A 144,179-nucleotide genomic window follows, 5' to 3' on the forward strand; every position below is an offset into this window, starting at 1 on the left:
CTAGGGAGCAGGCGACATTTAGGATCCTCTGCAATCAGGAATGGTCAGTTCTCTTCCACCTCACACTTGCTCATCTCCAGGGAGAGAAAGGGGAACACATGAAATGTAAATATTAATATGAGTACTGATTACTCTTCTGTATTTTGGGGTGTTAAATTTATTGTGCATACTTTAGTTCATCCCACAAGTATTTCCTAATAACCATTTCGTGATTATTCAAGTTTGTAATTATTTTCGGTGTAATGCCAGACACTGCATCAAATAGTTATCTTGTATAGAAAAAACATTTTAATGAAGAATACAGTCGGCCTGCTTTGAAGGTTCATTCACTGTGATTGCAGAAATTCAGTTAAGAAAAACCAGTATTAAAAATTTAAATATTCCCAGCACTCGGGAGGCAGAGCCAGGCGGATCTCTGTGAGTTCGAGGCCAGCCTGGTCTCCAAAGCGAGTTCCAGGAAAGGCGCAAAGCTACACAGAGAAACCCTGTCTCGAAAAACCAAAAAAAAAAAAAAAAAAAAAAAAATTTAAATATGAATACCTTGCATTTTAAAGGCCTCAACATTTGTTTTGTTTTGAGACAGGGTTTCTGTGTAGTTTTGGTGCCTGTCATGGAGCTCGCTCTGTAGACCAGGCTGGCCTCGAACTCACAGAGATCCGCCTGCCTCTGCCTTCCGAGTGCTGGGACTAAAGGCGTGCACCATCACCGCCCAGCAAAGGCCTCAACATTTAGCTGTTACTTTTATAATAAATTTTTAAATGAATACACACATGCCCTGATATATCATTAAGGATTAAAACTAGATATTCAGTTGAGCCACATTGTCAGGCGTTTTAAAAGTGTTTGTAAAAAAGAAAATATCCAAGTTTGTTGGCCTTACCCATGCAACAACAAAACATTATAGCCAAGTTTCTCAGGAACCTAGGATTCAAAATTCTCATTGGGAGGTCACGCCAAATTGCTCTATCAACATATCAACGTGTGTCATACCGAGACCAGACCGGCAATTTATTAGTTGCTATGAGAACACTATTTTGTATCAGAATTGCAGCCTTGACGACGCAGTGTTTTGTGCCTATTTTGCACATGTTTTTCTACAGCGAGTCCTCTCCCGCGATCCTGGAGAGAGGCCTGGCTTCCTCCGGCAGCCGCCCACGTCCGTTTTCGCTCCAGTTCCCCGGGCTGCGCAGTGGCTCCGCTTAGAGGGCGACCCAGGGGACCCACAGGACCTGCCGGGCGGGCGGGCGGGCGGACGGGCGGGCGCGCGGCCTTTCGGCTGCGAATGGGACGGGGGGAGCCGCGCGCTCTGCACCCGAGCTCTGCGCAACAACAACAACAAAATTTTAAAAGCAAATAAACAAACGAGGCAGGCAGACCTCCGAGGGGGAGCGCCGTGTGCGTTAGCTCTCGGGACAGTCACACACAGGCCAGGGCGGGCTCCGGAACCTTAATTCATCCAGGACTCCCCTAGGCCTAAAGCACTCCGGCCTCGGTTCCGGGGGGGAACGCGGAGCGGGCCGCGGGCGGAAGGGGGAGCCCCGCCGCGCGGCCCGCAGGGTTTGGGATGGGCATCTCCCGGGCGACGGGCTCCGCACCAAGATGGCGGAGGAGAAGGACCGGGAAGGCACAGGTAGGGACGCGGACGGGGCGGCAGCCGCGACTGGGGGGCAGCGCAGCGAGGCCTCCATCTTGAGCCCCGCGGCGGGCAGACGGTGGGTCGTGGAGCGGCGCCAGCCCGCGTCCCCGCCGTCGGCTCCGCCCCGCCGCCTCCGCCCTCGGCCGCCCCGCCCGCCCGCCCGCCGGCCTCCTCCCTCCCTTTCCCCGCCGAGGTCCGCGCGGGCCGCGGCCGTGGCCCCCGCAGGGGAGGTTCATAATGGCGTCCTTGTTCCCGGCCCCTCCACGCCCTCCGGGGGCGCCGGCCGCGGTCCGGGCTGTGGGGACCCGGGAGGGCGGCCTGCCGGTGGAGGCGAGCTGGCGCTCGAGCCTGGCGGGATCCACCTGCGGTCGGTCGCGCCGTCACCCCGCCCAGCGCGGCCCCAGGCGCTGGCCGCCTCCATCTTGCCTCCTCCGCCAGGCGGCAGAGCCTGGCCTCGAGGTCACGCTGGGCCGTGCTCGCCCGCCCGGCTCCCGCTAGAGATACCCAGATAACCGCTTTCATCAGGGCGCCAAGAGAACCCAACCGGGACCCCTCGGGGCCGCCCAGATTGGCCCGGTTCCCCGCGGGTGCCGGGGACCGAGGTTGCAGTGACCCGCGAGAGGCCTCCGGGGACCCTCAAAATCGATGATCCGCGTTGAACCGCAAGACCTTTCGAGCTGTTTCTAACCCAGCGGAATGACTTAAAATCGGATCCCTGGTTAGCATCTAGTGATCCAACAGCAGTTACACGATACTTGACAAAACCACCGCTAAACAAACAAATAAATAAAGCAAGCCCCAAAATAGTAAGTGAAACATAGAAGTGAAAGCAATACTCCATCTTTGTTAGAGTTTTTGAGTTTTCACAACACACCCTGGCGACCCCTAGCCCCTCCTCTCTCAGCTTGGAACAAAGTAGTTAACTAATATTTACAGGCGATGTTTAATCCATCGTCATGGTGATCACAGAAAATCAGCAGGGAAACATGAGGCTGTGCCAGAGATCTGTTTATTGATAACTGGAAATTGAGATTTATACATGGCAAAATTAATCTCAGAAGCCGGGATTGTAGTATAGATTTTACCTACTAATGTATTACGGTTTTGTGGTGCTGCTTTAGGAGTGAAAGGTACGTTCTAAGAAAAGTATCCACCTTTTTTTTTTTTTTTTTTTTAAAGAAAAAAAGAATATGAAGTTGATAAGTAGGAAGGTGGGGGAGGATCAGGGAGGCTTGGGGGGAGGGGAAAGAATATGATCAAAATAATACCGTAAGAAAAAATGATTCAGATAAAAAGCTCCACCAGGAAGCTTATTTTTGTTTAATTAGATTCTTAATACCCTTCCACCCCCTAAAAGAAAGAAAATAATAGGAAAAAATCATTAGGAGATAAATTTACAGGTTAGTTTTTTTTTTTTTTTTAAGACTTGTTTAGGGTAGCACTGCACTATACTGCTGGTTTTACAATTTAAAAAATACATTTATTTTGAGACAGGGTCTCACCTTGTAGCTCTGATTGGTCCTGGAATTCACAGAGATCCATGTGACTCTGCATCTGAGAGAGTGTTGTGATTAAAGGAGTATGCCACCATGACAAGCAAGCATGATTTTTACAATTTTTTTTTTTTCTGGAGCTGAGAACAAAATCCAGGGCCTTGTGCTTGCTAGGTAAGCGCTCTACCACTGAGCTAAATCCCCAACCCCGATTTTTACATTTTTTTTTTTTTTTTTTTCCGAGACAGGGTTTTTCTGTGTAGCTTTGCGCCTTTTCCTGGAACTCACTTGGTAGCCCAGGCTGGCCTCGAACTTACAGAGATCCGCCTGGCTCTGCCTCCCGAGTGCTGGGATTAAAGGCGTGTGCCACCACCGCCCGGCGAATTTTACAATTTTTATCCCTACAGAGAGAGAGATTGAGAGGGTGGGAGGGAGGAAGGAAGGAAGAAATGAAGGAAGGAAGGAAGGAAGGAGAGAATTCCTGGTTCTTTAGTTAACAAATCATTTTTCTGTTTAAAAGAAGTTTAGAGGAAGAAACAGTTCTGTCTGTAACTGTACAAGTAATGGCTGTTGAAAGCTGGATTTCATATTTCATGTGTTCAAGTTCTTGTATATTTAAAGCTTGTTTGATGGAAAGTAGTCTGGTGAGTGTTGAACCTGAGAATTTCGAGAAGAAAGACCTAATCCACGATGGACCAACTGAAGCAAACTTTATTAACTACTGACCAGGAAGGTGAACAGTAGCCAGATCCCATATCCAGGATTCTCAGAGAAATGGTGGTGAATTAGGCCAGTCAGGTGCCTATAAAGGTCAAACCCACAAGGCTACTGTACTTTCCGCCTTTGTCCAATGGGGGCAAGCATACATCCTGACATGCTTCCTACCTACGTATCTCCAGCCTGTGTCTGATCAAGCACATCCTGTGCAGTTGGGGCAACCAACCTTGTTTATTGAAGTGAAAACATGTGACTTGTTGTCTTTCAAGAACAACAGCCCCCAGCATTCCAGGAAGTTTTCTGGTTTTGGGCAGGTGGGGCTTTAGCCCTTACATGAAGTCGGAACGTTAGTGAATAGAAAGATGAGGCAGGCATTGGCTTTGCCCTCCCAAAAGGTGACATCGGTAAGCGGGGGGAAAAGAAACACACATGGAAAACAAGAAGCAAAGAGGGCCAATAGGAAGAGCCAGGGCCAACACAAGACCCCACGGCACACCCCCTAGCATCCTACTTCATCCGTGAGACCTCACCCTTCACAGTTCTGTTCAAATATTTGAATCTATCCCTGGATTAAAATGGATTAGGTTAGTGCCCTCAAGATCCAGTTGTCCCTGGAAAAGCTGAGACACATCCAGAGGTGTGCAGTATCTGCCCAGTCAAGTGGATAATTAAGAATCGCCTTGTCATTTATCTTTTTTTTTTTTTGTACTGAAAGAATGAAATGTGATGTGAAAAAATTCTCTTTGAAGTTTTATCATTTTTTGAAGTTTCCTGATCGGTTTTGTTTGAAAATCTTTTCCTTTGGTTTGTTCTGTTTGTTTAAATGGGTAATTGATGCAGCTGTCAATTCGCTGGACCCTTTAATCCCATTGTTCATGTCTCCTGGAGAATTGTACACAGCACCAGCAGGATCTTCTGTCTGTAATTAGAACCATGTCCCGGAAACCAACTGCTTAGGTATAGGATTCTGACTTTTGGCAGACCAGTGAGCTTTGGAAGGAGTATCAGTTTTTCTAACACATTCCCTTTAAAATAAATTATTTTTGTCTACTAAATTATTATTTTGAGGAAAGAGGTTTCAAGACAGGGTTTCTCTGTGTAGCCCTGGCTGTGCTGGGACTCTGTAGACCAGGCTGGGCTCCAACTCAGAGATCCTCTTGCTTCTGCCTCCCAAGCGCTGGGATTAAAGGTGTGCGCCACCACCTCCTGGCTGTACTAAATTATTACTTGATATTTTGTACCCTTTGATAACATTACTCGGAAAAATGACTCTAATTTAATTGTGGAGGAGGTTTTACATATTTTATGGTTTTTTTTTTTTTAATTCTTTGTATGGTACCACTCTGAAACCAAAACATTTATAATTCTAGATTGAGATGCTAGAGAGGTGACTGCATGGGTAAGAGTTCTTGCTGAACAAGCGAGAGGCCCTGGGTTTGCACCCCAGGGCCCATATGAACAGCAGGCCACTGCTGCATGTACATGTACAACTGGGAGGCAGAGAAAAGCAGGGGGCCTGGGTTTGCATTTCAGGGCCCATGTGAAAAGCAGGTCACTGCTGCATGTATGTGTACAACTTGGGGGCAGAGACGGGAGGATCCCTGGGCCTTGCTGCCTGCCAGCGTAGTTCCAGGTTCAATGAGACCCTGAGTTGTCTAAAGAGATTAAGGCAGGGTGTGATACAGGACACCAGTGTCTTCTTCTGGTCTCCACACATGCACATACTTGCATAGATATAATACACACACACACACACACACACACACACACACACACACACAGGAAAAAAAAAGAAAAATTGATATAGAGGAAATGGAGAAATTAAAAGTGAACTTATATGTATGTGTACATATTTTTTCTTAGGAACTATTGATTATGTGCTAAAGGCTGTGGGATAGTACAGTTAACAAAGGTGAGACTTGGAGGGAGACCTGGATTTGTATGTTATCTTTCTCCAGCTATAACCATCTCATCTTAGTCTAGGTGAGAAACCTAAGGAGCCTCAGATTCCTCAAATATAAAGCAAAGAGAATTCCACCTGTTTATGTTGTGATGAGGATGGTGACTCCTCCTCCTGTCTTCTTGTTGTTGAGACTGGGTCTCTCTGTGCAGTCCCGCCTGTGCTAGAGCTCTCTGTGTAGACCAAGCTAGCCTGGAGAACTTTACAGAACTCTGCCTGCCTGCCTGCCTGCCTGCCTCTACCCCACCCCCCAGCGAGGGACCAAAGGTATGCACCATCACTCCTAGTGGATAGGGGTGTCTTCTTTGTGATGATATTGTGTTCCCCAATATATTGTGAACACTAATAAACTTATCTGGGGTCAGAGAACAGAATAGTCACTAGACAGACAGAGGCCAGAAAATGGTGGCACTCACACCTTTAATCCTAGCCTTTTAGAGGCAGAGATCCGGATCTCTGTGAGTTCAAAGCCACACTGGAAACAGCCAGGCATGGTGACTCATGCCTTTAATCCCAGGAAGTGAAGGCAGGAAGCAGAAAGGTATATAAGGCGTGAAAACCAGGAACTAGAGCTGGTTAAGCTTTTAGGCTTCTAGCAGCAGTTCAGCTGAGATTCATTCTGGGTAAGGATTCAGAGGCTTCCAGTCTGAGGAAACAGGATCAGCTAAGGAATTGGCAAGGTGAGGTGGCTGTGGCTTGTTCTGCTTCTCTGATCTTCCAGCATTCACCCCAATACCTGGCTCCAGGTTTGTTTTTATTAATAAGACCTTCTAAGATTCGTGCTACTCTTCTTAGTCCTCATGTCTCCAGCACCCACAATGCCTGGCATGGGAATGCTGAGAAAGTGGCTTGAAGCACCTTGCATTTTAGGGCCTGGTGATTACTAGTATGTGCTTGTATGTGCTTGACATGAAGTCTGAGGGTAGGAAAAAAACAAACCGAAGTCCTGTTGTTGATCAAAGCAGTTGTTGATCATACATAAAGCATTTGTGCGTACTTCTGAGGCCATTCAATACCCGTTCTTCCTGTTTTAGGTCACTAAACAAAGAGAAAATTTACCCTTCAAACTCTTTTATTTAGAGACAGAACTAGGAGATGGCTGGCATAGCTGATGGAGGGGATGGTGTGTCAGAGGATGATTACCATCTTTCATACAGCAGATGGCACATTTCTGTCTTCAGTTTCCTCAGTTGTCAGTAATGCCTGTTACTTCGTTTCTTCCAGTATAGGTGTCAGCCGAGAATCCCACATCGCATGTAGTTGACTGACCTCTGGTTTCATTTGGTCTGAGTAATACCTTTGGGTTTCCTTGTTATAGTGTCAACATTGATTGGTTCAGACAGGGTTCCCGTCACTAGAAATTTATGGTTTCCTTATGTCTCTGCGGTTCTCACCTCTCCTTGGAACCAGCTTTGTTTTTAGACAGATCCGCCCACCTCTGCCTCCTGAGTGCTGGGACACCTGGCTGGGGCCAGCTTCTTATATGGCAGAGAAATGATAAGCCTTAAAGTGCAGCATGCAGACTTTCTTGGTTAGTCAGTCAGTCAGTCAGTCTGTCTCTCTTTCTCTTCAACAGGGTCTTATATAGCCTGGGCTGGCCTTGAATTTGATATATAGTCAGGGATGACCTTGACATTCTCATCCTCCTGCCTCTATCCTCCAAGTGCTGATATTTCAGGCACATTCCACTTCCCATAGTTTTAGTTTATGCAGTGCTGGGGAGGTCAACCCGGACTTCGTGGACTCAAGGCAAGTACGTACTCTGCCGAGTCACATCCTTAGCCCCTCCAGGGTCTCTTGACACATGTTCCTCTTCATCTGTATCTTTAACTAATTTACTTGTTTCATTTATCATGCTGAAAAGCTGATTATCTGGGTATGAATTCTTTACCTAAAACCCTTACTTGATTGTTTTAAAATAGTCAGAACTCTCTAGCAAAGCAAACTAGGCGCTCTTTTTTCTTCCAGAGTTTGTTTGTTTGTTTGTTTTCTCCTCTTGGCTACATGTTTATGTATGCTTTGTTTTGGGGAGTGAATTATTTGTTAGGTTATTATTATTATTTTTTTAGAGACAGGGTTTCTCTGTGTAGCCCTGGCTGTCCTGGAACTCACTCTAGACCAGGCTGGCCTTGAACTCAAGAAACCCACCTGCCTCTGCCTTCCAAGTACTGGGATTAAAGGCCTGAGGCACCACCGCCTGGTTTATTTGTTAGTTTATAAGCAACATTCTAGCCTGGGCATGTATTTATTCATCCTACACTTGTAAATAATACTTGTTAGTAGCTCAGAACATGAACTCTGTGGTATAATTTATGAGCTGGGAACCCCGGTGTTCTGATTTTTCACATGTCAAATGAGTGTGGCAGAGCTGCTTCATGCAGTGGGTGACAGAACATGTAACAGGAACTTCCTGTGTAGTGAGCACTCTGTAAGTGTGCTTAATGTATGAGCACTGCTCGTGAGGAATAAAAGATGTGCCTTATCCTCTTTGAGATTACTTACTGTTGAGAGAACCATTACAGAGTTATGTAATTCTTTAATTACATGTGGAATAAATTGTTCAAAAACGTCAGGCTGCAGCAGAGGAGCACGGATGTAACTTCTTACTTCAGGGGCTTTCAGTGTGGTATTCCTTCTGCTTTAAAGCAGTTGGCTGAAATTCAAAAGCTTGAAGCAAAACAAAGACCCAAATTCATAAAAGCCCAAAGCCAGAAAGGAAAATGGCTCCTTAGGGGAGCTAAGCAGGCGGGCGAGTGGGGCCGCACTGGGAAGGTGAGGGTGAGAGGCTGTGCAGTGAGGTGCACAGCACAGGCAGAGGCAGCTCTCCTTGAAACCAGGCCACGCTTGGGGCAGCGGCTGTCTCGATCCAGAGGAAGCCATTGGAGCATTTAAAACGGGGACAGCGCAGTGCAGCTCCTGCCTAGAGTCGGTTACGTCTGTCTCCTGGTCCAGTTACTGCCGTGACCTCAAGCTCCTTCCCCTCAGCTGTAGTCACTGTCCTGTGGTGGCACAGCAGAGCTTGTACCGGCGTGATGGTGGCCTAGTGTCCATCGGTCAGTCCTCAGATCTTCCCCATTCTCTCTGAGGAAATTTTATTATTTCACACAGTATAATTTAAATGTGAGTTTGATGAGAAACACAAAGTATGGGATGAGTTTTAGGAATCTGGGGTTCAAATATTATTAGTAAATAACCCATCTGTATGTTTCATGCAAATTATCTTAACCCTTGAACTTCTTATTATATAAATTTTTGGAAAAGACCAAGGTCTTTCCTAAATACCTTTAAGTATGTTATGACTGGCAAGTTTTTATGTCAACTTGACATAGGCTAGCATCATTTGGGAAGAGGGAATATCAATTGAGAAAATGCTCCCAGCAGACTGGCCTGTGGTTCCTTTTTTTGTTGATGATTGATGTGGGAGGGCCCAGCTCACTGTGGGCGGAGTGCTCCTGGCCAGGCGGTCCTGGGTGCTGTAAGAAAGCAGGCTGAGCAAGCTATGAGGACTAAGCCAGTAAGCAGTGGTCCTCCATGGCTTGTACTTCATTCATTTCCTGCCTCCACAGTCCTGCCCTGCCTTGGCTTCTCTCGATGGACTGTGACCCCAGATCTGTAATCTAAATAAACCCTCTCCTCTCTGAGTTGCTTTTGGTCATGGTCTTTATCACAACAACAGAAACCAAGCTAGGACAGGTGGGAACAGAAGTGACAGAGAAGATTTTAGTCTAGGAAGTTTAGATGTTTTGAGATTGCCTTTGAGTACTTGGAGGAGAGCTAGGGGTTAACACCTCTCTAGTGTGAGTCAGACTGAGTTTCAAGGACCTATCCTCAGGGCAGAAGTGGAGGCTGTTGGGTGTTTCTACAGAATCATTTACTCCCTGTTGAGTTTTAGCATTGATCCCTAACGATTTATTGTAGCCAATCTTTTAAATTAGATTGGATCTATTGTAAGTGGATGATTAATACTCTGTGTATGTGTGCGAGCGCTAAGGACTGAATTCAGGGCCTCATGCATGTTAGGCTAGTGCTCCATCACTGAACTATATCCAGCCCTCAATAAACATTTCATAGAAAAGCACAATGTATAAAACTAGCTGATGATTGACTTATGATATTTTTGGCTGAGTGTTTGCTGATATATTCTCTTTGGATAAAGTTATTCATAAAATATGAATCACTAAGAACTTCCTCCTCCACACAGACAAGAATTGGTTCCTTGGCTGTTTTTAAACAGTGTGTGTCTAGAATAGATGCTGGCATTACTTGAGTCAAGGAGGACAGTAACACACTTTCCAGTTAATTAACCTTGAGGGCATTTCTTTACCTTCTCTGTTGTATACTTTAAACAGTTCTCATGGCAAATGCTTCTCTTGGGACTTATTATCTTGTCTTCATTTCTGCAGGCTAGGGTTTTGAACACCTAGTTAGGTGTTTGAATATGTACACAGATACGTCAGTATCAGAAAATCCTCAGCTACATTCTTATTTGAATCTTTCCTGTACCTTTTGGTGATTGGACTTCTATTTGGTTATGACTGCTCTCTGTGTAGACTACCATTACTTTCTGTCTTTGAAATTAAACTTAACATATACCCCCTCTGGTTGGATTTTAACCTATTACCACACACACTTTAATCTTGTTAGCATTTCGATTGCCCCCTACCCCCAAATTTCTATTCCCCAGCACTATTGAGGCCAAGTGTGTGGGTTTTCGATATCAAACAGCCTTCTAGTTCTTTGTGGATACCAGTGGTTGTTTACAATATACTCACTTCTGACACTACTGGAAATAGTGCAGACTACACCAGCTGAGTGATAGCGCCACAAAACTTACCATGAAAACATGCCAGTTGCAAGTAGTGGCTAACTTGGTTACAAGTTGGGTGGTCCTACCACCCCCTTCTCAGTTTGATAATTTGCTCTAATCAGTCTCAGACCTGATGGGAGCACTGATTACTAGACTAGTATAAAAGGTGTTATAAGGGACACAAACAAAGAGGAGGCCTCTAAGGCTCTTCCCCAGGATCTGGAGTCCCTGTAGAATTGTGGTGCACCATCTTCTTGATATGTGGATGTGCCTGTCAGTCTAGAAGCTTTCCAAAACCCTTTCTTTAGCATTTTTATGGTGGCTCCATTGGTTCTATTTTACGGTGGTTGGTTATATCATTGTTCATTTGTGATTGGCTCTCTTCCCTAGCTCTTCATCTCTTGTTGGAGATCAGGGGATGGAGCTGAATTTTCTTTTTAGCAGTTTTTTTGTTTCGGTGTTAGTCTTTCTGGTAATTACTTTGGTTACATTCACCAAGGACTTGTTTACTCTTAGCAAATCTTATGTTAATTATTTTATGTACTTTATTTAACCTTTACTGCAGGTGTATGAGATGCTATTTTATTTTACAGGTGATGAAGTAGCCTAGTTAAAGGACTCGGTTGATTAAATATATAGTTAGTACTGGGGGAGTAGCTCAGTGGCAGAGAGCTTGCCTATCAAGGCATGATGGTGGTTCAGATTTGTATTCCTAGTACTTGGGAAACCAAGGCAGAAGGATCTTAAGTTTGAGGCAAGCCTGGACTACACAGAGAGTTCTCAGAGAGTTCTAGGTCAGCCTGACCTACATAGCAAGACCTTGTTTCAAGGAGAGAGATGGCTCAGCGGTTAAGAGCATTAACTGATGTTCCAGAGGAACCTGGCTGTCCAGTGTCTGACCATACCAGGATAAAATTAAAAAAAAAAAAAAAAGGAAGAAGACCTTGTTTCAATGGCCAATATGTGTGTGTGAATATTAGTTAATTGGGGAAGGGCTTGTTTGGCAGCATTTTACTATTTCCTGTTTATTCAGTTCTATTTTTATTGTTTGGGGAACAAGTTCTCCCTAAATAGGTTGGGCTAGACTGGAATTTAAGGCCTGGGTTGCCTCAAACTCATGATCCTCCTGTTTCAGCCTCCCAAGTGCTGACTACAGGCATGTGCCACGATGCCTGGGTTTGTTTGCTATTTCAAATTTTATATTATTGATACAGAATTTTTGGAAACTCATAAAGATCTTAACATTTATTCAATTGGTAAACAAATATCCATGATGAAACTATGCCTTTCCTCTTTCTTTCTTTTTTTTTTTTTCTCCAGATGGGGTTTCTCTGTGTAGCCTTGGTTGTCCTGGAGCTCATTCTGTAAACCAGACTGGCCTTGAGCTCACGGAGATCCACCTGCCTCTGCCTCCCGAGTGCTGGGATCAAAGGTGTGCTCCACCACCACCCGACTCTATGCCTTTTCTTGACATTCAATACCTTTCCTTATTACCATATAGTTTTCGCCTTTCAAGGAAGGTTTTGCTGTATCCCATAATATAGGATGTAAAGAAAGCTGTTAAACCGACTTTTGCAATGATTGAATCATTGAAGAAATCAGTTGGTTTATAGAAGACCTTTAACATTTCATGACTGGGTTTTTACACCACACTAAAAAAAAAGAATCCCCCTGGAAATAGCTGCCAGTGAGCTGAAAACTGCAAGATGCTTTCCTCTAAAGTAGAAGACACAGTTGACAGACATCTTTTTATAGACATGTCTGTGGCTGTGCACTGTTTTTAGGCTTGATAAATTTTTTCAGAAATGAAAATTTGTCTTTCAAAATTATAAAAGCTGTTTGCAGTAAAATAACCCACTATGACAAGATGGAACCAGCCCTGTTTATCTTAAGGCTCATTTGGACCCTGTTTCTCTTCAGGTGGGGACAACAGCAGCAGTAGAACACAGTGTAGTTTTGAGTGAGGACACACTTTGTAATACTACCTACAAAATCATCTTCAAGCTTCAAACTATCTATAAAGCTAAAAACATGAAGGAGGCAGAAAGGTATATAAGGCGTGAGGACCAGGAACTAGAGCTGGTTAAACATTTAGGCTTTTAGCAGCAGTTCAGCTGAGATCCATTTGGATGAGGACTCAGAGGCTTCCAGTCTGGGGAAACAGGATCAGCTGAGGAATTGGCGAGGTGAGGCTGGCTGTGGCTTGCTCTGTTTCTCTGATCTTTCAGCGCTCACCCCAATATCTGGCTCTCGGGTTTGTTTTTATTAATAAGACCTTCTAACAATTCGTGCTACACATGAAAAATTCAGATGAAAATGGTAATGGAAAGGAAAGCTAATCAAATTTAGTAAAACTTTAAGCAATAAATATTTCAGAAGCAAATAAATTAGACACAGCCCTTGTACTAGTTACCTATTAATGTGCAGCTGGTTACTCCACATCAGCAGGCAGTCTACAGCCATTTCCCTCACACAGCTTCTAGACATGCTTTTGCTGAGGCTTCTGGCTGAGGCTCTGACAGAACTCTGGAGCTCTCTTGTATGGCTGTTGGCAGGAGGCCTCAGGCCTCCCCTCTTTTCTTTGTTTTTTTTCTTTGAAGGAGATAGACACACGATGAAAGCAGAGATGCCAGGCTTTCGTTGTACTTCTAGTTACCTGGTGAGCCCAAATGAGCTGTTAGCACTGCATAAACACAGCTTCCTAGTACCTGTTTCATGGTCTGTAGTCCATTGAGTATCTGCTCAGACGTCAAGATATCATATCCAGACCAAGTCAGGTGTGAGGTTTCTTGCAGTGGTTGCTTACAGCCCCTTGAGAACAGCTCTTCTTAAGTCTGCAGTCCTATAATCTTAAGACACCACTTATTTATTCCTTACCACCCAGTATTTGATGACAAAGATGAACACCCCTAGAGACATCTCACCAACTAAAGGGGGAAGGGAAGAGACACCCATGAGCCCATAGTTGTAAAAGGGGGCTGGGCAAACGTTGGGAACTTTTGAAAGCCTAGGCTTAAAGGGAAAGAACAAGCTGCTTAACTTCCATTTTATTTTTGCTATCTCTGGTCAACTGTCTTTTCTTATATTCCACTCTTTACATAACTAGCCTTTTATCACTCTGTTTTCTCATCCACCCTGAACACTTTTCATGGAAGCTTTGGAGCCTCAGATTTTTTTTCTAACCCCAATAAACTTCTTTACAAACACTTGTTTTACTTATTTTATGCACATTGGCATGTCACCTGAATGTATGTCTGTGTGAGGGTGTAGGATCCCCTGGAACTGTTACAGACAGTTGTGAGCTGCCAGATGGGTGCTGGGAATTGAACCCGGGTCCTCTGGAAGAGCAGCCAGTGCTCTTAACCATTGAGTCATCTCTCCAGCCCCACATTTCTTTGTTTTTACTCTAGCACTCTCTTCTGGGCTAACACTGTTGGGCATCTTGAAGAAAGGTATTCATCCTCCTCTGTCTCCTTTAATTCAAGACCATAAGTTAGTTATTTTACTTCCAATTAAAACATTTTAGATGTTTTTAAGCCAGGCTTTTTTTTTTTTTTTTTTGAGACAAGGTTTCTCTGTAGCTTTGGAGCCTGACCTGGAACTCACTCTGTAGCCCAGGCTGGCCTCGAACTCACAGAGAGCCTCCTGGCTCTGCCTCCTGAGTGCTGGGATTAAAGGCCTGCGCCACCACCGCCTGGCTTGAGCCAGGCTTTTACTGGGTAGTACAGGCTAATGTGGAATTTGTAATCCTCCTGCCTAAGCCTCCCCAGTTCTTGGATTACATTTATGTACTACCATGGTACAATTCAATTCAAAATTATTGCTCTTCATCCTCATAGAAATTTTTCTTTTGTACCTTCATTTAAAACTTTTAATTTTCAGCTAGTTTACAGAATCATGGGTTTCCTACAACCCTTTTATATGTATATCATTGACTTTTGCTCATATTGGTGTTCTTATACTCTCAGCCATTTACCTTACCCAAATAGTCCCCTTCTGTTTTCCTGTCGCGTGTTTGTAAATGTGTTCAAATCTAGGTTCTGCATAAGATAGAAAACATTCCGCCGGGCGGTGGTGGCGCACGCCTTTAATCCCAACACTCGGGAAGCAGAGCCAGGTGAATCTCTGTGAGTTCGAGGCCAGCCTGGACTACCAAGTGAGTTCCAGGAAAGGCGCAAAGCTACACAGAGAAACCCTGTCTTGAAAAACCAAAAAAAAAAAAAAAAAAAAAGAAAACATTGATAATTACACCACCTCAGCCATTTTCTGTCACTTTTTGCACTGTCACTTTCTTCAGTGTCTCCCTAGCTTACTCCTGTTGATCAAAGATGTTGTCATTTCTTTGTTAATTTTTCTGTTCACTCTAAATCCCACCATCCTTTTGGGTGACATCAGTAGTCACTTCAGTGACCATGTAAACTTTGCTCAGTACACTCATCTCATAGACACTTTAACTCTGGTTATTTTCACTTCCACTCTGCTCCTTTTCAGCAATTTTTTTTTTTTTTGAGATACGGTCTCTCTAGGTGGACCAGGCTGTCTTAGAACTCTCTATGTAGATCAGGCTGGCCTTGAACTCACAGATATCCTCTGCCTCTGCCTCCTGAGTGCTGAGATTAAAGGCGTGCACCACCATGCCTAACTTCCTTTTCAGCATTTTGTAGAAACTTTTTTTTGGTTTTTGTATTTGGTTTCCTGGGAGGTAGTGGAGGTAAAACAAGAGCAAATAAATGTGCTGAGTTTATGTTCATCCTTGTGGTGGTTTGAAAGAAAACGGCCCCCATAGGGAGTGGCACTATTAGGAGGTGTGGCCTTGTTGGAGTAGGTGTGGCCTTGTTGGAGGAAGCGTGTCACTGTGGGGATGGGCTTTGAGGTCTCCTGTGCTCAAGCTATGCCCAGTAACACAGTTCACTTCCTGTTGCCTGTGGATCAAGATGTAGAGCTCTCAGCTCCTCCTCCAGCACCATGTCTGCCTGCATCCAACCTTGTCTCACTGTGATGATAATGGACTTAAACTTCTAAAATGTAAACTGTAAGAGTTGCCATGGTCATGGTGTCGCTTTGCAGCAGTAGAAACCCTAAGATGACCCTTTTCAGCATTGTTCCTTTGTGTTTGAAATCTTGACTCCCTCATTGTATTGACTAACTCAGTCTCCCAGATTTCCAGTGGTGCTCTGCTCCCCTACACACTCAAGTCTGTGTGGGCGCTATCAAGAGTTCTAGCTTCCTTGAACCCACAGTTGATCAGTCAAACAAGACTGATTCTGGTTAATGTGGAAGAAAGGAGTTTACGAAAAGGTAGCAAGGAGCTCATAAAACCAACAGAAAGCCCTAGAACCAGACTGACTGAGAACAGAAGAGACCCAACCTGTACCTGAGCTGATGGCACTGCCAGGACAGGCTCTGCTGCCTTCATCACATCATTCCCACCGATAATCTTTTCCTGGACCTTCCTTCATTAAATAAGCATTCTTTCTTAGATGATTTATTAATTCTTCCTCTTATGTTGGATACTACAAAATACAGGAGATATAAAGATGAACTTTTAATTACATTGAGGGGCCTAGTGTATAAGGGAGGTAAAATGCAAATAATTGGTTGCAGTGTAAGGATTTGATCACATTCAGTTCTTTGTGTAGTTTGTTTAGTGTCTTTTTTCCCATTAGAATGACAACACAAGTCTGTCTACTCCCAACATGGGGAAGAAGGCAAAATGTCTTAAGTCCTTAGGGAAAATAACTTGCCCAAGTCCCCTTAGCCAGTGTTAGCTCACTGATTGACTGTGGGGTCCTTCTGGTCGCAGTCTAGAGTTCTTTGTAAATGCAATGTTATATTAATGGAGTGGTTCCCAAACTTGGCCACTCAGCAGATTCTTCTGAGGAAGTCCATGGAAAGAGATTCCTAGACCTCCCTCACACCACCAAACCAGAATTCTGTTCCAGGAGCAGAGCTGCTAGATATCTGAAATTAGCTCCTGGGTTGCTCACATGACTGGCCAAGTAGTGGTTCCCCTGTCCTTGAAAATCTTCGGAGATGGGGGCATGGCAAGGTGCTCATGCTCACTAGGCAGAGCACGTCTCTAGTCTGTAGCCATTGGGGAGTTTCTGAAGGCTGGAGAGTGGTGTAATCAGACGGACATTTTATGCACAGCTCCTTAGCAGCAAACAATGGAGGCGAAATGATGGGACTGTACATGTTCAACTGCTGTATTAACTGATTTCTTCTTGCCTCAAACGTTCTTAAATCATCTGGCTTTTCTTCTCTTGTTAACCTTTAACTGTGTGAGTTCTTTTTCTAGCTAATCTGTAGAGAAATACTTGCACTCAAATTCCAGGTTTCAGTCAGCTCAAGAAATACTACTTTTCATTTTCATCAGACCAGAAGTCTGGTCCATTATTGTTAGAATTCCCTGCCACTCCCCCAGCTACATGACCGCACATGTGCTTTCCAGTAGCCAGGCAAGATGCTTAGTCATCCTAGGGCCTTACGTCCTACACGTGATCCGTGCACATGCGTGTTGTAGCTACATAAACCCATATTCACATGTGTGGGGGACCTATAAAAGCGGGTTCCATCTATCCCTTCTCTCTCTTCCTGTATGGTCATTCCATAGGCCTATGCACATCCCTTCTTTCCCTTAATAAACTCTTGCCAGGCGGTGGTGTCGCAGGCCTTTAATACCAGCACTCGGGAGGCAGAGGCAGGCGGATCTCTGTGAGTTCGAGGCCAGCCTGGTCTACAGAGCGAGATCCAGGACAGGCACCAAAACTACACAGAGAAACCTTGTCTCGAAAAACAAAAAACAAAGAACAAAACAAAACAAAAATTCTTACAGTATTTTGTTGTGCCTTGTGGCTTCTCTCGTATGTACAGTATGCATAGTAAATAGCACTGCTTAATAAATAACAGTTATCTTATGTCTTCTTTATGGCTAGCTTTCACACAATAAATATTTTTTTTAAAAGTTATTTGCAAGCAGAGTCCTTTCTCAAATTTTGATTTAAGATGAAGATACCTGGGATCTTTGAGTTTTTCATTGCTTAATCATTGATACAGTAAACTTTATGGAGCTCTAAGTAGCCTTCTTGTGTGTGTTTTGTGCTGGGGCCAGGGACGCAGCAGTGAGGTGAGCTGGTGAGGCTCCCAGTTGAACTGACCTTGCAGCTAATGGGAGCAGGGAGTGGGAGGCAGGCAGGCAGGCAGTTCCAGTGTGACCTGGGGATCCCGGGCACAGTAGGGATGCATTGATCACCTCTTCCCTCCCTGCCTCCAGCTTTGCCCCTTCCAGTTTCGTTACTTCGTAGAAGCAGGGCTTATCTTGAGCAGTTAGGTGCTCAATAAATATTGTTTGTTTTTTTTGCTTTTGTTTGTTTGTTTTTCCCGAGATAGGGTTTCTTTTTGTGTAGCCTTAGCTGTCCTGGAACTAGCTCTGTAGACCACGCTGGCTTGGAACTCACAGAGATCCGCCTGCCTCTACCTCCGGAGTGCTGGGACTAAAGGTGTGTGCCACCACTGCCTGGCATAAATATTGTTTTTATTTTTTATGTGTATTGGTTTTGTCTGTGAGAGTGTTGGATCGCCTGGAACTGGAGTTACAACAGTTGTGAGCTGCCATGTGGGTGCTGGGAATTGAACATTGGTCCTTTGGAAGAGCAACCAGTGCTCTTAACCACTGAGCCATTTCTCCAGCCCCAGCTCAAAAATTATTTTTTTAAAAAAATTATATCTATATTGGGCTGGAGAGATGGCTCAGTGGTTAAAAGTGCATACTGCTCTTGCAGAGGACAGGAGTTTAATTCCTAGCACCCAAGTTGGGCAGCTCACAACTGTCTATAACTCCAACTCTAGGGAACTATAACTCCCCTGGCTCCCACAGACACACATACACACATAAATAAAAATAATAAAACAAAAATTTAAATATACATGCCAGGCATGTTGGCACACATCTTTAATCCTAGCTCTTGGGAGGCAGAGGCAGGCAGGTCTCTGTGAGTTCATGTCCAGCTTGGTCTACCTAGTGAATTCCAGGCCAGCCAGAGCTACATAGTAAGACTCTGTCTCAAAAAGCAAGTAAGCAAACAAACACACACCCCAAACAATATGTATATTCACATTAAAATTGATGATGATGAGTGTGTGTGTGTGTGTGTGTGTGTGTGTGTGTGTGTGTGTGTGTGTGTATGTGTGTGTATGTTATACATGTGCAGGTATCCTTAGGGACAGAAGAAGGTGTCAGATCCCTTGGAGCTGGAGTGACAGGCAGTTGTGCACTGGTTGTGGGCTGGGAACTGAACTCGGGTCCCATGCACTTGGCTGCTGAACCGTCTCTCCAGCCCCTCAGTGAATCTTTGTATTTATTGCCCGTATATGGGATCCATAGGTACTCACTTACAAACTCTGCAGCTGTTGCTCTTAGATAAACTCAGCCTCCTTTACTGTGGCTCACTAAAATCTCAAGCCTGCCTGAATGTTGCTGGATTCTCTCTTCGAGCTACATCTCATTATAGGGATATTAAGGGGCAAAACACCAAAGTATTCCTCATGCTTTTGGTTCTTTTCTGAGACTGTGTTGTATTATCGTTCCTTTTAATTCTTCTCTTGCTTTTTCATTCCTTTTCTCTCTCCCTTTCTTTTTCCTTTCTTGGTGGTGTTGGTGAATAAATCCAAAGCCTGTGCTCTACTAGACAAGCACTCTACCACTGAACTACCTCCCTAGCCTATCATTCTTTTAAAACATATTTTGAATTGTTTTGGGAAGAGAAAAAGATGTTTAAGTCAATACAAAGGATAATCTTTCTAAAATGTACATGTAAGAATTAGTATATAGTAAATACCCAGAAGAATGCATAGGGAATGGAGAGTAGCAGGAACTGAACAATGTTCCTGTCTGCTAACATTTAAAAATACTGAGATTCTTATTTTATCAAAATAGACAAGCCTTCTGGCAGTAAACAGTATGTTAAGATGTATAAAACAGCCTGAAATGAACTATATGTTGCAGTGGTTGTGTTAACTGGTGGTTCTGGTATTGCTTTAGCATCTGACCATCAATGTTCACATATGCTCCATCTCTCTCTCTCTGTTTTTATTTTGGAAATAGATACTCTACATAAAGTAACATTTACTAGAACATTTGCTGAACATGCCATTTGTCCAAAAATGAATAAGTAATTGTTAATATTGTACTTCAAGCTCAGCAAAACTGCATAGAGTTTATTAAAAACTTAAGAACTGTGGTTTTAACTTTATTTAATTAATTTAATGTCTCTGGCTTAATTAAACTAGATATAATTATGATTAAATAGGTGTATTTCCATTATCAACCAATCATGTTCTCATATATGGTAAAGTTACACTTTAAATATTTTCTGTAGCAAGAAGGTGGTTTTTTCTAGAGCAAACTTATGAATTATGGCATTGTTTATTGACATGACTAATGAATCAAGTTAAAATAAGACTTTGTGGGCTGGGGAGATAGCTGTCAGTAACATGCTTGAAGGGACCAGAGTGTGATTCCCAGGATCCACATTTAAAAAAGCCAGGCATCTCAGCACAGGCTTGCCTTTAATCTTAGCACTGTGGGGGAGGCAAAGAGAGGCAGATCCCTGGGGCTCACTGACCAGCCAGCCTAGCCTGCTTCTTGAGTCCCAGGACAGTCAGAGACTGTTCTAGAAAGAAAAGATTGTGTCTGAGGAGTGACAACTGAGGTTGCCCTCTGGACTCCACGTGTGTGTGTGTGTGTGTGTGTGTGTGTGTGTGTGTGTGTGTGTGTGTGTGTGTGTGTGTGTACACAAATGTTTGAGGATGTTCACACCTGTGTACGGGCATGTGGAGGCCTAAGGAGGATGGGGGTGTCCTGTTTTATCACCTTCTGCCTTACTCTCTTAGGGTCTTTCACTGAACTTGGAGCTAGTCTGGCAACCAGCAAACCCCAGTGATGCCCCTATCTCGGTCCCTTACAGTGCTGGGGTTACAGCTGTGAGCATAGCCATTCTTGACTTTTGATGTAGGTGTTGAGATTTGAACTTAGGTGTTCAAGCTTTTTGTTTTTGTTTTTCAAGATAGGGTTTCTCTGTGTAGTTTTGGTGCCTGTCCTGGATCTCACTCTGTAGCCCAGGCTGGTCTCGAATTCACAGAGATCTGCCTGGCTCTGCCTCCCAAGTGCTGGGATTACAGGCGTGTGCCACCACCGCCCGGTTTTCAAGCTTTTTAAAACAAGTGTTTTTACCCACTGAGACACCCTCTTAGCCTGAAAAGGACTGTTTCATCTGTGTGTGTGTGTGTGTGTGTGTGTGTGTGTGTGTGTGTGTGTGTGTGTGTATGTGTATGTGTTCCTCCTTCTCTGTGGTACTAGGAGGGACCAAATCCAGGGTCTGGTACACATGAGACAAGCATTTAACCAATGATCTACATCGTTAGCCAAAGAGAAACATGATGATTACCCATTTTTACAATTGGTGATAACACATTGAGTTATATTCTTTCAAAACACTAAGTCGTTACAATTTTTGTTTTGTTTTTTTGAGACAGGGTTTCTTTGTGTTGTTGTGGCTGACCTGGAACTACCTTGGCCTCAAACTTACAGAGATCCTCCTGCCTCTGTCTCCCAAGTGCTGGGATTAAAGCATGCACCACCACTGTCCAGCTTAAAATTCTTACTCCTAAATCTTTCCCAGAACATCCCTAGATAAGTATACAGAAAAAAAAAAAGCCGGCAAATTATGAAACAAAAAGAATATCAACAAGAGGACACTGGCCCAGAATGTCAGTAATAAGTTTGGGGCACTGGAAAAGCACTATGCTGTCAGTTGCCTGTGAGGCTCAGCTACTCAGGCTGAGGCAAGAGCTTTCACTGAGCTGGGAACTAGTTGATGGCAGCCTGCAGAATATAGTGAGAAAATACAACAAAAAGTAAAAGACACTCTGACCTCAGGCTGTTTCCTTAATGTCCCCAAGCTGCTTGCTTTGGGCTTCTGTGCTGTAAACTTGGATCAGAGTAACCTTAGAGGAAGTGGAAGCTGGCCTATAGCTGTGTGCCAGCTTGATACACAGCAGAATTCTGTCCATGCTAGTCTCGGGAGTGCACAATACCTTCCACCGGAAAGTCTGATTTCAGTCCCAGGTTTCTCATAAGGGCCCTACTGTGCTGGACACTGCTAAGAAATTCCTAGTTCTCAGAATTTTTGTTTTTAATCATGAAGAGCTGTTGAATATTGTCAGGTAGTTTTTGATGCAGTTGAGATGATCATGTGTCTTCTTCTTCTTATTTTTTCAAATAATTTTAGGAGCTGGTGAGATTGGCTCTGCAATTAGGAACCCTGACTGCTCTTACAGAGTCCTGTGTTCAATTCCCAGCAGCCACATGGCAGCTCACAACTGTCTGTAACTCCAGTTCCAGGGAATCCAACGCACTTATACAGACATACATGCAAGCAAAACACCAATGCACATAAAATAATTAATTCATTAAAAATAATTTTTAAGAGATTTATTTATTTCCTTAATATGAATGGATGTTTTACCTGCATGTGTGTTGGTGTACCTGCCATGTGTGTTCTGATGTCTGGAGAGGCCAGACAGGGAGATAGATTCCCTGGAATTGGAGTTTCAAATGGTTGTGAGCACTGTGACGGTTCTAGGAACCAAACCTAGTTCTTCTTCAAGAGCAACAAGTGCTCTTAATTACTGAGCCATTGTTCCAGTCCCTTGTTAGTGGTTTTGAAGGATTTTGTGACTCTAAGAAATATTGGTCTGTAGCATTCCTTTTTCTGATTTCTTTCTGTTTTTTTTGATCATGTTTAGGCTAGATGTGGTGGTGTGGCTTGTATGCTATGTGCTTGGAGGATGAGATGGGAGCATCAGTTGAGTCTAGGTGTTTGTGACCAACCTGGACCATAGAGGGTATTCACACTTAAGAAAAGAGAAAGAATTAAAAAGAAAAATGCTTAAGTCTATTTAACACTCAGTGAAAGAGGGGAGGAGTTGCCTTCGGTTCAGATTTTGGAAGAGTTTGTGAAGGTTTGGCATTGATTTCTTCTTTATTCCATTCACTTTGGATATTGCATCATATATGCTTGCATTTTCCCCCTGAAATAGGTCTTGCCTTATTGCCTAGGCTAGCTTCTAACACGTGGGCCTGAGCAATTCTTCTGTCTCCACTTCCTTTATAGACTAGCTGGGATACGTCCATGCACCATTATGTGTGGATATGTTTGTATCTTAAACTAAAGGTCTTGGATATACGACAAAAGCATATTCATATGTTAAGTACACAGTGGGGATGTGGCTGCATGGTGGTATGTGGCTTCCCTCTGTGTTAGAAAGATCATTTCTTTCAGTCTACTGCTTAATTATGGAGTAGATAAGACCCATTCTTAGGCTGTTGAATTATATACTCACTGACTTATTTTTAAGTGATTTATTTTTGTTTTTGTGTATATGTCTTCTCAAGCATGTGCCACACTTGTGTGGGTGGTTTTGGAAGCCAGCTGGAGTTACAGGAAGTTGTGAGCTGCCTGACATGGGTACTGAGAACTGAATTCAGGTCCTCTGGTAGAACAGCAAGCATTCTGAACTCCTTGGCTATCTCTCCAGCCCCTACTTACTTATTTTTAAATTATTAATTAATTAACTAATTAGTGTGTGTGTGTGTGTGTGTGTGTGTGTGTGTGCCAGAGGAGCTGAAGTTATAGGTGGTTGTGAGCCGTCTGACGTGGGTGCTAGAAATTGAACTCAGGTCTGCTGGAAGAGCAGTATGTGACCTTAACCACTGAGCCATCTCTCCAGCCCCCTTGTTAGGCTATTCTATAGAAGATTTTTTTTTTTTTACTGATAGTTAATATTCTTAGCTTCATGGAAATTGCTAACATAGGATAGAAGGGCATGAAATAATGGCAGCATGTTTAGGCTAGTAATTAGAGCATTTAGTGCTATCCTATGCTAATGCTTTTTGCATTTATTTATTTTGGGGGGAGTGGGGTACATAGAGGTTAGAGGACAGCTTGCTGGAGTTGGTTCTTTCATGAGGGTTCTGGGAACAGGTTGTCAAGCTTGACCACAAGTACCTTTACCTGATGAACCAATGCTCTGGCACTATACTAATGCTTTTGAAAATGAATTCTACCATTAAATTAGTTGTGCATACAGATTTTCTGATCAATTCTTAAATAACCATGGAGAAAGGAACTTATCCTAGAGTTGGGAAACTTTGGGCTAGTACTAATATTTTAAAGTAAACATTTCACTTCAGGATTTTAAGCAAACAATTTTATATTGGAAACACTTAGAGGGAAAATAAATGTCTGGAAATTTACCTTTGGGCTGTTATGATTTTGCCAAAGAAAATGTTTTTTCCAAGGCTACATGAATTTAATGCTTGCCAGTATGTATATAGCCATAATAAAATGGATTGCTTTTATTAAAATGTGAATGTATTGCTGGGATTTTTCTAGAAGAAAATTTGCATTAAGTGCTTGGTATTTTTATTTTTAATCATTCAACTTTTTTGTCTGTAAAAATATACACTATTTATTAGAATAATAGAAATGCTTTCCTATATATTTGTATTCTCTGTGAATCAAAGAATTGTAAGGTATCTTCCTCTCTCTCTCTCTCTTTTTTTTTTTTTTTTTTTTTTTTTTTGATTTTTCGAAACAGGGTTTCTCAGTGTAGTTTTGGTGCCTGTCCTAGATCTCGTTTTGTAGACTAGCTGGCCTCGAACTCACAGAGATCCACCTGGCTCTGCCTCCCGAGCGCTGGGATTAAAAGCATGCGCCACCACCGCCTGGCCATCTTCCTCTCTTTTAAATGACATTTTTACTAAGGTATAGTCTATCTTTCATTCAGTTCACCTTTTGAAGTGCTTAATTCAGGGTTTTTTGTTTTTTCTTTTGTATATTTTCAAGTATATACAGCTGTAGGACCTTTAGAAAACCACAATGGTTAATTCTTTGTAAAGTTTATTTAAATTAGGCCCTTTGCAAGCTGTCTTACCTATTTCTAAGTGTACAGTTCAGTGACTTTAAACGCATTCATAATACTGTGCGTCATTACCACTGTCCATTCCAGAACTGTTTCCTCATCCCACACTGAATCCCCATTTCTTCCTCTTCCAGCTCATGGCAATCATTGCTATGTCCTCTGTCTTTGGGAGTCTGATAGACCTCATATAAGTCAAGTCATACAGTATTTGTCCTTTTGTGTCTAACTTACATCATCACTAAGTGTAATGGTCTTCAAGGTTCAAAGTCCCCTTCTTTTTAAGACTGAGTAATACTTCATTGTGTGTGTATACCACAGTTTGCTATCCATTTGATTATGAGTACTTAGATTGTGCCTGTCTTTTGATTGCTGGAAATTCTAATCCCTGATTTTGAGTCAGAATTGTTGGAGCAATAGAAGTGAAATGTTTAAATTTTTGAGGAGTTGCCATATTTTTTTAATATCATCTGTACCATTTTATCTTCCCAGAAGCAATTCACAAGGGTTTCTTTTTCTTTTTTTTTTTTTTTTTTAAAGATTTATTTATTATGTATACAGTGTTCTGCCTGCATGGCCAGAAGAGGGTGCCAGATCTCATTACAGATGGTTGCGAGCCACCATGTGGTTGCTGGGAATTGAACTCAGGACCTCTGGAAGAGCAGCCAGTGCTCTTAACCTCTGAGCCATCTCTCCAGCCCCACAAGGGTTTCTTAATTTTCTACATCCACATAGTCTACATTATTTGTCTGTGCTCCTATAACAAAATATTGGCTATATTATAGAGAACTGGAGTTTATTTCCTGAAAGTTCTAGGAACTGGGAAGTTTAAGATCAAATCAGCAGCATGTGACAAGAGCCTTCTTGCTGTGCAGTCCATGATAGACAACAGGAGGGAAGGAGGAGGGAAGAGAGAAGAGAGAAAGAGGAGAGGAGAGAAACTCAGAGAAGGAGGTGGTCTTCGGGTCACTGCTGCTGTGATAAAGACCATGATCAAAAGCAGCTTGGGGAGGAAAGGATTTATTTCACCTTACATATCTCAGTCACAGTCCATTACGAAGGGAAATCAGGGCAGGAACTCAAACAGGGCAGGAACCTGGAGGCGGGAGATGATGCAGAGGCCATGGAGGGGTGCTGCTTACTGGCTTGCTCCTTATGGCTTGCTCAGCCAGCTTTCTTATAGAATTCAGGACCACCAGCCCAGTGATGGCCCCACCTACAATAGTCTGAACCCTCTTTCTTCAATTATCAATCAGGAAAATGTCCCACAAGCTTGCCCACAGGCCAGTCTGGTGGGCAGCATTTTCTCAGTTGAAGTTCCTGCTTCACAAATGACTTAGTTTGTGTTAAGTTGACATAAAACTAGACAACACAACTGACCCCTTGGTAACCTGACACAAAAACCCATCACCATTCAATCTTTCCTTCCTATTTGTCCATAAGATGGCATATTAATATTAATATCAATATCAGAACATAAAACACTCCAGCTTTTAGAAGTGCCACAGTCTTTAAAAAAATCAAATACTTTAAAAATTAAGTTTTTAAAGACATGCAGAAATCTCTGCACTGCAGTTGAGGCTGCGCCTTCACCAGTGGCCTCTCCTGGCCTCTCACAATGCCAAGCCTCAGCTGCTCTCCATGACTTGCCCTGTAGACCAGGCTGGCCTCGAACTCACAGATCCTCCTGCCTCTGCCTCCCAAATGCTGAGATTAAAGGCATGTGCCACCACTGCCTGACAACTCATTCATGCCTGTAAAAACCAGAAACCGCCGGGCGGTGGTGGCGCACGCCTTTAATCCCAGCACTCGGGAGGCAGAGCCAGGCGGATCTCTGTGAGTTCGAGGCCAGCCTGGGCTACCAAGTGAGTTCCAGGAAAGGCGCAAAGCTACACAGAGAAACCCTGTCTCGGAAAAAAAAAACAAAAAACAAAAAACCAGAAACCATCTACACAGAGAAACCCTGTCTCGGAAAAAAAAAACAAAAAACAAAAAACCAGAAACCATTTGGGAGACTCTTACACATTGGTTAAGTTTGACCACCAGTATGAGGTAGAGCCTTGGCCTGCTCTGGACCACAGTTTCTGTGTGCTGGCCCTGTAGAAAACATTTCTCAGAAGACTCGGTGAAGATGGTCTCTTTGTATCACTGCTAATTTCCATCCCTAACTAACCAGCATCAGTTGTCCTAGAAAAGCAAAGGTTTCACTTTACTGGTTCTTAATTCAAAATATAGAATGGCTCAAACATGGGTTTTGTTTTGTTTTGTTTTTCAAGACAGGCTCGTTGTAGCCCAGGCTGGCCTCAAACTCACAGAGGTCTGCCTGCCTCTGCCTCCTGGGTGCTGGGTTTATAGGTGTGCACCACCACTGTGTGTCCCCCCCCCCCCCCCCCCCCCCCCCCCCCCCCCCGCAAAAGCATTTTTAAGCGATTCTTAAAACTTCCCACTGATCTGAGTGTGTGGTGGCACATGCCTTTAATCCGAGCACTCAGGAGGCAGAGGCTAGCCTGGTCCAGTTCCAGGCAAGTCAGGGCTACACAGAGAAACCATGTCTCAAAAAACAAAACAAAATAAACTTAAAAAAAACACAAGCAAACAACAACAACAACAACAGCACTTCCCTCTGGAACTTCGCAAGGCAGACCTCCATTATCTGCACTGCTCTCAGCATTATCATCTAAATTCCCACAGAGTAGCCTATAGAGTTCTGTAGACTCAATGGCTTTCCAGCCCAAAGTCACAACGCCTCCACAGTCCTCTCCAGAACACCAGGTGGTCAGGCCTTCCACAGCAGTACCACATGACTATGCCCCGGTACTAATTTCTGTCTTAGGGTTTCTAGTGCTGTGATAAAACACCATCACTAAAAGCAGCTTGGGGAGGAAAGGGTTTATTTCAGCTTACATGACTTGATCACAGTCCATTATGAAGGGAAGTCAGGGAAGGAACTCAAGGCAGGAACTGAAGCAGAAGCCAAAGAAAAATTCAGTGTGTTCCTCATGGCTTGCTCAGCTTGCTTCCTTACAGCATCTAGGACCACCAGGCCAGGGGTGGTACTGCCCACAGGTCAATGCCCACAGGTGGCAGCATTTTCTCTGCTGAAGTTCCCTCTTCCCAAATGACTGCTTGTGTCAAGTTGACACAATTCTGGCCGGTCTGGAGGCTGAATTCACTCAGTTTCTATAGCAAGTACCTTAACTCAGTCGAGAGCACGGGCCACATGGCTTGGTGCCCTCTTAAAGGTCCTGACTCTTAGACCCAGTAGCAGTTAAATTCCAACGTGAGTTTTAGAGGAGACAGTCACTCAAACATAGTGACCTGGTAGTTTCCGTTTTTCTGATAGTTGGCATCCTAGTGTGTGAAATACCATCTCATTGTGCCTCTGATTAGCATTTCCCTAATGACGAACAGTATAGAGCACCTACTCATGTGCTGAGTAGTTATTTTTGTTTTTTTTTTAGGAATATTTATTCAAGTCCATTGCCCATTTTAAAATCAGGCTGTTTTCATGTTTAATTGTAAGAGTTTAAAAAAATGTATTGGGAAATTTAGGCATGGTGGCACATGCCTGTAATCCCAGCATGTGGGAAGCTGAAGTAGGAGGCTGTCCTGGGCTACATGATGACTTTGAGGGCAGCCTGGGCTTCACAGAGACTCTGTCTCAAAAATTAAATAAAAAAAAAACCTGAAAAATAAAAATAAACATATCTGCTGGAGACAGGTTGGGGCCTATCTAGTTCATAAAGGTCTTCATGTGTCCAGCTAAGGAGGCTTGCTGTTACTTGGAATGGCCTATGGGGGACCACTGAAGGATTAGAGAGCACGAGGTCACAGGATTAAACTCCATTGAGTCTCTACACCTAAATGGTGCAGTACAGATGGAAGGGGAAGTATTTCAGAAGTGTTTAGTAAGTAGAACTTTGGACATGCTTTGTAAACCGAGTGAGTCTGAATGGTAAATTTGGAGAGGGGAGGGAGAGAGGGAGAGGGAGAGGGAGAGGGAGAGGGAGAGAGAGAGAGAGAGAGAGAGAGAGAGAGAGAGAGAGAGAGAGAGAGAGAGAGAGATCTTGATCAGGAGTCACTTGAGGGCAATGAGAACTGGTAGGTGGCATTCCCTGAAGGGATGGACTTTAATGGATCAGTAATTGAAAGGGAAGCTTTCAGTCAAGTTCAGATTATTTAGTGTGTAGCACGGTCTCAGCAACAAACTGATTTCCTAAGTGTGGAGGGGATTGGGGAACAATAGGGACTGTTGAAAATGCACACGTACATGTTAAACGGCATACATAAATGTTTATAAAATTTTAGGTTGAAGGAAGTAGCGAAGACATTTGGGGACAGATGGAGACATTTGGATATGGAATAGAGACTAGATGATTGTAGTGAATTTGGTTATTTTTTAAGGATATTAAAATAGCATTGATATTATATAGGAGATTGTCCTTATTTTTAGGAGATGCATGTTGAAGTGTTCAGGGTAAAGTATTACTGTGCCTGCAATTACTTAGAAATGGAGGGAGGGCAGGGAAAATGGCACTCTTCACAATACTTCAATCTGGGTGGTGGGCACAGGGCTGCTACTAAGCTTTCAACTTTTCCGTATGTTTGAAAGTTTCTTAATTAAAGAAATGGGAAAAGTAAGTTCTGAGTAGGAGGGTCCGAGTAGCATTGGGGAGCAGAATATAGCTAGTGATTATTTGAGTAGGATGGGAAAGGTGACCATAGGCAGAAAGGTCGGAGGTGAGTCTCGCGTCCCTGAGATAGTCGAGCTGTAGGAGAGTGACAGTTCAAGGTGATGACCTTTGGGCCGAGAGTGACTTACCACGCAAAGCATAAGCATGGAAAACAGTACTGTATGACATGCTGGGGTAATAGCTGGAGGAGCTTTCGGACGTCAGTAAGTGCCTCGGTGACCTTTTGTTGTGCAGTGCTGGAGATAAACGTTTGCACGTGCTAGGCCAGCCTGGGACCTGAGCTACATCTCCTTGTTTTTAATTTATTACTGTCATCATCATTGTGGCGGAGGTGTGTGCTGTGGGGTGTGTGTAGAGGCTAGAGGACAACTCTAGGGAGTCCTTTCTCTCCTTCCACCGTTAACAAGGTTCCAGGGGTTGAACTCAGGAGGTCAGGTTTGCACGGGAAGCGCCCTTACTCCCTTGCCAGCCCCGCCTTAGTTTTTGAAACAGGGCCTCACAGTGTAGCTGAGACTGACCTTGAATTCAAAATCCTCCCCACTGGCTACAACATCTAAACTATTACATTCTTTTTACTTTTTTTCAATTTACTTTCTGGGCTGGAAAGATGGCTCGGGGATTAGAGCATTTGCTGCTCTTTCAGAGGACCCAAGTTTGCCTCTCAGCACCCCTCAGATAGTTCACAGCTGCCTATGAATCCATCCAGGGCACTGGAGATGCTCTTCTGGATCTGTGGTCATCTGTACTCAGAAAGACACATGCCCACACACTTAATAAAAAGATAATCATTATTGTTACTTTTTTAAGCTAAGGCCTCACTGTATAGCTGAGGAGGACTTTGAATGCTTGATCCTTCTGCCTGTACCTCCTGAGTGCTGGGATACAAATGTGTGCCCCTAACCGTGGTTGAAGTTCAATATATTTCCCTTGAGACAGGGTCTCACAATGTAGCCCCGGCTGTCTTGGAACTCACTCTGTAGACCAGGATGGCCTCAAACTCACAGAGATCTGCTAAAGGGGTGGGCCACAATGCCTGGCCCAAGATTCAATTTTTTTTTTGTTTTTTGTTTTTCAAGACAGGGTTTCTTCTGTGTAGTTTTAGAGCCTGTCCTGGATCTCGTTCTGTGTTGGGCCACCACCTCCCAGCCCAAGATTCTATTCTTGATATAAATTTTTGTATAAGTCTCTCAAGTTTTGATAGTATTCCACCAGTGAAAAACTTCACTCAAAAAATGTGAAAACAGCTGGGTGTTGGTGGCGCACGCCTTTAATCCCAGCACTCGGGAGGCAGAGCCAGGTGGATCTCTGTGAGTTCGTGGCCATCGTGGGCTACAGAGTGAGATCTAGGACAGGCACCAAAACTACACAGAGAAACCCTGTCTCGAAAAACAAAAAACAAAAAACAAACAAACAAAAAATGTGAAAACATTTTGAAACTAGTAAAAAAATTGCAATTATTAAAATTATAAGTTTGTAACTGACAAATATAACTTAAACATTTCTGCTAATATAAATGGCTTATTAATTCAGCTGAGCTTTCTTTTCTTTTTTGGGGGGGGTTTGAAACAACTCACAGAGATCTGTCTGCCTCAGCCACCCGAGGACCCCCCCCCACTCCCGCTGAGCTTTCTTATATTAATTACTTCATAATAATTCCAAGAGTGGGTGTGGTAATTTATGCCTATAATCCCAGCAATCAGAGGATTGGTGCAGGAGGAGTTTGAGTTACAGACCTACTTGTGCTACATAATGAGGGCTTGTCTCACAACAAACAGGAAAAACAATGTCTATTAGAATAATGATAAAGATTTTAGCTATGCACAGTGCATGCTGTCAGAGCCATGCAGCGAGCTTGGCTGCTGCTAAAAGGCTAAAAGCTGCACAGGAGCAGAGGTGGCTGATGTGTGATCATGAGCGTTACAGTCTTTAGAGCCACCAGCCCCTCAGTCCCAACTGGTTGCACTTGAAGATGAATGCCAGCTCTTTGGTTTTCTGAACTATCAATCCATTTCTCCAGTAGTTCCCTGAATTCCTTTCCAGAGTGGGTAACAGTGGGCTCTCTAGCTGAGTTCTGATGGTTATGACTAATGTGGACTTTCCTGGGGTTAGGGATGTAGGTCGGTTGGTAGAGTACTTTCCTGGCATGTGTGAAGTAGTGGGTAGATCCCTGACACCTACACTGTATAGATCAGGTGTGGTGGCACTTGCATGAACTCCCAGTACTTAGGAGGTGGTGGAAAGAGGATCAGAAGTTCAAGGTCATCCTCTGCTGTATATGACTGTATATGTATATGAGGTCAGCCTGGGGGATGTGAAACCTCTCAATAACAACAACAACATCTTTCTTTCTTTTCTTCTTCTTTTTTTTTTTTTTTTTTTTTGTTTTTTTGAGACAGGGTTTCTCTGTGTAGTTTTGGTGCCTGTCCTGGATCTCACTCTGTAGACCAGGCTGGCCTCAAACTCACAGAGATCTGCCCGGCTCTGCTTCCTGAGTGCTGGAATCAAAGGCATGCACCACCGCCGCCTGGCCAATCTTCCATCTTCTTTGTGTGCATGTGCATAGACATTTGTCTGTATGTGTATGCTGGAATGTGTGTGTGTGCATGAGTGTGTGTGTGTGTATGTGTGAGTGTGAGAGAGAGAGAGAGAGATAGAGAGATAGATAGATAAAGAGAGAGAGAGAGAGAGAGAGAGAGAGAGAGAGAGAGAGAGAGAGAGAGAGAGAAGGCCAGAAACCAACATCAGGTACCTTCCTCAGTTGCTGTCCACTTGGAGCTCACTGATATGGCTAGAGTGCTGGTGAGCAAGCCCTAGGGACCTCTTGTCTCTGCCTCTGAGCACTGAGATTACAAGCATTGCTGCCGTGGTGAGTTTTTATGTGGGTGCTGGGGATTGAACTCAGGTCCTCAATGCTTCTCAGTGAGCACTTTCCTGACTCAGCCATCTCCCCAGCCTCCTCCACCATTGAATTCCAATGAGGTAGATGATGAATGCACAAGAGTGAACTGGACGGAATTGCCCACTAATGAAAATATTCTGAATATCCACAATGACAGAGTTGGTAAAGACCTCCAATTGATTATCAAGCAATCACACAGATGTACAGTGCAATATCTTCTGAGAAGAAAGACTACTTACAAGTTATCTTTGAGTGAAAGATTACAGAACAATGCCGAGTAACTTACAGTGCGATATCTTCTGAGAAGAAAGACTACTTACAAGTTATCTCTGAGTGACAGATTACAGAACAATGCTGAGTAACTAATTCTGGGGGAGAAGGTAAAGATTTTTAGGTGATTTTAGCTAATTTAAACTCTCCTGTATCCTTTGCCCTGCCACTGGTATTGGATAGTTAGCAAGAGCATCTGTTCTCATTTTACAAAACCTAATTCAACAAGTGACCTTGAAACTTGTTGGCAGTGCTTTTGCGGGCTCAGTCTTGCTTTCCGGGAGCTCGCACAAATGGTTAAGAAGTAAGAGAAGATCCTGGTTGGGACTGAGTGAGTGGAGAACACAAGCTGACAGTTAATAACTGAAAACAGCTGGCAAACAAACACATGGGCTATTATCGAGATTCACGTGTAATCAGAGAAGTGTAAATTTAAGTAATGGAGCAACGTTCGTGTTTTGTTTATAAAATTAGCAAGCTTTTCATTGCCATGTTATAGTAAAATTTAATTATGTCACTAAATCCTGTTGTATTCCTGTGGTGCTGCTAAAAATGGAAGATTATGCTGCAGTCTGGAAAAGAACATTTAAAGGAAGGAACTACAGGTTATAGTTCTTATGTTATGAATACTAATAATCAGTGGAGTGAGATTTATCGGGGAACAGGATTCAGTGGGAAAGATCTGGGTTCCATCCCACTCTGCCCCTTAATAAACTCTGACCTTGGGTGAGTTGCTGAACCGCAATGAGCCTTGGTTTCTTCAGTTCTAAGAAGGAGGTATTTGGCTCTATGTGTTTATAAAGCACCCGGCCTGGAACCAGATACCTCGTACTTACCCAGTAACTACTTCCTGAGTGAATGAATGTCGAGAATGAAAGACCATGTATCAGGGGCCATAGAAAGAAGGATTGGAGGAGACAGGACATAATGATTAGTGATTGCATTAGAGTAAAGAGAATGAGGGTTAGAAAAATTTCCCATTTTTTCCTTTTGACTTTTAGATTATTATTCCTTCCTGTGGCCTCTACCTAAGGTGGGGCAGGTATGAGGTCTCGCTCCATATTTGGTGGTTTTATATTTGTAATAAACTATGCTCACACTTTATCTTTCTCTTCCTTTCTGGATATCCTGTTGTATGTATTGCTTCATAAACTTTGAGACTTGAATACATGGCTGTGCCAGTGTAAAAATTTGAGACTTGATAATGCCCCCTCTTTGATGGGGGGACTGTAGCCTCCCACCTGTGTTCCATCACTCAGCTGTATCTCTAGTTTCTCCTTCTTTTACTCATTGAAACACTTTGAAGTCAGTCTTGCCCCCCACTCCCATCAAATCTGTCAGCACACCTTAGTGATCTTAACCAGAATTTCTTTTTACCGATCAAATCTGTCAGCACGCCTTAGTGATCTTAACCAGAATTTCTTTTTATGTCCATGGTTCCCCTTCTAGTCTCAGCCCCTGTGGTGGTTTGAATAGGCATGGCCCCCATAGACTCATGTATTTGAAGGCTTGGCCCATAGGGAATGGCACTATTAAGAGGTGTGGAGTTGTTGGAGTAGGCGTGTCATTGTGGAGGTGGGCTTTGAGGTTTTATATGCTCAAGCTAGGCCTAATGTGGCAGACTCCTTCTGCTGCCGGTGGATCAGATGTAGGACTCTCAGCTCCTTCTCCGGCACCATGCCTGCCTGCATGTTGCCATGCTTCTCATATGAACTGAACCTCTGTTTTTTTTTTTTTTTTTTTTTTTTTTGGTTTTGGTTTTGGTTTTTTCGAGACAGGGTTTCTCTGTATAGCTTTGCACTTTTCCTGGAACTCACTTGGTAGCCCAGGCTGGCCTCGAACTCACAGAGATCCGCCTGGCTCTGCCTCCCGAGAGCTGGGATTAAAGGCGTGCACCACCACCGCCCGGCTGAACTGAACCTCTGAAACTGTAAGCCAGCCCCAAATAAATGTTTTCCTTCACAAGAGTTACTGTTGTCATGGTGTCTCCTCACAGCACTAGAGACCTTAACTAAGACACCATTGACCATGTCTGAAAGAGATACTGAAGCAGCCTCCGCACTGGTCTCTGTGACCACCTTCCCCCTTCCAGTGTCTTCTCAACACAGTGACAGGCAAAAAGAAGAGTAGGCCACCATAGTGCCTAGAACCTTCCAGTGGTTTCTCATTGCATTCAGAGGAAGTTCAAAATTCTTAAAGGATTCAGCTCCCACCCAACAGCTCACAGCTGTCTGTTCATTAGTTAGCCTGCTCTTCTGCACTCCCTTTTCCCTCTGTCTGAAAACTTTCCGGAGATATTTGCAGAAGAGTTCTTCCTGTCTGGCAGCTGTGCCCTGTCACCTTGTCACTAAGGTGGGCATTCTCACCGGGACTCTTCATATCTCTTACTTTTTTCTTTTTTTCTGTGTTTAAGGTCATGCAACCTACTGTATATGTCAGCAAAAATGTAGACATTTATATATCTTTCCAGTAAAAACAGCTGTGAGGCAAGAACTTTTGTCTGTTTTTACTTCTTACTATGACCTTGTTAGTGTCTGGAATGTAGTCCGTTCTCAATAATGTTTATTAACTACTTCACTGTTTCATGTAAGTGAGTTTTAATCACACTCTTGTTTAAAGGTGTGTGAAGGATGCACAGGTGGGTTTATATGCCTCTCACCCACCTTCAACCCTCCTCAGGAACAGAACAAAGGTGATGAGCAGCCTAATAACTACATGGTGTTTGTTGTCTTGGGTTTACTTTTCTTGTTGAGCTAGGATGGCACCTAAACTATGTTAGCTAGAGGGTAGGCTGGCAGGTCTCCAGGTGAGATCTGGGTGGTGGCTTTTAGTGTACATACATTGTATTTACAACCAAAATTAGGGCCTGCAGGGATTGCTCAGTGGGGAGATGTCTCAGTGACTGAGCAGCAAGAGGTGGTACAAACAAGAGGACCTGGATTTGAATCCCTGGCAAACATAGAAAAGCCAGGGGCAGCAGGGCACATCTGTAACTCCAGCAGTGGAGGGCAGAGACAGGCAGGTTCTGGGGTATAGCCAGCCAATCTATCTGAAGCTGTAAGCTCCACATTTGGTGTGGGCATGAGTGCACATGCACACACACATGTGCACATATGTGCACACACACACACACACCACATATACACACACACAAGATGAATATTCAAATAAGTTTACTGTTATACCTCAGAAAAAAATGTTTGGCGCCATGACTTCCCCAGCGTGAGGGACTGTACCAGAATAGCCTGTTCCTTTTTAACTCGCTTTTGTAAGACCTGTTCTTGGACATTTCCAGAGGGAGTTAGCATGCATATGATTTATACAGGGACCAAGAATGGCTCTTTAGGTTCTTCCTTATTTAGCTCTCTATGTTAGCCAGACATAATGGCATGTGCCCGGAGTCTCAGCATTGAGGAAATGGAAAGACAGCTTGGTCTACATATCTCGACAGTGAGACCCTGTCTCAAAACAGACAGTGAGACCCTGTCTCAAAACAGACGGATGGACAGATGGATGGTCAGACAAAACAAACAGAAACCCAAAAGGATTTCTAGTTAGGTTACTGGGATTTTTGTTTTGAACTAATAATTAAGGTAATTTTGTTGACTTTGTGTTTTGCAGAGGTAATAGTGGCAGAATTCCATAAGAAGATCAAAGAGGCCTTTGAAGTGTTTGACCATGAAACGAATAACACAGTGGATGTGAGGTTTGGAAATACTTATTGTTGTTATAATTCTAAATTATAGATATAGTTCATAAATAGAAGGGGGCCGTTTTCTCCTTTTTTAAAAAACTGTACTTTGAGTTTATTTTGCTATTTAAGTATTTATTTTCTTATGCTCTGTGTTTTTACTAACTACCACTTCAAGGTAAATTCTGTTTCCTATTTTTTGTAGACTATATTATCATTGTCTATTCCAACGTATAGACTGTGAGCCGAGTAAGATGAATGTGCTGATATTTTGTTTGTGCTCTAATAAATAAAGCTTGCCTGGAGATCAGAGTGTGGAGCTAGCCACTAGTTAGCCATAGAGGCCAGGCAGTGGTGGCACACACCTTTAATCCCAGAACTTGTGATCATGCCTTTGATCCCAGTACTTGGGAGGCACATGCCTTTAATCCCAGCACTGGGGAGGAGGAAACAGGAAGTGATATGGCTGGGTGGAGAGAGGAACATAAGGCTGCTGAGACAGGAGCTCAGCCTCCTTTCAGGCTGAGGAGTTGGCGAGGTAAGAGGTGGCTGTGGCTTGCTCCTTTGTCTTTCTGATCTTCAGCATTCACCCCGATATCTGACTCTGGGTTTTTATTATTAAGACCAATTAGAATTTGCACTACAGATGAACTTCATTATAGCTTTAGTGATGGCACATATTTGGTGCTCAGTACATCTCTGTTTAGTGAACAGATGGAGTTTGCATTTTAAAATGTACAAATATGGAGCCGGGCGGTGGTGGCGCACGCCTTTAATCCCAGCACTCGGGAGGCAGAGGCAGGCGGATCTCTGTGAGTTCAAGGCCAGCCTGGTCTACCAAGTGAGTTCCAGGAAAGGCACAAAGCTACACAGAGAAACCCTGTCTCGAAAAACCAAAAAAAAAAAAAAAAAAAATGTACAAATATGGACTGGAGAGATGACTTAGTTTGTCAGAATGCTTCCTGTGCAAGTATGAGAACCCAAGTTTGGATCTATAGTGCTGATGTAAAAGCCAGGTGTGGCCACACATACTTTTGACCCCAGCGTTGGAGGGCAGAGACAAGCAGATCCCAGGAGTTCAGTGGTCAGTCAGTTCAGCTGAACAGCAAGCTTCAGGTTCAGGGAGAGACTCTGTCTCAAGGGAATAAAGAAATCAATAGAAGAAGACACCTGATGTCCCCTCCTGGCCTCTGAATGTGCATGCACACATACTATAGCAGTGGTTTTCAGCCTTCTTAATGCTGCGACCCTTTAATACAGTTCCTCATGGTGTGCTGATCTCCAACCATAAAATTCTTTTCGTTGCTACTTCATAACCATAATTTTGCTACTGTTATGTATCATAATGTAAATATCTGTGTTTTCTGATTGTCTTAGACAACCCCTGTGAAGAGTCATTTGACCCCAATGGGACCCACAGGTTGAGAAACTGCTGTAATATATATATATATATATATATATATATACACACACACACACACACACACACACACACACACACACATATATATGTATATGTGTAATTTTTAAAAAAGATTATAAAAATACATAGATATGTATTATCAAGCCATCATTACAAAGAATAATAATGTTTACAGAATGATATATTCCCCAAGTAAAAATAATAAATGGACTAAACAGAGCATGAAAAAATGGAAAGACATGAATATGGGAAGATTTAGAGTAGAATACAGGTGTGGCGGTGTACACCTGTAATTGCAGCATTTAGGAGCTGAGTCAGGAAGATTATGAATTTGAAGCCAGCCTTAGCCAGCTTAGAGGGTGAAAGGGAAGAAAATGGCAAGAGTCTAGTAGAAACTGTAGGCTCTCTGCCTCATACAGCAAGAGAGAGCCATGAATCCTCTCTTCCAGGAGGCCAGGCGAAGTGGGGATTATTTGATGAGTTCATAGTCTAAGAGCTTCTAGTACTGAAGACAGCAAAGCAGTGGGGATCTAAAGTGGTACAACAAGGAACTGCTTATAAACCAGGGCCATCCATCACTTCCTGTACTAGCCAGGGCCCCAAATGCTTCAGCCTTGAGCCAAACTCAATGAACAGTTGAGACTTGATTCGTAAATTGTAACCATATGTATTATTTAGTTCCTCATACCTGAGAGTCCGAGATTAACAAGTGTGAGCAGCTTCGTCTTCACAGTAACACTTCGGAAGCTTTGTCCTCTAGTTTTGTGTGTAAGTCTGTTGTGATAGACGAAGTGGAAGACAGTTCAATTTGTCCCCACAGTACCTGACTTTAGTGGGCTCTACTAGTTACTTGTCTTGCTGAAGCAAAGGATCTGACTGAAGCAGCGGAAGGACAGAAGGAAGGACGGAAGGAAGGCAGGCAGGCAGGCAGGCAGGCAGGCTTATTTGGCTCGCAGTTTGAGAGGGTAGGCTGTCACAGCAGCGAGAGCTTGAGATAGGTGCTCACCTACGGCCATAGGCAGAAGCAGAGAGAAGACTGAAGTTCAGCTCACTTTCTTTTTTGTTTAGTCCTGGAACCCAGCCTATAGAAGGGTGCTGCCCACAGTTAAGAGGATCGTTTCACCTCCATTAACCTTCACAGGCATGCCCAGAAGCTGACCCAGTCTTACCCCACAGGCATGCTCAGAGGCTTGTCTCCTAGTTGAGTCTAGGTCCTGTCAAGATGATAATCTAGGTTAATCATCATGGGCAGTGTGAGTCTAGGTTCAACCATTGTAGTGGAAGTGTGATGGGAACTTAAGGGTAGCATGGCAGCATTGTGCAGCTCCCAGAAGCTCTGGTCATTCTATGGGAACGGCTCTTCAAAGAGTACTGAGCCTTGTCTGTGTGTCCTTGCAGGAAAATGAGCGGAGAGGGATGGTGCTAGTTATAGGTTTGCTGAGTAGAATGGAGCATGTATCATGTACCTTGCAGTTAGATGGACTAGATATATGATAGACAAGTTCTTATCCTCTAACCTCTCCTTGAACCTGAATGGTTCTCCTCCTAGGCCAGGGGAGAAGTATTGTTAGAAAAGTCAGGGAAAGTAAAACTTCACATGTGTCTCTGGGGATCCTGGCCTTGTCTCTTCCCTTAGTTTTCTTGACAGTAACAGTGAAAGGGAAATTTCCCATATCCTGTAGGGCAGAGATGCCAGCCAGGCCTTTTTTGGTAAAAGGGCCAATTCAGGAAAAAGAGATGTGCTTATGGGCTGCAACTTTTCCCCATACCAAAGTAAAACAATTTTACTGAGGCCCCAAGGGAAAATGTATGCTCTTATAATTTAGTCTACTTTATTAAATAAAGATGGTTACTGAGAGAAATGGCATTGTTCTTAGCACTAAAATATTAATGCTAAGCATACCTGAAGAAGAGCATCGTGGATGACAGCAGCTTTCTAATCTTGATTACTTAGGCTATTTTTTTGTTTTGTTTTCATTTTGAGACAGAGTCTTACTCTGTAGCCCAGGCTGGCCTCAAACTTGTGACAGTCCCCTTGCCTCAGCGTCCAAGTGCTGAACCTCAGGTGGAGGTTCCTGTGCCAGACTCCTTGTGCCGAATTGTATGGACCTTTATGCTCATGGTTTTGGTGTTATTTTGAGTCACTCACCCTTTATAAACTGGATGTGAAGGACAGAGACACAAACTCTTGCCCAGGGTTGCACAATAGTGAGCAGCAGAGTTGGAAGTCGAGTTAGTTTGTTTCCTGTCCGGCAGCATTTTCCAAGTTGGCTGCACACCAGCCCCAAGGGAGGCCCTGGGAATCTGTGATGAACAGGGTCAGCTCTCTCCATTTAGAAAAGCAGTTGATCTGTCTGGAATTTATTACGGGTTTATGATTAAAAGTGAAAGTCGAAATAGACATTTATTTTTAGCTTACTAAACAGTTTATGTTTGCTGTGTGAAGTGTTAGGCCTACTGTATAACTTGCTACCTTTTGTACAATTGGATCCAGTTTCAACTGGCTTTGGATCTATTGCATTATCTTCAGTAAGTTCAATACTCATTAAGAGGTATCAATTTATAAAACGTTTAACATCTGATAAAGAATTTATTACTCTTGGAACATTTGAGGATTGAAGGCAGCATTCTATGTATACTGAATAGTGTAGAGAAGTGTCAGATATGTTGGCTCATGCTTATAATCCCAGCATTTGGGAGGCTGAGGCAGGAGGATAACCACAAGTTCAAGGCCAGCCTGGGCAACAAAGTAAGAACTTGTTTTTTAAAAAAATGCCCCTCAAAACCCAAAAAAGTGTTTTTGTGTGTAGTAAGAGCACCAGAGGGATGGACACCCAATGGCCTGCGCTGGGCAGGATGAGAGCTAGCTGATCCCTAAGAGGAGGCCAGGGCATTGGTGGCCTCAGGGAAGTAGGGAGTTGCTTTCCTCAGTACAGACCCAGGCTGCCTTCAGTAGTTATGGGGGCTTCTTTCCTTTCTCCTTCTTACTGCTGTGCAAAAATGGAAAGATTTCACTTGAATTTTTATCATAATAGATATTAAAAAGGCCTGGTATTCCGAGTGCCAAGCAGGCAGTAGGTTGCTTGCTACTATCTGAAACATTATGAAATGGTCTGCTCTGCTTCCTGAGACCTGGGAATAAGCGTACTTTCCAGGTCCTAGGCCCAACGTCGTGATGCTGAGGACCAACTTATGTTCTCTGTGGTCCCCTTTCACTTTGCCGTACAGGGCTGTAGTATAAGAAGTTCTCCAGGTGGTTTAGAGATGTCCTTGGACGTCTCCATACACTACATGTGACTGAGAAGTCAAAACGATTTGCCTTAATAAAGCAAAGGTAGTATTAGGTATATTTTATTTTTATTTTTTTTTTTTTTAAGATTTATTTATTTATTATGTACACAGAAGAGGGCACCAGATCTCATTACAGATGGTTGTGAGCCACCATGTGGTTGCTGGGAATTGAACTCAGGACCTCTGGAAGAGCAGTCAGTGCTCTTAACCTCTGAGCCATCTCTCCAGCCCCCATTATTAGGTATATTTTAAAAGATTTATTTTGTTTAGTGGGTGTGATTGTAGCTGAGTGTATATACACACTTGTGCATCATGTATATACAAATGTGTGCAGGTCCCCGAAGAGACTAGGAGAAGGTGTCACATTCCCTGCAAGTCACAAGTAATTGTGAGCCTCTCCCTCTATGTGGGTGCTTGGATCTGAACCCAGGCCCTCGGTAAGAGCAGCCGATGTTCTCAACCGTGGAGCCATCTTTCCAGCCTCCAGTATTAAATATTTTCACTTTTAGTTTTGTCAGGAGGTTTTCAAAGACTACATGATGTGCAACATTATTTTCCATAGGTTTTTATTTATATAAACATACAATAGATTTATTTCTAAATGAATTAATAGGGCTGGTGAGATGTGTTTACCTGATGACCCAAGTTTGATCCCTGGGATCCACAAAATGGAAAGAGAACCAACTGCCACAAGTTGTCCCTTGACCTGCTCATGACACACACACACACACACACACACACACACACACCAGTCATCGGTGGACATTTTTATAGCTCTTAGAAAATTATTAACCAGAAGCAATTAACTCTGAATAATATTAGCTATTACTGTTGTTCCACTTTATATTCTCTAAGTAAATAGTTCAAACTTTTTCTCCTATTTAATATGGCATAGGCAAAGTTGTGTATGTGTAATAATATCTTAACTGAAAATTTAACTTATTTCTGTGTTGTTTTGTGCTTTGAGTTATAAAGCACTTTATTTTCCTTTCCATTTTAAAATTTTGAAACCTAGCTCCTTGAAGAATACTGGGCAGGTTTTTTATTTTTATTTTTTTTATTTTATTTTATTTTTTTTGGTTTTTCGAGACAGGGTTTCTCTGTGTAGCTTTGCGCCTTTCCTGGAACTCACTTGGTAGTCCAGGCTGGCCTCGAACTCACAGAGATCCGCCTGGCTCTGCCTCCCGAGTGCTGGGATTAAAGGCGTGAGCCACCACCGCCCGGCAAGGTTTTTAATATCATTAACCAGAGGCATTTTCATTTTGCTTAATATAAAACATAGAGCATAATACATTTTCATTATCACTTATATGTAGTTTCTTTGTGTTTAGAAATTAATAAGGTTGAAAATTACATATTTGAACAGATGAAATATGCACATGGAGAGAACTCTAAAGGTACAGAGACTCTTTCATAAGTCTGTCTCTTTACCTCTAACTCTTGAGTGTACAGTGTCCCTGAGTATTCTAGAGTGTGTGTGTGTGTGTGTGTGTGTGTAATTTGTGTGTGAAGGTGTAAGTGTGTGTGTGAAGGTACAGGTATGTGTGTGTGTGAAGGTGTAGGGGTGTGTGTGTGTGTGTGTGTGTGTGTGTGTGTGTGTGTGTGTGTGTGAAGGTGTAGGGGTGTGTGTGTGTGAAGGAAGGTACAGGTGTGTGTGTGTGTGTAATTTGTGTGTGGAGGTACAGGTGTGTGTGATCCACCACATGTCCCTGTGGAGAGCAGAGGACAGCTTTTGGGAGTTGGTTCTTCCTCCTTCCTTGTTGGAGGCAGGGTCCCTCACTATGTCTATGGTGCTGCATCCTATGCCACTGCCCTTGAATTGCATGGTTCTCTGTCTCCATCCTCCTGTCCTGTAGGAGCGGTAGGATTACAGGTGGGCATTAGCTCATCTGCCTGTTCATATGGGCTCCAAGGATTGAATTTAGCTTGGTCAGGCTTTAGCAGCAAGCACCTCCACCTGCTGAGCCATCATCTCACTGGCTCTCCTCCTACCTTTAGCACCTCCACCTGCTGAGCCATCATCTCACTGGCCTCCTCTTCCTACCTTTAGCACCTCCACCTGCTGAGCCATCATCTCACTGGCTCTCCTCTTCCTACCTTTAGCACCTCCACCTGCTGGGCCATCATCTCACTGGCTCTCCTCCTACCTTTAGCACCTCCACCTGCTGAGCCATCATCTCACTGGCTCTCCTCCTACCTTTAGCACCTCCACCTGCTGAGCCATCATCTCACTGGCTCTCCTCTTCCTACCTTTAGCACCTCCACCTGCTGAGCCATCATCTCACTGGCTCTCCTCCTACCTTTAGCACCTCCACCTGCTGAGCCATCATCTCACTGGCTCTCCTCCTACCTTTAGCACCTCCACCTGCTGAGCCATCATCTCACTGGCTCTCCTCTTCCTACCTTTAGCATCTCCACCTGCTGAGCCATCATCTCACTGGCTCTCCTCCTACCTTTAGCATCTCCACCTGCTGAGCCATCATCTCACTGGCTCTCCTCCTACCTTTAGCATCTCCACCTGCTGAGCCATCATCTCACTGGCTCTCCTCTTCCTACCTTTAGCACCTCCACCTGCTGAGCCATCATCTCACTGGCTCTCCTCCTCCTACCTTTAGCACCTCCACCTGCTGAGCCATCATCTCACTGGCTCTCCTCCTACCTTTAGCATCTCCACCTGCTGAGCCATCATCTCACTGGCTCTCCTCTTCCTACCTTTAGCATCTCCACCTGCTGAGCCATCATCTCACTGGCTCTCCTCCTACCTTTAGCATCTCCACCTGCTGAGCCATCATCTCACTGGCTCTCCTCTTCCTACCTTTAGCACCTCCACCTGCTGAGCCATCATCTCACTGGCTCTCCTCCTACCTTTAGCACCTCCACCTGCTGAGCCATCATCTCACTGGCTCTCCTCCTACCTTTAGCACCTCCACCTGCTGAGCCATCATCTCACTGGCTCTCCTCCTCCTACCTTTAGCATCTCCACCTGCTGAGCCATCATCTCACTGGCTCTCCTCCTACCTTTAGCATCTCCACCTGCTGAGCCATCATCTCACTGGCTCTCCTCTTCCTACCTTTAGCACCTCCACCTGCTGGGCCATCATCTCACTGGCTCTCCTCTTCCTACCTTTAGCACCTCCACCTGCTGAGCCATCATCTCACTGGCTCTCCTCCTACCTTTAGCACCTCCACCTGCTGAGCCATCATCTCACTGGCTCTCCTCTTCCTACCTTTAGCACCTCCACCTGCTGGGCCATCATCTCACTGGCTCTCCTCTTCCTACCTTTAGCACCTCCACCTGCTGAGCCATCATCTCACTGGCTCTCCTCCTCCTACCTTTAGCACCTCCACCTGCTGAGCCATCATCTCACTGGCTCTCCTCCTACCTTTAGCACCTCCACCTGCTGAGCCATCATCTCACTGGCTCTCCTCCTACCTTTAGCATCTCCACCTGCTGAGCCATCATCTCACTGGCTCTCCTCTTCCTACCTTTAGCACCTCCACCTGCTGGGCCATCATCTCACTGGCTCTCCTCTTCCTACCTTTAGCACCTCCACCTGCTGAGCCATCATCTCACTGGCTCTCCTCCTACCTTTAGCACCTCCACCTGCTGAGCCATCATCTCACTGGCTCTCTTCCTACCTTTAGCACCTCCACCTGCTGAGCCATCATCTCACTGGCTCTCCTCCTACCTTTAGCACCTCCACCTGCTGGGCCATCATCTCACTGGCTCTCCTCCTACCTTTAGCACCTCCACCTGCTGAGCCATCATCTCACTGGCTCTCCTCCTACCTTTAGCACCTCCACCTGCTGAGCCATCATCTCACTGGCTCTCCTCCTACCTTTAGCATCTCCACCTGCTGAGCCATCATCTCACTGGCTCTCCTCTTCCTACCTTTAGCACCTCCACCTGCTGAGCCATCATCTCACTGGCTCTCCTCCTCCTACCTTTAGCACCTCCACCTGCTGAGCCATCATCTCACTGGCTCTCCTCCTACCTTTAGCATCTCCACCTGCTGAGCCATCATCTCACTGGCTCTCCTCCTCCTACCTTTAGCATCTCCACCTGCTGAGCCATCATCTCACTGGCTCTCCTCCTACCTTTAGCATCTCCACCTGCTGAGCCATCATCTCACTGGCTCTCCTCCTACCTTTAGCATCTCCACCTGCTGAGCCATCATCTCACTGGCTCTCCTCTTCCTACCTTTAGCATCTCCACCTGCTGAGCCATCATCTCACTGGCTCTCCTCTTCCTACCTTTAGCATCTCCACCTGCTGAGCCATCATCTCACTGGCTCTCCTCCTACCTTTAGCATCTCCACCTGCTGAGCCATCATCTCACTGGCTCTCCTCCTACCTTTAGCACCTCCACCTGCTGAGCCATCATCTCACTGGCTCTCCTCCTACCTTTAGCATCTCCACCTGCTGAGCCATCATCTCACTGGCTCTCCTCTTCCTACCTTTAGCACCTCCACCTGCTGAGCCATCATCTCACTGGCTCTCCTCCTACCTTTAGCACCTCCACCTGCTGAGCCATCATCTCACTGGCTCTCCTCCTACCTTTAGCACCTCCACCTGCTGAGCCATCATCTCACTGGCTCTCCTCTTCCTACCTTTAGCACCTCCACCTGCTGAGCCATCTCACTGGCCTCTTCCTACCTTTAAATGAGGTAGTTTGGTGGCTCGGTGGTTTACATGATGTGTATTTTTTTTCCCCCGGTTTTTCAAGACAAGGTTTCTCTGCATAGCCCTGGATGTCCTGGAACTCTCTGTAGACCAGGCTGGCCTCAAACTCACAGAGATCTGCCTGCATCTGCCTCCTAAGTGCTGGAATTAAAGGTGTGTGCCGCCACCGACTGGCAATGTGTATGCATTTTCAACACAGTGAATAAGGTATTATATAAACAATCTGTATCCAGCTTTTTTGCTTATCAGTTATCAATATGTCTTTTATTATTTTTTTAATTAAAAATTTTTTTTGAGACAGGGTCTCACTATGTGGCCTTCTAGGCAGGAACTCACTCCATAGACTGGGCTGGTCTCAAATTCATAGAACTCTGCCTGGCTCTACTGGAATTAATAGGCCCTGCCCTACTTATCAATATATTTTGATGATTACTCTTTTTTTTTTTTTTTGTTTTTCGAGACAGGGTTTCTCTGTGTAGCTTTGCGCCTTTCCTGGAACTCACTTGGTAGACCAGGCTGGCCTCGAACTCACAGAGATCCGCCTGCCTCTGCCTCCCGAGTGCTGGGATTAAAGGCGTGCGCCACCACCGCCCGGCCTGATTACTCTTTTGTATTGTCTACAGCTCTTCATTTCATTGTGTCCATGTATCATAATATACTGAGGTAAACTTCCATTAATTGATAATTTAAATTGCTTGTAGGATTTTGCTTTAATAATCCACACTGCAGAAACTCTTGGTGTATATGATATTTTGCAACTGTGAGAATTTTTCTGTAGGATAAATTCTTAGAAATAGGTCAAAATGCATGGATATTTTTGGTACATATTGTTACCCTGAGAAGATGGTTTCCCATCTTGCCATGTGATGTTGCCTGTTTTTACTCTCTCTGAAACAGTTTGTCAAACTGTTACTTTTTATTTTCTGAATTGTGAACAGCTTTCTGTTTTGATTTTTGCATTTATTTATGTGTGTGTGTGTGTGTGTGTGTGTGTGTGTGTGTGTGTGTGTGTGTGTGTCTGTCTGTCTGTCTGTCTGTGTGTGTGTGTGTGTGTGTGTGTGGGTGCATTTGCCATGACATTCATTTGGAGGGCAGGACAACTTTTGGGAGTCACTTTGTCTTCCACTGTGGGTTCCAGGGATCCATCTTAGGCCTCCAGCCTTGATGGCATCATCTTTACCTACTGACTCATCTTGCCAGACCATGAATACCTTTTCTAGTGCTAAAAATTATCTTTATCTCCTTTTATTTGCAAGGGTAGTTTATGACCTTTGCTTATTTTTCTTATTCAGTTATTCCTGGTTCTATAAATTAAGATCTTAATGTGTGATTAATACCATCTGCCTTCTTCCTTTGATTTTATTTGCTGGCATTCAGAAATTTAAAAAATATTCAGATTACCAACCTTTTGAGTATGAATTTAACTTTTGGAGAAAAAAATCATTGCTGGCTTGGGTGTGGTGGCAAATGCCTTTAATATCAGCACTCTGGAGGCATAGACATGTAGATGGCTGAGTTTGAGTCTAGCCTGCTCTACATAGTAAATCCCAGCCCAGCCAGTGTTACATAGTGAGATCTTGTCTTTAAAAAAAATCATTTCATTAGGTTGTTTGCTGTTGTTTTTTTCTGCCAGGCCCAGGGGCCCTCCACCATGTTTTACCATGTTAAATAGGTACTTTATTTACCATTGAGCTGTGGTGATATATTGTGTACCCTAGTAAACTTGCCTGAGGATCAGAGGACAAAGCCAGCTACTAGATTAGACATAAAGGTCAGGCAGTGGTGGCACACACCTTTAATCCCAGCACTTGAGATCTCATGCCTTTGCTTGGGAAACATACATGCCTTTAATCCCAGGAAGTAATATGGCAGGGCAGAGAAAGGTATATAAGGTGTGAGGAAACAGGAACTCACTCTCTTTAGGCTGAGGATTTCGTAGAGGTAACAAGTTTTTGGTGAATGGCTGTTCTGCTTCTCTGATCTTTCAGCTTTCACCCTGATATCTGCCTCTGGGTTTTTTTAAATTAAAAGACCATCTAAGATTCGAACAACATTGAGCCATCCAGCAATCTGGAGAGCTGTCACAATAGAATTAATTTGGTTACCCTGAACAGAATTAATTTATTAAAAATAAATAATAAAATACCCGAAACATATTCTTTAAGGAATGCTTGAAAGGTCAAGAAAGTATTTTTTTCTATATGGCTAGTTTTCAAATTCAATTTGAAAGAAACTATAATCTTACCAGAAATCTAATTTTTGTAATTTGTTCTTTTTTAATTTAATAGGGTAAAAGTCAGTAGAGTCAGTTTCAGGCTCTGCCATTGATTTTCAGAATTGCACTTTTTTGATTGATCTGTTTTCCTTATCTATTAAGTTGAAATAATGATTTCTGCCATATTTAAACAACAAGACCATTACTGTCTAGTAAAAAAAAACAGGAGTGCATTTTGGTAGGAATGATAAGATTGTATTAGATTGCAACATTTTAAACATACTTTGTTAAACCAATTTCAGAAGAGCTGATATTCAGGCATTTGAGAGCTAAGCTAGACCAGACTCCCACCCTGGGAGAAAGGGCTGCACTCTCCTGTCGTGTGGCCACAGCCGCTGTCCTGGTCCTGTGCTTCAGTGCCTCGGCAGCGGTCTGGCTGCACTTTCAGTGTTAGAGCTGACCCATGTCAGCTCTTACAGAAGAGGTATGTACTTTCTTGGAAGGAGGGAGCAGGTCATGAGACCCCTCCCAGCCAGTTGTATGTGGTTCTGCCCTAATTGCACATGACCTCAGGGTCTCTGGGTATTAGGGGAGGGGACTCTGTCTACACAGCCCTGTGGGAGTCATCATCATGCTGGGTGTAGACCTTCCAGTGTGGCTGTTTTAGGGTCACCCATGTTCCTGCCTGTCTGTCACCCCTCTCTCATTGGTCTGTACATAAGTCTGGTAACCTCATTTGTCCCCAAAGTGAACTTCGATAGAATTGCACCTTAGTTTGTCACTGGGACTCAGGATGAGGAGTGGGCTAGAGATACATGATCATAATTGCATGCTTTTTAAAAATAAAAACAATTTGCTTGAGTATGACATGGTGGCTCATATCTTTGATCATAGCACTTGAAAGGTAAAGGCAGAAGAGTCAGGAATTCAAAGTCATCCTCAGCTCATAAATTCTAGGCTAGCCTGGCTGCATAAGACCCTGTCCAAAAACAATGAATTAACAAAAGAAAAAAATTAATTTCCATTGAAGAAATTGTGGAGTCTCAATCGCTTGTCATATAAAACATCATTTAAGTTCAGAAAAGATCTTAGGAGACTGTAGGCACATGAATGTGTATGCATGGGTGAGAGTGTGTTTTCAAATAATCTACTTCAAATGTAAAAGGTACCATTTAGCTTTTTGCTATGAAAGGAAATCAATACTTCAAAAATTTCTTATATTCTTCCAAGTTATCTTATGAATTATTTTACTTACAAAATTGCCTATTTACACTGTAGCATTCACTTTGTCTGTCTGTCTGTCTGTCTGTCTCTCACATACACACACACACACACCCCACAAGAAAAAGGGAAATCCACTGTGGTGCCCTTGAGCTTCCCAGGCCCTGGGTTGGTGTTTGTTGCCTTTGAGGAGCTGCAGGGGCTCTCTCTATTTCCGGTCACTGTGGTAGCCGCACATCAGCTCTGCTCAGCTACCATGCGGGTGACAGCTCCTTCCAGTCCCACTCTTCCAGGTTCTTCCCTGCGACTGACTGCTCTCTACTGCCTGCCTCTTCGTCCTGTGTCCCCTCCCTCAGGCTTCTGCCGTCTTAGGGTATTGCTTCACTGCCTTCTCTGCTACTCCCCTCCCAGGGTACCGCTCTGGATGTGTCGCTTCAGAACTTCCAGGGAAGAAAAGGGAAGGTCTACTTTGATCACTTATTAATATTCAGCAGAGGTTGCCCTTGTGGAGCATAGCTCATGCTAGACTTCAGAGGCCTCTCCTGAAGGCTGTAAGAGAGATGTGACTTTGGGGTTAAGTAGCCACCTCTGGTTGAAGCAGTTGTGCCTGGGGAGACAGATCAAACAGCACAAAACATGGCAATCTGTTTAGGAAGAAACCCTTAAAGAGGGGCCTCTGGATTTGGCAGGTACCTTCCTGCCTTTGTGATATAATGACCTCCAAAAATCCCAGTGAGGTAGTTAGCCTAATGGGAATTCTGACCGCATCTCTAGAGCAGCAGTTGGAACTCTGTGGTGAACTCCCTGGTTTCTTACTGACCCTTCTCTGGTTGCGTGGTGACTAGTGGGCACTGTGGTAGAATGTGGTGATCTTCTGTCTTCTCTTCTTCTGAGCTGTAGCCCCGCTCTAACTTTCAGACTCCTGCAGAGATAGAAGGGGACGTGGGATTGTGGTCTAGCGGGCCATGTAGTTGAGTCTTTGTCAGTGGAATGTGGGGCAAGGTGACGTGCCACTTCAGGCACACATCAAGATGGGTGGAGTTATTAGCAAATCTTTCTTTTCCTCTTCACCCCCTCCCCTGCATTCTCTCTCTCTCTCTCCCCATTCCTCCCTACCATCTTCTCCCGGCATCTCTTTCATAGACTAGGGTTTGATGAAAGGCCTTGTGAATGGTAGGTAGACACTGTACCGTTGAGTTACAGCCCCAGTCCTTACCACCCTTTCCCCTAGCTGACAAATTGTTTCTGAAACTGATGCTTATCTGTAAGGGACCCACTGTAACCTAAACAGTCTTGGAAAAGAAAAAGAAGCCTGGACGCCTACTTCCTGTTTTCAAAGTTTACTTCAGAGCTACATTCACTGACTGAGACTGTTCTTTATTTGATCTCCAGCAAAGGTGGAGATAGGACAACTAAATATCCATTTGTTGATGTGATGTTGGATCCCTCCCACATACCATGTATGAAAACGAACTCAAAAGAAAAAAATCACATGTAAGACCTAGAGTTATAAAACTCTTAGGAAAAACATTGATATAAATTTTGTGACTGTGGATTGGAAGTTCCTTAGTGAGTGGGAGGTGCCCAGGGGCAATAGCAATAACCTATAATGTTTGGGAGTCCTTGGACCACCCTGACCTACAGCTCAAAGGAGGACCCTCATGTGTGGTGTTGGGGGTTTTGTTAAATAGTCTATGGCTCTTTGGGGGAGTATTATCAGGCCAGATGGGAAAATTTCATTTAAGCTATATATTTATATTTGTACACTCACTTACATGTGTTGTAGGCATTTTTAGATAGATAATAGTATGATTTCTCATAACTTTTTCTGATGTCTTACTGTTACTTTACCTCCCTCCCTCCTGAATTTATCCTCTCCCTCCCTCCCTAATTAAAGCCCTCTCATTTCCCCATTTCCTGCATGAGAGCACTTGTACCCTGCTGTTCCATTCTGTATTGCCCCCCTGCCCACCTGCAGCAATGGTTGGTCACTTTTTACTTTCCTTGTTTGGAGACCATCATAGAAAACCATTGATCCAAATGCAAGAGTGGTGGAGTCCGGTCCCAACTGCTCCAGCTACAACTCAACTCCTGCACCTGAGGCTCAGGGGTCACGTGGAAGGGGTCAGAAGGAGAGTAAGGTCAGAAGAGCAGCAAGTGTGTCATGAGATTGTGTCTCCTAGAAATGTCAGAGAGCTACGTCCATGCTGTCTCACCAACATGGCTGCCTAAACATGACCTGAACCAGGACACCACCAATAGACATGCTGACACGGGAAGGGCAATGCTCACGAGGCCTCGGCCTGGACAGCCACAGCCAAGGACTACTGAGAGTGGGAGAAATAGGCTTTTCCAGGGAGGAGCCCCGCCCTGAAAACATACATACCAGCAGCATTATATGGACTGAGCAGGTTGTATTTTTATATATTAGGGACGTGTGTGTGTGTGTGTGTGTGTGTGTGTGTGTGTGTGTGTGTGAAGAAGAATTAAAGAAAAAGGACAGGAATTTGAAAGATGACAAGGGGGCATATGGGAGGGTTCTGGGAGCCACAGAAGGGAGAAATAATGTAATTATATTATAATCTCAAAAAAGAGTCAACTGAAGAAGGCTGGAGGGATGGCTCAGTGTTTAAGAGCTTGTACTGTCCTTGCAGAGGACCCAAGTTCAGTTCCCAGCACCCACCTCAGGTGACTTACAACCACCTGTAACTCTAGCTCTGTGGGGTCCAACACCATCAGGCACCCATTCACATAGACATGTACACATAAAAGAATAATATTTAAGAAAATCAATTGAAGAAAAAAAGCAAGCCAGACAGATCCTAGAAAATTTATCCATAGAAAATCCAGACACAGCCAGCCTGGTCTACAAAGTGAGTTCCAGGAAAGGCGCAAAGTTACACAGAGAAACCCTGTCTCGAAAAACCAAAAAAAAAAAAAAAAAAAAAAAAAAAAGAAAATCTAGACACACTTCTTTCTTTAGCACCAGGTTTTCAAAGGATTCACCACTAAAAGACTTTAGTCCAGATAGCTGCATATTAAAATTTAAAATGTGATCCTTATGGAATTTAATCTCTTTCAAGAGAAGGGACAAGAAGGAAAACTTCTGAATTATTTTTCTGAAGTGTATATAATCCAGACACCAAAAACCTAATAAAGATCAAAACTGTAAATAAAATAGTAGCAACAAAGCCAGGCGGTGGTGGTGCATGCCTTTAATCCTAGCACTGGGGAGGCAGAGGCAGGTGGTTCTCTGAGTTTGAGGCCAGCCTGGGGAATGAGTTTCAGGACAGCCAGGGCTACCCGGAGAATCCTTGTCTTGAAAAACAAAAACAAAACAAGAGTAGTAGCAACAAAATCTAGTAGCACATTAATTTGGACTGTGTTTTTTCTAGGAATATAAAAGTATTAACTATATTAGACATTTATTAGTGTAGCACATCGTATTAGTATACCTGAGAAGAAAAACCATGGATCATCCCTGTAGGTAGTTAGGAGGCATTTGACAGGATTCAGCACATGTTCATAATTTTAAAGCCTTCATAAAGTAGGCATTAGGGAATGCTTCCTGAGCCCCAGACTGAGGCTCTTACTTAATGAGGAGGTATGCGAGGCATTTCAGTCAAAATTAGGAACAGGATAAGGATACCTACATTTGCCATTGTAAAGTAATATCAATCTGAGGCATGAACCAACACAATTGGGCAAGTGGTGGCATGGATCTGAATACTGGACATGAAATGGTAGGAGGTAGAAAAGAGAGGGGAAAGAAAGACTCTTTGCAGATAAATGACCAAATCGCTAGGAAATGTAGGAGAACTGCAAAGAAAAAGAAAATTGAGTTAAGTCGTGAGAAAGAAGCTTAATATACAGAAAGCTGCTAACATGGTTAAGCAGGGAGAGGCTCCGTGTGCAGCCCTGACAACCTGAGAGAAGTCCCTGCATCTCACAGTGTGGCAGGAGAGCCCAGCCTCCTGAGAGTTGTCCTGTGATCCCACCTTCCCTCAGTCCCCGCCACCACAGCCAGCACCAGGGGAAATAAATAAATATTTCAAAATAGATTAATATACAGAAATCAGGAGCCTTAATAGTCTATAACTAGTGCCCAGTTAGATGATTCAGTGGAAGATAAGACCCACTTATAATAGCAGCAAAAATACAGAGTTTATAGACAAAAATGCAACACGAAATATATAAATCACACCACAGGAAAACCCACATGATATAAAAATTGAACAAATGGAAAGAAACCATGTTTGAGGGATAGAAAAATTGAAATAATAAAGGTGTCAAATCATCCTAAATTGACATAAATTCACACAAATGGAAATGAACATTTTCTGTGACTTGACAAGCGAATTTTAAGGACATATGAAAAAGTAAGTCAGAAGAGCCAAGGGGACTCTAAAGAAGAACACGGAGTCGGGAGCAGCTTTATTTGATATCAGAGATACTACGGGAGCTGGAGAGGTGGCTCAGTGGTTAAGAGTCCTGGCTGCTCTCCTGGAGGACCCTTGGAGAGGAGGGGACACAACCACCTTCTGTGCCCCAGGCCACTCATGCTCGTGTCCACTCACACACAGAAAGTGGGGGCGGGGAGAGGAGGGAAAGGAGGAAGAAAAGACTAGCAATCGTTATATGAAGAAGAATTAGTGGGAAGCAAATACAGAGGTCCTGTGAAGGGAGTCGGCCTTAGCATGTTGGGGAGAGCAGAGGAGACAGTAGTTGGCGTGGTTCAGAGTGCAGTACAATGTGAAGGTCGGTAGGCCCACGGAGAACATTCTGGTAGTGAAAGGGAGCGGCCCCAGCGTGGAGGGTGTTAAGTAAGCGGGGAGTGACACAGTGGGATTTTAGTTTGGTGTAGTGGCCCAGGCAGGAGGATGGCAGCCAGCAGTGCAGTGGCAGCAGGCTGTGAGAAACAGGTCATTGCTGTCCCCAAAGTTCATGGTTTGAAATGTTTTTTTCTTTTAATTGACATGTGATAATTTGTGTGTTCATGGGGCACACATGATATATGACTGTAAACATGTACACACTGTGTATTGAGCAACTTGGGTAATTAACATTTCCATCTTACACATTTATCTTATCTTTGAGTTTTTACAGTTCCTTTCCTCTAGATCTTTCTACAGTCTGTGAAGGTCTCGTAAGCTGTTCTGTGCTCAGAACTCCCTCCTCCTGTCCTGTGTCCTCCTGTCCTGTGTACGTAAGATTTCCAGGTCTCCTGCCATCGCCTCCTCCCTTCCCCTCCTACAGCAGTTACTCTTCTCAGCTCCTTATTTGATGCCTTTGCCTGGTTTGTTTTGTTTAATGTCCCTCAGCTACATCTACTTTATTGTAAAGATAAATTTAATTTCTTTTTTTTTTTTTTTTTTTTTTCGTTTTTCGAGACAGGGTTTCTCTGTGTAGCTTTGCGCCTTTCCTGGGACTCGCTTGGTAGCCCAGGCTGGCCTCGAACTCACAGAGATCCACCTGCCTCTGCCTCCCGAGTGCTGGGATTAAAGGCGTGCGCCACCACCGCCCGGCCTAATTTCTTTTTTTAAAAATGTATGTGTGTGTGTGTGTCCCTGTGTCTGTCCTTTATCCATTTGCTCGCTGACATTCCTCAGTTGGTTTCCTAGCTTGGCTCTTGTGTATCATGCTGGAGTAAACAGGAGTGTGCAGGTGTCTCTTTGACATGCTTATTGAATTTCTTGGGCTGTGCAGCTCCAGTTTTAGTCTTGTGAGGAGTGGTCATAGTGTTCTCTATATAGTCACACTAATCTGTATGCCCGTCAGTCGTCTTTCAGAGTCTCCCCACCCTCCCCAGCATTTGATACTTTTCATGTTTTGGTAATTGCCGTCCTGAGGGGTGAGATGACATCTCATTGTGGTTCCCTGGTGAGTAGTGACATCAGACACAGTTTCATGTTTGTGGGCTATTTGTGTATCTCCTCTTGAAAAATGTTCGTTCAGATCATTGCCTTTTTTAAAAATTCAGAGACTTAGGCTGGAGAGATAACTCAGCGGTTAAGAGCACTGACTGTTCTCCAGAGGTCCTGAGTTCAATTCCCAGTCAACCACTTGGTGGCTCACAACCATCTATAGTAGGATCTGATGCCCTCTTCTGGCATGCAGGTAAACATGCAGAAAATTCATGTATAAAATAAAAAATAGGTAAATAAATTAATAAATAAAATTAAAAACAATTCAGAGACTTTTTAGTTGTTCAAATTCATCATATTTTTCTAGATATTAATCCTTTTTCAGATACATAGTTTACAAATATTTCCCCTATTCTATAGTTGTCACTTTCTCTGTTGTCTTGAAATAACACAATTTGTCTATCACTGCTTTATTGGCTGTACTTTTGAGATCCTAACAACCACCACCACCACCACCTCCACCATCACCACCACCACCACCACCTCCACCATCACCACCACCACCACCACCACCTCCACCATCACCACCACCACCACCACCACCACCACCACCACCACCACCACCTCCACCACCACCACCACCACCACCACCACCACCACCACCACCACCACCACCACCACCACCACCACCACCACGAAATCATTGCCTATAGACCTGTCTTAAAGTGTTTCTGCTTGTGTTTTGAAATTGTAATCTCTGATAGCTCAAAATATGAGCTTATGTGCACAAGGTGTTCAAAGAGGTGATTGGATTGAAAATGAGGCCTAATCAGGCTCACTGGTTCTTTCACCTTGTGCATGCCAGGCAGGTGGCTGCCCCTGGCTAATACCAGGACAGACACCAGGGAGCCTGTGTTCAGAAGGGTACCCCTGTGAGAACGCAACACGTTAAGCAGGGAGGCTTTAAGTGAAACCACAGCCCAGATCTCCCCTTGAGAGAGGTGAGAAAAGTTGCTGACATTGCGTGCGCCCCACCCCTCCCCCACATGGTGTGATACTTTATCACGGTGGTAGCTTCAGCAAGCTAACACGGGGACAAAAACAGCAGTGATGGTGCAATTTCCTCATAGCGCTTATCACGGGCTAAAATTAGCTCCGACTTATTTATGATGATGCTCTGCCCCTCCTGGTGGAAAGCTCCAAAGGCCAGAACCGGGACTCTTTCTCATTCCCCACAGTAGTCACAGTACTGAGCAAAAGCAGCTGTGCCATGAAGTTACTGATTCTTCTCCGCAATGTCTGCTTTTCACAGAGCTTAGCGTTCTCTTGGGGCTGTGACCTCTAGCCCAGGGACTAAGAAGAAAGAACACTGCAGTACTTAAGAACCTGAAACATTTTGTTCTGTTCTTCCAAAGGCTCTTTGGGTGATAAGAAAGACCCTGAGGGCCACCTTTTTAGAACAGAATAGTTCTGGGCCCTAGAGATTTTACCCTTGTTTTTAGCTTTATTTTATTGTTTAGCTTCAAAATAACGTGGATCTATGAAAAATGCCCTCCTCGGGGAAGAAGGCAGGGTCCTTGTTTTGTTCCCCTCTCTCCTGTAAATAGTTCCCAGCATAGCCGTCTTCAGTAAATGTTTGTGGCATGAATGGAACCCATTTTCCAAAATTCTGCTACGTTCTTAAGAGATTTCCAAATTGTGTTAGGTTTTCTTGTCCTTAGTGCAATACCATCTGTATTATAGAGGGGTAGGTGGGTTTGCCGCCTTTTGACCCTTAGAATTGCATCAGATGTCCTCAATCTGTCTTCACTGGGGTGTTTTTTGACCTTGACTGCCCTTAATGGACGACTCCTAGTCTAGCTCAATGGCACTGGTGCCACCTTGTGTCCACAATATGATACTACACTCGTTGAATGCTAGCGTGTCCAGAACCAATCTGATGCCTCTGTTGGGGTGTTTATTATGACTTGTTTATCTAAATGATATTGCTCTCTGTATGGTATAAATGCAGAAACAAATTCTTCTATTTAGAAGGATTTGGAGCTGATTTGTATTTATCAATATAAGACAATCTCTGTACTTTGATAAAATAAATGGAAGTTTCTATATTTTAAAATGTTTATATAAAATACATTTTCATTTTGTCAGCTTATTAAAAATCCCATAAAAGCTGGGTGGTGGTGGCACACACCTTTAATCCCAGCACTTGGGAGGCAGAGCCAGGTGGATCTCTGCGAGTCTGAGGCCAGCCTGGTCTACAGAGTGAGATCCAGGACAGGCACCAAAACTACACAGAGAAACCTTGCCTCAAAAAAAAAAAAATCCCATTAAATGTATTTATAAAGAATAAAATAATATTTCAAAAGAAAATTTAAAAAATTTAAACAAGAGTCGTATTGATTTCTGCTTCATATGCATGGTAGATTACTGAGTGAGTTGGTCCTAATCACTACAGTCATGGAGGAGATGAACTTGTGCACAGACAGGCCTGTGTCATTTGTCTGAAATGGCAGTGGCCCACAGTATCAGTGACTGATGTACAGAAGCCAGTTCAGAAAAGCTATTAGATTTTCAAGTGTTCTGAAACCATTGTTAAAAACTAGTTCATATTAAAAAGTACGTAAACTCAGTTTAGTTACATTTTTTTTTTTTTTTTTTTTTAAGGTGCAGGCTGTAGAGATGGCTCAGCAGTTAAGAGCACTCTTGCAGAGGACCTGGGTTTGGTTCCCAGCTCTCATGTTGGACAGCTCACAACCACCTGGAACTCCATCTCTAGGGGATCTGATCCTCTCTTCTGGCCTCCTGTGTACCCAGATGCGTGTGGTACACGTAAAAAGACACATAGTCATGCACAGATACACCCCCAAACAAACAGCAAACAAACAAATGTGATGAAAATTAAAGTAAAAAACAAAATAATTTTCAGTCAGTTCACTTGATCTAAAAACCTCACTTGCTAGAAATAGGTTAACCAAGTTTAACATTTTATATCATTCTAGCTATTGCTTTCTTCTTGTAATTGCTATTTATCCTTTACAGTATATTTTTAGCATATTTCCCACTCCCCAACTCCTCCCAGATTCTTCTCTGCTCCCTACCCACCCATCTTTGTATTCTCTCTCTTAAAAGAAAGAGAAAAAGTAATAAAAACCATAGAGTCTCATTGTGCTAGCCATCTATCTGCTCCTGAGCATGGGGCCTGCCCTGCAGTGTGGCTCATGTACCCAGTAGCACTCCATTGAAGAAAACTGATTTTCCTTCGCCCAGAAGCTATCAGTTTTGAAAAGCTTCTTTGCTAGAAGCAGGACCTTGCGCCCACTTCCCCTCTTTTGTATGGGATTTTGTCGGCTTGAGCTTCTGCAAGGCTTGGACATGCTGTCACAGTCTCTGTGAGTTCATATGTGCCTTTTCCCTGTTGTCTGGAAAATGCTAGTTCCTTAAAATTGTCCACCACCTCTGGCTCTGAATTTTTCTTCTGCCTTTTCCACATAGATTCCTGAACCTTCTCAGAGGGGTGTGACAAAGACACCCCATTTAGGGCTGAGCATTTCAGAGTCTCTCTCTCTCTGCATGTTGTCCAGCTGTGTCTCTGCTAGTTAACATCTGCTGCAAGGGGCTTCTCTGCTGCAGGTTGACCAGTGACTGTCATGTGGGGTGGTGGTTTAAATGAAAATGCCTCCCTCAGGCTCATAGGGAGTGGCACTATTAGGAGGTGTGGCCTTATTGGAGTAGGTGTGGCCTTGTTAGAGGAAGTCTGTCACTGGAGGTGGGCTTTGGGGTTTCCAGCTGCTGAATGTAGAACTCTCGGCTACCTGTCCAGCACCATGTCTACTGCATGCTGCCATGCTTCCTGCCATGCTGATAATGGACTAAACCCCTGAACTGTAGCCAGCCCCAATTAAGTGTTTTCCTTTATAAGAGTTGCCATGGTCATGATGTCTCCTCAAAGCAATAAAACCCTAACTAAGATATATGGGTATAGCAATATGTCATTAGGAATAATTTTAGTTCTATGATCATTTAGCAAAATAATGGTAGTAGGTTTTTCCCAGGGTCCATGACCTATTTAGTCTTAGATGTAGGTTCCATCTCATGTAGTGGGCCTTACACCTAATTGAAAAAACTGATTGGTTACTTTCCTAATATTCATGCCACTATTACATGGGTGAGCATATCTTTCAGGTAGATCATTACTAACACTCACAGGGTTTGTAACTGGGTAAGACTTGATTATTTTTCTCTTCAGATAGTGTGTATAGAATCACAGGATGAACACTAGCTAGTAGGGTGAACCTGAGTACCACTTGGATTTCTCCATGTTCTGTGCCCCAAGTATGTGGTATCTTCAGCAGTAGGGTCTTACATCAAGTTGGCAATAGCTTGCAGTGTTTGGGGGAGCTTATGGGGTCCCCTTTGGCCAATGACTCAAAAGATGTTACTGGGGGTTTATTTGACAACATATAATGTCTTCTTGGGGTATTGTCTCCCCCATTGTGTAGTGACTCATTTAAATTCCTTTATACATGTACATATTTTAGGAATGTTCTATAGTAGTAGATTTTCCTATGGCTTTTCAGAAGGCATTTAGTGTTAGTTGTTCACTTCCTATTCCCTCCTCTACTCTGCCCTCCCCTCCACCACCCCATGTAATCCTTGTAATTTCCCCTTTGTCTCTTTATAGCACTGTATTCCATTTCTCCTTCCTGGGAGCACACTCCCACCATGGCACTATGGCTTGCTTAGTTCATAGTTTTGTTTCATTTCTAGTTCCTGACTCATACATTTTTTATCACTTCTGAATTTTTTCCTTTGTTACTGGCATTTCTGTTTTGTGTATCCTGAAATTATATTTTCATCTTTTTTTATTGTTCTGTTTTTGAGATAGGGTCTCATGTAGCCGAGGCTGGCTGGCTTTGAACTTGCTATGTAGGGGAGGGTCTGAGCTCCTGATTCTCTTGCCTTCATTTCCCAAATGCTGGGATTACAAATGTGTACCGCCATGTCTGACATTTTTCATCTCTTTTGGTGTTTTCCTACGTTTCTGTTTCCTTTTTCTCCCTTGCTAAGGCTCCCTCTCTTTCAGCACAAAGGCCTAGCCTTTTTCTTGCCTGTGTTCTCTTTCCTCTGTCTCCCGCCCCCGGGAGCATCACTGCTCCTAAGGCTGCAGCGTCAGCAGCCTGATTCCCTCACAGCGGCCAGCGTCCCAGCTCATCTAGAAGCCATCTGGAGCTCTGCAGTGCCCACCTGGCCCCTTCTGCTGTGTTCCCGCGTTGTTGGCACCAGTGCTTCGTGAGAAGGGCATGGAGGATTGTTTAGTCTTCTTCTGTGTCTCCAGCCTTGGGTTTTATTCAGGCCACGGAAAACCAGGGAAGCTCTGAGTCATGCAGGCGTCTGCTGTGATTGCCCTTTCCTCCCTCCTAACAGACCTGGGGGACTTTCCATCCCTGCTGCTGTTCAGGATTGAACCCAGGGCCTCACACATGGAGACCTGTTGGAATCGCTTCATCTCACTTCATTACCATCTAAAGAAATATTTAGAAATACTGGCATTTAAATGCCCCCTTCCTGTCCCTTCCTCATTTTCCCTTCTATCGTCTCCTCAGCATTGTCTTCCCTGGATTGCCACAGCTCCTCATGAGCTGCTTTCTCAGGCCATATGTCCATCTGCCATGTAGCAGGGAAGTGCTACTCATCTTCAGAGAGCCAGACCCTCCTGCTTCTCATGATACAAGCCCAGTGCTCCACCCAGCTCTCACCATAGTAGAGGCAGGAGTTCACATTGTTGCCTTCATTGGTGTGTCTAGAGGAAGAAAAACAAATGACTCCATCCTTCCCATATACTTTTCTGCTCTCTTCAGGGAGTAACAAACAGCCTCGTGTCCAGCCTCATGTTCACTTTCACTTGATGAAACACTATTGTAGATCCATCCAGCGCTTCCAAGTTTTCACATCTGAGGTACAATGTAGGAATGTTTTAATTAACATATTCATTATATATTAAATAGATAATTGAGTGAATAATTGAATGAATTGAAACAATCAGATTTTCAAGCCAAAGTAATACAGTTTATATAACACAAAAGAGAAAACTGTTTTATGTGTGAGGTAAGAGTTCTGCTTTCATTTGTTGTTAATTTGGTTTTGATTTCTAAGAATCATGTGTGCTTTTTTTTTTTTTTTTTTTTTTTTTTGGTTTTTTCGAGACAGGGTTTCTCTGTGTAGCTTTTGCGCCTTTCCTGGAACTCACTTGGTAGCCCAGGCTGGCCTCGAACTCACAGAGATCCACCTGGCTCTGCCTCCCGAGTGCTGGGATTAAAGGCGTGCGCCACCACCGCCCGGCCCGTGTGCTTTTTTTAAATTAAAGTCTTTTAATTAAAAAAGGTCAAACATAAATTACGCAGGTGCCGGGTGGTAGTGGCACACGCCTTTAATCCCAGCACTGGGAGGCAGAGGCAGGCGGATCTCTGTGATTTTGAGGCCAGCCTGGTCTACAAAGTGAGTACAGGCTCCAAAGCTACACAGAGAAACTCTGTCTTGAAAAACCAAAAAAAAAAAAAAAAAAAAAGAAAAAGAAAAAGAAAGAAAGAAAAAGAAAAAAACCACGCAGGTATGTTGAACTGTGTGCTTTCATTTGGATATGCCATTTACCTATTTCATTATGCTCATCCTTTTGCTGACTGTTGGAGAACTGGTTGTAGATGTTGTAATTTTTGCCTGAAAGTACAGATTGTCATAGTATTGTCTTAGATAATGATAGGGTTGTTTATTTTATTTATTTATTTATTTATTTATTTATTTATTTATTTATTTATTTATTTTGTTGTTGTTGTTGTTGTTGTTGTTGTTGTTTTTGACACAAAGTCTTTCTGCATAGTCCCTGGCTGTCCTGGAACTCACGATGTAGACCAGGCTGGTCTCAAGCTCAAAGAGATCCTCCTGCCTCTGCCACCATGCTTGGCTTTATGTACATGTATGTGGTTTTTTTTAGTCTATTTTTTATCACTATAACAAGACATGTGAGTTAACCAAATTAAAAAGAGGGAATGATTATTTAAATTTTTTAAAAAATATTATTAGTCTGTGTTTACATGTACATGGAGGTGAGGGGTCACACTTTGGGAGTTGCTTTTCCTCCTTCCAGTGTGGGTTTGGGGGAATGAGCTCAGTCTGCCAGGTTGTTCGGCAAGCACTTTTACCCACTGAGTGTGCCCTTCATTGGCCTGAAGGGTGTCTTTTGTGTCATGGTTTCTGAGGCTTTAGCCCATAGTTGTCCCATTGCTCTTCACCTGTGGCAAGGCAGTGCCAGGCAGAGCATCTTGGCAGGAAGGGGAGATGAAGATGGTCTGTTCATGTCATGGAGACAGGAGTGACAGGAGGGGCAAAGGTCTCAACAGTCTCTTCAAAGGCACACCTCCAGTGACTTGTGTTTATGTAAGCCATGATACATGTGTGGGGCCAAAGGACAACTTTTTAAAAATTTTTATTTATTTTTATTTTATGTGCATTCATGTTTTGCCATGGTGTCAGGTCCCCTGGAACTGGAGTTACAGACAGTTGTAAGCTGCCATGTAGGTGCAGGGAATTGAACCTGGGTCCTCTAGAAGAGCAGTCAGTGCTCTTAACTGCTAAGCCATCTCTCCAGCCCAAAGAACAACTTTGTGGAGTCCTCCCTTTATCTATAATGTGTAATGGCCCACAGGTAAAGCCATAAAACACATGGCGACATATAGATTAATAGAAATGGGCTGAGTTTAGTTATAAGAGCTAGCTAGCAAGAAAATTGAGCCATAGGCCATGGCCATACAGTTTGTAATTAATATAAGCCTCTGTGTGTTTATTTGGGTCTAAGTGGCTGCAGGACCAGGTAGGATACAGGAAAGCTTCCAACTACATTTGGTACCCAATGTGGGGCTCGAACCCATGACCCTTGGATTAAGAGTCCCATGCTCTACAGGCTGAGCTAGCCAGGCCTCAGAAACAAACCATAAACTAACACGTTTCTGAGCGAAATATTAGGAGGTATTGTAAAGAACAGTCACCAACCATCCAGATTGTACAAGAACAGGGCACAGCAGCTGCTGATCTTTCAAAGACACCAACAGCTCTACCTTTAAAAAATGGTTAACAGACAAGCCTGTATGGGTTCAGCAATGGCATTTAACAACAGAGAAACTGCAAGCTTTAGAAGAGTTGGTACAAGAGCAGTTAAATGCTCAGCATATTGAAGAATCAACCAGCCCTTGGAATTCTCCTGTATTTGTTATTAAAAAGAAATCTGGTAAATGGAGAATGGTAACAGACCTTAGAGCAATTAACAAAGTAATTTAGCCAATGGACTCTCTACAGTCTGGAATTCCTTTGCCTATCCTGTTACCTAAAGGATGGTCTATTATAGTTATCAATTTAAAAGACTATTTCTTCTCAGTACCCTTACAAGAAAAAGACAGAGAAAGATTTGCCTTCACGGTGCCTACTTATAATAATTCTCATTCGATTAAGAGACATCAATGTAGGGTTCTCCCACAAGGAATGTTAAATAGCCCAACCCTGTGTCAATATTTTGTATGATAGCCATTGGAAGTAATATGTAAACAATTTCCTGTAATGGACGATATTTCACTAACTGATTCAAATGCAGATACTTTAGAAAGAACGTTTGAGGAAGTAAAGAAAATTTTACCTTGTTGGGAATTACAAATTGCTCCTGAAAAAGATACAAAGAGGAGATTCTATTAATTATTTAGGATATAAAATAGGTCTACAAAAAATTAGACACCAAAAGGTGCAAATTAGGAGAGATTGATTACGGACTCTTAATGACTTTCAAAGATTATTTGGAGACATTTTCCATCTATGAACTGTATGGCCATGGCCTATGGCTCAATTTTTTTGCTAGCTAGCTCTTACAACTAAACTCAGCCCATTTCTATTTATCTATATGTCACCACATATTCCATGGCTTTACCTGTGTGCCATTACATGCAAAGAGAGGCGGAGGAGATGCCAGCCCACCGTCCAGAGAGGAGCAATAGTTCCGAAGCTGATGGGCTCTTATCCAGATAGATCATTGCAGTGTTCTTCAAAATAACAGGAAAATCAGAGCACATCAAGAGGTCTTTTGTTTCTTGTATGTAAGTTTCTAAATAACACAAAGCTGGCTTTTTTTTTTTTTCGTGGAGCTGAGGACCAAACCCAGGGCCTTGCGCTTGCTAGGCAAGCACTCTACCACTGAGCTAAATCCCCAACCCCAAAGCTGGCATTTTTAAGGAGGGATAAACACAGATTCATATGGGGATCATCCTGTAATGACAGTGTAGGACATAACAGTACTTGGGATTTGCACGTATGTCCCACCTAAACAGACAGGGTCAGGTGGAGATCAGAAGTAGGGTATCTTTAGCATACACAAGGCCCTGGCTTCCCTGTGTGCCCTCTCTCCCAAATATAAATAAGCACTGTGCTTCACCAATGCATCTTCTCTGGAGCCCTCTTTCCCTGCATCAATCTTGGAAGCGTCTTCCTCTTCACTTCTTAGGTCTGTTGCCCTCCATCCTTTGCCATCTAACTTCTCCTTACTTTCAGCAGACACACCCATTGTCAGAATCATTGCTTGTCTCCTGCTTTCCCAGCTCCTAGGGAGAGTTCCACAGTCTCTGAGAACTGTCTGTGGAACTCTCCACCTCTTCCTTCCGCTAGCACCTTGACACCAAAGACAGCTGGCACTTTCCCTTTGTTTTCCTTAGCTCCTCCTCATCACCCTCCCCTGGATGTCTGCTCACCCCCAGGTCCTCTCTCTTCCCATAAAGGTTTCTGTGCCTCAGATCATTTCTTGAGGGGAGAACTTCTCGGCATTCTCCCTCAGTGGGTGCCCTGCTTAGCCAGTATACTTTTTTTTTTTTTTTAAGATTTATTTATTTTTTGTTATTTTTAACTATAATGTGTGGATGTTTGTGTCTGCATGTGGGTGTGTACACATGAGTGCAGATGCTCTCAGAGGAGGCCAGGGGTCTCATATATCCTGGATCTGCAGTTATAGATGGTTGTGAGCTGCCTGTTATGGGTTCTGGGAACTGAACTTAGGTCCTCTGGAAGAACAGCAGATGCTCTAACCACTGCTCCATCTCTTCAGCCCCTGGGGCACTCTTCTTAGAGGAGCCCTTTGGCTCCCATACCTGATGTCCGTCTCCAGCTCAGATCTTGTAACTTAATGCTCGGAAAGTTTCATCTCTCTGGTTGACTTTCCCCTAGTTGTAAACTCAGAGGTTAGCCTGTTCTTGTTTCATGGATGGTGGCATGAGATTCCTTGGTCAGTGACAAAGGCCTTCATTACATTACAGACATCGTGAGCAGTGACTTGTAGTGTCAGTCACTCTTACCCTATTGGGTTCTATAGCACCCAATCTAGTGACTGCCTTACAGCAGCTAGGGCCATCACAGAAGAGCAGAATTGCCTTGGGGAGCATTCTGCTCTTATGGCCAGCAGTGGACAAGCCTGTTGTTTGTCCTGGAGGAAGGACCACCTCATCCCCCGAGGTTGCCCACTGTAAGTGCATCTCTAAGAAAAGGCCAGAATCTTGCATTCCTGACATAACCAGCAAGAATATTCATGCTGGAAACTCAATATGAGCTCTTTGTTTCCTTATGTCCTAGACTTGTTTCTTTGTTATTTCCTCCCCTCCCCTCCCCTCCCCTCCCTTCTCTCCTTTCCCGCCTTTCTTCCTTCCTCCTCCTCCTTCTACTTCTTCATCTTCATCATTCTTGTGGTCTTCATCATTGTTGTCTTCTTCCTTATTCTTTCTTCTTCTTCTTCTTCGAGACAGAATCTTAGGAATCTGGGACCAGCCTGAGCAATGCTGTCGTGAGACTTGTTTCAAAAATAAAAACAAAAGCAGTTTTAAAAATGCACAGATGTACTCATTTACGGGACCCAGTGTGGTATTTTTTTTTTTTTTTAAGATTCATTTATTATGTATACAATGTTCTCTTTGCATGTATGTCTGCACACCAGAAGAGGGCATCAGATCTCATTATAGATGGTTGTGAGCCACCATATGGCTGCTGGGAATTGAACTCAGGACCTCTGGAAGAGCAGTCAGTGAGTGCTCTTAACCTCTGAGCCATCTCTCCAGCCCCAGTGTGGTATTTTAATACATAAATACGGTGTGTAACTGGCCGCATTGAAGTAAGTAAAACCAGTTTTAAAGATTTGCTGTATATAATGTGTGTTATTCGCATGTCTTTGTGTGTAGGGAGTTGTATACATGTAAGTGTAAGGGCCCTGTGTTAGATCCCTGGAGTGGGAGGTCTCGCCATTTGTGATCCACAAAGTGCGTCTGCTGGGAACTGAGCTCAGGTCCTCTGTAAGAGCAGTGTGAGTCCTTAACCACTGAGCCATGTCTCCAGCCCCCTAAAGTTAATTTCAGTAATATACTACACATGTATGTCTAAACTATTCCAGTATTTAACATATCTTGAACTTATGGTTAATATTAAATACAAGTGAGATATTTTATATTCTCTTTACACTGATTTTGAAATCTGTGTGTATTTATTCTCTGCTACATTTCAAATATTTAAGAGCCAGATACAGTGACTGTGGTATTGGACAATAGGAGCCTCAAATTTCTTCACATTGCCTATGGAGAGCCATCAGGCTTTTGTCTCCCTACTTCCTGCTGTCCTTTTGTGGTGTGAGTTAGCATGGCTCTAACTGTTCGTCCTCCGTGCTGGAGTTTCAGCAGTTCTCATTGTAACCGGAGACCCCAGTCGGGTTGTGGAGGGACAGTCTGAACACTCGTCAAGACTTAAGTGTTATCCTTGCCTTATGAAATATTTGTTCTCGTGTGTACTCAGTTAGCTGCTAATCTGTAGTTTCAGTGGCATGTTTATTATATTGATGTTACCTGATTTCGTGAGATACTGCTGGAGGCTTCATAAGAGAAAGTATAATCTTACAAAGTATTTCTAGTGGCCGTCATGTTCAGATCTGCCTAGATAACCCCATGGCAAAACAAACAAACAAACAAAACAAAAAACCACCACAGTACAGAGGGTTGAAATGAGAGAGAACAAAGGAAGGGTAAATGTACTCACAGGAAGAATCTGTATTAGTTTGATTTCAGTTGATGTAGTAGAGACCATGACTAAAACCAGCGTGGGGAGAGAGGGTTATTTGGTGTGTACTTGGGTGTCAAGTCCATCATGGAGGGAAGCCAGGGCTGGAACCCAGGTCGGAATCTGGAGGCAGGAACTGAAGCAGAACTGTAGAGGAACAGTGCTTACTGGCTTGCTCTCCAAAGTCTACTCTGCTTGTTTGCTTGTATGACCCAGGACCACCTGTCCAGGGTTAGCACCAGTCACAGCGGCCTGGGCCCTCCCACACTAGTTGTTAGTCGAGAAAATGACCCATAGACATGCCCACAGATGGTGTGTGATATTTTGATTGCATTCTGAAAATAAAGTTTGCTTTGAGTCACAGGATGGTTTCTTTGCTCAAATGGCTAGCTTTTTACCATAAAGAAAGCAAACTCCATACGGAGGTTCTTCGATGCCCATTATCTTCTTTTGAAGTAAATTGGTGCTGTCAGGAACAGGTGTGTCTCACTGTCATGAAAAGCCTTAGGTTATTAAACATGCCATATTCTGTAGGTCTTTGAAGTGTTTGAAGACCATCTATCTATCTAAATATATCTGTGTATGACCTTGAAAACATACCTAACATGACTATAAGTTTCACTATTATAGATGACTATTAATCTGTATTTCTTAATTATACATTACATTTTTAAATGAGCTGCATAAACATGATACCCCAAACAAGAGTAGAAACATACATACAGTATAAGAAAATTAACTTTAGATTTGTTGGGGCTGGAGAGATGGCTCAGAGGTTAAGAGCACTGACTACTCTTCCAGAGGTCCTGAGTTCAATTCCCAGCAACCACATGGTGGCTCACAACCATCTGTAATGAGATCTGGTGCCCTCTTCTGGCCAGAAGTCATATATGCTGTATACATAATAAATAAATCTTAAAAAAAAAAGAAAATTAACTTTAGATTTGTATCAATATACAAAAATCCATACCAATGTAAAATATTTAAGACTCATAGTTGCTTTTTTTAGTTTAAAAGTAGATTAAATAATCTGCCCTTTATCCCATCACTTCTATAACCCCTGTTTTTCTTTTCAGAACGAGATCCCTAATCTAATTTCCTTTGTTGAGCTTTTTTCCTGACCATTACCAATACCACACAACACCCAGACTCTGAAGGAGGCAGCTCCTCACTTGAGGCTCCCTCTCTCTGGATAACTCCAGTTTGGGTCAAGTTGACAAGAACCAAGAGGCACACCTTGTGTGGTGTGGTGGCGATCACTTGACATGAGGAAGTGTGAGCAGCACACTCTCCCTGTCTCCCTGTCTCTCTGCTGCTGGTCAGCACTCACCGCAGCCTCTAAGCAAAGAATTGAATCAGTCTTACTTAAAGTGATAGTGGTTTTCCTCAGTAAAATTCACAGCAAATAAAATTCTTCTAAAATTATCCAGAATGGTAAGGAATTAAAGTGTTGAGTGAATGTATGTGAGATTTAATTAACATTCAAATATGACTTAAATTTTAATGGAAATGTATAATAATCTACTTCAAATCCCATCATTATTTGCAGAGAGTATAGAGTTGGATGTATTCTTTTCTTAGATTATTTGTTGGATTGAATCTCATTGTTATGGGGAAGGAGGGAGAGAGTAACTAATACTGAGTGACTATATTGTCCTCAGCTGAGTTTTAGATTACATTAGTATTTGACTCTCCCTGTGTCCCCAGATCCGTTTATGTGTTTGGAGGAAGGCACTGGCTGTTTTGCCTTTAGGTGTATTTAGGGAGGGAAAACTTGTCCAGTCCAGCCAGTTATGGAGTTGTGATTTGACCCTATGTAGTTTGGTGCTGAAGACCATGCTTTTAAATTCTTCGCCAGTAATGGAGCCTCTATGGCAAACCTCTGGGGTAGATAACAGCATCCTCATTATACAGATGTGGAGGCTCTAGTGTTATGGAAATCCAGCTCTCAAACCAAGCAGCACACAGAGAGTTGGAGAACAAAGCTTTATTCAAGTCTAGTAGGCATGGACCAAGGCTAGTGTTTTGCAAAGTCTGGTTCCTTCCTGCAGTTTCTTACAACTTATGTAGTTTGAGCAACAGTGTGAGGATTCCTATCTGCATTGACCATATGAGAGTGGTCTCTGGGGCTCATGACCACCGAAGGGATGTTTCTGTTGCAGTTTAAGTGTGTTTAGAGAAGCAGATGTTGCAGGTGGCCATTGGGACATTCTTACTTTAGCAAATATGGCCAACTATTTCTACAGATAGCTTTGCAAGCATTTGCTTTTTCAAGATAAGAGGATGGGATTCAACTGAAAGAGGCAGGAGTACAGCAAGCAGAGTGGAGTCAAATTCAACCCAGCCTGTCTCTACTTAGTCCTGTCGCTAGCCCCCAGGCAGAACTTCTGAGGCTAGAGTTAGATTGTGTTAGGCGCATATTCACATACTGAAGGTTTAACAGATATTCTCTTTCCTTCTCCACTAGTTAAGGTGACTGACATCCCTTCTTCCTCCTGCCATCTCATCCTGATCCCTTCTCTGGAGCTTTGAGATTTTGAACTAGTCAGGGCTTGCATTTGCTAGTCAGTGAAATCGTTGGTCTGTCCTGGTTCACTTGTGTGCCTTTTACTTTTCCCAGAAAGTTTCTCATACAATTGTGAGCCAATACTTGAGCAAGGTGACATGCTATATTACTTGTGATCCGAAATAATTTAGGTAATTATTTGATAATTTATACTACACTTCCTTTTCCAGAACTTATATTCAAAAACTGTTCACATTTTTTTTTTTTACTCTAGAGAGATTGGGACAATTATCAGGTCACTGGGATGCTGTCCTACTGAAGGAGAGCTACATGATTTCATTGCAGAGGTAAGTAAGTGGCTGAGGAAGTGTCACTCAGCTGAGTCTAGAATTCCTTGTAATTAAAAAAAAAAAATCTTCCACAAAACTCAAAATTCCCTAAACTACTGAGGGTGCTCTTTGAGAGTGTTAGGACAGCCGTGCATGTAAGTCAGCCAGTGGGACTTGAAAGCATTTTGATATAGTCTTGAAGAAATGGCAGCTGTTGACATATAGTTTTTAAATTAGTTGAAGATAGGCCAGTGAAGACAAGGAAGTCTGCCCACTTGGAGAGAGACCAATAGCAGATATACTTAATAATAATGTTGGTTTACAGGGGAGGCAGAGACCAATAGCAGATATACTTAATAATAATGTTGGTTTACAGGGGAGGCAGAGAGACTGCAATTTTATTTATTTAAGGAAATAGAATTAAGTTTCAGAACACATACAGTAATAAATAGACTAAAATAGAGAACATTAACCAGTCTAGAATTCTAAAAATTACTATTCATAATAACAAAAAGTTAACCATTATTAGTTAAAAGACCTTGATTGGCTTTCTTCTGTGGTAATAGATTCCTTGAAATGAGTAAACATTGCTGACCAGAGGAGACTGGTGTTCCTGCTTTCCTCACCCCCTAGGGAACAAGGGACAAAGATCTGATTGGCTGTTTTGGAGTTACTTTCCTTATAAGGCAGGGAGACAGAACAATGGGAGAATCATTCACAAGTTAACATCAAATTACTCCAGGCAACTTTTTTTTTTCCCCCAAAGAGTAAAACAGAAGGACTTTATTATCATGCCCATTGAAACTGGCTTTCCTAGGGAATTCTGTTTGGCAGTGTTTGGCTTTATCATGGGCGACTCCATTTTGGTTTTAAATCTATTCTTTGGGACCTAGTGTAGGAGCTGAATCCAAAACAAAAGTCACTTGTAATCACTGTTTGCAGTGTAAGCTGAGGCTGAGAGAAAGAAAGCAGCCCATGCCCCGGGAGCCTCATACTCCATTTTGCTTTCCAGAAAGATCTCTGATTGAAGGTTAAGTGAAGGTTTTAGTTTAACAAAGAGAGACTTTAAAGGGAAGAAGCTGCCTGGGCTGGGCCACAGAGTTGTTCTTCTTTGCCTTGGGGGTTTGGTTCGAGGATTAACAAGGGATGAGAGAAAAGCAGAGGAGCATTTGACCCATCTCCTTACTCCTTGTACTAGTGGAGTCCTTGTTTATTCTACTGTAGACAGAGTTTTCTTTGGGCTTCCAGCTCACAAAAAAATAACATGGACTGTTATTAATTATGAAAGGTTGGCCTATAGCTTAGGCTTGTTCCACCAGCTCTTAGCACTGAAGTTATTTATTTTAATCTGTTTTGCCTCGTGGCTTTTACCTCTCTTCCATCTTGTATCTTCTATTTCCTCTGTGTGTCCTCTGGCGTCTCTGCCATGCCTAGATTCATCTCCTCTTCTTTCTCTCTGCCAGGAAGTTCTGCCTGCCTTCTTCCTGCCTAGCTATTGGCCATTCAGGTCTTTATTAAGCCAATCAGAAGGCACCTTGACAAAGACACATCTTCACAGTGTACAAAAGGATTATTCCACAATATTCTACGATATGTTAAAAAGAAGGAATTTGGGATTTCAGACTGATGCAGGAGAAACTTGAAGTAGTAAAACTGATGCTACAGAGGATTTACTAGTAATCAAGATTAGGGAATAGTAAGTCACACCAAGTGGAATTTAGCCAAAGGAGTGCTGCTTCCCATATGACTGGGAGATAAGGAATGCGCTCACCAGACTTGTCAGAAACTTTAGGAAGGAAAAATTTGTACCACAGTTGAAATTTAGGGATGCTAAGAAAGTTTCTGCCAATGTTATTTACTAAGATTGACCTCCAATTAGGAAACTTACAACCAGCCATTAGGCTCATCCCATATCAAAGAACATACCTCTAAAGGGCAGTTCAAGGAGGTAGAGCAGGATTATAACCACCCTGTCATTAAGTCTCTATGCTCTCATCAGGAAAAGCACAGTTCTGCTGGGTGGACTAAATGGACCTGGGTAGCAACTTTGTAAAGAACAACACTGGTATACTTAGGAAATACTAAGAAAAAATTCTGGCAATATCTTTGCTGTGTAAATCCCCATCTGTCCAAGTGGCCAGACTTGCAGTCTGTTTAAATTGTTCAAAGTGGATCCTGGGGCTGGGACCTGAAAGAGGTTTAAGGGTGACAGCATCTGTGAGATGCATAAGCCTGTGGTGTGTATAAGTTCCAAAATCTTCTATTCAAGGCCAGCTCCTCTTTGAGCATTAGCTAGAGCTGGATGCGTGCTACATTAAAGAGTTTTTTCCTTTATCAGTCTCTAAGTGTGTGAAGTGATTTCTCACTAGGAAGGCATAGCAATTCTAGGACAGGGCAAGCTCGTTAATTTCTGTTGAATATCAATTTCTCCATAATAATGGCTACATCAGAGTTTTCCTCCAAGATACATTCAGTAATATATTACAAGCCAGTTTTCAATGGAAAAACACTGTGAAAGTCAAGCAGTTTCAAGTCAGATGGATAACTGTTGCTGCAGTATCAGCACCTTGGCAGCTCTTGGTTGTTTTCACATTGCTGTGATCACAATACCCGACAAAGACAACTTGAGGGAGCAAAGACTTGTTTGGGGGCATGGTTTTAGAGCAGTGGTTCTCAGCCTTCCTAATGCTGTGACCCTTCAATACAGTTCCTCATGGTGTGGTGACCCCCAACCATAAAATTATTTTCATTGCTACTTCATAACTAATTTTGCTACTGTTATGAATCACAATGTAAATATTTATGGAGATAGAGGTTTGCCCAAAGGGTCATGACCCACAGGTTGAGAACCAGCGTTTTATAGGGCTTCAGTCCATCGTGGCTGGAAAGGCATGGTGGAGCCTCTCGGTTCATGGTGTACCAGGGAAGCTGGAAGCAGGGGTGTGTGTAACCTTCAAAGGCCCATTCCAGCTACCTGCTGCTACTAGACTTCATTCTCTAAAGGTTCCAGGGCTCCCCAGTATGGTGCCAGTTAGGGAACACGTGTTGAAAAATGAGTCCATAGGGATATTCAGACACAAACCATAGCAGCAGCATCAGTTTTTCATTGCTATTTTGAAATATTTAGTAAGCTATTCTAAGTTGTAAGAATACATTGTTTTTCTGCTTTGGAATCTCAAAAGTTATTATTAGGAAAAGGGCTTGTTTTTCCTGTGAACCCATCTGTTAGAGCCCACCTAAGTTTCCTAGTGGCTTTACCCAGCAGGACTGCATAAGAGGATGATTGGGCCGGGCGGTGGTGGCGCACGCCTTTAATCCCAGCACTCGGGAGGCAGAGCCAGGAGGATCTCTGTGAGTTCGAGGCCAGCCTGGACTACCAAGTGAGTTCCAGGAAAGGCGCAAAGCTACACAGAGAAACCCTGTCTCGAAAAACCAAAAAAAAAAAAAAAAGAGGATGATTGGGCCATAGGCCTGGGTACCAGGTGTTTGGAAGGTCCTACACTTGGCTATATCTAGCAAGGGGGAGGTCTTTTGCCCCTCCTCTTGGCGTTGTTATGAAAAGCCCTTTTGAATAAAGTTCTGGGTCAGTGGATAAGGATCCAGGCCCACCCAAGGCTATCCTGTGTTTCTATCTATTTCTCTCCCCTCTATATTTCTAACTAAATCTCTTATCCCTCACTCCTCAAGAGTCCCTGGGGCAAATAAATGTGGGAGCTGGCACCCACACACTCCCTCCTCCCCCAAAGATGTTCCTGATGTCTGCTTCAAAACATTTATTCACAAAGCTGGAACTGGTGCAGGGAAAGGCAAAGAGGCACTGTAGGGAAGGTAGGGATTGGGAAATGAATTTGTGGTGAAATAAGAATCAGGCATGTGTAGCACACGCCTTTAATACCTGCACTTGGAGACAGAGGCAGACAGATCTCTGAGTTCAAGGCCAGCCTGGTCTACAGAGTGAGTTTCAGGACAGCCAGGGCTACACAGAAACCCTGTCTCTAGAAAAACAAAACCAAAACAAAAGAGAATCAGTGTGTGTTCAGTAAACAGAACAGGACTAAGAACTGAAGATCAGGAAGGAAAATGGTTTGCATGTGTTTTAATATACATTAGGAATCTGAAAAAACCCTGCCTGGATCATCCAAAAACCACAGAACCCCACTTATTTATGTATTATCTGTAACTGCTCGCTGGCTTTCCTTCTTTTTTGGAAACAGTTTCACTGTGTAGCTCTGGATGGCCTGAACTCACAGAAATCAGTTTGCCTCTGCCTCCTTAGTGCTGGCTGGCATTAGAGACATGCACCACATGCCCATTGACCTCAATCAGACCACAACCATTATAAATATGATTGAAAAAATTATATATAATAGTTATGGTTCAATTGGGTCACCAACCTATATAAGTTCTGTAAAAATTTATTGGTGTGCCAACACAATTTATTCCAGCTAAGTTCTAGCAATAGAGTTACAACAGCTTTGACTACCCTTCTTGAATTTTACCAGATAAATGAGAATAAAACACACATATTTATACTTATCAAATACATTTAAGACATTGAAAATCCACAACAGTTAGTGCCTAAGGGTAAATATCATATTGTTAAATGTTTTATAATAACTTCCGAGAGCAAACAATTGAAATGTATTTATATGTATGTGCACTTTAAAATCATTCTGGCCTGGCAGATGGCTGAACAGGTAAGGGACCTTGCTGCTGTGCTTGACGGCCTCAGTTTCCTTCCTGGAACCCCACATGATGGAAGACGCAAACTGACTCCCACAGCTGTTCTCTGACCTCTGCATACCCCCCCCACACACACATATACACATACACACATAATTATTCTGTAAAAATTGGGAATCTTTTATCTGGAAATTGAATTCTCTAGCTATCATGTGCTTGAATTTTAGGACAGAGACATCTCTAACAGAACTTTAAATTCTCAGCTCTTTGCTTCCTGAAGATCAGAAATCTCTTGAAATAGATCAGTTTTTAAATTCCTCAACATTGATTCATCTGTTTAATATTCTAAAAGTAGCAACTTGCTCCAAGTGATCCTGTCTGGACAGGGTGTTATGAAAGCCAGCAGCTGTGAGAAGGAAAGGCTAGTGCAAATCTTCCTGCACGCAGGCTACCCAGCAGCCCTGCCTTTGACACTAAGTCAGAGCTATCTAGGAGCTTCAGTGCGTGGGAGCTGGGAGGAGAGAAAGACTATTTAAAGGTCTATGTCCTTTGAAATTCAAACATTCTTAGAATTAAAGAGAATTCTATTACACAGGAAAGCTAAAAGATGTCTCAAAAAATAAAAAAAGAAAAAGAAAAAGACCCATGTTGATAGGGTTTGATTTAGGTTTCAGAACTAAGCTAGGATTGTGCCTTTTTATTGGGGGGACATCTTCAGCCCCCTGCTCCCGCACACTTGCCTGCTGTGGATGGTAAGCGGTGTCCCTGTGGACTCCTTTGTTTGCTATTAATGTACTGTGCTCCCGAGAACATATCTTGGGATCTCCTTGTGTACTAGCCAGGGCTCTCTAGAGTAACAGAATTTGTAGAATGAATCTCTCTCTGTGTATAGAAAGGGGATTTATTAGAATGACTGACAGGTCTAGCTAATCCAACCAACGTCTGCCTATGAACGGAAGGTCAAGAATCCAGTAGTTGTCAGGCCATGAGTCTGGATGGCTCAGCTGGTCTTCAGTATGTGCCAGAATCCTGAAGAAGTGGGTTCTAATGCCAGTGAGGGAATGGACTTGCTGTTGAGGTCGAGAGCAAGCAAGCAGGGAGAGAGAGAGAGAGAGAGAGAGAGAGAGAGAGAGAGAGAGAGAGAGCGCACTTCCTTCTTCCTTGTCCTTTATATAGGCTGCTAGTGGAACATGTGGTCCAGATTAAAGGTGGATCTTCCCAACTCCAAAGATCTGGACTCAAGTGTTATATCTTCCTACTGCAAAGATTGGATTAGAAGTGTATTTTCCCACTTCAAATGATTTAATTAAGAAAAAATCCTTCACACAGGTGTGCCCAGCCATTTGGGTTTTGGTTAATTCCAGATGTAGTCAAGTTGATGGCCAGAGTCGCTCGCACACCTTGGTTCTCTGTTTAGCCTTAGTAGTCAGTGCTGTGAGGCCTCATAGCTTCTGTGGTTAAACGGCTTTACATGATTGCCATTCCTCGGGCTAGAGGGACTGGCAGATTACCCACCAGATGTTAGCCAGCCCAGGTTTGTGGACCCAGTGACCCAGTGACCCAGTGACCCCAGGTCTGACCATCTTGGGCCCGGTGCTGCTTAGGCTGTGTTCAGCAGCATGTCCCCGATGCCCTCAGTGAGCCACGAATTGCTCCTTCCGCCATCTTCCATGGAACATCATCCTCTGGTGGGGTTTCTGGCTCATGAACACTGTATCTGCTCCAGTCAGTCCATGCGAAGGCGAAAACTGGCCTTTCTGTTTCACTTGCTGTTTAGTTATCATTTATTTATTCCAGGCCCCCAAGAGCCACCCTGGCAGCAAGTCCTCCTTACCTCCTGGCGGGGGTGGGGGGGGGTGGGGGTGAGGTTAGGGGATGAAGGGTGTGGGCCCTGTGTCATGGGAAGTACCTGAGCAGTCTTGCTTTCCCATCTTGTGTTTTAGTCCTCTGATCGCCACAAGGCTCGCCTCCTAGTCACGCTAGTCCTTCAGGATGCTTTCTTTCCTCTCCTAAAAGGCCCAAGGCCTCCCCAGCTGGGTTATGCCGGGATTTACCTCATTTACCAGTCTACCCTGTGGGAGCGATTGGCAGGCAGTTCCTGAGGGGTGCCTGTTGCCTGAGGTGAGAGTCTGCTGCAGCACAACACTGCCACCTCGTGTTAGAAAGGGGTGGTTGCAAGCCTAGCACCTCCAGGGGATTTGCCTAGCCAGTGTCCTTAGAGGAACCTGTGGTTTGATTTCTCCATCCAGCACACCAGGCCTTTGCAACCAGGACTCTGGCCTTAAGTATGTCAACACCTTTTGATGTCTTTAACTGTTGCATTTCTATTTCAGGGATGTCACACTTGAGTGTATGTGTGTGTCGTCCCCCCCCTCCCCCCAACAGCCTGTTACCTGAAGCCTGATCTAAGGATAGCATATATGTTACTTTTCTTACTGGTGTGACAAATACCTGCAAAAACAACCCGAGGAGGGACAGAGATGTGCACTTTGGCACAGTTTGAGTCCGTCCTGGTAGGGACTGGATGTGGCAGGGACATGAGACAGTTGTCACACTGCATCTGCTGTTAGGAAACAGATGAACTCTGGTGCTCAGCTCCCTCTCTCCCTTTGATTCAGCCCAGGACTCCAACCTATGGGAGGATGCTGCCCACACTTAAGGTAGTCTTCCTTCTTCAATTAACCTTTTCTGGACACACTCTGACAGATATGCCCACAGCTGGATTTCCACGATGATTCTTGATATTTGGTTCTGAGCTATTATTGGCCGAGATAGCTCCTTAGTCTTCAAAGGTGATCTTAACACAGTCAAATAAACAATGAAGATCGAACATCAGTGATGGTTTAAAAATTTTTAAATATCATAAAACGTAAAGAAAAATCTGCATCAAAAATCTTATGTATCCAGCAATACCTAAAATATTTATTACTCTCTCTTTCATGGAATTGTACCACTCCTGTTTAATTGATGTGTAACTGAGCCTGCCTTTCATTGTAGGAGACAAGTACTTCTTTATAGGCTGCCAGAGAGCCATGTGGCCTTGAGATCTAGCAACGGCTTAACAAAGCTCTCATTTCTTGTTTTCCCACAGGCCTCAGTACAGTTTACAGCTACTGCTCTGCTTTATAGGCATTGTTCTTCTCTTGTTGTTAGGGTTGCTCTGGTTAGGTCCCTGCAAGGACGATTCTCTTCTCTTGTATCTTCTCAGTTACCTTTCATAAAACCTTTATCACTAGACTTCCAGAAACAGATAGTCTGTCTCCACAGCACTCCATCACCATTTTGGCCTACAAAGCAATGAGCCAGCCTGACTGAGAAGTCCATCTCACTGCCTGTGTTCCTGTGTCACTTCTGGTGACACATGTGGTCCTGTGGACACTCTAAGAAGCTAACACTGAGCCATAGACATTTAAGAGACTTGGGGACTGTCAGAGCCAGAGGAGGTAGGAGAGTGTCAGAATACAGTGCAGGTTTGACACGTGAGGAGGAGAGATAGAAAAAAGGAACATTATGAAAGAGGACCTTTGCCCTCTGGCTGATGACAAGCCCTCGGTCCTAATTTGCTCATTTGAGGAGGCTCCCCTTGCTGGCATGGGACTTATTTTGATGACTGTGCTACATTCTTAGTGGCTAGAAAAGCCATGGAAAATGTGGCTGTGGCTCAGACATGATGGCTGGGAATATCATTGGGTTATTTCTTAGAAACAGATGTGAGGAGAGTGGGACACAGAAAAACTCCAGCTACAAGTGGAGGTTGAATAGAGGGACATTTCCACAGGAGCCAGTTGTGGTGGTTTGAGTGAGAACGGCCCCCATTGGCTCATTTATTTGAATGTCTGGTTTGAAGTTGGTGGACTATTTGGGAAGGATTAGGAGGTGTGGCCTTGTTAGAGGAGGAGGTGTGTTATGGAATGTGGAGGTGAGCTTTGACTCTTCAAAGCCCCCACTGGGTCCCGTTTATCTCTCTGCCTGGAACTTGGGGATCAGATGTGAGCTCTCAGCTAGAGCTTCAGCAGCACACCTGCCTGCCACTGTGCTCCCCACCATGACGATCATGGACTAACACTCTGAAACTCTAAACAATCCCCAGTTAAATGCTTCCTTCTGAAGTTCACCTTGGCCAAGGGGTCTCCTCACAGCAGTGGCGTAGTAGCTATGACACCGTTTCTGTCACACAGAAGAGCTCTGATGGGAGCTGGGTGTTGAGTGTACAGAACAACATGATCAGGAGTTAGCCATGCTCAGTTTTTATTCCTAAGCTCAGATGGCCACTTTCTAGATTTTGGGATTAGGTTAAAGTACAGCTACTTAGGGACCCACCGAAGGCTGCGATAGAAACAAGGAGGAATGAGCAGAAGCTCTTCAGCATATGTTAAAGATGGGTCAGTGATGAACTAGGCCAGGCTTGTTCCAGAATCCTGCTCGTGGATAAAACAATGGCATCATGGCAAGGCTTGGTAATATTGATGGTCCTCAGTAAGTCAGATCCTTAGGGAACACCTTCAGTGTGGTGATTAGCCCTGCATCTGGTGCACAGTGTCCTTAGGGTATTCCCAGGAATTGCTCGTTCTCCCTTTATACCCCATATTACTTCTCTTTTCTACCACTTTTGGCCTCTATTCGATAACCTCCTGAAGTAATATTTTTGTGACTTTTTTTATGGCTGGGAATAGAAATCAACATTTAGGTTTTCATTAACAGTTTTAAGTTAGACTTGGTGGTACGGGCCTGTAATCCTAGCTAATCAGGAGGCTGATGCAGAAGGATTTCAAGTTCAAGGTTGTATGGATCACAAAATGAATTTAGGGTCTCAAAAAATATAAAAACTAAAATCAAAAAGGGCTGAGGGTGTAGTTCAGTGTGAATCACTCACCTAGTATTCTGATGCTTCAGGTTTTATCCTTAGTACTGCAAAACAGACAAAAGTCAATTTGGAAGCAAGAGTTCTTTGTTGTTACACCTTCTGGTGATGCTGTTCAGATAGTCTGGACCCATCCTTTTTATATAGTGACTTTGTTTCTTTGGTTTTTTGTTTGTTCTGTTTTTTTGAAGACAGAGTTTCTCTGTGTAGTCTTGGCTGTCCTGGAACTTAACTTTGTAGATCAGGCTGGCCTCAAACTCACAGAGATCCTCTTGCCTCTACCTCCTGAATGCTGGGACCAAAGGTGTGTGCCACCACTGCCTGGCTTTGTATGTGACTTCTTATTTAAAATTTCTTTTTTGGAGGACTGCTTTTCTTTTGTCTCTAGAGTTTGAGATTTCATAATGGTTTGTCTGGATCTATTTTCATATGTAGTAGGGACCTGGTGACCTTCAAACCAGTGACTTGCAGCCACTGCTGCAGAGAAGGTCCTTGCAGTCATTGTTGATTCTGTCTCCCCACTTCCCGTCTTATTACCTCTTTCCAGACTGCTCCCTCTCTGTCTTCTGCTCTCTGGAGACTTCTTGAACTTACTCTTGTATGTTTTTACTGAGCTTCCTGTTTCTGATGTCACTGGTTTCCAGTAGCCTGTTGTGTTCTGGAATGTTCCTTTGCAACTAGCATTCGTGTTCTTCCCTATCCCCTGAAGTTCTGTTTGATGTTGATCTCTGCATCTGTTCTGGTTGTTCATCTGTTAAGTAGATTTCCTTGAATGCTAATGAACTAGTGAGCCCCTAGCTATGCCCAGAGCTAGTCAATTTTTTTAAATTGAAAATAGATTTTTTTCATGCAATATATTCTGATTATGGTTTCCCCTCTCCCAACTCCTCCTAGATCCCTCCCCAACTCCCCTCCCACCCGAAATCCACACCCTTTCTCTTTTTCCTTAGAAAACAGGAGACCTAAAAAACAGGCACCTAAATAAGATAAAACAAATGAACCAAGATAGGATAAAACAAACAAAAAGAAGAAAAAGAGCCAAAGAAAAAGCACAAGAAATACCTGTAGCACACACAGGAATCCACAAAACACAAAACTGATGGCCATAATATATACACATAATATATACACAAAGAATCCGTAAGGTAAAAAAAGAAAGAAGCCAGGCAGTGGTGGTGTAAGCCTTTAATCCCAGCACTTGGGGGGCGGGCAGAAGCAGGCGAACCTCTAAGTTTGAGGCCAGCCTGGTCTACAAAGTGAGTTCCAGGACAGCCAGAGCTACATAGACAAACCTTGTCTTTAAAAACAAAAACAAAACAAGGAAGGAAGGAAGGAAGAAAGAGAGAGAGAGAGAGAGAGAGAGAGAGAGAGAGAGAGAGAGAGAGAGAGAGAGGAAGGAAGAAAGAAAGGAAGGAAGGAAGGAAGAAGGAAAGAAAAGATCCTAACAAAGCATTCTGAGACAAAGAATGTCCAAAGATACCATTGAATTCGTTTTGTGTTCTACTGTTGGGCATGGGGCCTGGCCTTAAGAGTGGTCTGTTCCCCAGACTCCCTGGAGAAACTAATATTTCATTTGTGAGTGGTTATCAATTGGAGATAGTGTCCGGGTTAGGGACTAGGGATTGTGTCCACTTCCCCTCTCAGCACTGGACCCCATCTGGCCCAGACCCACGCAGGCCCTGTGTGTGCTGCCATGGTCTTTCTGCCACAGTTCGTATGTGTGTTGGTCCTGCTGTGTTTAGAGGGCCTTGTCTTCTTGGTGTCCTCCATCCCTGTGGCTCTTACAATCTTTGTTTCCTTTACAGCAGAGTTCTTTGAGCCCTGAGGGGAAGGATTGATGGAGACATCCTATTTAGGACTGAGTGTTCAGAGGTCCTTCAGTCTCTGCACACTGTCCAGTGTGGGTCTCTGTGTCAGTTCCCATCTGCTGCAGGAGAAAGCCTCTCTGGTGATGGCTGAACAAGACATTGATCTATAAGTACAGCAGAATATCCTTAGGAGTTATTTTGTTACTTTAAGAACAGGAGTAGTTGGTTTTCTCCTAGGTCCTTGACCTATCTACTCTCAGGTTCTTGGCTACCCAAGCACTGTCTGGAATGGGCTCCATCTCATGGAGTGGCCTTCCATCCAGTCAGAGAGTGATTGGTTACCCCACAAACCTGTGCCACTAGTGCACTAGCAGAGCTAGTCAACTTTAAATCTCACCTTAGGTAATTTTGGAGTCCCCAGCACCAAAGTCTGTGAGAATTTCCTCTTTGCAGATGTCCTCTGGTCTTCTGCCTAGGAGCTAAAAGCACCTACCTGGCAGTTAAATATAAATAAAACAATTCCATTAGGGCCAGGAGGGGCAGTTACCCCTAGGTGGGAAGGAGCCAAGGAGGATGAACATTTAGTGCAGTTGCTGTACTTGAACCTGCCCTAAGAAGGACTAGTGGGGAAACCAGTGGCTTCTTAGGCACCTGTTCAGCCTTTGCTTTATGACTTCAAATTGTAGACATCCAGAGTTGGAAGGTTCCTTGCTCACTGACGTGATTTAGCTACTACCTGATTTCAAAAATTAACAGTTATTCAACAAAAGGGTAGTTCAGTCTATTTTTTAAATTCTTTCAGTAATAGAAAAAGAACTAACAGCCTAGAATTCCTAATTTTTGTCAAACAGCCTATAGAATCTTTAGAATAAATAAAAATGTAAACTCATTACATTTATTTGTGTGTGTGTGTGTGTGTGTGTGTGTGTGCATGCGTGTGCACACATGTGTGTGCATGGGTCATATATGGAGGTCAGAGGACAACTTGCAGAGTTGTTTCTCTCTTTCATTTCCCAGGGATTGTCTCAGGTTGAGGCCTGACAAGCACCTTTACCCATGGAGCCATTTTCCCACTTAGAGTTAATAATTTTTTAAAGGCAGTGGCTTAAAGTTTTGTTATTTATGGGGTAGAGATGTAGCTTAGTGGTAGAGCACTTATTTTATATGCAGGATCTGGCATTTGATAAGTAAGTAAGTAAATATTTAGAAGTCAAATGCAAAGGGAACACTTCTGGTAAATATTGGTCAATTTTTGTTATTATTTTATTCAATCCAAGGTTAAAATATTTCTATGTTTCTGTTGTTTTGAAGAATGGTTTATATAAAATGTATATGTTAGATGGTATTTAGAGTCTAACTTGAAATATCTCACTTTTTGCTATAAAAAGTTTGAAAAATCCATATGTATTTCTTGTTTGTTGACCCGAAGCTGTGCTTTATAAGCCATTTTAACCACTGATATTGGCCTGCGTTTTTGTGAAGCATGAAATGGTTCATCTGTTTGGCTCATTGTTATGCCACTAGGTAGAGATGAATTTTCACTTTGTATTTTGTTGTTCTAGTTCAGTGAGTTTGGCATGAAAATAAACAATGCTGTAATGAGAAGATATGGCCTTACGATTTCACAGTGCAGATGTGAGTAAAGAAGTCTAGACTTGTTCCCATCAAAACACCTGACACATTGAGGCCCTCTGATAGGCACTTACTTCCCAATGCCCATGTGTCCTCAGATGCAAAATAGGTCAGGAAAATGGACTCATCTCTAAAGTAGAAGGAAAAGTGATGTTTCTGCACGAATTGATACTTAAGCACTGGCATTTTAGAAAACACTATAGTGTTTCTATATCTGTTGAGTCAGCTCCATGTTACAGGGCCCCTGGAGCATCTGAGGACCCCATGACAGCTAGAGAGGGGTGTAGATGTAACTAACCGTCTTATTAAATAAGAAACACAGAGCCAATACAGAGATGAAAGCCAAGAGATCAGAGCAATAGCTAAGAGCTAAAAACCTTACCCTTAACTGTCGCGGTGGTCCTACCTCTCTGAAAGAGACCTACTTCCTGTGTGTCTGTCTTTATAAAGACTTTCTGTTCTGCCTTCTCATTGGTTATAAACCCAACCACATGACTGCCTCGTCACTGCCTGTCTGTACAGACCTCCAGGTCTTCTATGGTTGGTATTGAGATTAAAGGCTTGTGTCTCCAATGCTGGATATATCCTTGAACACACAGAGATCTACCTAGCTCTGCCTACCAAGTACTGGGATTAAAGGCGTGCACCACCAATGCCCGGCCTTCGCTATGGCTAATAGCTAATATATGCTAATAGCTCTGACCCCAGGTGTAGCTAGAGTTTTCCACAAATCTCTGACACCCGTCAGTCCCACAGCCTCTCAGACCCGACCAAGTAAACACAGAGACTTATATTGGTTACAAACTGTATGGCCATGGCAGGCTTCTTGCTAACTGTTCTTACAGCTTAAATTAATCCATTTCTATTAATCTATACCTTGCCACGTGGCTTGTGGCTTACCGGTACTTTACATCTTCCTTGTCCTGATGGCGGCTGGCAGTGTCTCCCTCACCCAGCTTCCTGTTCTCTCAATTCTCCTCTCTCTTAGTCCCGCCTACACTTCCTGCCTGGCCACTGACCAATCAGTGATTTATTCATTGACCAATCAGCAACACATTTGACATACAGACCATCCCACAGCACCCAGGCAACTTTATTTATTAACATACAAACAAAATCACATTTCAGTACAAATAAAATATCACCATATAGGGAACCTTTGGTGGCAGAAGACTACTTCCATCATATCGGCCAACACACTATTCAAATAAATGGCACTTACTAGTGGGCGTGAGACTTTTCATGAGAGATTTTGTTACCTTTACTGTTTGGGTTACAGCATGTGGACCCTCCTCATAGATGAAACCAACTAGATTATCACATTTACAATAATAGGACAGCTGTGTTTTATTTATTTGTTTATTTTTGTTGTTGTTTTGCTTTGGATTCAGGGTCTCATATATTCCAGATTGGCCGCAAACTTCTATACAACTGAGGATGACCTTGCCTCCTGTTCTCACACCTCTACCTCCCAGTGCTGGGATTACAGACGTGAACCCTCATGTCTGCTCTATGCTGTGCTGGAGATCTGTCCCCGAGCTTCATGCATTGCAGGCAAATGCTGACAGCTGAGCTGGTACTGCCCACTCCTAGACTTTGTATTAGCCTGACTCTTCATGCAGTCCAAAGACACTTATGAGGAATTAATGTATATGTGTGTGTGGCAGTGGGGTCAGGTCACTCCAGTACATGTACCCTGTCCTCTAGGGCAAGCGACAAGGTATTCAATATACTTAGCATCTTTTTTTTCCTCGAGATAGGGTTTCTCTGTGTAATAGTCCTGGCTGTTCTGGAATTTGCTTTGTAGACCAGGCTGGCCTCAAACTCACAGAGATCTGCCTGCTTCTGCCTTCTGAGTGCTGGAATTAAAGGCATGCTCTACTGCTGCCTGACTTATACCTAGCATCTTAGTGCCTTATATTATTAGTTGCTACATTTCACATGGCATTTTATAGACAGGAGGCAGGGTAGTGAGTATACAACCCGGTAGTAGAGTGCTTGCCTAGCATTTGTGAGGCCCTAGGTTCAATATCTAGCACCATAAAAACAAAACAACAACCAACAGATAAGAGGCAAGGCCAAACTTCTGAAGAAACATGTCGATGTCATTAGTGAGGGGAGCCTATGCCTGGAGTGTCTGCATGGAGTCTTTTAAGAAATGGTATCACTGCACCATGTAGAAGCAGAGGGTCTCCACTATGGGTGATATCACTGTCATCAACTCTTGGGGTTCCCAAAGCAGTCATATTCTACCTCCTAAAACTGTCACACAACCCCATCAGGTAGACATTAGTGTTCTCCTTGTCATACATGACACACAGAATCTAGAAGGGCTTGTTTTCTTTTGCAGTGCTAGGAGCTGGACCCATGGCCTTGCAACATGTCAGGCAAGCACTTTGCCACTGGACTACATCCCTTGATTAGAGAATTGATGTTTGTTTTGTATTTTTTTTTTTTTGAGACAGAGTTTCTCTGTTAGCCCTGGCTGGCCTGGAACTCACTTTGTAGACTAGGCTGGCCTTGAAATCAGAGCTCCCCCTGCCTCTGCCTCCCAAGTGCTGGATTAAAGGTCTGTGCCACCACATCCTGCTTTGAGGATATTCTTTTAATAAGACTATGTTCATCCTTGGTCAAACATGGTAAATATATTGTTTGTTTATTTATTTGAATGTGCTAAAAGTTGAACCCAGAGCTCATGCTAGACAAACACTCTATCATTGAGCTACATCTATAGCCCTGGTTATGATTTAATGAAAAAGGCAGTGTCTGTTTTTTAAAAGACCCTAACCAATATAGGAAGAAGCCAGGGGACATTCCCAATATGAGGCTCTTGAACTGATTTCACTCTATCTTGGTAACAGTTGAGCTTTTTCCTGGAAAGTATAATACATCTCAATTGTCCTTTTTTTTTTTTTTTAAAGAAGTTGCATTTTCTTTTTTATTAAATTAATTTAAAAAATGTATGTGTATGCCTGTTTTGCCTGTAATATACGTGTACTATATGCATGCAGTGTCCTTAGGGGTCAGAAGAAGGTTTAAGTTACAATTACAGATGGTCGTGAGCTGCTGTGTGGGAGCTGGGAACTAAACCGAGTCCTCCGTAAGAGCAGCCAGTGCTGTTACCCATGGAGCCATCTCTCCAGCCCTGTCCTGGTTTTTCTATATTAACTCTGTAAAGTAACTCTTCTGAATTGTGAATACGTTTTGCAAATTGCCAGTCGGTACATTGCCAGTTGGTACATATTGGCATTTGTGCTTGAGTAGTAATTCAACTCCTTTGAATTAAAATATGCCATAGGTATTTAACATATATAAACAAGCCTTCTGTGTGTCTACTAGAGGTTCTGAACCGTTAGCCTGAGGACCTTCAACTTTAGCAGTTCATTGTTCTGAGGGCTGGTAGCAGAGCTCTGTTTGAGGCTTATGTTCTCTCCCATTCTCCTTCCATCTCTTCCCAAGGCTGAGGGTTGAAGGCAGGGTGGGCCTCGAGAACACCAGGTAAGTGCTCTGCCAGTGAGTTCGGCTACCTCCCCCTGTTCTGTCTTTGTTTAAATCTGGATAGCCATTTTTGCGTTCAGTGTCATGCTCCCAAGTAACATGTTTGCATCCAAATTTCCCGTTTCCCGTGTGTTTGTTGTCCACATGTGTGGGGACACCTGTGTGCGCAGGTGCATGCATGTGGAAGCCAGAGGCTAGCCCTGGTGTCTTCCTTGATGGCTCTCCTCCTTATATATTGAGGTCAGTCTCTCACTTGAACATAGAACTTGCCTGTTGGCCAGTCCAGCTATTATGTGGGCTCTGGGGATCTGAACTCTGGTCCTCATGCTTGCTGGGCCAGTGCTTTATCCATTGAGCCATCTGCCTCAGCCTCCCAAGTGCTGGGATTGCAAATATGAACCCCCCTTTTGTGGGGACATCATGGTTTATTTATCTTTGTTTACTAGACCATAATAGTGAGTACCAGTTATATATACTGTGAAAAACCATTAGCATTATTTCTGACAATGAAAACTTAAAGCAAAAATTCTGAATCACCTGCCCCCATAGAAACAACCCACAATGAACTTAAGGTAGATGTTAAATGTTCCTATTATCTACCAACAGGAAATTAATGAGGCGATAGATGCGTTAATTACCTTAGTTGTAATAAGTTCACTATGTATGTATATCAAAGCATCTTGTTCTATTCTTTAAATAATATACAATTTTAACTTGTCGATCTTGCCTCAATAAAACATCTAAAGAATTTAAAACGATAGAAATGCAGGTGAGAATTCTTTTATTATCTTTGCAACTTTCTGTTAAAATCTATCCTAAAAAGAAACTAATTGCTGGGCAGCAATGGCACATGCCTTTAACCCCAACACTTGAGAGGCAGAGGCAGGTGGATCTCTGAGTTCGAGGCCAACCTGGCCTACAGAGTGAGATCCAGGACAGGCACCAAAACTACATGGAGAAATCTTGTCTCGAAAAACCAAAGGAAAAAAAAAGAAACTAATTGTTTGAATATAAAACATTTATAATAAAATAGTGCTTGTCACCTATTAAATATTCCACAAATGTCATATTTAGAGTAGTCATGTTTTAAATGCCATTGCTTATACATGTTTAGAGACCATACTAGATGTGGCCTCTAGAGGGCAGTGTTGGGTCATGGAAAGAATTTTACAATTTCAAAATGGACTCTAAAAAACATTTAAAATGGACTTAAAAATTGTGTGTGTGTGTGTGTGTGTGTGTGTGTGTGTGTGTGTACATGTGCATGCATGTGTGATGTGTGTGGACTTGTACAGGTCAGAGGACAGCTTTGTGGAATCTGTTTTCTCCTTCTACCTTCCTTGGGTTCTGGACTGAAGGCAGGTCACCAGGTTTGTGCATCAAGTCCCTCACCCATGGAGGCATCTCACCATCTGTTTCCTCCTTTTAAATCATAAGGCTCCTGTTTACGTTCATTATCCTTTCTCTGTTTTTAAACTGAAGAAAATGAATGTTAGGCATGAAGACAAGCACTTGTAATGGGGATGCTGGGGCAGGAAGGTTAAGCGTTTAAGGCCAACCCAGATAACATAGCAAGACTCCGTCTCAAAAGCAACAACAACAAGCAAAAAAGAAAAACTTTATACCTTTTCTTTATACCTTTTTTGTTTCTTTGTTTGGTTGGAGCTCTTCTTTAACATACATTAATGTGGTGGTTTGAGTAAGAATGGCCGCCATAGGTTCATATATGTGATTGCTTAGTCACTGGGGAGTGGGACTGTTTGAAAGGATTAGAAGGATTAGGAGGTTTGGTCTTGTTGGAGGAAATGTGACACTGGGGTGGACTTTGAGATTTCAAAAGCTTTTTTATTTATTCTCTCATATATTACATCTCAACCACAGTTTCTCCTCCCTCTTCTCCTCCCAGCTCCAGCACCTCCGTCCACACCTCCCTTCTCCCCCAGATCCATTGCTCCCTCATTTCCCTTCAGAAAAGAGCCAGCCTCCCAGAATATCAACCAAACATGGCACATCAGGTTACAGTAAGACTAGGCACCTCATAGTAAGGCTGGATGAGGCAACCTAGTAGGAAGAGGGTCCCTAAAACATGAAAAAGAGTCAGGGACAGCCCCCACTCTCACTGTTAGGAGTCCCATAAGAACACCAAGCTACACAACCATAACATATATGCAGAGGATCTAGGTCAGACCTATGCAGGCTTCCTAATTGTTGGTTCAGTCTCTGTGAGCCCCTGTGAGCCCTGGTGAGTGATTCTGTGGGCTATGTTCTTAGGATGTCTTGGAGTCCTCCAGCTCCTGCAATCCTTCCTTCCCCTCTTCTGCTGGATTCCCTGAGCTCTGCCTAATGTTTGACTGTGGGTTTCTGCATCAGTTGCCGAATGAAGTCTCTGATGATGATTATGCTAAGGCTCTGTTCTATGAGTATAGCAGAATATCATTAAGAATCATTTTATTGACCTTTTTTTGCCAGTCATGTTTGGTTGTATCCTAGGTCTCTTGGCTATCCAGTCTCTGGTTCTTAGCCCTCCAGGCAGTGTCAGGTGTGGGCTCCCTCTTGTGGTGTGGGTCTCAAGTTGGATCAATCATTGGTTGGCTGCTCCCACAAGTTCTGCTCCACCTTTACCCCAAGACATCTTGTAGGTAGGACAAATTGTAGGTTGAAGGTTTTGTGGCTGGATTTGGGTTGATGTCCCCATCCCTCCACTGGAAGCCTTGCCTGGTTACAGAAGATGGCTAGTTCAGGCTCTGTATCCTCCATTACAAGGAGTCTTTGCTAGGGTCACCCTTGTAGGATTCCAGGGAGTTTCCATTGCATTAGCTTTCTACCTCCCCCCTGAAAGGTCCCCCAATTCCAGTCATCTCTCCCAGGACTTCCCCAACCTGGTCCCTCCTGTTCTCATTGCTACCTGCCCCCAGTCCACGCACAAAATCTATTCTATTTTTCCTTCCCAGGGAGATTTATACCCCTCCACCCCCACCTCCTTGAGCCCTCCTTATTACTTAGCCTTTCAAGGTCTGTGGACTATAGTGTGATTATCTTTTCCTTTACAGCTATTATCCACTTATGAGTGAGTACATACCATGTTTGTCTTCTGGGTCTGGGTTACCTCAGTTGGGGTGATTTTTTTCTAGTTCTATCCATTTGCCTGTGAATTTCATGATGTCTTTTTTTGTTTTTGTTTTTGTTTTTCGAGACAGGGTTTCCCTGTGTAGCTTTCCACCTTTTCTGGAACTTACTTGGTAGCCCAGGCTGGCCTCAAACTCACAGAGATCCGCCTGCCTCTGCCTCCCGAGTGCTGGGATTAAAGGTGTGTGCCACCACTGCCAGGCTGTCATTTTTTTTTTTTATTTTTTATTTTTTTTTATTTTTTTTTGGTTTTTTTTGAGACAGGGTTTCTCTGTGTAGCTTTGCGCCTTTCCTGGAACTCGCTTTGGAGACCAGGCTGGCCTCGAACTCACAGAGATCCGCCTGGCTCTGCCTCCCGAGTGCTGGAATTAAAGGCGTGCGCCACCACCGCCCGGCCATTTTTTTTTTTAAACAACTGAGTAAAACTCCATTGTGTAAATGTACCACATTTTCTTTATCTATTCTTCAGTTTAGGGACATCTCATTGTTTCCAGTTTCAGGCTATTATGAATAAAGCTGCTATGAAAGTAGTTGAGCATATGTCCTTGTGGTAGGATGGAATATCCTTTGGGTATATGCCCAGGAGTGATATAGCTGGGTCTTGCGGTAGATTGATTCCCAATTTTCTGAGAAACCACCATATTGTTTTCCAAAGTGACTGGACTAGTTTGCACTCCTATCAGCAGGGGAGGAGTGTTCCCCTTGCTCCACATTCTCACCAGCATGAACTGTCAGTTGTGTTTTTGATCTTAGCCATTCTGACATATGTAAGATGGAATCTCAGAGTCATTTTGATTTGCATTTCCCTGATGGCTAAGGATGTTGAACATTTCTTTAAGTGTTTCTCAGCTGTTTGAGATTGCCCTGTTGAGAATTCTCTGTTTAGATCTGTACCCCATTTTTTGATTAGATTCTTTGGTTTGTTGATGTCTGGTTTCTTGAGTTCTTTATATATTTTAGATATTATTATATTATTTTAGATATTAGCCCTCTGTCACATTTGGAGTTGGTGAAACTCTTTTCCCATTCTGTTGGCTGCTGTTTTGTCCTGTTGACAGTGTCCTTTGCCTTACAGAAGCTTTTCAGTTTTATGAGGTCCCATTTATTAATTGTCAATCTTAATGCCTGCACCATTGTTATTCTGTTCATGAAGTTATCTCCTGTGCCAATGTGTTCAAGGCTATTCCCCACTTTTTCTCCTGTCAGGTTCAGTGTATCTAATTTTATGTTGAGGTCTTCGATCCAGTTGAACTTGAGTATTGTGCAGGGTGATAGACATGGATCTATTTGCAGTCTTTACATTTATTCATACATTCAGTTAGACCAGCACCATTTTTGAAGATGCTTTCTTTTATCTATTGTATAATTTTGGCATTAAAAAAAAAACAGGTGTCCATAGGCATGTGGATTTATGTCTGGGTTTTCGATTCAATTCCATTAATTGACTTGTCTGTTTTTATGCCAATGCCTTTTTTTAAAATTACTATTGCTCTGTAGTACAGCTTAAAATCAGGGATGGTGATAACTCCAGAAGTTCTTTTATTATACAGGATTGTTTTAGCTCCTGTTTTTTTTTTTTCCATATGAAGTTGAATATTGTTCTTTCAAGGTCTGTAAATAATTGTGTTGGAATTTTGATGGGAATTTCGTTGAGTTTGTAGGTTTTGGTAAGATGGCTATTTTTACTATGTTAATCCTACCAATCCATGAGCATGGGAGGTCTTTCCATCTTCTGATATCTTCTTCAATTTCTTTCTTCAAAGACTTGAAGTTCTTGTCATACAGGTCTTCACTTGCTTGGCTAGAGTTACCTTAAGATACTTTCTATTATTTATGGTTATTGTGAAGGGTGTTGTTTCCCTGATTTCTTTCTCAGCCTGTTTGTCATTTGTATATATGAGGGCTTCTGATTTTTTGAGTTAATCTTGTGTCCAGCCACTTTACTAAAAGTGTTTATCAGCTGTAGGAGTTCCCTGGTAGAATTTTTGGGATCAGTTATGTATACTGTCTTGTCATCTGGGAATAGAGGTACTTTGACTTCTTTCCAGTTTGTATCCCTTTGATGTCCTTTAGTTGTCTTATTGCTCTAGCTAGAACTTCGAGTACTATATTGAATAGGTATGGAGAGAGTGGACAGCCTTGTCTTGTTCCTGATTTTAGTGGAATTGCTTTGAGTTTCTCTCCATTTAATTTGATGGTGGCCATAGGCTTGCTATAAATTGCCTTTATTATGTTTAGGTATGTCCTTTGTATCCCTGACCTAAGACTTTTATTATGAAGGGATGTTGGATTTTGTAAAAGGCCTTTTCAGTGTCTAATGAGATGATCATGAAGTTTTTTTCTCTCAGTTTGTTTATATGGATTATGTTGACAGATTTTTGTATGATGCACCATCCCTACATTTTTGGGATGAAGCCTACTTGATCATGGTGAATGATCTTTTTGATGTGTTCTTGGATTGAGTTTGCAAGTATTTTATCAAGTATTTTTGCGTCAATGTTCAGAAGGGAAATTGGTCTGTAATTCTCTTTCTTTGTTGAATCTTTGTGTGGTTTGGGTATCAGGTGACTGTGGCCTCAAAAAATGAATTGGGTAATGTTCCTTCTGTTTCTATTTTGTGGAATGATTTGAGGAGTATTGGTAGAATTCTGTGCTAAAAACATCTGACCCTGGGCTTTTTTTTGGGGGGGGGGGTTGGGAGGTCTTTAATGACAGTGTCTATTTCCCTAGGGGTTATAGGTCTGTTTAAATTGTTTATCTGGTCTTCATTTAACTTTGGTAAGAGGTATCTATCAAGAAAATTGTCCATTTCTTTTAGATTTTCCAATTGTATGGAGTACAAGTTTTTGAAGTATGACCTAGTGATTCTTTGGCTTTCCTCACTGTCTATTGTTGCTTGAGTTTTCCTGCCTGGCCCACAGTCAGGACAAATCTCTCTCACCCGCCAGTCCCACAGCCGTCAGACCCAACCAAGTAAACACAGAGACTTATATCGGTTACAAACTGTATGGCCGTGGCAGGCTTCTTGCTAACTGTTCTTACAGCTTAAATTAATCCATTTCCATTAATCTATACCTTGCCACATGGCTCGTGGCTTACCGGCATCTTCACATGCGGCTTGTCATCATGGCGGCTGGCAGTGTCTCTCTGACTCAGCCTTCCACTTCCCAGCTCTATTCTCCTCCTTGTCCTGCCTATACTTCCTGCCTGGCCACGGGCCAATCAGTGATTTATTCATTGATCAATCAGCAACACATTTGACATACAGACCATCCCACAGCAGTCTATTGTTCTGTCCCCTTTTCATTTCTGATTTTGTTAGTTTGGATATTCTCTTTTTGCCTTTTAGTTAGTTTGGGTAAGGGTTTCTCTATCTTTTTGATTTTCTCAAGAATCAACTCTTTGTTTCATTGATTCTTTGTATTGATCTCTTTGTTTATATTTTATTGATTTCAGCCCTCAGTTTCATTATTTTCTGCCTTCTACTCCTCTTGGGTGTTTGCTTCTTTTTGTTCTAGAGCTTTCAAGTGTGCTGTTAGTTGCTAGTATGAGATCTCCACAATTTCTTTATGATGGCACTTAGTGCTATGAACTTTCCTCTTAGCTCCACTTTCATTGTGTCCCATAGGTTTGGGTATGTTGTTCATTCATTTCACTGAATTCTAGGAGGTCTTTAGTTTTTTTCTTTAGTTCTGTCTTGACCCAGTTTTCATGAGTTTGTAGACTTTTTGCATTTCTGTTGTTGAAATACAGCTTTAATCTATGGGTAGTCTGATAAGATACAGGGGGTTAACTCAGTTTTATTGTATCTGTTGACTTGCTTTGTGACCTAGTATATGATCAAGTTTGGAGAAAGTTCCATGAGGTTCTGAGAAGAAGGTATATTCTTTTCTGTTTGGGTGAAATGTTCTATAGATATTTGTTGTTCTATAGATATTTGGTTTATTTTTATTTATTTATTTATTTTTGGTTTTTTTTTTTTTTTTTTTTTTTTTTGGTTTTTCGAGACAGGGTTTCTCTGTGTAGCTTTGCGCCTTTCCTGGAACTCGCTTTGGAGACCAGGCTGGCCTCGAACTCACAGAGATCCGCCTGGCTCTGCCTCCCGAGTGCTGGGATTAAAGGCGTGCGCCACCACCGCCCGGCGATATTTGGTTTATAATAATGTTAACTCCATTATTTCTCTGTTTAGCTTTTGTCTGGATGACCTGTCCATTGGTGAGAGTGGGGTATTGAAGTCTCCTACTATTAATGTGTGAGGCTTGATATATGATTTAAGCTTTAGTAATGTTTCTTTTACAAATGTGGGTACCCTTGCATTTGGGGCATAGATGTTAAGAACTGAAACATCATCTTGGTGAATTTTTCCTTTGATGAGTATGAAATGTCCTTCCTTATCTCTTTTGATTAATTTTGGATTGATGTCTATTTTGTAAGATATTAAAATAGATACACCAGCTTGCTTCTTGAGTCTATTTGCATGGAAAACCTTTTTCCAACCCTTTAATCTGAGGTAATGCCTATCTTTGATGTTGAAGTTTCTTGTATGCAGCAGAGGGATGAATCCTGTTTTTGCATCCATTCTGTTAGTCTATGTCTTTCATTTTTGTTTTTTGTTTTTTTGAGACAGGGTTTCTCTGTGTAGTTTTGGTGCCTGTCCTGGATCTCGCTCTGTAGACCAGGCTGGCCTCGAACAGAGATCTGCCTGGCTCTGCCTCCCGAGTGCTGGGATTAAAGGCGTGCGCCACCACCACCTGGCTTAGCCTATGTCTTTTTGTTGGGGAATTGAGTCCAGTAATATTGAGAGATATTAATGACTAATGATTGTTAATTCCTGTTATTTTGTTGTTGATGATGATGGTTTTGTGTGTGGGTTGTGCTTCCCTTCTTTTGGTATTTGTGATGTGAGGTTATTTCCTGTGTTTTCATGGGTGTAGTTAACTTCTTTGGGTTGGAATTTTCCTTCTAGTACCTTCTGTAGGGCTGGATTTGTGGATAGATATTGTTTAAATTTGATTTTGTCATGGAATATCTTGTTTTCTTCATCTTATGGTGATTGAAAGTTTTGCTGGGTATAGTAATCTGGGCTATCATCTGTGGTCTCTTAAGAGTCTGCAGGACACCACCACTCCAGGCCTCTCTGACTTTTAGAGTCTCCCTTGAGAAGTCAGGTGTAATTCTAATAGGTCTGCCTTTATATGTTATTGGCCTTTTCCCCTTGCAGCTTTTAATATTCTTTCTTGATTCTTTATTTTAGTATTTTGATTATTGTGTGGTGTGGGGACTTTCTTTTCTGGTCTAATCTATTTAGTGTTCGGTAAGCTTCTTGTATCTTTTTTTTTTTTCCGAGACAGGGTTTCTCTGTGTAGCTTTGTGCCTTTCCTGGATCTCGCTCTGTGTACCAGGCTGGCCTCGAACTCACAAAGATCTGTCTGCCTCTGCCTCCTGAGTGCTGGGATTAAAGGCGTGCGCCACCACTGCCCGGCAGCTTCTTGTATCTTTATAGGCATGTCCTTCTTTAGGTTAGGAAAATTTTCTTCTATAATTTTGTTAAAAATCTTTTCTGGACCTTTGAGTTGGGAGTCTTCTCCTTCTTCTCTTCCTATTATTCTTAGGTTTGGACTTTTCATAGTGTCCCAGATTTCCTGGATGTTTTTTGTCCAGAATTTTTTTTTTCTTTTTTTTTTTGGTTTTTTGAGACAGGGTTTCTCTGTGTAGCTTTGCGCCTTTCCTGGAACTCACTTGGTAGCCCAGGCTGGCCTCGAACTCACAGAGATCCGCCTGGCTCTGCCTCCCGAGTGCTGGGATTCAGAATTTTTTTTTAAGATGTAACATTTTCTTTGACTGTTGTATATATATTTCTTCTATTTTATCTTCAATGCCTGAGATTCTCTCTTCCATCTCTTGCATTCTGTTGGTGACGCTTGCGTCTGTAGTTCCCATTCGTTTACCTAGATTTTTCATTTCCAGAATTTCCTCAGTTTGTGTTTTCTTTATTGCTTCTATGTCCATTTTCAGATCTTGAACAGTTTTATTTGTTTTCTTCACCCATTTGTCTGTTTTATCTTGGTTTTAAGGGATTTATTCATTTCCTTCAGTTTGTGTTTTCCTGGATTTCTTTAAGGGATTTATTCATTTCCTCTTTAAGGACCTCTATCATCTTCATAAAGTTGGTTTTAAGATCGTTTTCTTGTGCTGCAGCTGTGTTGGGATGTTCAGGGCCTGCTGTTGTAGGATAGCAGGGTTCTGGAGTAGGATAGCAGGGTTCTGGTGGGGCCGTATTACCCTGGCTGTTGTTGATTGTGTTCTTACACTTGTTTAGGCATTTGGGTTAGGCATGATTATAGGTCCAGGTGCTGATTTCTGAGTTTGTCTTTGTTTGATGGGTGTTTTGTTCCTTCATTTCTGTTTCCCCTTTGGTCTTCTGGTCTTTGTGGTCTGGATTTCTGGCTGCCAGTGTGACCTCTGGTCCAGCAGGGAGTCTCTGTCCAAGTTGGGGGCTGGACTTCTGGTGGCTAGCTTGGCCTTTGGTCCAGCAGGGGATCAAAGTTGAGGATGGGACATAATGATGAAGACGGGATTGGGGATTGGGGATAGTGTTGGGGGGTTGGGCACCAAAAGAGAGGTCTGTGGATGGGCTGCCTATGGCTGGTGTGGTTCAGCAGTGTCTGCCTGAGTTGCCCATCTATTTTTCTGACTGGCATGACCTGCACCAGTTCTTCTAACTGGTGTGGCCTGTACCTGAGCAGCAGGTATCCTGGGGTGGGGGAAGGAGCCTGGCAGCAAGGGTGGGTAGTGGGGTGGGGAGGGGTGGCGGCAGGGGTGGGTGGTGGGGTGGGAAGGGGTGGTGGCAATGGTGGGTGGTGGGTGGGGAGGGGTGGTGGCAATGGTGGGTGGTGGGTGGGGAGGGGTGGTGGCAATGGTGGGTGGTGGGTGGGGAGGGGTGGCGGCAGGGGTGGGTGGTGGGGTGGGGAGGGGTGGTGGTAGGGGTGGGTGGTGGGGTGGGGAGGGGTGGTGGCAGGGGTGGGTGGTGGGGTGGGTGGTGGGGTGGGAAGGGATGGTGGGTGGTGGGGTGGGAAGGGGTGGCGGCAATGGTGGGTGGTGGGGGTGGGGAGGGGGTGGCGGCAGGTTGGATCTTTGGGATCCAAGCTGAGGGTGTAGGAGGGTTCCCAGGGGGGGTGGGCCTCTTAGCTGTTCTTTTGAAATGGTGTGGCCTGTACCTGAGCAGCAGATATCCCTAGATTTTTTTCATATATTTTGACTATGGTTTCCCTTTCCCCAATTCCTCCCAGATCCTCCCCACCTCCTCTCACCTAAATCCACACTCTTTCCTTTTCTCCTTAGAAAACAAATTGGTATCTAAAATAATAATAAAAACACTAAATTGGAAACCATAATATATATGCAAAAGACTGTAAGATTAAAAAAAGAGCCTCCAAAAACGCCATTGAGTTTGTTTTGTGTTGGCCTTCTACTGCTTGGCTTGGTGTCTGCCCTTAACAATGGTTTGTACCTCCAGTGAGACTCTATTGGAGACAACTAATTGTTCATTTGTGAGTGGTTATCAATTGCAGATAGTGTCAGGGTTAGGGTTGGGGGCTTGTGTCCACTTCCCCTCTCAGCACAAGACCCCATCTGGCCCAGACCCATGCAGGCCCTGTGTATGCTGCCACAGTCTTGGTGAGTTCATATTTGTGTTAATCCTGCTGCATTTAGAGGGCCTTATTTTCTTGGTGTCCTGAATCCCTTGTGGCTCTTAAAGTCTTTCTGTCTCCTCTTCAGCAGGGTTCCCTGAGCCCTGAGGGGAGGGATTGGATGGAGACATCCCATTTAGGACTGTATATTCCAAGGTCTCTCACTTTCTGCACATTGTCTAGTTGTGGTTCTCCATGTTCATTCCCATCTACTACAGGAGGGCGCTTCGCTGATGATGGCGGAGCAAGGCACTGATCTATGAGTATAGCTGAATGTCATTAGATGCCTATAGTTCTTCTTTTTTTTTTTTTTAAAGATTTATTTATTTTTTATGTGTACAGTGTTCTGTCTGCATGTATCACTGCAGGCCAGAAGAGGGCACCAGATCTCATTACAGATGGTTGTGAGCCACCATGTGGTTGCTGGGAATTGAACTCAGGACCTTTGGAAGAGCAAGCAGTGCTCTTAACCTCTGAGCCATCTCTCCAGCCCATGCCTATAGTTCTTGTTCTAGGATTGAGGCTTCCTGAGACTTGCCCATTCTGTATTAGCATGTCTATTGGTGTTGTCCTTATTCAGGTCACATTTAGGCAGCCATGTTGGTGAGACTTCTGGGCATAGATTCTCTGAATTGTCTAGGAGACACAAGAGATTGACTTTTAATAGTCTGCCCTGGGCTTTAAACCCCAGAGTCCATGAACACTCTACCCTTGAGCTGCCCCTGAGTCCAGATATTTAACTTCTAAGTCTTGTGTCTGGGAGTTTCAGACTACTGCCCATGTACAACAGAGCTATAGTAACACGAATTGTCAAAATGCTCAGCTCAGAACTTAGAGGAAGCTGAAGAAATTGTTCACATGCTGATGGGTACAGAAACCCTGGAACATGTGTCCCTAGATGGGTTTGAGTTTCTCTGATAATGGAGTCTGAAGACTCTACTCACACTAGGTATGAATCTCATATGAACATTAAGAATAGTTGTCATTTGGATGACAGTGCATTCTACTTAATAGCCACCTATAGATTTATTTTTTGTTAAAGCAATAAATCTCTTAAAAACTCATCTGTTGAATTGGGATCTATGAGCCTTTTAATAGGGTTTTTGAAAGAGGGTGCAAAATTTATAGCTCCGTATAAATTGCCTGACAGGGAAGTTAAGGTTAGAAGAGCTTTGTTCAGTCGGTCTGTCATAGTTGAACCCAGAAGCAAAAAGACCTGTTTCATCCTCCTCCTGCAGTGCTAGGTGCCAGGAGCCTCGTTTTTAGAATAGTATTCTCTTAACTTAGGGTGGCAGAGCGGACGGAGTTCTATTACTCAGGAAGACATTTCATAAGTACAAGACTGATTTGAAATGTTGACTGATCTCATTTAGTATTCTTCATGTCAGGGAAAGACAGTGCATTTGTGCAAGTCAGAATCTGGGAGTCATCTTAGACCCTGTTCCTTATCTGTCACAGGTGCATGCAGTCACTCTGTCAGATCTTAAAGGTCTCCTGGTCACACACCCACTCTCCTCATGGCCACCACTCCAGTCTGCACCATCACCCTTTGTCTGAAGAAGCCACCTCCCCCACAACAGAGTCACCTTTCAAAACACACACCCGTGAGAGCATCATTGCTTCACACTGTTCTCAGGACAGCACAGGGAATGGCTAGCCTGTGGATGATAAGGTCTCTCTCCAGCGTCACCTTGAAGAACTGCCCTTGCTGGGATCTGTGCTCCAGCCTCACAGCCTCTTCTTGCCCTTGAGAAAGCAGCCCAGACACCACTGTTTGCCAGTGACTCCCTGGCCCCTCCCCCATCAGAGCTGTTTCTTGTCTCTGCTCTCTAGACCCACACTCCTTTACTCATGGGGTCTGCATAGATCTAGAATTAGACATTCGAGCCAGGCATGGTGGTTCATGTCTGACATGCCACCATATGGGAGGCTGAGGCAGGGGGATCACTGCACAATTGAGGTTACCCTATATAGTGAAAACAAATTGGATATTTGGTACTATGTTGGGCGTGTGTGTGAGCGCACATGCCAGAGGTTAACTTTGAGTGCCAGTCCACTGTGATGCGGTTACATATCTTGCTTCTGATGTAAGTGCTGGGAATTGAATTCAGGTCCTCATGGTTGCATGACAAGCATTTTACTGACAGGCATCTCCTCAGCTACTGGTGGTGTGGTAGTTTGAATTATATGTGTCTCTCCTGCAGAAAACAGGCTCCACAAGCTGCATTTATGCCCATATTCTCATCAAGTTCCAACACTTGGTTCAGGGTTGGAAAAAAGTAGTTGCTCCATATATGTGTTGAATGAATAAATGGCTGTTTTTAATTGTTTAGGTAGAGGAAGAAGAACCCACTGGATACATTCGATATGAAAAATTCCTTCCAGTGATGACCAGAGTACTTCTGGAGAGAAAGTAAGGGGGTAAACCCAATTTTAAGGCAGGATAGCTAGAATTACATTCATTTCAAAACATTTGACTTGGCCAGGTGTGATGCCTTATGCCTGTGATTCCAGCATTTGAGGGGGCTGAGGCAGGAGGATTGTCACAAATTTGAGGCTAACCTTAGTTACATAGTTTCAGGCCATCCTGAGCTACATAGTTTGGCCTCAAAACAAAACAAAACAAAACCACTTGGCTTTTTATATTTTACTTACCCAGTATATGTCTTAGGGTAGTTTCCTCTAGCCTTTCAGGGTTCTTCAGGCTGGTTTAGGGGTGTGCTTATAAATATCAACCATGCTAGTGTTTATTAATCTAAGCAAGGTAAATGAAAAGGTGAAGGAGCTACAAAAAAGAACAATGTTGTAGTTATGTTTAATTGTGAATTATCATTTTAAAAGAAAAATTAACACTAGTTACTTTCCTAGCATAAGTACAGCATTAGCATTAGGCATTTGAGTGATTGTAGAGGTTTTGGTCCTAGATAAATTTATTTTCATATCAACGAGAGATGCTAATAGGTAATAATAAACATTCCTGAGGGGTAGGCACTGTTGATTTTCAGATCCAGAAATCCAAAGAAATTTCATCAAGGGAAATGCCATTAGCTTCGTATATTAGTGGCTTTTATTTTGTTTAATGCAGTCATTTATCATGTAGAGACTGAGATAAATATGCTGGCATTAATTCACTTTATTATAAAATTACAGATACAGACCAATTGCTGAAGATGTCCTTCTTAGAGCTTTTGAGGTAGGTGAGCTCCAGGTTATTCATGTATATATGAAAAATTAATTCATCATATAGAATTTATTCAACAAAGAAAATAAATCTGCTTTCCCCAGGTTTTGGATCCAGCTAGACGAGGGTTTCTGACTAAAGACGAACTGGTCAAGTTCATGACTGAGGAAGGTCAGAGTGCTTTGTTTCTTTTAAGAGTAATTTATGCAAAGATTAATAGGTTTAAAGATGTTTATTTTTTTTAATTTTTTTATTTTTTGGTTTTTCGAGACAGGGTTTCTCTGTGTAGCTTTGCGCCTTTCCTGGAACTCACTTGGTAGTCCAGGCTGGCCTCGAACTCACAGAGATCCGCCTGTGCCTCCCGAGTGCTGGGATTAAAGGCGTGCGCCACCACCGCCCGGCCCGTTTATTTTATTTTTTTTTAATTATGTGTGTGTGTGTGTGTGTGTGTGTGTGTGTGTGTGTGTGTGTGTGTGTGTGAGTGCGGTACCCATAGAGGCCAGAAGCATTGTGTCCCCCTGTAGCTGGAGTTACAGGTGGTTGCCACCTGACATGGATACTGGGAACTGAACTCAGGTTCTCGGCAAGAACAGTGCATGGTCTTACCTGCTGAGCCATCTCTGCAGCCTGAGTGAATATGTTTTAAACAGTTATGCAAAAGTTATAGGAGATGATACTTTAAAAGCAATTATTTGGTTAATAATTTTGGTTTGGTTTAGTATTTGACTTTGTGTAATAGAAGTGTAATGATTGCTTGTATAAATTGTGTTTACCTCTTTCACTTAAAATACTTCCTGAATAAAAGACATGACACTTAAAGAACACAAACTGTCATAAACCAATGTCTTTTAAGACAGAAGACTTGAATTATAGTATATAAAAATTTCCTTTAAAAGACCTTCTTAGGTGGTAAAGTTGTAAACAATATAGCCTAAATTGAATGTGAGTTCACATAAAACTATATTTTCTTATGATAATGAGACTTCCTCCCACAAATACCTATATATTCCCTTCAAACGTTCTCTTTTTACATTCGTATATACATGTGCTTTCCCTGACTGTAAGCAGCTGGATGGACAGTCGTTAATGCTGCTGACACACACACACACACACACACACACACACACACACACACACACACACACCCTATACTAATATACTAAGGGAGGCGTTCTGCTTCCTCAGCTCAGCTCCCAGATGCACAGAGCAAGTCCTGCGTGATGCAGCAGTCACACATCAGTTGAGAGCATGGACATGGGTATCATTTTGAGCAAGGAGACCAGTATTGGAAGCTCTGTGCATTCCTGGTTTGGCCTTTTTAACTCAGGTCACATCAGGAAACAGGAAGTGAGAGAAGGAATAGTGTGAAAGTCATAGCTGCCATCCAGGACCGCCCACCATGTTAAAATCATCTGAGTGGTTAACTTTATTAATTAACCAAAGATGAAAGGAAGTAAACCCTAAAGTGTATTGGGCCACAGGAAATGACTAAAAACAGCCACAGAGGTCCAGTGACTCCTACTGTGTGCCTGTTGTATGTTTGTTGGTAAAGCACAGTGGGAGGTAATGATACTGGAATCTGATCCCTTTCTTGAGCATATTATAGTCTTACTGGGGAAGCAAAGCTAACCTGTGAGATAGATCAATAGGAGACATTAGAAAAATAACTATCAGAAGATCAATGCAAGCTCAAACTAGCCTGGAAAGCTTGGCCCGGGGAGGCTGACAGAGAAAATAGCTTCCTTGAGAAGGTAGATTTATTTGTTTGCTTTTGTTTTGAGACGGGGTTGCGTTCCGTAACCCAGGTGAATCTGTGTATCCCAGGCCAGCATTAAACTCAAGGCAATTCTCCTGCTGCTGCCTCCTAGATGGGATTACAGATGGGAACCACCATGCCTTGCTTCAGAAGATAGGGTGAGCCATTGAGGGCAGGCATAAGAAGATCTTATATGTTGTAGTCCCTCACATATCATAGGTATGAACATATGAGTTCCAACAAAAGAGCTATGAATGAACAAACAAGTAGCAGAATGAAGACAGGTAAGTCGGTTTGTGGGAAATGGATCAAGCAATAGGAACAAAATCTGGAAGAAAGGCAGCCAGGCACATGGAGGGAGGTGAGCTCAGCCAGCCTGCGAGTCCTGTTGGCCAACAATAGGAAAGGGATGGAGGTGGATTGGGGCTAAATTATAGAGGCCTGCTCTTGAGTTTGGGTCATCCCCTGGGCGGTGGAGAGTTGGACTGAGTCACCCAGTTCAGCCCTGCTGTGGGAAAGAGATACTGGTGCTGGTCGGTTTGTAGGTGAGTAAGAAAGGATCAGCTAGTGAGATGAGTTGGGAGTCCCCTTCAGCATTCCCAGATTCCCTATATGGGTCTGGCCTGGCGTAGGGAATAGAGAAAGGGAATTGTTGCAGCAGAACTCTATCACAGGACCTTGGGCCGTGGTGACTAACAGAGAGCAGGAACAAAATGGGAGAGGAGTATAAAGTAACACCAAGACTTTGCCCTGGACCACGGAGTCAATGGTAGTAATGCTGCTGACTGAAACAGTGAAGTCAGGGGCTGGCTGCACTGTGTGTAGGGACAACATGGCCGTGAGGGTCACAGAAAGGTGCTTATGAGAATTTCCAGGACGGAATACTTAGAGAGTTCTGCACTTCCGGACAACTGTTGGATATCCTAATAGACAGAGCCTGCATTAGTTCTTTTCAGAGGAGACTATAAATGGTTTTAGTTATTTATTCCATGTTGTATGAGTCAGTATATTTGATAGGTATGTATAAGATGCACCATGTCGTCTTAATGTGTCATTATTACTGGATGTAATATATCCTCCTTCTAAGTGCAGTTGCACCTGCCTAGTCCAGTACAATGGTTGCTTAAGAGGTAATTCTTTTCGAGACAGGGTTTCTCTGTGTAGCCCTGGCTGTCCTGGAACTCACTCTGTAGACCAGGCTGGCCTTGAACTCACAGATGCACCTGCCTCTGCTTTCTGAGTGCCTGGATTCAAGACCTGCACCACCAGGCTTGGTTAAGAAGTGATATTTTGGTTCTGAAAACTCCAAATTGTTTTGAAGTATATCCAAGTTTGGGAACTATAAAGTTACTTCCACAATCTTTTCATGGTATCCACAGAGCAGCCAACACACCTTTAAGTTTACGAATGTACATTCTACATGCCCAGGAGATTGTAAGATAAACACTGCAAACCATACTGAATCAAGTACCTACAAGACAGAGTCCATGTGTGTCCAGGATGTATATTGCATCAGATGGTATTTAGCATCAGGGAAGATCTCAAGTCTTTTTTAAAACAAATACATGTTGCTATGTTTCAGATGTTCGTGCAAGCACTATTTGAATCATAACACATTTAATCCTTATCCCAAGCCCATGGGTGGAGAGTGTTACCATCATCTGTATTGTGTAGAGTGGGAAGAGAGGTTAAGCAACCTGCCCAAGGTCATAAAGCTAGTAAGAGGGCGAGAGTTTGAATCTGTGAAGCTTGTCCGTCAAGCTTGTGCTTTTCCTGCTATCTTAAATCAAGTACTGTACAGCTCTTTCCTTGCCCAGTGTGGCGGTGACTGCTGTGAGCACGGCTTAGTCTAAGCAGTACAGTGGAGTGCTTCGGCCGAGGTTGGTGCTCTGGCCTTCTGGCCTCAGACTCAGTCCCCACTCACTTGCAGGGCATGCTGCATTGCTTGTGTGCTGTAAATGGAGATGGTAGTTCTCCCCTCTTGGGAGGTGTTGGGAGATTAACTTAGTCAGTTATGTGTGAAACACTTAAATCAGTGCCAGACTCACAGCAGTAGTCAGTGAGTGCTGGCTGCTGGGTGCTTCTCTCCCTTCCTTCCTTCCTTCCTTCCTTCCTTCCTTCCTTCCTTCCTTCCTTCCCTCCTTCCCTCCTTCCTTCCCTCCTTCCTTCCTTCCTTCCCTCCTTCCTTCCTTCCTTCCTTCCTTCCTTCCTTCCTTCCCTCCCTCCCTCCCTCCCTCCCTCCTTCCTTCCTTCCTTCCTTCCTTCCTTCCTTCCCTCCTTCCCTCCTTCCTTCTTTCCTTCCCTCCTTCCTTCCTTCCTTCCTCCTTCCCTTCCTTCCCTTCTTCCCTCCTTCTTTCCTTCCTGTCCTTCTTCCTTCCTTCCTTCCTTCCTTCCTTCCTTCCTTCCTTCCTTCCTTCCTTCCCTTCTTCCCTCCTTCCTTCCCTCCTTCCTTCCTTCCTTCCCTTCTTCCCTCCTTCCTTCCTTCCTTCCCTTCTTCCCTCCTTCCTTCCTTCCTTCCCTTCTTCCCTCCTTCCTTCCTTCCTTCCTTCCTTCCCTCCTTCCCTCCTTCCTTCTTTCCTTCCCTCCTTCCTTCCTTCCTTCCTCCTTCCCTTCCTTCCCTTCTTCCCTCCTTCTTTCCTTCCTTCCCTCCTTCCTTCCCTCCTTCCTTCCTTCCCTCCCTCCTTCCTTCCTTCCTTCCCTCCTTCCTTTCCTCCTTCCTTCCCTCTCTCCCTCCCTCCTTCCTTCCTTCCTCCCTTCCTCCCTCCCTCCATTCCTTCCTCCTTCCCTTCCTCCCTCCCTTCCTCCCTCCCTCCCTCCCTTTCTTCCATGCTGGGAATCCCCAAGACCTTGCACATGGTAAAAAATCATTCTGTCACTAATCTGTTTCTCAGACTTTGGTTATTTTTTGTTTGGGTTTTTTGTTTGCTTTTTGTTTTTTGAGATAGGGTTTCTCTGTGTAGCCCTGACTTCCCTGGAACTCACTCTGTAGACCAGGCTGGCTTTGACCTGCCCTCTGCCTCCCAAGCACTGGAATTAAAGGGGTACACCATCACTACCTAGTTGTCTGTTTTTTTTAAGTCAAAGCTAAGTCTAGCCTCAAGCTCACTTCTGCAGCCTGAGTGCTGGGATTGTAGGTATGCACCACTACACCTGCCACCCATTATTAGTGTGCTTTTGAGACTTACATCCAAGTTTACTTGGCAGTGGATTTAGATAACAAAAATCGGAATTTGTCACTTAAGTATTTCAGGAATTCTTTCTTAGGAAGTGGGTGTGATGATGCATGTATATGAACCTAGCACTCAGAAGGCCAAGGTAAGAAAAATGTGAGTTTGAAGTCAGACCCCTGGACTTCATAGGACTCTGTCTCAAACAACAACAAAACAAAACAAAAATTAAAAATGAAAATCACAAAGCCCTTACCTATCTGCCTAAGTTCTGTACTGGTAGTTGAATTCCAACATAGAAAGCACTGTGGACGATGAGAAGTGTCTTAGGCTAATAAAGTAGGTAACGTGGTATTTGAATGTAATTGGCCCCCATAAGCTCATAGGGAGTGGCACCATTAGGGGGTGTGGCTTGTTGGAGGAAGTGTGTCACTGTGGGGGTGGGTTTTGAAGTCTCATATATGCTCAAGCCACACCCAGTGTCTCAGTTCATTTCCTGTTGCCTATGGATCAAAGGTGTAGAATTCTCAGCTCCTTCTCTAGCACCATATCTGTCTGCACACTGCCATGTCCCACCATGATGATAATGGACTGAACCTCTGAACTGTAAGTGAGCCACCTCAATTAAATGTTTTCCTTTATAAGAGTTGCTGTGGTCACGGTGTCTCTTCACAGCAATAGAAGCCCTAATTGAAGACAGAAGTTGGTACCAGAGACTGGGGTATTGTTGTGAGAGGCCTGACTGTAGTCAGAAATTTCTCTGTCCTGCCTTGCCCAGCAGTCCAGGTACATCTCTCCCACCCATAGTCCCACAGCCGCTTATAAAATAATTACTCAGAGGCTTATATTAATTACAAACTGTATGGCCTATAGCTTCAGCTTCTTGCTAGCTAGCTCTTTCATCTTAAATCAACCCATTCCTATTAACCTATGCATTGCCACATGACTTCGTGGCTTACCAGTACTTTCACGTCTTGCTTCTCCTGGCAGTGGCTTGCAGGTCTTCCCCTGCCTCTGCCTGTCCTCTTCGTGTCTGTCCAGTTCAAATGTACTGCTTAACCTTATTCTGCCTTGGCCATTGGCCAAACAGCTTTATTTATCAACCAATCACAGCAACACATATTCACAATGTACAGAAAGACATCCCACAGCACCTGACCATACTTTTGTTTGAGGGAACTTGGAACTGTGGATTATAGAAGCAGTTGAATGCTTTAAGTGCTGCTTAATGGGCCATACTAATAGGCACATCAAAGACAATGGTGCTGAGTGTGATTTGATGAGCTGTGGGGGCCTGGCTCAAGAGGTTTCAGAGGAGGAAATATTAATATGTGGCCTAGAGACCGTTCTTGTGATATTTTGGTAAAGAACATGGCTGCTTTTCCCTCTTGTTCAAAGAGTCTGCCAGAGGGTAAAGTGAAGAGTTTTGGATTAATTCTGGTGGCAGAAAAAAAATCTCAAAACAGCCTAATATAGACGCTGTTGTGTGGTTACTAGTGTTCATGCTTATAAAGATTTATAGTGAAAAGGAGCGAACTGAGAAAGGAAAAATACAAAATGTACAACTTGAGGAGAAAAGGAGCACCAGAAAGTGGAATGGAGTTAAATCCTGTGGTCAAGGAGATAAACAGATTAAGAAATGGGATAAAGGGAGTGGGTAACCTCAGGGCAAGATCCCACCCAGCTAAGTTTCCAATTTATGAAAAGGAATAAAAGCAAAGCTCAAAGCAGGGTGTGGTGGTGCACGTCTTTAATCGCAGCACTGGGAAGGCAGAGGAAGGCAGATCTCTGAGTTTGAGACCAGTCTGGTCCCCACAGATCCCGTTCTAGGTCAGCCAAGCTTGGGCCATGAAGGAAACCATGGAAAACAGAAAGTTGGTAAAGATGTAATTGAACGAGGGGGCCATGTTCCAGCCCCCAGAAAGCAGCAGAACTTGGTAGCTTCGGCCACTTGGTTCTGGAGTTAAGGATAGAAGAAAAGGAACTCTGGACTTTGCCTCTGCAACTAAGGAAAGCCACTGAGGCCAGGCTTCACTGATTGGAAGCCTAAGAGAAGCCATTGACTGAAGCTGTGAGGCTGAAGCCTGGATTACCTTGGAGAACCCAAGCTGTTAGAGATGTCAGAGTTGTGGGCTACCTGCTGAGGAAAGCTGCTAACAGGGACTGGAACCAGCTCAAGAGAGAGAAGTGTGTTGCAGTCAACAAAGCTGAAAGGAATTGGAGAGCTGAAAAGCATTTTGACATCAGATATGGGGATGCAGAGTTTGGAGTTTGCCCGGCTGGTTTTCAGACTTGCTTTGGTCCAGTATTTCCTCACTGTGCTTCCTCCCCTATGTTTTAGAATGGTAACGTATCCTGTGCCATTATATGTTGGAAGTATGTGATCTGTTTTTTTTAACTTTGATTTTATAGGGGATTACAATTAAGAGATTTCATGAATCTCAAAAGAGACTTTGAACTTTGAAACATTGTTGAGACTGTGATAGACTATGGGGATTTTTGAAATTGGACTAAATGTATTTTGCATTATGATATTGTTACAAGCTTATGGAGTTCAGGGAGTGGATTATGGTAGTTTGAATGTAATTAGCCCTCATAAGCTCATGGGGAGTGGTACTATTAGGAGGTGTGGCTTGTTGGAGGAAGTGTGTCACTGTGGGGGTGGGCTTTGAGGTCTCATATATGTTCAAGCCACACCCAGTGTCTCAGTTCATTTCCTGTTGCCTGTGGATCAAAGGTGTAGAATTCTCAGCTCCTTCTCCAGCGCCATGTCTGTCTGCATGACATCATGTCCCACCATAATGATAATGGACTGAACCTCTGAATTGTAAGCCACTCAATTAAATGTTATTTCCTTTATAAGAGTTGCTGTGGTCATGATGTCTCTTCACAGCGATAGAAACTTTAACTGAGACAGTAACCCTCCTCAAGCCTTGGTTTGCATAAGACTTTTCCCCTAAAGGTCAAGCGTGATGGCCTGGATGCCCTGTATTTAAATTAACATTGGGACATAGTTCTGTCTTAAATAGCCTGCAGCTTTTTCTATATTCTTTTGGAGTTTCTGTCCTGCCCTGGTGAAGCCAGTTTCTAAGATTGCTCTCAGTTGTTACCTGAGTGTAATTAAAGCCCAGATTTTCTCTCCAACTTTTGATTTCATCTGACATCAACACCAGCCCAGACTGAAACACGGGGGAGTTTTAGGCTGATGATGAGTGGCGTCTCTGGTGGGGTTAACCCAGTGTGATTGAGACAGACCTGATGTAGTAGTGGGTGAGTGTCTGGTCCCTCTCTTCAGCAATAGCTAACATTTAACCATCTCTCCATAGTTTTACTAAACACAATAAGTTTTACTAAACACTTATAAGACTTTAGCTTCAAGCAAATACTTTTGCAATTTCAATAATTTTAATTTAAGTGAATAAACAACTTTGTTCATGATGTTTTATGTACTCCTGCTGTTTTGACTGAAATAATGTATCCTATAGGTACCAGCAGGGTAGTAAATCTGCAGCCTTGCAGGGTGTGTGGCAGCATGCCTTTTGAACCTCTGGATTCTCCTGTGTTGGCTGTACAGCTCCAGTGGAGAAAAAACTACAACAGCTGGGGCCTGTGGGCTCCATGGTGATGAAGCTGGCTAGTGGAGAGAGAAAAACCTCCTGACTATAAATGATGATCTCTCTTCTTGTCTCTCCAGGTGAGCCTTTTTCTCAAGAGGAAATGGAAGAAATGTTGTCTGCTGCAATTGATCCTGACTCAAATTCCATCAATTACAGGGACTACATCACAATGATGGTGATAGATGAAAATTAAATGCTCCAAAGACTTAATTTCTTTGTTCTTCTTTTAAGACGACTATAAAGACTTAATTTCTAATTGAAAGGATAGTTTGAAAATTGCTTGTCCTAATTAATTTCACACTTTAGCTTATTATTTCCATATTTAGTGCCTTATGCCATAATTGTTTCAAGGTATTTTGTTTTGTAGAGATGACCAATTTAAAACATAAATTATGGAATGACAAATTAATTATTTAAAAGGAACTGTAAAATACTTTAACGCTAAGTGTATTATTGCTTATTTTCCACAACTAGGCCAATGTTACCTTGAAATTAATTAAACAGAAAATGAAGATTGATCATAACACCCTAAGATTTGCCATAGAAAGCTCTTGTGGGGCAGAACAGCCCCAGCCTGGACACGGACAACATTGTGGTGCTGGCTGCTTTTTAGAGCAGCATAGATGCTGCTGAACGAGGAGCAGAGCAACTGGAATAACCACTAATAATTGATTTCTCGTGAATGCCAATTACAAATCTCATTTGAGAGTCTAATAGCTCCGTGTAAAATTGAAATGTGCTCATCCAGCATGTTGCCATTTATGGAACAGCTAAAGGAGGTGAGATAATTGAATCCAGAGAAAGGAAGACTGAATGAAAACTGGAAATGGCAATTCCTTTTGTGCTCTTTAGAATCCTCATCTATTCAGAGTATCTGTCATGGGAATATTGTCCTGAGTACTGAGTGTATTCAGTCTGTTGTTACCAGAATGGAGTACCTGAAATGGACTGACTCTGTAAGAAAGAGGTTCATTTAGCTCACAGTTAGAGATGTTAGGGTCCAGGTAACACTGTGTATGCTGAGTGAGGGCCACTCTTGCATGCACCTTGCCAAGGTGCAGCTAGCCAGACAGGAGCACGTGGTGGAGCAGTCGCAGAGACTGGGAGGGGAGTCAGGCTTGCTCCTTTTACAGTGGTCCTCTCATGAGAATTACTTTCTAGGCTGGGGAGGTGGCTCAGTGGGTAAAAGCATTTGCTGAGTATGAAGATGGATTGGATTCTAATTAATCAAAGGCACAGTTTAGTGAGGGAGACTTGCAAGTCAGTCAGCAACCACACATTCAGGGACTAAACATTGCACACGGGAAGCAGTTGACTCAGCCTGGTGGGGGTGAGGGTGTTTCTAGTGGACAGTCTAAAACAGGTAACATGGGATTTACTGACTTAATAGTTCGTAAGTTCTGAAAAAGTCAGTCTTTGAGTAGTTTACTTCAGAGACAGAGCGTGTCAGCAGGAGAACATCAGATCAAAACCCCAGAGGTGTCATGAAACCCAAGAATCTGGGAATTGAAAGTCTGGTTTATAGATATTTGGGACCCGATGAGAGATGAAAAGGTCGGAGTGGGAGACAGGAATTGTGTCCTAAGAGATAATGGGCTAATTGGGGTTAAGGTTTCAGTGTTTGAATGTGAATTTGATTCTGAACATCACAGAGAAAGTAGTTGGAGTTGTAAATAGCCTGAGAAACAACTTGAAGTGTGGTGAGGAGAGCAGCTGGCAGGCTGGTTAGCAGGTTGAGGGACTTGGGAAAGTCGAGCACAAAGCCGGGCTTCTGACTTGAATACTTGGTAAATAATGATAGCAGCCATTCAGATAAGACACCCAAGGAGCAGGCTAATGAGCTTGACTGTGGTCCTCTCTGGCTTAAGGAGCTCGTAGAACATAGAAAAATCAATGGGATAAATAAGGGGATATCTGCTAGAGACATGGGCTTTGGAGCTATCAGCACATAGTGTCCAGGAAAGAGAAGAAGATCAAGGACAGAACTGGAGGAGATAGTGAGTTGGGGGGGGGGGGCAGAAGAGGAGCCTGTAGAGCATGGGAAGAAGCCTGAGAGGAGGGGAAGCCATGGCAGGAGAGACTTGAGGAGACTGGAACCAAGCCAGATGTGTTGGAGATATGAAGTAACTGATGATGGAGAAACATCCCTCAGTTTCAGTACCAGCACATTCACTGAGAACCTCTCTCGGGGTAGACTTGCCAAGTGGCAGGTAGTGAAGTCCAGTGGCTCCAGGAATAAGCGGATGTGAGAAAGAGCCTGGAAGACAGGCTACTGAGCAGCAGAGAGGAGAGAGAGGGTAGAGGGAGGGAGTTTGGAGGATATAGACTGTGCAGGTATGCTGTATGAGATAAGGCAGAGGGCACAGGACACTCAGAGGGTCCAGGGTCCCGGGCTACAAAGGTCTTGACCTTGGTTATGGACATGAACTAATGTATGTGGTCTCTGTCCAGTGGCCTCTAGTTCTACTTTCTTTTGTTGTTAAGATAGGGTCTTGCTGTGCTTACCACTTGTGACTCTTCTGCTAGGGCTAGATCCAGGCCTGGGCCTCGACACTTGGCTGTACTGTCTGTGAATGAGAAGGAAGAGGGTAGGTTACAGAGCTAGAGAGATCATACAGATTTGAAGTGTTCTGTGGGAAATGAGAGAGTTGGGGGGTAGTCTACAAAAGAGTTTTCAAGAAATCCTGGAGGGTTTTGTCTAGTAACCCAGGCCCAGGAGCAAATATGGAAAGTGTTGTTGAGTCAAAGTGGGTGAAATGCAAGGTCAGAAGGTCAAGACTGATGAGGAGTCAGCAGAAATGAGTGACAGTGATGGTCTGTGGGCTAAGGTGGGAGGGCAGTGCAGCCGGGATTCGGTTCCTGTGGAGGGCGGTAAGACTCCCTCCGAAGGGCAGCACCTGCTGTGTGGTCAGATGGCATGCTGTTCCTGGAAACAGTGTTCTGCTTGCGGTTTGACTTGCTGAATTGCCGTAGAGCATTGCTTTCTTCCACGCTTGTATAATTAGTGATAGTACACAGTACTTAGCCATCTCTGACTGTGTGCCAGGCACTGTTCTAAGTGCTGTACTTAGTTCACTCACTTAACCTTGGTGATGACCCAGTGAAGTAGGTACCGTGACTCTGGGGAGTGACAGAGGTCACGTAGCTATAAGGGACTGTATTAACCGGCCTTTATAGGTCGTGCTGTGGTGTCAAATCTTCACAACAAAAGTCATTTTTTGTTCATGTTTCATGTCAGCTGGGACTCTGCCTTGTGTGTCTTATTTTTCTTTACTTCTTTCATAAGTAGAATGACTGTATGTCCCCATTTGCCCTGGGTAGACCCAGCCTGCATGTGCTGTCCCAGCACAATCATTGACATTTCTCCTTTTTACTCTTAGAATGCCTACATGAGGTGGGTAGGAGGAGGGAGGACAGGGAAATCTATGGTTGACAAGTAGAATGAATAGAAAATCTCTTAATAAAAAAAAGAAAAGAATGCCTTCATGAAAATGATGATGACAGCCGGGCAGTGGTGCCGCACGCCTTTAATCCCAGCACTCGGGAGGCAGAGGCAGGTGGATCTCTGTGAGTTTGAGGCTAGCCTGGTCTACAGAGCAAGATCCAGGACAGGCACCAAAACTACACAGAGAAACCCTGTCTTGAAAAAAACAACAACAAAAAAAAACAATAAAAAAGAAAATGATGATGACAATCACTCTTGGGGGCTGGGCAGATGGCTCAGTGGTAAAGGTGGTTGCTCCACAAGCCTGGGGACCTGGTTTCAATACCCAGTCCCACATAAAAAGCTGGGCACTTATCTTGGCAATGGGGAGGCATACAGAGGAAGATCCAGCCTATTGGTGAGCTCCAGATCCCCAAAGAGGCATTGTCTCAAAAATGAGTGAGTCCTGAGGAACACTTGATGTTGACCCCTGGCCTACACATTCATGCACACACACATGCCTGCACACCCATACAATGTGACTATGTATACTAGTACATATGAATCAGGTCTGGAAAGTTATATGAATGCAACAATGGTTGTGATGGAAACCACCCCTTCCTTCAACAGTTTCACAAGACAGACTTTTCTAGAATCACCTAAGGTTTGTTTAAGGTAAAATCCAAGTGGAAAATTGACACACAACTCACTTAACCATGCATGTTGGGATCCCCACCTGCAGATGAAATGAGCCTCAAGCCTTTAGGTAAGGGCAGGGGACTCAAGGAGGGGTGTGGTAACCCCAGGAGCATTCACAGCCAGGCTTTGTGATGGCAACAACACATGACAGACATGAGACATAACTCATCAAAGTGAAAGTCGAATCATGGTGCAGGCTGGTGTACCATGCAGTCACCAAGCTGGTGCGGGCTGGTGTACCATGCGATCACAAAGCCGGTGCAGGCTGGTGTAACATACAGTCACCAAGCTGGTGCAGGCTGGTGTACCATGCAGTCACAAAGCCGGTGCAGGCTGGTGTACCATGCAATCACCAAGCCGGTGCAGGCTGGTGTACCATGCGATCACCAAGCCGGTGCAGGCTGGTGTACCATGCGATCACCAAGCCGGTGAAGGCTGGTGTACCATGCGATCACCAAGCCGGTGCAGGCTGGTGTACCATGCGATCACCAAGCCGGTGAAGGCTGGTGTACCATGCGATCACCAAGCCGGTGCAGGCTGGTGTAACATACAGTCACAAATCTTGCACCAGTGCCTAACACATGAGGTGTGGACTTGTCGGGAGTACCCAAGATGGCTCTGAGTATGTAACCCTGGCTACATCAAGTAAATAGGGTGAGTGCTTCCCAGGATCTTGATAGCAAGAGACCCCTCATTCTCTCGGCTCAAGGAAAGGCTCATATACAGAAAGTAGCGAAGAAGATGCCTTAGCGCCTGTCCCTGTCTCACTAGAGTGTTAGGAGTTCAGACGGATGTTGCACTCTGTGCCGTCTCCAGGGCACCCTCTGGTTAGTAGTCTGGTTGGTTTTAATTTCAGCACCATTTTCCCCCAGGGTCAACAAAGAATGCAGCACAGACCCCAAAGGAAGTTGTGCTTTAGTCCTCTATTTGCCAAAGGAGCAGGGTTGCCACTGTGCCACGGGCCACGCCACGGGCCACGTACCTTTGAACTACACCACACTGAACACTTTCCTTTATACTGTGGGTGGGCATTTTCCGTCTTAACTCACCTCCTTGCCCCACCTCTGGTTTAAACCACAGTGTTGTTTTTCAGGCAAGAAGAGCACTGGACTCTGTGCAGAAAGTTTGCTTTTCTTAGGACATGTGGGTCCTCTGGCTTCTTCAGGGTACACCATCCCCTGGGGCCCTGCCGGTGGAGAGCTAGCCACGTTCTCCCACTTGTAGGCAGAGGGTCTGTGAGCCTGGGGATAACACTCTGGTCCCACTTCACCTGTGACTCGTTCGGGGCTCTGCACTGCAGGTACCAATGTTCATGTGCCGGGTGCCTAAGAGACAAAAGGACTGTCTGGGACAGCAGGCTATTGGGAATGTGACTGGTTGTCAAGGACAGGCCTCTTTCCTGTTGACCAGAATGTTTTTAGCTCCTTCCTTTCTGCCTTTCTCCTTTCTTTTCTTTTTTCTAACTCTTCCACATAAGAAGGCACCTTTTATACAGACATTTCCTTGGAGATGATGATCATCATGCTGTAGTGTAGATAAAACAACCTCCTGCTTATGTCTACTCAGACTCAGGCTCTCTCTAGTATTTCTAAACGTGCTGCTGCCTGTCACTTGATTCCGAAGGCCCCTGGGGGATGGGTGTTTTTTAGAAAGTAATTGTGTAGCCAAGGATGATCATATAGATTCTCAGAATAGTCTCTGGAGGTATGGCCCCCAAATTTCCTTGTGTAATGGATATGGGAATCTGGGGGAGAGGCTTAGGTACACTTAAATGCCAGAACCTCTACCCTGGGAAGTATTACATGGTGCAGAGATGGGATTTGGGGTTGGATGTTGCCCTTACAGAGCATGTAACTGGCACAGACACTGATACTGCTGAGCTTCGGCATCTTCACATGGGAAGTGGAAAGAATTACTATAGAGGGCTGTGTGATGATGGATAGCATAAAGCTATAATGGATGGAGGCAGTTATTTATAGAAAACCAGCTAGGCAGGCAGGCAGGGGGTAGGGTGGAGATGGAGACCTACTGCCTGGGTACGGGCAGCCAGAGTGTGGGAAAGTAGGGAGCTGACAAAAATTCATCTGTGGGATGAGGGTGGTGCTGATGGAGAGATACCGAGAGGTTTGCTCTCACCACACTATGAGTGATCAGCTGCTATGTTTATGTTAAGGACTTGAAAATAGGAGGGTTTAGGAGGCTCACCCCTTTTCCCCTCCCTCCCCCCTTCTCCTTCCCTCCATTTTTGAATTGCTATCAATCATAGCCCATTTCTAGCAGCATAAGTCATTCACCTGGTCCAGTGAGAAAAGACATGCATTTGGGGCTGGGGCTGGGGCTGGGGCTGGGGGTTAACTCAGTTGGTGGAGTGCTTACCTAGCATGCATAATCCTGGATTCCATCCCAGCACTGCGTAAACCAGGCATGGTGGATCATGCTTCCAATTCCAGTACTTGGGGTCAGGGGTGCTGGAAGATCAGAAGTTCATGGACATCTTTGGCTATGTAGTGAGTTCTAGTCCAGCCTGGGATGCATGAGACCCTCCTAACTCAAGAGAATAAAAACACATAAAATCAGGACATTATATGATTGTCTGGTCCAAATATCAAATCTATCATGTTGTTTATTAGGTTTTCAACTAGTCACTAAGAAATCTTGAAAATATTTATTGCTATTTGTGAAATTTAAGTATGGGTTAATATCATGTCACTATTATGTGGCTTTAAAGCATGCTGAAGTTTGTTCTTGTGTTCCGAATTCTTAGGATTTGAATGTTTTGCTAGCTGTTGTAGCTGCATTCCAGCTGTGGTTACCTGCTCAGGGCATGATGCTCACTTAGGCAAAGTTGTCCATGATCGTAGAGGCCAATCTGTTTCTGATCGTCTTCTTGGTCCAAGACTTAAATTTCTTTATCTGCTTACCAAATCTGACTATGCTATCATTGTTTAACCCTGTGTCATGATGGGCAAAGAGCTCGCAGGAGGAGATGTCTTAGCTTTGGCCTCCTGGGCCACACTTGCAGCACACAGCACCACTTTCCTGAAGCTTGCTGGTGCTAACAGTATCAGTTTTGCCTTCCATTTACTTTGTGGGAGTCTTAAGCAGATTACAAACTTATGCAGGTTCTTTTCACTAAAACTAGGCAACATCTGTAAATTCTCCACTTACCTGGACACCCACAAATTTAGTAGTTACATGTCAGTAAGCAAAGTAAAGGATGAATAGGCATGTAGCCCCGACATATCTCCAGTAGAACATCTGCCTGCCTTCTCTAAATGTGCATCTCTCACCCACAGACCCAGTGAAAATGTCAGTGAGACCCGATTCTGACATATAAGGTCTATAAATGGAAACAGAGTCCACTTCGCTCTTGTGTTCCCCTGCAGGTTGGCACATGTCACTATTTTAGATTTCCCCGGGGGAATAGGTCTTTGGGAGAAACAATGTAAAGTTTAAACTGCTCTATAAATGTCCACAGTATCAACACTTGGCTTTATCTCTTCTGAAGCTTTCTCCCAAACATGTGTATGTCTCTAACATCTTCAGAATATCACTGTGGACCTGTCAGGGTTTTTGACAGACATTCAGAAAGCAAGGTGGCCTTGCAGAAGCCGGGAGCAGAGAAAGGGCTGTGCACTGAGCTTCAGCAGTAGACTAGGTGGGGCAGGCTGGGGGCAGACTGGAGCCACGGGCTGTGGAGGACGAAGCAACGGAGCAAGAGCCGAAGAGCCATCGTCTGGGTGGAGCTGCCTGTGCGGACTGCTGCTGCTGCTGCTGTGTCCTGTGCAGGTTCTTTTCACTAAGGACAACCTTGCTCCTCAGCATCCATCACAGATGATGGACCTCACCTGAGGATATCGCCACCAACCAACCACACTGACTGACTGAGGGAGGAAATACTCTGGGAAGCAATCAGAGTCTCTGTGGGGAAGAGAAATAATAAACACACTGTTTACTGCAGACTAAAATCACAATGTTATTATGTAATCTGCTAGAAATTAATACACCGTGAACAGTCTTTCCATGTTAATGTGTACATGCCTAAAATGTACTTTTTTCTTCTCCTTTGAGACAGGATCTCCTTGTGTAGCCCAGGCTAGCCTGGAACTTATGATTCTCCTGCCTCAGCCTTCTGAGAGTGTAGATTATAAATGTGCACACCATACCCCTCCCCACCCTGTGCCTTTAAAGTTTAACCCTACCATTACTAGAGCTTTTTAAAGGCCCATGGCATTGTACTGAAGCATCAAGTTGGATTGCTCCAGGAGGCACCAAATTTCCATCTCATTGACTGTTTCCTCAGACGAGGACCTCTCTGATCACTGGGAAATAGGATCTCACAAGGCATAACATTTTCAGCAAAATCTGAATTTAAGAGAGAGAGACATTTTCTTTCAGAAGTTACTACCAGAAGGAGTGCAGATGAGCCCCTGTGGCACAGAAATGTCACAAAAACTCCTGCAGGGAAATAGGAAGTGCAGAAATGTGCATGCAAATAGGAAGCGAAGAAGGGTCCTGAAAGGGTGAGCAGAGCAAGGGGCTAGCTGGCCATCTGCTCCATCGACAGCTCGCAGCATGGAAAGTCTCCTCATGGAATCCGTTTGCTCACTCACAGAACATTCGCTGAATTCCCACTGCATGGCAGATGCTATGTTAGGCTCCAGGGACACACAGTCTTCTTTGAGAGATTGCGGACTTAGGGAGAGGCAGCAGCACAAACACACCAGGCAGTAGTTAGTTGTTCAGCAACATTAACAAAGGGCTTTGGGGTTGGAGCAGCCAGCAGCCAACTTTGCCTGTGGCACAAGGGCTGTAAGTGAAGTGACAGATGAGCCCCAGTGTTTCCTGTGCTCACGCTGGCAGTCCTGGTGCCAATTCTGGGTGGGGAGGGACTGTTCCAGAATGCGATGGCTTGAGGCTAAGGCTAAAAGAGATTTCTAGTGTGGCTTGGGGTAAAGAATCCATCTGCCTTTGAATGCCAGCTGTTCCAGATCTAGGTCGAAAGCCTTGGAAGGTCACTCAGTGTTAGGAGTTACCTTCACATGGGACTCAGTAAGAGCTATCAGTCATCAATACAAATCTGTTGAGTGAATATAAACATTTTCTATATTTTTTGTTATCTTTCAATTATTTGAGGTTGGGTACAGGTATAGTATTTCTGGGAATGAATAAGGTTGTTTTCCTAAACTTCATGAACTTGGAACTCCATGAAAAAGGCATTCGTGTCATTTTTCACTTCATTCATTCATTCATTAATTCATAATACTTATTGAATAATACTTTGTGCTAACAACTGTTCTGGTAAACAATGTCCTTGCCCTTATGGAGCTTAAATTCTGGTCAGGAGTCAGATAGTACGGAAATCACATGAGAACAAATCATGGAAAAACTAAAGCGAGACGAGGGGTGAGAGAGTGGAAAGGTATTGTTACCGCTAGAACGAGGTCAGAAGTCCATCTGAGGAGTTGAGCAGTGACCCTAAGGGAATGCAGGTGCATTGGGAAAGGACATTCCCTGTGGAGATGCCATCAAGAGCCCGACGGGCCAGCACAGAGGCCACCCTGGCCACCCCAGCAGAGAGAGAAACAAGACGTTAAGGTGGGGAGATGGGCAGAGCTCAGAGCACAAAGGGTCAGGTAGCCTGGGAAAGAACTTTGTATGTGCGACATGTGAAGAGAAACCCCTGGATAGTACTGAGCCAGCTCTTGAGCCAACCCAAGCAAGATGGTGTCGTAATATTGGGGTGTGTGATGAGAAGTGATAGGATTTGGAATTCACTTGGAAGGTAGGTAGATGAAGGAGGAATTTCCTGATGCGTTAGACCTTAGCGGAGAAAAGGGAGGTAAGGATGCCTGCAGTATGGGCAAAGCGACTAAGGTTTGGGGGAAATCAAGAATGTGGTTTGGGTGAGTTAACATGGAGAGGCTAAGTGAATACCCAGGCTGATGAAAGGTCAGTGTGCAGATGACACCCTGGGCCAAGGGCCAGGACATGGTGGTCTGGGAAGAACTGGGAGGCAGCTTAAAGTTAGAGACAGAGAAGGAGAGCTCAGTACAAGAGATACACAGTGAACACATTGACAAGGTAACCCCTGGGCCTGCTGGGTCCCACTCCCTGGGCCCTACTGGGTCCCACTCCCTGGGTCCTACTGGGTCCCACTCCCTGGGTCCTACTGGGTCCTACTCCCTGGGTCCTACTGGGTCCCACTCCCTGAGTCCTACTGGGTCCCACCTTCAGGCCCACCCAGCACCTCCATCACCTACTCTTTCTTTTCAGCAGTCTTAATTTCCCAAGACGAACTGGACTCACCTGGAGGAGAAAACACCACAGTTATGGTTCTTAAGCTTATGGTAAGAGCACAGTTGTGAAAGGTGTGGAAGCCAATCCACAGAGAAAAGGAACGCTCCCCTTCCCACCCCCAGTGCCTTGTCTTGCAACCAACCGCAGCTTCTGGCTTCTTCTGGGTACTGGGTTAGAGTGGCAGCCCCTCCAGGGTGAGACATAAGCCTCCTTCCAAGGCTGTCCCACCTCCAGCCCAGGGACTCCACCTGTCTCCATAAACACACTTCTCCTTCCAAGGCTGTCCCACCTCCAGCCCAGGGACTCCACCTGTCTCCATAAACACACTTCTCCTTCCAAGGCCGTCCCACCTCCAGCCCAGGGACTCCACCTGTCTCCATAAACACACTTCTCCTTCCAAGGCCGTCCCACCTCCAGCCCAGGGACTCCACCTGTCTCCATAAACACACTTCTCCTTCCAAGGCCGTCCCACCTCCAGCCCGGGGATCCCACCTATTTCCGCAGACATACTTCAGCTTCTGTTTGTAGGAACAGAGGTGGTTGAAAATTGTGCATTCTTCTGTGTTTGCCAGGGAAGGCTCAGTTTTTCAGGATTCAAAACAGTTTACCCTCAAGAATGGGCAGTGAGGGGAGGCAAAGGTGTAGCTAGAGTTTTCCTGCCTGGCCCACAGTCAGAACAAATCTCTGACACCCGCCAGTCCCACAGCCGCTCAAACCCAACCAAGTAAACACAGAAACTTATATTGGTTACAAATTGTATGGCCGTGGCAGGCTTCTTGCTAACTGTTCTTACAGCTTAAATTAATCCATTTCCATTAATCTATACCTTGCCACATGGCTCGTGGCTTACCGGCATCTTCACATGCAGCTTGTCATCATGGCGGCTGGCAGTGTCTCTCTGACTCAGCCTTCCACTTCCCAGCTTTATTCTCCTCCTTGTCCCGCCTACACTTCCTGCCTGGCCACTGACCAGTGATTTATTTATTGACCAATCAGCAACACATTTGACATATAGACCATCCCACAGCACTTCCCCTTTTCTTTTCTTGAAAAGGAAGGTTTTAACCTTTACACATCTCTAAAGTCAGTTTGGTATATTTGGGAATTTGGGCGTAGCTTCTCTTACTACTTCCTGTTGGAGGGGGGCGCTGTATCTTCTGGGGAAACAAAGAAAATTTTAGGATCATGGAGTAGTCCGTGAGGCTGTATCGTCTGAGCCAGTTGACTTGAAACCATTCTGGATGTTGGATCATCTGGACCTTGGTGTCACCTTTCAGGGGGGTCTTGGCTGGTCAAACTTGATGTATCTTAATCTGGAACAAATCCATAGCCTCTGGCTTTCTGTGGGAACAAAAGAGACTCTTTTCCAAAACAACATATCCTTATATCCAAATTTTGAAGTCAAGATATCTTTAAAATATACATTTTGGCATAACTCAACAGCTTTTGTAATCAAATGTTTTTCTTCAGTTACGAATATCAAAGAGAACATAATCCAGATTCTCTGTGTGGTAGCCATCATTACGTGGCTTATTTTTTTATATTAGCTTGAGCCTATTGCTTTAAACTGCAGCCTTCTAAGCCTGAAACGGCGCTGGTGCTGTGCCTGCTGGCTCCGCCCACTTCAGCTTCCCAACATGGCGGTGATACGTTTTCCACCAGCTCTGGGAGCCATCAACTCTCAGAAATAGTGGGTCTATGCTTCTATCAAAGTAGCGTGTAGCCCAGAAACCTCTTTTTTTTGTTTTGTTTTGTACTAGCAAAGGCTAAATCCACCACACAGCTTAATGTGCCACTTGCAGAGGCCTCATTCCCGCCATACTGCAGGTCGAGCATGCACGCACGCTAGGAACCCGCCAGTAGCTCAAACCGGCAGCTGCCGCTCATTTGAGAGAGACAATTAGGAACTGTTTTTTAGCTCCGTTTTAGAATCTTTTGTTTTCAGTTTTTAGGTGGAAACTCTTGCCCCACGTTGGGCGCCATTTGTAGCTAGAGTTTTTCTGCCTTGCCCACAGTCAGGACAAATCTTTGTCACCTGCCAGTCCCACAGCCGCTCAGACCCAACCAAGTAAACACAGAGACTTATATTGGTTACAAATTGTATGGCCATGGCAGGCTTCTTGCTAACTGTTCTTACAGCTTAAATTAATCCATTTCCATTAATCTATACCTTGCCACATGGCTCACCGGCATCTTCACATGCGGCTTGTCATCATGGCGGCTGGCAGTGTCTCTCCCACTCAGCCTTCCACTTCCCAGTTTTTTCTCCTCCTTGTCCCGCCTATACTTCCTGCCTGGCCACTGACCAGTGATTTATTTATTGACCAATCAGCAACACATTTGACATATAGACCATCCCACAGCACAAAGGAGAGAATTACTCCCCCCATCAACAGAAGTAAGAACACAACACTAAAAATAACTATAAACTATCCTGTCACAGAAGATCTCTTTTAAAGCTAAAATGCATAGGATTTTATAAAATGTTTTATTATGCTGAATTGGTAGACAGCAGTGCAGTGGATCCCCATAAAACATCACCTTTCAAATGACCGTCAACTCAAGGCCAACCCTGTCTCCATTTTAATAATGTCACCCCTTAGTTATTTTGAAACAAATATCAGACATTTGATTTTGCCCATAATTTTTTCACTAGGTATATTTAAAAGCTCAACACATTTTAAATATAGTAAATCTTTAAAAATTACCATAACTGGGGCTAGAGAGATGTCTCAGAGGTTAAGATCACTGGCTGTTCTTCCAGAGGGCCTGAGTTCAATTTCCAGCAGCCACATGGTGGCTCACAACCATCTATAATAGGATCTGGTGCCCTCTTCTGGCATCCAAGCATATATGCAGGCAGAACATTGTAATTTTAAAAAATTACCATAACCATTGTAACCAGTTACATTTCTCATTGACAACATACTGGATAAAAAGTAATTTAAGGGAGGTAAGATTTATTCTGGCTTATTGTTTGAGATGACACAGTCCATCATGACTGGGAAGGCATGGCTCCAGGCAGCTCTGTGGCAGTGAGAATGTGAGGTAACTCTCTGTGGAGCAGAAAGCAGACAGAGGCAGGAATGGGGTGGTCTCTAACCCATAAGCCCCACTATCAAGCAACCTACTTCCTCCAGCAAGGTTTCACAATCTCCCAAAACAATGCCACCAGCAGGGAGCCAAGTGTTCACACACATTAGCCTATGGAGAACATTTCACATTCAAGCTATAGTGACCACAATACTGTGATCACTCTTAATAATTGTTTACTGTTATCAGATAGCCCAATAGTGTTGACATGATCATTTTCCCCATTAATGTAGAGAATATATATATATATATATATATATGTGTGTGTGTGTGTGTGTATATATATATGTAGAGAATATATACATATGTATGTATATAATGTTTGGTTAACGTTCTTTAAGCTTCCTTTAATGCATAGTTTTCATTTCCACTTTCTTTTTCTCCTGTGGAATTTTTTGAAGACCCTAAGATGTTTGTCTTGACCATTTTCTGGGTTTTGCACGGCATATTGAACGTCTTCCTCTGTTCTGTCCAGCAGTAAGTTGGCAGTTGGCTGAGGCTTGATCTAACTTAAGGTGGACTTTTTGTGGGTCCAGGATTACTTTATAATCTTTCAGTAACCCCTGAAATCACTCCCAGTGGTAGTGGGGGAATTATAATTTTGTTTTAAATCCCAACTTGTTGGTCAAGCAATAACAACAAAAACACACACTATAAAGTAAGCCAAGTACGGACTTTAAAAAGGTAGCATGGTGTGGCTTTTTCTGGGGAGACCTGGTGACAGACCAAAGCGAGGAATCCACCCGAGTCTAATTGTGAGCCAGTGAACTTACCAGGGTTGCTTAGAGGAGCACAGGCAGCTCCAGGGCAGTGGCTTCACTGGATAGCCTCCCAAATTGTGGCTGAGGACTCTTGACAGCCACACCCCTGGATCTCCCTGCAGGAGTTGAGGGCAGTTTCTGCTGGTTAGGTAGGGGAATCTGTTTACCATTTCTATGACATTGGGGAGGGAGCCTTATGAATCCTGTAAGTTTCAGTTTTTCCAGTTGTGAGGTTATTGATTTCCTGGCCTTACCCTCTTCCCTCCAGGAGGGAATGTTCAGTTCCAGGAAACAGCTACACAGGAAGTAGGGAAGGTAAACATGACCCATGGCTGACCAACCAGATTAGTCTCCCCATAAGGGAAGCAGCAGGCGAGCAGCAGACGCAAGGCTTGTTTAAGTTGCCCCTGTGCTACAGAGAGGATCATAAGAGCTCTGCAGTTAGGAGGGAGGCCCGGGTGAGGAGTCTGAATCTGCTGGGCTTGGAATTGCCTGGAACCAGAATGGACCCTTTGAGGAGACGGGGAGAGGGTGAAGAGTGACTGCTAAGCTGCTGATTAGAAAGTATGTTAGCTTCCCTCACAATGATTAAAATCTGAGACAAATCAGCCTCTTATGAAAAAAAATTTTACTTTGGCTTACAGGTCTGGAGGGTTCAGACTGTGACAAGCTGGTGCCATTGCTCTGGGGCCTGTGGTACAACAGCATGTCACAGCAGGAGCATGTGCGGAGCATGACTGATGGAAGGCAGAAGCAGAGGCTGAGTCCATCCCACAATCCTATTCAAAGGCAAGACCCCAGTGCCCTAGAGTGCTCGCACCAGCTTGCCAAAGGCTCCATCACCCCTCAGCTGTGCCAAGCTAGGAACCGAGTGTTTAACAGCCCACAGCTCCTGGGGGATACTTCAGCTTTAAGTTAAACAAGATCCTTATAAAAGAAGGCAAATTCTTGCTCTAGATTCTGTAAGAGTGGGCCCTTGGGCTGGGTGGCGGTGGCGAAAGCCTTTAATCCCAGCACTCAGGAGGCAGAGGCAGGCAGATCTCTGTGAGTTCCAGGCCAGCCTGGTCTACAGAGCAAGATCCAGGACAGGCACCAAAATGACACAGAGAAACCTTGTCTTGAAAAAAGAGTGCACCCTTGGAGGGAAGGGTCAAAAGAGAAGAAGAGTCTTAGACTGAACATACACCGGACAGTAACCAGTGGGCTCAGAGTTTCTTTTCTGGACAAATGGATGCTTCCCTGATGGGTAAGGTGGGGTCGCAGGCAGAAGGCTATGCCTGGAGTACAAACACGCTTCAGTTACTATGGAATTACCTTTGTAGGGCAGTGATCACCAGTTTAGGTGATGAAAACCAGGCTTTTTGCTAAGCTTCAATCCAGAAAGGATAAGGAACAGGAGCTGAATGCCTCCATCAGCATTAACCTGTGGCTAAGTGCCCTTCATCTAGGCTCTTTTCACCCTCAGCCTCACCTTGCAGGTTATTTTAAAACCAGTTCTAGACATTACATCATTTGTCTGTGAGAGCTTAGATATGTCTTGGCTATGTAAGGAGCTCCTTCCCTTTCTCTAACAGACTAGAAGCTGCCAGACCCAAGAGAGTTCTCCGGTGTGCCCAGTACACATTGTTCCAGGGCCCACCACGGTCTTCCCAGTGTTCCCACTCTGCTGCTTTATTCCCGTCAGGTCCACACGAGGCCTGCCATTGCATCTGTGTGTCTTCACTCCAGGACGCGTCCTTCTCCTGTGTTGTACCGTTTTCCTCCTCGCCTTTGATCCAGAAGCATTTTCTGCGTCTTGGGAATTGTTTGGTTGTACTTTTGTGGTGCTAAGATACCGGCTGTTCCCTGCATTTAGATAGATTTACTTTTGTAACTTGGGGTTTGAGCAGCTCAGAGTCAGTTCCAGTCTTTTCTTCACTAAATCAACTCCACTGATGAATTTCGATTATTTTCCTCCGGAAGGCTCAGCGTGTCTAGACCATTTTTTTGTCCTCTTCAGCCCCAGGTGTGGCAGGCTTGATCTAATCAACACGAAGTCTCCATCAGCTGTCACCTTATGCTTTCCAGAACAGAGGTGTCCAACCTTTTGACATCAAGACACGATTCGTGGCTAGCGAGCCACAGGTTGGGCACGTCAGCTGGCACAGACATTTTATAGGAGCTTCACTGATAGTTTGAAGAAGAGCTCATCACACCCAATGGAATTCTTCAAGTAAGAATAATTTTCCAGTCTCAACTATTTGATTTTGTTTGTTTGAGACAAGGCTTCACTATGTACCTCTGGATGGCCTGGAACTCTCTAAGTAGACCAGGTTGGCCCGTGAGCTACCACACCCAATTTTAACTTAAAATAAACAAATGTTTTTTTGATTTCTTTTAAAAACTATGCATTTTAGTTTGGCAGTTGTATGCTGATGTTGTCCGTGTGCACTGGCATTGACAGCACTGATGGCCCTTATAAATTCCTAACTGGTCATGTGCTACCAAAGCTACTCTTTGTAACCCTATCACTGTGTTATGAATCACAGTGTTTGAATTAACAGTTCCATGGCTATTTCTGTCACAGCACTTCTGTATTCTTAAAGTGTGGAAGCCAAGTGTTTGCATTTGATTTAATGAGATGTTTGAAAAATTGATAAAACAGGTTTCAAACCCCATGGGGAGATGTAAGAAAACAAGGACTTAGGATAACCTGATAAGACACAGTACACCAAAAGTTTATAATTTGGAATGAGTCTTCTCTAAACAAGTTAAATAATCACTAATGCATATATATTCTGATATTACATGTATTTTAGTTATATGTAACATACCTATAATGTATAGTATTTTGATATTACATATTTTACTTGTATGTTAAAATATGCATTTAAAAATAAAACTGCTCAGCTGGGAGGTGGTGATGCACACCTTTAATTCCTTGGGAGGCAGAGGCAGGCAGAGTTCTGTGAGTTAAAGGCTAGCCTAGTCTACAAAGTGAGTTCCAGGACAACCAGGACTATTATACAGAGAAACCCTGTCTCGAAACAACCCTCCCCCCCCACAAATGTAAAAAAACAAAACTTCTCAGCTGGGTGTGGTGGTGCATGCCTTTAATCCCAGCATTCATGAAACAGAAGCAGGTAGATTTGGGTTCCAGGCCAGTCTGGTCTATAGAGTGAGTACCAGGGCAGCCAGGGCTACACAGAGAAACCCTGTCTATGAACCCAAAAACTAAAACTGAAAACAAGCAAATAAACAAGCAAACAAATAAATATAACTGCCCATACAAATGAGATGTGCTAAACCTGTAATTTCTGTGTCCTTTTACATATGTTCAAAACTTGCCATTGGTTGACACTGAATTTGGACCTGTAATTCAGACAGCAATCTGAGTTTGATTCCCACATAACCAAAGCGAATCAGGCAATTTATTTTTGGTCTTTGTCCTCATTACTGTTCTGTTGTTGTGATAAAACACCCTGACCAAGGCAACTTATAAAAAAGCACTTAATCTGTTTGATGGTTTCAGAGGGTTAGACGGTTGTGGCCGAGAGCTCACTGCTAGATCCACACCATGAGGCAGAAAGCGAGCAATGGGCATGGCATGGGTCTTCTGAAACCTCAAAGCCTTCCCCCAGTTATCCACGTCCTCCAACAAAGCCACACCCCTAGCCCCACCCTAACAGTTCCACTAACTGGGGACCGAGTATTTGACTATATGAACCCATGGGGGCCATTCTCATTCAAACAACTAGTCTTTTTGTTTCCTTATTTTGAGACAATTTCACTAGATTGTCCTCCCTGAGGGCTGGGATTGCAATTGTGTGTCACTGGCTCAGAATTCTCTTAATCTGGCAATACAATTCATCTGATATATGGAGTAGAAGTATTTCCAAACAGCTGCACTTGAATGCCCAAGAAAGGCTAGTGTCTCTATGTGGTCAGCATCCAGGGCTCCCTGTCCTGCATGCACCAGGCAGTGGTGGGTCGGGGATGGGCACCATCGCAGACATACGTGGTGTCTTAGGGTTTTTATTGCTGTGAAGAGACACCATGACCATGGTAGCTCCTATAAAGAAAACATTTAATTGGGGTGGCTCTCTTACAGTTTCAGAGGTTCAGTCCATTAACATCATGGTAGGGAGCATGTCAGCATGCAGTCAGTCAGTCATGCTGGAGAGGTAGCTGAGAGTCCTACATCTTGCAGGCAACAGGAAGTCGATTAAAAGTCACACCGAGGAAACTTGAGCAAAAGAGACCTCAAAGCCTGCCCCCACAGCCTCCAACAAGGCTATACCTACTCCAACAAGGCCACACCTCCCATTATTGCCACTCCCTTTGGGGGCCACTTTCTTTCAAACCACCATAGGTGAAGACCATGGACTCAAAAAGAAGAGCTCAGTACAGTCAATGACCATGGACGCTGTGCTGGCGAAGGTGATGCAGGCAGATCACAAGCCCTGAGGCCCCTAGACCTCCCAGTCACCCCTGAGGATGAGGACTGAGGGGGGGCTCTTGTCTGCAAGCTGGCTACCAGCTGCCTCCCCCCTGCCCTCTGCTGGCTCTCTCCTCGGGGTTTTCAGAATTCTGGGTGCACCACTCCAGGCTTCCCTTCTGACCCAGGTCCTCAGTGTGGCCTGCCCACTGACCCACGTCCTCCCTCCTAGACCCCTCTCCCACCCTGGAGGCTCCCTCCCCCAACTCCAGAGCTGCCCTCCTCTGATGCTTCATCTCCTACTGCCTCCCTTCGGACCTTCTGGCAGTCATTCCAGATGTGCTGTCTATTTGTCCATGTGCACATCACTCATCATAGTCTTAATGAGTCCTACCCCATCATTTACAATCATCTTCCCTTCTTACACGTCCCCCCCCCATCTACCATCTCTCCCTCCCCCCACTACTAGTGTTTTCCAATAATGTTACAATGTTCCATACTCCAGGGAGAGGGCATCTCTGAGTCCCTCTCTATTTCACAGCCTCTTACCATCTAATTTTCAGCTTGTTGCTCTACTGAGACTGCTGACAAGGTCACCTGTGAAGGACCTAGCCACCCTTCTGTGCCGAAAGCCCTGCTTAGGTCCAGATACCTGTTTCCTGGATTTTCTCCTATCTTGGACTGTTGCCTCAGGGTGCCTCTTAGCTCATCCTGCCTCAACATCTCTGTCCTCAGAATTCCTTCCTCTTCCAGTGGCCCCGAGCATCCTATAAACTCATCCACGTGTGTGCTCTAGGGGCCCAAAGATCTAAACTTTGGAGCCCAACATTTTGCAGCCAAGGGTTCGACTGCTCTCTCCCAGACAATACAGTCCTCTTCCTCAGCTTGATCTTGTATGACCCCAGTCAGGTGCACCAGTCATCCACGAGCTCCCTCAGCGGTTCTGGGTCCACCTCACCCCAAACCCCCATTCCCTCATTTCAAGACGATTTCGGGTTTCCTCATCTCCTGCCTTAGAAATTGCCATGACAGCTGGTGCCCAACTTGTAGACAAGAGCCCCACTGGGTCCTCATCCTCAGGGTCACTGGGAGGTCTAGGGGCCTCAGGGCTTGTCTTCCCCTTTTCTCTACCGTGTTCAATCCATTATTCATCTGCCTTTAGCAATATTCCCAAGCAGAGATGTGTACGCCATGCATCTTAGTATGGATTTCACTCAAAGCAAGTCATGTTGATGAGTTTTTCATCACTGTGACGAAATGCCAGAAAGAAGCAACTTGAGAAGAAGAGAGGTTGTTGGTTTATTTGGGCTCACGGCTTCTGAGGTCAGTCCATGTTCCCTTGGCTCCGTTGCTTCTGAGCCCACACGTGGTGCAGCAGACACATCATGGCAGGGAGCACATGGTGCAGCAAAATGGCTCACATTATGCAGTCAGAAGGCAGAGAGAGGGGAGGGCTCTTTCAGAGACACACCCCAAGTGACCCTGTTCCTCCAGCTGAGCCCTATCCCTTAAGGATGCTTAAATCCCTTAGATCCCTTAAAGTTACTGCCTGGCAATAGCCCATTCAATAATGAACCTATCGATGAACAACTCCACCCATGAAGTCAGAGCCCTGTGACTCACCTCCCCAAAGCTGGACCTGTGGACAGTGCCTCCTTGGGAGTCACCCTTCATGAGCCGTTGCGGGGAAGTTCAGACCCAAACTACAGCACAGACTCCAGGACAAGGGTTTCAGTGTAGATGGCTTATTTGGGGGTGAACCCAGGAAACAAGGATGTGAGCAGGGAAGTGAGACAGGGAAGGGTGCCCTCCAGGAGGGGAGGGGAGTCTTCTGGGAACCTCTCGTAGTTACAGTGGGATATTCTTCACTTTAGGTTTACAACTATGAGGCAGTTTATATTTTACTTCTCATCAGGCTCTGGGAATCTACAAAGATTCATTTCCCCTTCTGACAGATTTGGATGCTTATAACATCTTCAAGCAAGGCCAAGCCAAGGTACTTAACAGGTTAAAAAAAGAGAGAAAAACATTTTGCTCCTCTATCTTTGCCGCCTCTCCATCATACATTATTTGGTTCTAGTGGCCTTGGGAGCTTCGGTGTGTAATGCGGTATAATCTTTTGTCCAAACAGCTTTACTTGGCAAATATTCATTGCAATGAGTTGTTGGTCTGATTCAAGGCTTCTGGCTTCTGGTACTCCATCAATACTGGACCCTCACCGAAACTTCTCTCAGATATCCTGCTGTTGCCCAGAGTCATGGAGATCCATGGCTATGGTTCCACGGGACTGGTCCCTTCACCCACTCCAGCAGGTCACAGATGGGGTAGATGTTGGGGTGGGCCCGGGTGGTAGCTGAGTTGGTCAGTTTGGGCCTCCACCAGAACCTCGCCCCTCAGGCGAAGGTCAGGGCACACCATAGGGGCCCTCTCCTGTTTCAGTGGTCATCCAGAACCTCGCCCCTCAGGCGAAGGTCAGGGCACACCATTGGTCATCCAGTCTGGCCGGCTCTCCTGTGCCCATGCCACCTGGGCCAGTTCTCCTGGGTTGGGGGCAGCTCTCTAGCTAACGTGGCCAGAGAAGGGCAGGACCACTTCTCCAGAGCTCTCCCATGGCCCCTGGTGGCAACACGGGTCACGGACACCAACACAGACCCCAGCTGCAGCAGGACCACAGACCAGACATGGCCCAGACATGTGTGAGCCCCCTTCCTCCCACCCACACTGCCCAGCCCATTGACTCACTTGGAGCAAAGCCTCTGTTAATGTCTACAATTAGAATTCAGTTGAATGAATGTAAAATTTTGACTTTACTTATTAGTTCCAGTTTTGATATTTCTGGGGATATTGGACCAGGTGGGAAAGACACAGGACACTGCTCAGCACCATGGGAAATGAGAACACTGAAGAAGTCCTTGTTGTCTGGGAAAACAAACAGGAGGAGGTCTACATCAGTCCTTCACTGAGAGCTGTCTGCAGAAAATGAAGATTAGTAAATTCATACAGGAAAACAGTTTTCCAGGAAACACTGGAAATAGAGTGGTAGGAATAATATCTAACAGTCATTAAGCATTTATTACGTGCCAAACAGCATACTGGGCTTCTCACTCCTGTTATCTCGTTTAATCCCCACAAACCCTCATAATTAGTCGCTGTTGCGATCCCCAGCTCACAGCCGAAAATGCTGACGCCCACAAGACTAGAGCATGGCACTAGGAGGTGATGAAAGCAGATCCCGACTCAGATCCTTCTACCTGACTCCAGGGTTCGAGTGTGCTGTTTGTCACCGTTGCCAGGACCATAGGTATACCACGATATCATTCAGCGTGTTTTAGCATCATTCCAGAAGTGGAGTTGAGTTTTGCACGATTGTATTTTATTTTTCATTGACCATAGAGAGGGAGCAGTGTGTAAGCAGAGCACGTTTTTCTGCTATCATTTGGTCTCTGCCCCAAGTCCTTCATGCTTCTGTGCATGTGAGTTCTGCTGGAAAGCTAGCTTTCTTTCCTGAGGAAACTTGAGCCTTTACCATGTGACTGCCCTGTGGAAATCACTGCCTACAGCTGAGTGGTGGACCAGCTGCCTCTTCCTGTCATCATTGGGGATGGCTCCCTCATAATAGAAAGCTGGTGGTACTGGAACCATCCTGTCTGCTTGCCCTGTAGCTAGAGTTTTCCTGCCTGGCCCACAGTCAGGACAAATCCCTCTCACCTGCCAGTCCCACAGCCGCTCAGACCCAACCAAGTAAACACAGAGACTTATATTGCTTACAAACTGTATGGCCGTGACAGGCTTCTTGCTAACTGTTCTTATAGCTTAAATTAATCCATTTCCATTAATCTATACCTTGCCACATGGCTCGTGGTTTACCGGCATCTTCACATGCTGTTTCTCATCATGGCGGCTGGCAGTGTCTCTCTGACTCAGCCTTCCACTTCCCAGCTTTATTCTCCTCCTTGTCCCACCTATACTTCCTGTCTGGCCACTGGCCAATCAGTGATTTATTTATTGACCAATCAGCAACACACTTGACATACAGACCATCCCACAGCATTGCCCTGTGAAAAGAGCTGCTTTTATTTCTTCCAGCTGGTGAAACAGAGATCCGATCTAGCCACCCATCAATTACAACGGTTCATGTGAGCAATGGTGGAGAAAAAGTGTTCCCGAGTCTTCCAGAGTGGCTGTCCACTTGGGAAGTGGTTCTTGGGAGACACCAGAGGGTGTGTACGAGTTGTGAGGTGCAGCTGGGGGCCTACAGAGATGGGCTCATGTTTCTCCACCTCAGCCCATTGCCGTGACCTGCGCGCCTCCTCCAATCTCTCAGTAATCTCGTGCATTTATTTGTCCCCTGATAGTTATGGCGCACCAAACTGTGGAGTGGGATCAAGGACTAATCTGCTGAGCTCTCCTCCCTCCCCAGGCCTGCTGTCTAGTGAGGAGAGAGAAGTACTATGTGCCAGCATCACACCTACGGCCGGTATCAGGGTGAGTGATAGAAAAGTGCTGTGGCTCAGTGTGCCAGTTACTCTCCACGTTGCTGGAACAAAATGTCTGACAGAAACAAGGGAGGAAGGCCTATTTGAGCACACAGTTTCAGAACGTACAATCCATCATGGTGAGAAGGCAAGACAGAGCAGGTCAGGGCAGCTGAAGTGCATGCTAATGCCCTTGACAGAGCAGCTGGATCTTGAAGTAGGGGGCTAGACACCCCTCTAGTGATCTATTAACACCCAACGGGGATGCCATGTACAGATTCTACTTCCAGCAGTACTATCCTGGGATCAAAATGTGCAAACATGGGCTTGGGGTGGAGGTGGGGGCCTTCATAAGCCAAGGGAGCTGGCATGTGAACTGGGCTGTAAAGGACCAGTGGAACTTTCCCAAAGAGCTGCCCTCTGTAGTATTCAGTGGCATGGTTGTAGCATGTTTTATTTACCCAGTCCCCTTTAAGGGACACTGAGGTTTTCAATCTTTCAGAAATTCTGAAGTGGATAGCGGTGGGGGGAGAATCAGCATCTGTGGGGGCGCATCGCCTCAGGAAGCTGGCCGAGGCTTCCTCAGACAGACACAGAGTTCAAAGTCATAAATCCTCCCTGGCGAGGGGAGAGTGCCCGTGTTTCTTGTTTCTATTTTGTACCATAAATTTAAAAACCTTTATTTATATTTTCCTGGGGCTTTCAGTCACCTTGAGTATCTGGCTAAAATCTCTCTTTGTCTTGAACTATCTACATGGAGATTAATGCTGTGGAAGTGGCGGAAGAGCTGGTCTTGTAGAAATGTTTATCAGCTAAATGCCTGGGAAGAGCTGTGTAATAAAACCCTGGTTCTTCAGCTGTGGACGGTGTGAAGCACAGTGCCAGGGTGGCTTTTTTCCCTACCCCTCTTCTTGAGGCTAATAACTTAGAAAGCCAGCAAAGATTTCCTATGACATTCAGAAATATCAATATAAAAGGCTTTAAGCCCTGTAAAGAAAATTCTCTTCTTTATTTTTCCCACTGCTATTGAGACACTCCTAAAGATAGTCAGGGCTGGGCAGTTCTTGCAAAGACTGCCACTATGGTTTATATCGTGGGTGCTAGAAAAATCAAAGTACAACCAACTGGTTGGTTTTCCCTCCATGTTGGTGATGGAACCCAGTGTTCTGTGCATGTTAAGCATGTGATAGACCACTGAGCTACACCTAACCCCTCAGTTTTAAATATGTCCCAAGTAGAGAATGATGACCACCAGGCTGGGCACAGCTATTCAAACCAAAGTCACAGTCCTGGTTCCTGAGAATTACCAATGTTTAAATACGTTTAGCCGTGAGAGGGTCCTGCCCTGACTGTCACGTTTCCTCCATACTGTCATTACACTGACGTCTGAAAGACCCTAAAGCAATGAGAGGAAAAGATGACGAGGAATTAGGATGGGCCATGGCACTTATGAAACATGGCTGAGATCGAAACTGCAGGGCAGCTTCTTCAAGGAAGACACCAATAATAGTGTTTGTTGTTGTTGTTTTTGTCTTTTGAGACAGGGTTTCTCTGTGTAGCCCTGGCTGTCCTGGAACTTGCTCTGTAGACCATGCTGGCCTCGAACTCATGGAGATCCACTTGCCTCTGCCTCCCAAGTGCTGGGATTAAAGGTGTGCACCTCTCATTAATGCTTGTTTTGAGAATTGTTAGGGATTGAACTTGGGGCCTCATGCATGGGAAACATGTGCTTTACCCTATCTGCACCCACTTTATGAATGGATGGTCAATGTAGAAGAAGAGAGGGAGAGAGAGGAGGCCTATGTGAGGTGGTGAGGATACCTTAGGTCTTTGAAGTTCACCCCTGCAGTATCCTCTGGAGAGCAGTGAGAACCCCAGATACAACCTTCTAAGCCTTTAGCAACCAATGAGAACTCTGGAAGCTCCCTCAAGCACCTGCAGCCTAGGGACAAAGAAATGTAGGCAGAGACCAACTCATGCCTCTGCCTATTACAGACTCAAGAATTCCAGATTGCAAGAATGATTGACAATAGAAGCAAATCATGGGTAGCTTTAAAATTTATTATAATAGGTATTTATGATTAATAAGCCAAAAGAAAAGTGTGACCCTTTTGCCAAGGCATAGCCATGTTTCAGTAAAATAGTGTCTTGTTTCTGATGATTATAATAATGATAACAAATACAAATTTGAGTGTAACCTTCAAGGTTAGCTGAGCCCAGATCCCCTTTTCAGAAAGTAATAATAAGAAATTGGGGAGCTTATTTCTTCGCCTCAGTAGAAATGTCTGGGCAACAGAGTCTCTGTGTTCAGCCCATAAACACACAGGTGTCTTACCCATGCCAGTATCTGCATAGCTTTTCGTGTATGCCTGTGTTTGCCATGCAGCAGGTGGTATTTGGGGCCTCCCACGTGCTAGACTAGCGATCTGCCACTGAGCTGCCCCCACCCCCAGCCTTGCATATCCCTTGTGCCATATTTCATTCTACCACTCACTTTTAAAGGACTGCTGGTATTATTTTCAACATTTCAGAAGTTCTGAATTAAGTCACATGGGACATTCGGTCCAGATCTAACCAGAACTCAGCCTCCTTTCCCTTACCTACTTTTGCCTGGTGCATTTTTGCTTGTCCTTGTTCCATTGTGTTTCAAGCATCTGGTTTTGGGTGTGTCTCTGGTGTACCCAAGACTGAATGTGCACGTCTAGCAACCACTGTCATCTTCACAATACCTGTGAAAACACCCGCCCACTTGTGAGATGAGAAGTCTTTTTTTTTGGTTTTTCGAGACAGGGTTTCTCTGTGTAGCTTTGGTGCCTGTCCTGGATCTCACTCTGTAGACCAGGTTGGCCTCGAACTCACAGAGATCCGCCTGCCTCTGCCTCCTGAGTGCTGGGATTAAAGGCGTGTGCCACCACCGCCTGGTGAGAAGTCTTTTGAGCTAACTTCCTAACTGGGATGGAGCCTGATGGTCTAACCTGAGTGGTATGGACTGAAGGAGATTGCCCGGGGAGGGCCGGGTTAGGCTCCTCCCACCCCACCTGTCATTCAACTAGGCCCCTCCCCACCCAAACACTGCCTGTCTTAAAAACCACAGAGAGGGAGGTGTTGGTAGGGATGATGTTAATCCAGGCCAAACGTGCGTTTGTCAAGCACAGACTGCTGCTTCCGAAATATTTAGAGCAGATATAATTCAGAACTAATCTTGTCAATTACATTTTTCTTAAAGGTGCATTTATTTATTTTATGTGTATGTGTGTTGTTTATGTGTGTACCATCTGCATTCAGTGCCAGAAAAGGGTGTTGAACCCCGTGAAGCTGGAGTTTCCGGTGGCTCTGAGCCGCCTGAACCAAACCCGCGTCCCCTGGAAGAGCAACAAGTGCTCTCAACCATACAGCCATCTCTCCAATGCCTACATTTTTCTTTAGTTGTGAAAAACTGCATATTTTATAGTTAAGACATATTTTTAGCATATTCAGGAAGTCTCATGTATCTTTTTTTTGACGTTCTACTAAGTAATATAATAGAGAAACAGCTGTATGTTGCACAGTCTTTATACATTTTGACTTTATTGGTGCCAAGCGTAATCTTTGTTCCCCGTAAGCAAGAGGAAGTTCATCGTGAGAATGGGTTTCTATGTTCCTGAACAGTAGACACTGTTTTGGCTGCAGCAGTCTGAGCCAGGGTCAAAGGCCATCACTCTCTAGCTCTTGCTTCTGTTACTTTGGGGATGCCAACATTCTTCCCTCATATTATCAGCTTGGCTGGGGGTGTACCTTAGAGGAAGAGCGCTTGCCTAGCATACATGAGCCTTGGCTTTTATTCCGAGCATCACTTCCTCCCAAAAACACACACACACACACACACACACACACACACACACACACACACACACACACATGATCATACACACACACACTTTCACAATGCATGCTTGCACATATGCATACACATGTGCACCCACATTGTTTAGCTAGGCATGGTGACACATACCTGTAATCTTAGAACTGGGGAGGCAGAGGTTAGAGGATTCCCAAGTCTAAAGCCAGTCTAGGGTACAAAGTAAGACTCTGTCTCAAAAACCCAAATATATATATATATTAAAAAAACTAAATAAATTCAGATGACTGAAATCAACTTTTCCCTGGCAGAGGTCCACCGTGAAGACAATGTTTTTATCTGTAGCCTTGGAACAGTGTTCTTGGACTGTATTGTCATTTGAATGGCTAAGTGCATCTTGGACCATCCCCAAGGAGCTTAGGCCTGATGCTGTCCCCACCCCGTAACCAAAGGCAGAGTGGGCCTCCACAGGAATGCCCCAGAGTGGGGGAGAGATGCATGTCTCAACAAGTGCTGAGCAGAAATGAACAGATCTTCCATAGTTCTCAGGCCTCTAAAGGGAGGGAAACCACCCCCCACCTCCTTACCCTAACCCTGAGGAACTTCATGGAAGCATCAGGTCCCCTTTATGATCTGATTATCACTTCCTTAGTTCCTTTTTGTTTTTGTTTGTTTGAGACAGGGTCTCTTTATGCAGTTCTGGCTGGCCTGGAACTTGCTTTGTAGATCGAGCTGGGCTCACACTCACAGAGATCCACCTGCCTCTGATTCCCTGGCCCTGGGATTAGAGGCCTGCACCACCATGCCTGTCCGCTTTCTTAATTCTTGATTCTTCTCTGCCCCTTGCCATGTCTGACTGATCTCTCCATATTTGCTCAAACAAGTAAAGTTACTCTCTGTACTTACTTTGCTTCAGAGTACCCGAAGGTGAGGCCACAGATGTGGCAGATCTTACGTGAAGGTCAGAGTTATGAGGGAATTACTTAGTAACACATGACAATACACAGTTAAACTTTCAATACTGACCCATTAAAATGCTTCCCATATTGCAAGATTCAGCCTTTCAAATGCAGAGCTCAGTGGCTTTTGGTAGTATATTTGAGGTTGGAGAGCTGTTACTCCCATATAATAATTTACTATTTCCTTCTTCCCACAGAGAAGCTCAAAGCTCAGTGGTAGCTCTGCTCCATCCAACCCCCCCGCCCCGTGCCCCACCCCTGGACAACCACATGTCTACTGTCTCTCTATGGGTTTGCCCGCTCTGGACATTTGCTATAAATGGAATCACAGAATGTGCGGCCTTTGTGTCTGGCTTCTTTTGTTTAGGATAAATTTTTCAAGGTTCATCCATGTTCCATGTTGTGAGATGCTCATGACTCCAGTTCCAAGTAGTCAAAACCCACCTGTTAGTGGTAGCGTTTTAAATGTGTAGATTTTGCTGGACTTTGGCCAGAAGAAGTTGTTCACATTGCACTCTTCTTGTGTGTCTGCAGACAGCACACACGTAGGCCAGAAGCAGGGTCCAGATCCCCTGGAGCTGGAGCCAGGAGCTTGTGAACTGGCAGACATGGGTGCTGGGAACTGAACTCAGGTCCTCTGGAAGAACAGTAGGTGTTCTTAACTATTGAACCACCTCTCCAGCCCTTCACTTTGTTTTTTGAGACAGGGTCTCTTACTGGAGCTCACTGAAGAGGCTAGACTAGAGGGCTGCCAAGCCTCAGGAGTCTGCCTGCCCCTTCTTCCCAGCGCCGGGATCTAAGTTTGTGCTACCACATCTGGCTTTTTTTTTTTTTAAAAAATGTGGGTTTTGGGGATCCACCTTGGGCCCTCATGTTTTTCTGGCAAGTACTTTAGACTGAGCCACTTCCTCAGCCATGTTTTAATATATTTTTAATTAATGTATATTAGTTGTGTAAATTGATGGATTTATTCTGACATTTCCACATATACATAATGTACTTTGGTCATATTCAACCCCTATGACCAACTTGTCTTCCCTCTTCGGCAGTTGATTCCCTTCTTCTTTTCAAAAGTTCCCTCTCTACTCTCATGGCTTTTAAATGTAGATTCTGAAAAGGAGAGAAAAACATGTGCTATTTGTCTTTTTGAGCAAGGCTTGTTTCCCTTAACACACTCACCTCTATTTCCATCCATTTTTCTGCAATGACATAATTTCTTTCTTCTTTAGAGCTGACTAAACTTCAAGCATGCGAGCGTGTGTGTGGTTTGTGTGTGTGTGTGTGTGTGTGTGTGTGTGTGTGTGTGTGTGCGTGTGTGACAGTTTCTTTATCCATTCATCTACTGTTCATTTGTCAGGCTGGTTTCATAGCTTGGCTATCGTGAGTAGTACAGCAATACACCCAGATGTCTCTGTGTCTTTGTGATGTGCTGACTTAGATTCCTTTTAGTGTGCACCCAGGAGTGCTATTCCCGAGTCATAGGGTAGTTAAAGGCTTGATCTCAGCATTATAGTGCTGTAGGACCTTTAAGAAGTGGAGCCTGTTGGGAGGAAGTTAGGTTATTCCAGGAAGTACCGTAGAGGGGATATGGAGGCCCCGGACCCTTTCATTACCTCTCCTTGGCTTCCTGGGTGGCAGTGAGGGACCAGTTGAGCTCCACCACATGCTCTCTGGCATCACCATGATGTACCCACACTGGAGGCCTAAAAGGCTAAAGACAAGCCTTTAAAACTGAGCCAAGTAGACCTGACTTTATAAGCCGATTCTCTCAGGTACTTTTTACAACATGGGAAAGCTAAGAAACACAGCAACTCACTTGAAGTTCGGGTTTAATAAAGACAACTGAGCAAGTCATCAGTTGGGGGGTTGTAGTGGGTAGCCATTCCAGCTTTGATCTGGAAGTTCCAACATTAGGTGACTATCCAGGCTGCCAGCTGTCTCGGTCTACTCTCGCAAGATTCCCGAAAGTTGCTTGCATCCATCTACCATTTCTCAGGTACCATTATATTCCTTCTCAGGTCTTTGATGGGATTGAAGACTAGCAGTTATAGTTACAACTTAGTAGATAGAACATATTAAGTATTAGATTCAGGTTCTTTAGGATAGGACACCTTTTGGAAGGATCTTTGTAACATGCCATTTACCTATGCTCTATACTTCTCTGGACTTTAGTATGTGTTTCTTGCTTGATATTGTTTGCATTGGTTGTACTTCCATCTTATCTAGGTCATTATCCCTCATTATTCCTGGACAATATTTGATAACCATTCCTTTGTATATAGTCTTGTATTAGGTTAGAACTTTCTTATTTAGACAAAAAGGGGGAGATGTAGTGGGTAGCCATTCCAGCTTTGATCTGGAAGTTCCAGCCCCCATTGAGACTTCGGCAACTGTCACGCCTACAAGGCGGGACCAGGGGAGGCGCCTGGGGACCCAAGATCTGGATCGGCGGGCTCTCTCTCTGTGGCGGGACCCTGGATGGTGGAGGTGGACTGAGCAGAGCTCCAGAGAACACCGCTGGACTGTGATACACCTTCCCCAGACTCCGCGACCTACCTATCCCTTAATTTGTAAGTTACGCCATTAAATAAATCTCCTTTTAACTACGTGGAGTGGCCTTAATAATTTCACCAATAGGGGGTCTCAGTCATACCATCGGTGTCTGTATAAGAAGGGGAAGTCTGGACACAACACACATAGAAGAAGATGCTTCGAAGTGACATAGCAGAAGATAGCCACCCACAAGGCAAGGAGTGAGACCTCAAACAGCTCCTTCCCTGCCAGGCGTCAGAGGGCACCAACCCTGCTGGCCTACAGAAGGTGTCGATCTTGGATCTTGACTTAGATGATCTTGAGCTTCCAACTTCTAGAAACACAACAGTAAGTAGATGTTCCATAAACCACCTCACCCATGGTACTTTGTTGCCGCAGCCCAAGCAAATGGAGGCAGAGCCATTCGGCGAGGTGCTGAGGTCACTTGAGGTCATCCATGCTGCGAGACACACCTGGAGTCTTAGCTGCTTGGAAAGGCTGAGGCAAGATGCTCCTGGGAACATAGGTGCTGGAGACTAGCCTGGGAAACCAACGTAAGAAAGAGTGACCTGACTTACATTTCAGAAGGCTTTGCTTGGCCACTGAATGGGACCTGGACTGCATGAGAAGTGCAGATGGAGCCATAGAGATCCACCTACAGCCATCGTGGTAGCTGGGTGCTGGGAAGTGCTCAGACGGAGGGAATGGTTTCAGAGTGGAACCGGTGGGTATCTTGGTGGGCTAGATGCAGTGAAGGGAAGAAAATGGAACCAAAGACGACTCCTGATGTTGGGACTGGAAAGACAGAAGCACCGTGGGTGGGGTTTGAAGACTGCAGGGATGGCTTTCAGGGTGGAACATCAGGAGCTGGGTGGGAGATGTGGTACGTTAAAGATGCCTATTTAGTAACCAGGTACAGATATCAAGGAGAAAGTTGGACACGGTGTGTGTGTGTGGGTGCTCAGGGTTGGAGATAGGAACCCAGGGCCACCAACAGATACCTGAAACCATGAGATAGGTAAAGCCACCAGGAGGTGGAGGACAGATGGAAAAGTGACAGACCGAGCCCTGGTGTCCTTCCTGGCACGGGTAGGAAGAGGGCCAGGCGACAATAAAGTTGCTAAGAAAAAGTGATGGGAGGGGGCAGGAGAAGCTAGAAGAGGGGCCCTGGGAGTCCAGCAAGGAACAAGTGTCAGGGATGGAGGGATGCCGCATCAAAGAGTACCAACATCTGGTACCCAGTGTTGGCCCTACCTTCGACAGCCCGGTAAACATGAGCCCATTCTTATTTTTATAAATGTCACCGCTGTGAGGGGGGAGTAAGGAGTGTGACAAATAAATGCTAAGCCTTCATGCTTCATCACACAGAGTAAAGAGCCGATTCTCAAACGGTAAATCATGAAACTGCTGGCTAAGCACATCCAGCTCAGAGCAGAATCTCCCAAAGAGCTGAGCCGCCTGAAGGAGAGGCAGGGCCGAGGGCGCACAGCCGGGACAGGGGATTTCAGAAATGAGCCTTTGCTATTATTTGGTCTTTAAACTATCATATACGTCCTTCTTTTGTAAAGAAAACTTAAAGGACACTGAGAGGACTTCTGTGCACAGGCACTCACCACGGTGGTGATTTACAGGGTGTTGCAGAGCCCTGCGTGGTTGTGGGGCGGACCAACATTTGCTGGTCTCCTGTTGAAGACCCCTGCTTTAGTGCGGGTTGTCTGGGGCTTTCCCCTTGCTGCTGTTTGTCACGCTGGGGAGCAAATCACACGTTTTACACGTGGTAGGCAAGCATTTTGTTAGTAAACTATATTCCTCCCCTGCATCTTTTTACTTTTTAATTTTGAGACTAGGTGCCCCTAGGATGCCCAGGCTGTCCTTGAACTTGTACATATCCTGCCTGAGCCTCGGGCATCTTGTTCTTATTCATTAGGCTCTTTGCTGGCTCAGTGACAGGAGCCCTGCCCTGGGAAGGCTAGGAATGACCCAGGCTGTGGGGGAAGACAGAGGCTGTGGGAGAGGGAAGTAATTAGATCCCTTTCTTCCAGGCTGGTTCTTCCGCTTACCCCCTGCCGCTGGAATTGGGTAGCAAATGAGCTGCCATAGTCCTACGCACCCCCACCACCCCATCATCTCCAAGTACAAGGTCTTCTGTACCACCCAGGCTCAGAAAAGACCAAGTGACCTTCCTGCATTAGAAATGAGAATTCTCAGGAGATGAACAGAAATGCAGGCAGAAAATGACTGAAATTACTGGGTATCAGGAGAGATGATGACCTGGGCGAGAGAGAAGGTATGGGGGGAGGACAGGGGAAAAGTGTCTGTGACTCAGTAATGACATGATGTGAAGCTGTTTGCTTATTTTGTTCTGGCTTTTACTCCAAATGAGCAGTTCTGGCTGTCACACAGTGCAGGGCCAAGCATAAATCCAGCATTCACAATGGAGGCCCCCAGGGTGATGGTGGCCTGGGGGTCCAGAGATTCCCTGGCATGAGGAAGAGAGACTGGATAGGAAAGCGGAATGGGAGAAGACAGGAGGTGGGTGAGGGGAGAGAGGAGATCCAAACAGTGACAGAGAGGGGACAGGCACAGTCGGGGTGGGGAAGCGGGGCTGGCCAGGTCAAATCTGGCCTTATTTTGTGAGGTAATGTCGTGGGCCAACATGTCGGCATCCCACAGCTTCCAGAGGAGATGCCCATGAGCTTAATACCTTAAGAGTAAAAGAACTTTCTGTCTCACAGTCTGGGTCCAGAAATTCAAGCTTCGTGTTAGCAGTGCCATGATGCCTCTGGAGTCTAGGAGGGAGCCCTCCTCTGGAGTCTAGGAGGGAGCTCTCCGATCCTTTCCAGTTCCAGGCATTCCTGGGTGTGTGCTAGAGTGTGCTGGCACACTCGTGTGTTCTCTCACAGCTTTCCTCTCTGCTGTTTTCTGTTTCCCTTCCTCTGGAGAAGGGAGGATGAGCACCCCAATCCCCTTTTCATTGGACAGTGGAGATGTCAGTGCTTCACCAGTTCATTGATACCTGAGCCTCAGGGCCAAAGACTCCCAGCCCCGTGAAGAGCTAGGAAGTGGTGGGGGTGTCGGAGGGTGTAGAAGTGGGGACTGATGTACTAACTCAACTTTCCACAGCACAGTCGCCCGTCTGGCTCAGGCCCTGGATTTCAGGGGAAATCCTCATTTCCTCACTCCTCTCTCATTCTTCACCTGGCCTGCCAAAGTCTACCTGCACATGACCGCCCACCATGGCTGAACCAGGAGGACACCATGTTATGTGAAATAAGCCAGTCACAGAGTGACAGATACTTTATGATTCCACTTCCCTGAAGTGCCTATAGTAAAAAGCCTGCCTGGGATCTGTGGAGCAAGAAGAAAGGTAGGCAGAGAGAAGTGGGTTTTGTGATCTGGAATTTGAGTGTGTCTTAGTTACTTTTCTGTTGCTGTGATAAAAGTACCCTAACCAGAAGGAAGGGTTTATTTTGTCTCACAGCTCAAGATACCTCCTCCCATCATGGCGGGGAGGTAAAGCCAGTGGGAGCTTGAAGCGGCTTCCTAGTCAGGAAGAAGGGAGCAATGAACGCACGCTCAGCTGCGTTTCTCCATTTACACGGTCCAGGATTCTGGCTATGGATGGCCACCACCCACAGTGGGCGGGCCTTCTTACTTCAACTAATGCAGTCAGGACAATCTGCTGTGGGATGTTCTGTATGGCAAATGTGTTGCTAATTAGTCAATAAATAAAAACACTGATTGGTCATTGGCTAGGCAGGAAGTATAGGCGGGACAAGGAGGAGAATAAAGCTGGGAAGTGGAAGGCTGAGTGGGAGAGACACTGCCAGCCGCCACGATGACAAACAGCATGTGAAGATGCCGGTAAGCCACGAGCCATGTGGCAAGGTATAGATTAATGGAAGTGGATTAATTTAAGCTGTAAGAACAGTTAGCAAGAAGCCTGCTACGGCCATACAGTTTGAAACCAATATAAGTCTCTGTGTTTACTTGGTCGGGTCTGAGCGGCTGTGGGACTGGCAGGTGAGAGAGATTTGTCCTGACTGTGGGCCAGGCAGGAAAACTCAAGCTACAACAATCTCCCACAGAAATCTCTCCCCAGAGATCCTTCTCCCAGGCGAGTCTGAATTCTGTCCACTTGACACTTAGCACTAACCACCCCAGAACCCCTTGCTCTCTCTGGGATGCTGGGCTCATTGTCTAACCTTTTTGTGTTTTCTCTCACCGCTAAGTGGAACAACCCTGCTAAGTGCCCAGGAGAGACAGAGGCGGGGACATTGCAGTCACTTAGCACCCATGCCTCCACACCTGTGTGGAGGTCAGAGGACAAGTTGTAGCAGTCAGTTCTCTCCCACCTTGTGGGCCCTGGGATCAAATTCAGGTCGTCAGGCTTGGTGGCCAAGGGCCTTTACCCACTGAGCCATGTCCACGGTCCAGCCCCATTCTTGTTTCTCTTTTGGGAGAACCGCTTTCTAAACGTCTGCTCAAAGATGGGGAGTTCAAAGCCAGCCTTTTGTTTTTGTTTTCGAGACAGGGTTTCCCTGTGTAGCTTTGTGCCTTTCCTGGAACTCACTTGGTAGCCCAGGCTGGCCTCGAGCTCACAGCTTTTTGATGTGGGAAGTGTGGCGGGCACTCTGGCCCACCTTCCCGCCTTTGGCTTTCTCATCCTCTGGCATTCTTTGCTTTCACACTTAAATTCCCATGGAGGGCGTGGGTGGTGGTGGTGACGCCTCTCAGCTCGCGTGTCTCTGCCTCTCCACCGTGTTTATTTCTTCTTAAAGATCTTTCGAAAGATGACAACTAAAACATACTTATGGTCCCAGCTGCTTAGAAGGCTGAGGCAGGAGGATTGCTTGAGCCAAGGCTTT

The 144,179-nt window shown here is 44.2% G+C and overlaps 1 protein-coding gene across 4 annotated transcripts; it reads left to right on the forward strand.

Annotated features, from left to right (window-relative positions):
* Positions 1 to 834: 834 nt before the first annotated feature.
* On the forward strand, positions 835 to 109,023 carry Efcab2 (EF-hand calcium binding domain 2). 4 transcript variants are annotated; one of them, XM_052737774.1, is made up of 8 exons: positions 835 to 1,630; positions 36,078 to 36,157; positions 69,739 to 69,811; positions 99,426 to 99,505; positions 100,243 to 100,285; positions 100,378 to 100,444; positions 105,872 to 105,982; positions 108,891 to 109,023. In XM_052737774.1, exons 2-8 carry the CDS (start codon positions 36,135 to 36,137, stop codon positions 109,004 to 109,006), a joined length of 513 nt encoding a protein of 170 aa, XP_052593734.1. In that variant the 5' UTR covers positions 835 to 1,630; positions 36,078 to 36,134; the 3' UTR covers positions 109,007 to 109,023. The 4 variants fall into 4 exon arrangements, with proteins under 4 accessions (XP_052593734.1, XP_052593733.1, XP_052593736.1 ...); XM_052737773.1 differs by having other exon boundaries at positions 874 to 1,630; positions 36,078 to 36,162; XM_052737775.1 differs by lacking the exon at positions 105,872 to 105,982 and having other exon boundaries at positions 1,231 to 1,630; positions 36,078 to 36,162.
* The last annotated feature ends 35,156 nt before the right edge of the window (positions 109,024 to 144,179 follow it).

Source organism: Peromyscus californicus, unplaced genomic scaffold (assembly GCF_007827085.1).
Source record: "Peromyscus californicus insignis strain IS unplaced genomic scaffold, ASM782708v3 Scaffold_14__1_contigs__length_90479793_seg_2, whole genome shotgun sequence".
In the NCBI taxonomy this organism is placed as follows: Eukaryota; Metazoa; Chordata; class Mammalia; order Rodentia; family Cricetidae; genus Peromyscus; species Peromyscus californicus.

Coding starts and splice junctions, on each gene's coding strand:
- Efcab2 (XM_052737773.1), top strand. CDS start 1,600: ATGGCGGAGGAGAAGGACCGGGAAGGCACAG. Junction 100,445..105,871: donor CAAGTTCATGACTGAGGAAG/GTCAGAGTGCTT, acceptor GTCTCTTCACAG/CAATAGAAGCCCTAATTGAA. Junction 105,983..108,890: donor TGCCTTGCCCAGCAGTCCAG/GTACATCTCTCC, acceptor TTGTCTCTCCAG/GTGAGCCTTTTTCTCAAGAG.